The 123,176-nt window shown below is 39.2% G+C and overlaps 2 protein-coding genes across 4 annotated transcripts; both read right to left on the bottom strand.

Annotated features, from left to right (window-relative positions):
• Window positions 1-14,082: 14,082 nt before the first annotated feature.
• nup205 (nucleoporin 205) lies at window positions 14,083-46,559 on the bottom strand. Of its 2 annotated transcripts, none has more exons than XM_052152301.1 (41): window positions 46,507-46,537; window positions 45,540-45,682; window positions 45,218-45,389; window positions 44,986-45,130; window positions 43,293-43,452; window positions 42,968-43,196; window positions 42,602-42,766; window positions 41,318-41,493; window positions 41,077-41,193; window positions 40,663-40,800; window positions 40,307-40,457; window positions 40,007-40,215; window positions 39,510-39,692; window positions 38,284-38,334; window positions 37,989-38,198; window positions 33,783-34,020; window positions 32,905-33,094; window positions 32,681-32,801; window positions 32,473-32,551; window positions 31,408-31,572; window positions 31,099-31,223; window positions 30,899-31,013; window positions 30,033-30,185; window positions 29,874-29,948; window positions 29,406-29,563; window positions 29,235-29,315; window positions 22,425-22,616; window positions 22,128-22,332; window positions 21,924-22,022; window positions 20,891-21,036; window positions 20,460-20,773; window positions 20,229-20,367; window positions 19,297-19,423; window positions 19,119-19,192; window positions 18,484-18,615; window positions 18,277-18,382; window positions 16,751-16,908; window positions 15,663-15,792; window positions 15,372-15,476; window positions 15,190-15,248; window positions 14,083-14,885 (listed from the first exon to the last, which is right to left on the bottom strand). In XM_052152301.1, the coding sequence occupies exons 1-41, from the start codon at window positions 46,532-46,534 to the stop codon at window positions 14,739-14,741; spliced, it is 5,910 nt and encodes a 1,969-aa protein (XP_052008261.1). In that variant the 5' UTR covers window positions 46,535-46,537; the 3' UTR covers window positions 14,083-14,738. The 2 variants fall into 2 exon arrangements, with proteins under 2 accessions (XP_052008261.1, XP_052008262.1); XM_052152302.1 differs by having other exon boundaries at window positions 14,085-14,891; window positions 46,507-46,559.
• Window positions 46,560-50,865: 4,306 nt separating this feature from the next.
• LOC127661558 (protein FAM107B-like) lies at window positions 50,866-86,139 on the bottom strand. 2 transcript variants are annotated; one of them, XM_052152318.1, is made up of 4 exons: window positions 85,975-86,139; window positions 63,488-63,665; window positions 53,957-54,113; window positions 50,866-53,610 (listed from the first exon to the last, which is right to left on the bottom strand). In XM_052152318.1, the coding sequence occupies exons 2-4, from the start codon at window positions 63,613-63,615 to the stop codon at window positions 53,491-53,493; spliced, it is 405 nt and encodes a 134-aa protein (XP_052008278.1). In that variant the 5' UTR covers window positions 63,616-63,665; window positions 85,975-86,139; the 3' UTR covers window positions 50,866-53,490. The 2 variants fall into 2 exon arrangements, with proteins under 2 accessions (XP_052008278.1, XP_052008277.1); XM_052152317.1 differs by lacking the exon at window positions 85,975-86,139 and adding an exon at window positions 65,183-65,342.
• Between the last annotated feature and the right edge of the window lie 37,037 nt (window positions 86,140-123,176).

Below are 123,176 nucleotides of genomic sequence, written 5' to 3'. Positions count from 1 at the left end.
TGGCTACCATGGTTGTGACAAATGTTCTCAGCCTGGTAAATACATTAACAGACGCATGACATACCCATGTACAGACTATGCTCTAAGGACAGATGATTCATTTGAAAGCATGGTTGATGAGATTCATCATCATGAGGGGCCACATCCATTTTATGGCAGTAGTGTTGGCATGGTTTCACAATTCCCTCTAGATTATATGCATTTGGTTTGTTTAGGTGTGGTTAGGCATTTGTTGAACATTTGGCTCAGGGGTCCTCTGAATTTCAGAGTACCTGCAAACATAACTGAAAGAATGTCTGCTAAACTGGTAGAAATGTGTCCCTATATTCCTGTGGATTTTGCTTGAAAGCCCAGATCGCTGAGGGAGTTAGATCGCTGGAAGGCCACTGAATTGAGGCAGTTTCTGCAGTACACAGGACCTGCAGTATTATGTACCTTTCTGGACCGAAATATGTACAACAATTTCATGCTACTCTTCTCTGGTATTGCTATTTTAGTGAGTCCTAGACTATCCTGCCACACACAGTTTGGTCACACCTTGCTTAGATCTTTTGTTTCACACTTTGGGGAAATATATGGCAAAGATCAACTTGTTTATAATGTACATGATTTGGTCCATCTGGCAGATGAAGTACAACGACATGGTTGTCTTGACTCATTTTCTGCATTTCCCTATGAAAATTACCTACACAAGCTGAAAAAGCTTGTCAGAAAACCAGACTTTCCCCTTGCCCAAATTATTCGTCGATTGTCTGAGATGAGAATTACTGACACTCCTTTAAATGGTTCCTCTTTTAAAAAACAGCACTTTGTTGGGCCACTTGTAGATGGATTGTCAGTGAAAGCACAGTATGGTGAGATGGCCTGTGACCAGTGGACTGTTAAAAGTTTCAACCGGAAATAATGTGTTTGTCATTGGAAACGAGATTTGCATTATACATAACATTGTGGAATGCAGTGATGGAGTGTACGTAATGTACAAAGAATTTTTAGCGAAGTCTTTGTTCTTCACTTACCCATTCAATTCTGACTATCTGAATATCCATACTATTTCAGAAACAGCAGATACATTCAAGTGTGTTAAAGCTTCAGAGCTTGTCCAAAAATGTGTTATTTTACCTCATAGGGATGGTTTTGTGGCCATACCCTTATTTCATACATTTTAGGAACTCTCCACAGGTAAAAGGTTTAGTTCACCCAATAATTACAAATATTTTACTATTTTTATGATCATTTACTAACTCTCATGTTTGTTTTTTTTTCATTATTTGGTGAACTAAAACTTTAAGGGTACAGAGGCTTATCGGTTTTTATTTTTTTATAATTAGCAGTTAAAAGGTAAAGGATGACATTTCAGCTTATTCATTCTTAGCGTAGTTATTTTTTTCCTGGGGAGAATGATAGTGGTAGTATTGATGATAGTTTTAGTTGTAGCTCTCGTGTTCTAATATTAGAAGTAAGAATTGATGCGGTTGCACATTAGTTTTGACTGGACAGTTGTTTATGCACAATTAGGACCAGACACAGTGACAAAAAAATGACATCACTATGCATCACCACAAACACTGATGTCTGAAACTGGATAACAATTAACTGTAAGTACTTTACTGTAAGTTGCTTGTTCAATGTGTTCAAAGTTATTTTTATTTATATAGCACTTTATACAATACATATTGTTTCAAAGCAACTTCACAGTAAGTTGCCAGTTCATTGTTGATTCAATTGAGTTCAATAAGGCCACATTTACATTGCAGGTCTTGATTTCCAATTCTGATTTGTTGACCATATCAGATTTTTGTTTTGTTTTTTTTGGACCAGCTGACATCTTTTAAAAGTGACCCATATGAAAAAGATTAAGCTGAAAAAAAAAGAGTAAAAACAGCGTGATCAGCAAATCTCACATTTCACTGAAAGTCTCATTCACTAATAATTGCATACACTATTCATATTTATACACATGCCTCGCGAACAATTTCCACCTAATTCACAACGCACGTATACGCCACAGCAATAATTGATTAATAATGATTGTTTCAGAAATTCTTGAAACAGGAAGTTAAATTTCTCTGGTGCTGTTTGTTTCTTTCCTTCTTGGTTAAGGATGTTCCACTTAATTGAGTTCCTTGACAAAACTGTAGCAGTGGTACCACAAAAGTGGTGCAGCGATGGAGTGGTCTATTGGTCAAATTACAAAAATGATGAAAGAGTGAACAGGGCAGTGAAAAATTCAGAGGATCCTGGACCTGACTGGAAAACATATGATACCAGAGTTATTAAATCATGTGGTATGCTAATATTGTTTTTTTATTTTTATTTTTTTCAAAATGGCTATTGTAAGTAAATATCAAAGGATTTTACCCTTATGTAATTGGGAAGAAAATCCTTTTAATCAGTCTTGTTCTGTTGTCTGTAGTTCTGATCTTTTCTACTCAGTTAAAGGTCTACTGAAGTTTAACATGTAGGCTATTTAATTTTTAGATGACTACTTTGAGGCACGACAACTCTTGAAGAAATCTCTGATGTGTAACACATCAGATCTACAGTCTGAAGAGGAGGAGATTTGGCCAAAAAGAAGGCCAAAGCCGATGAAAGTATACGTATATTATCCTTTATATTCTACATTAACTTTTGGCCTCTATAGTTTCTCAAAAACATAATTTAGTTTTTAGTTCTTTTTTTAGTCAACTAAACATATGGGCATTTTAATCTAGTTTTATTCAATGAAAACTTTTTTGTCATGCTGTATAATGGTTAAAATGATAATCACTTAATCAATCATTTAGTTGAGCTTCTGTTTATGTTTGCTGATCAATGTATATGTGAATAAAAGGCTAAAATAAATTATTTAAGGCCTCTATTTAAATATATATATATATATATAATTATTCTCATCTGTTCAGTGAATTGTGCCTTAATGAGTTGACCAATGCAGAATTAAATTTATTTATATATTACAAATTTTCTTTCTTTCTTTTTTTTTTTTTTACAGCTGCAGAAATCCACATAATGAGCTTGCTGGAATTAATAAAACATCAACAAGAGCAAATCATGTCTAAAGTTAATTATTTGACGAGCAAGTTGAACCCAGCAGGCCAAGACATGGAAATGGCTGACAACCCAGTTGAGTTTCCATTAACATCAATGGAAGAAGTTGAGAATTTTGAGGAGTGGCTCAAAAATCCCGCAAATACTCAAACAAAGTTTAGTGTGGTGAGTTGTTTTTCCAAATCTCATTAAGGTGTAAGTTTACATTACATTCTAGCATTTCCACAGTGTTTTACTGTTAAAGTGCCCCTATTATGTGATTTTGACAATCACTTTATCATGCTTTTACAACTTTGCAGAACGTTTACATTCACAAACAGCTACGTATGTTACACACTGCATGAAAGTGAATATTCAAAAGCCATAATAGGGGCACTTTAAAATTACGATCATTTTGTTTACAGAGCAGGTTAACATTGGGGTGTGAAAAAACACATGCTATGTTAGTTAATTATTTTTAAAGGTACACTGTAGTTTTAAGTATTTTATTAGCTAAAATCAATGTCTTTATTCATAAATATGTCCTCATTGGTGTAAAATTACCTCTGCCAATGATCTGACTTATCCTCGTAAGCGAAGAATTTCTTATCTTTGATTACATGGGACGGGTAAGTCCATGGAGGCTTCTATGTCGTTCCGCCATCTTGAAAAACTATTATACCAGAGAGGGACAAAAAGCACTATCCTACCTCAGTGCGTTACCACAACGCGTTTTCGTTAAAAGCCAGCATCACGAAATTTGAAAGGCTGCACTGCACGGTCCTTTATAATGCAGGATCATACTTATGCCGAGCCACAGGAGAAGGAATCCTTGTCACCAAAAAAGCAAATAATTTAATTTAAAAGAAAACTTGACTGGCGAATTTAAAAAAGGTAAATATCGAGATAGCTTTTCCCAGGTGGAAATGGCTAATGAAGGAGAAAGACTTTGAAAGGGGAAGACTTTGAAAGACGCTGAAGCCGCCTGCTTTCTTCTCGACAAGTCAGTCAATGTTACGGTCTAAATTACAAGCTTTTTTTCATTGCTTGGTTGTGTAATTCATTATATAGGCAGCATAACAGTAGAACATGTATAGTTAAACTCGATGACCTGCTATTCAAAGACATGTTGTCATAGCTTCTTGAATCACTACAATACACCTATAATAAGTGTTTATATTCTGACTATTTTAGACAGCGTGGGATGCCAACCGCTACGGAGTATCCCATTACCTGCCGTGACTTGCCATAGAAATAAACCTAGAGAAGTAGCTCTGGCGACAATGTTCTACCGCAAGACGCATACGTTTCTGTTTATTAACCGCTAGAGCGCCAAAAGTTACAGTGTACCTATAAATGTCAGATTGTACACTTTTGTTTTAAAGGCAGTGGTTATGTCTATCCTTTAAAAAAAACAACTTGGTAGTTTCAATGTGATTTCATGTCATTTAATGAAAATCTGCATGTGTATTACAGGTGCTGTGAGAAAGAGCCATGTCTCCCGTGCCGCCACTGATGACGAGATTACGAAGAATGTAATACGGTGGTTCAACCTGGCAGCAGATAGGGGAAGCTCAAGGAGCCGTCCCACTGTCAGCATCCTGACCCAACAGTAGTGACTTTTTTTACTTTTTTAATGTTTTTTCATTTAGTAAAATGTTTTTCATTCAATAAAACAATGTTCTTGGAACAATTTATGGTTGAATTTCATTTTTCTGTAATGTCTATTCAATGTAGCCTATACATGAATAAAACTATAAAAATAGTAAAAAAATAGTAAATACATTTATAGACTTTAATGATCTATTTTTTTAATAGTTTTATTGTTACTGGCTAAAAATTATGATTTTCAAATTTTGAATGATTTCATGTTTTATTAATATTAATAAAGGCAGACACATTAATAACTATTCAAGCTTTTATAGAGCAATCTAGTCTATCTAAAAAACATTAGATTTGAAACATTAATGTAGTTTTGGCCAGATTACTAGTTTTGAATGAGGGATCTGAAAGGTTTTCAGACCGAAATGAACGGGTCCAGATCGGATCCATGGGCGGGTGAGCTGCTTTATCAGCGGATATGGGTAGGGTCTGCCGCGGATCTAGTCTGGATCCGCAATCCTTATCTGTTCGGATTTGTTGCGCTGTGCAAGTGGACTCCGTTCGGATCCGTTTTATGGATCCGTTCCGAGCTTGTGATACCTCCGTGGCAGATCCGTTCCGAGTCAGTTTGCTATCTGGGTATATATATATATATATATATATATATATATATATATATATCATATACATACACACACACACACACACACACACACACACACACACACACACACACACACTGCATATGAACGTTGCTTAAATGAGTTCAAATTTACTATATAATCTAGTAAAATATCTTTAAATATGCCATTGTATAATTTGTCAACATTATGAACAATGAGCATCAACAGGTTTAAACTATTAAGGCAGAGAAACATTGCATCCTGTAACAATCTGCAGATGTCGCTATTGGATACTTTTGCTTTAAAAAGGGGTATTAATACACTTTGGTATTTTTACTGTTGATTATTAAAGGTTATTATCGTTATGCCCACTCTACATGGGGATAACGACTAACTTGTGCTTAATAGGTACGTAGTCTGTATAAATTACAACCTGTGGGCACTTTTGCCACATCCTTTAGTGAGTGTTGTTTCGCGGTTAAAAGCCACACATGCCGCGATGGCCTCTGTCAGTAGGGAATAGTAAGATGGCCGCCAGAGCACTTCCTGCAGCTTCACCTACTGCTGGCAGTTTAGAATTCTATGAGCAATCCAGTTAAATATATACATAGATCAGTGGTTTTATTCCATTTTGCCACTAATCACTAGAATGGTCATAACTTTTAAACAAAAGATTATATTTCTAATCTATCTGCTATGCTACATTGGATATGAATATCATTATTCTAGCACAGAATATAATTTTCTGAATTTTGGGCTCAGGCAGGAAAGGTTTGGTCTAAATCCAAAGCTTTGGCTCTGACAGCATACTGCCCAGTATAGGCTTTTCAACCGGTCACCTTTCATTGTACCATACAGGGCATTAAGTATTTGGTTCAAAGGATGCACCCTCATTTCGTGAGTGGTGCACCGAGTTGGGTAAAGTGACCACTTTCAAGGAGATGACTTCCAGATGGCTGGGGAAACTGTTGATTTATGGCAGAAACTGGGGCAGTCATTTGTCTCATTTGGAGGGGTCCTAGTGTGGAGGGAGAAGACAATTTTTTATTTTATTTTATTCCCCCTATATGTTGAACTATATGCATTTCTCTTTGTGTGTCTGTTTATATGTGGGCATGAAGTTATTTTGTATTTGTGCATGGGGGAATAAAGGTTATATAAGTCGATTCCAAATGCAACATTTTGTGGTAAAATTTATTTTTGTCAATCTTGGAATCAATAAAAAAATTTAATAACAAAAAATATTAAGGAATGTTTCTTATTTTGTGGCTCAAAACGAGTGTAATTTAGGTCTTCATCACCACCTTGTGGATAACTGTGGAATAAATGTTACAGGACAATCCAATAGGCCTACCGTTTGAGAAACAAAACATTATTAATCTTTGGTTAATGTAATAAAGATATGCATGTGTAGTCCAGTGTGCTAAATTGAAGTTGAGAGATGAGTGAATGATTTTACATGTTAAGAGTGTATGTTTGCTGTTATTATACATTACATGCATTACACCAACCCTAACACCTCCCTAAAATCAAATAGAAATTACTGATGGATAACTAAGAAACAACATCCTATTCGTAACTCTTTCAAAGTGGTATAGTATGCATAGTACTAGCGTCCTGTAAAGACGCGATTTTGAGAAATTAATATACATGTATTAGAATTAATATTTTTGTGTTAGGATCGATATTTTTTATACAACATCAGACTCGGAAGTATCGATACTTTAGGACCGATCCACCCATGCCTAATTTGTAGGCCTGCGTAATCTGTGCAGTGTTCCAATCACACTGCTAATTGATTTTGGCCTCATCATAAATGTAGGCCCTACGCATCTTGAGAGTTGTGAGATTCAGGCAAGCAAAGGCTTTCATTCGCAATCGTTAATCTGATAGATACAAATAGATTATGTGACGTTTCCACGGAAGCACACCATGTGGTGAAATCAATGAACCTGAAATTACAATTTTAAAGTATACTTTACCTTTAAATATATATTTACAGTTGAGAGCGTTATACATTTCTTTATAAAAAAAAAAAAAAAGAAAGAAAAAAAGAAAAAAGGTTATTCCTATGTCCATATTTTTTTCTGAATGAGATGTGCTAACATTGTTTAATTAGGCACAGCGGTGCTTCAGTGCGGCCTCTGGTTGCGATTGTGATATTCTGTTACACAATTTTCAACAAACAAGTAAATAATATTGAACGACTTACATTTCAGACAAAAATGTGGTGATTAATTTCTTGCCTTTCTTCTCCACCTGTGAAAGTTGTGACAAAAGACGCCATCGATCAAGCACAACTCTACTCTCTGTACTGCTCTCACACGTGCTGCGTTCCATTGAAACGAATCGGTATTTTTGAACGAATCTTTTAAGTGAATGAATCGTTCTCATTCACTTCCGTATTTTGGTCTTTAAAGCTGAAGTATAAAACTTTTTCAGTTTTCAAAACTTTCTCATATCCCAGCTTAAAACGCAGAGACAAATATAAGTAAGCCATTCATAGGTTAATTTCCTCAAAAACTGTAAACACTGTGTTTCTGTTGCGCATTGAAATTATTGCGCTGATGGGGAGTGATTTCTTACATGACATGAAACCTCTCTACAATAATGACAATATTTTAATATTGTCTATAGCCCCACCTGTTTTGGTGCGAAGGTATCTGCTATAAAAGCAGTTGCGCAACCACCATTTAATTTACATTACATTTAAATGTATGCATTTGGCAGATGCTTTTATCCAAATTGACTTACAGAGCACTTATTACAGGGACAATCCCCCCAGAGCAACCTGGAGTTAAGTGCCTTGCTCAAGGACACAATGGTGGTGGCTGTGGGGTTCGAACTAGCGACCTTCTGCTTAACAGTTTAGTGCTTTAGTCCACTACACCACCACCACCACTCCATTTCTCATGTTGAACGGGCTGCTTCAGCATCCTGATTGCCTGCAGTGCTTCAGCAGATTTTGCGTATCCTTTCAAAGCAATTGCATATTGTATATTGTATGAAATCTAAATATATATTTATATATACATTATCTAAAAGAGCCGTTTACGTATTCTTTTTAAAGATGTCGTTCCGTAAGTGTTCCTTGTGCGAGACACATCCCGCCTTCAGATCAGCACGAGAGCTGCATTTTCTGTCTGGGTCCACGCAGAGTCAGCTCTCATGGAGACAGACTGCCCTCACTGTGAGGAAATAAGTCTCAAGACTCTTCGCTCATGAATCGATTCAGCCTCATGTGCCCTCCCTCCCGCCTCTTCTGTGATACCCGAGGATTCAAACAAGGTGTGATGGGGCTACAAGATCTAGCAGGATGGATTTGAGGTGGACCTCAAGCTCCTCAAGCAAATGGACGAGCAAGGCTTCGATCCAGAGACATGCAAAAAGCTCCAAACTGCTACAGACTTAGTTCTGTGTGCCACGAAAATCACTGCGCAGGCCATTGGCAAGTCCATGGGCAACCTGGTAGTTCTGATGGCTGACCCTCACAAAAATGAGTGATAAGGAAAAAGCCACTCTGTTGAATGCTCCAGTGTCTCCAGCTGGCCTCTTTGGTTACTCTGAGAATAAGTTTGCTGAGCGTTACGTTGCTACTCAGCAGCAATCACAGGCTATGAAACACTTTATGCCAAAACGGAGTACATCACAGCTGGTTCGCCCTCGCTCTGTTTCGAGCCAGGGCCCAACTAAAAGCCCCATACCTGCTTCCTCAGCACCAGCACCTGCCGCTGCCGAGCCACTGGTGAGGCCACGCAAGCCATGGCCCAAACGGATGCAGCAGTATCAGCGCACACCCCGCACCGACAGGAGAAAGCCAGCACAGCAAAAGCACTACTGACGGGCACAACCTTTTGAAGTGTAATGCAGAGCCCGCGGTTCCCTCTGGGTCTGCTCTGTAGAAGGCTCGATTGGAGACACAAAACACTGTTCCCCACCTCCCCACTGCTGTTTGTCTAGAAAGGAATATTATTGTTCACAATATTGTTCAAAATGTTGTTTCTGAGTCTTGCACTCAAATAAATGCAATAAAAAATGCAATAAATGCAAAAAAGAATACAGCTATCAGTGCAAATGCATGAGATGCCTACGTATTCTCAATAAAGAGCCTTTTCATCTTCAAAGCACACACATTATGTGCAACCACTTCCCTATGGTGAGTGACGCATTATGTCATACAGTGAGCAAGCCAATTTGCATTACATGGACACGCGGTGAGCCCTAACGGGTATATCAGAATGGGTGCAAAAAATGATCGAACATGGTTATATGATCCAATTTGCATGCCGGCCACCCCATTTCAACGGCGTTCTGTCTTCCACGGTTTTGTCCAAATATGCACCAGTGTTACAAGCCGAAATATACAGTCTTCTCATGTAAAGCGTGATAGAGGTTGTACCAAATTATCAAGCCCAAAAAAGGTTCTACAGCCTTTATTTTCTTGTCTCAAAGACAGTGGGATTCGGCCAATCCTGGATCTGAGACATTTGAATCGCGTACTCACAAAGTGCCCGTTCAAAATAATTACTCAGAAATGGATCTTATCGCATATACACCCAAAACCCCATGATTGGTTTGCGTCGATAGATTTGAAGGATCGTACTTTCATAAACACATCGTAAGACATCACAGGATGTTTTTGAGGTTCGCGTTCGAGGGAACAGTGTATCAATTCAAAGTCCTGCCCTTCGGACTGTCTCTGGCTCCTTCACATTCACAAAGTGCATCGGTGCAGTCCTCACCCATCTGAAACTGAGCGGCGTGTGCATCTTGAACTACGATGATTGGCTATTACTGGCACAATCAGAGGCTCTGTTATGTCAGCACAAAGACTTACTGCTTCAACATCTAAACAGCTTGGACCTCAATGTGAACTGTGCGAAGCGTACGCTCTTCCCCCAGCCAACAAATCTCCTTTTTGGGAGTCCGCCTTGACACCACTAGTGAACGCATTCAGGCCATTCTACAGTGTCTGTCTCAGTTCAAACTGGGGAGAACACTTTCACTGAAGCCGTTTCAAAAAGCATTGGGGTTTATGGTGGTGGCATCCACCTTCATTCCATTAGGTCTCTTACACGCGACCTCTTCAGTGCTGGCTCAAGCGCCATGTGCCACGACATGCTTGCTGCCATGGGCGCATGCGCATCACTATATCCTGCCACTTTATAGCTTCTTTATCACCTTGAACAGCTCCTGCCATTTACCAGTGAGGTATCACACTGGGGCAGATTGTCAGGTGGAAAGTAATGTCTACAGATGCTTCCAACACAGGTTGGGGGCCGTGTACAATGGACACCCGACTTTCGGCAACTGGACAGGTGGGAAGAAAGCGTGGCAAATCAACCACCTAAAGCTATCGGCTGTATTCCTAGCCTTAAAGGCTTTCAGTCAAAAATAGCGAACTGTCATGTCCTGGTTCACTCATGAAAGGTGTGGCATATATAAACTGCCAAGGCGGAATTATTTCACTGCCACTGTTGAGACTCCTCCACTGGAGCGAGCCTTATCATCTCTCCCTGAGAGCAACACATGGCCCAGGCACCTGAATTATGGCATGGACCTATTGTCACGTGCCACGGTGTGATATCGGGCAAATGGAGATTTCATCCTTACACTATATTGAGGATTTGGGAAATATTCTGCAAAGCAGAAATAAATCTATTTGCCTCAGTGGGAACACTCGCTCTCATTTCTGGTACTCGAAGTCCCAAGCCCTGCTGGGAGAGGATGCAATGGCCCACAAATGGCCGGGCGAAATGCAAATATGAGTTTAATCCAGTGTGCCTGATTCACTCTGCAAAGTCTGAGAGGATATGGAAACAATTCTATTGACTGCACTGAAATGGCCCAACCAGCCATGGTTTCCAGACATTTCCAAGTGAAATACCGCTGAGGAGGGATCTCCTCTCTCAGGCGCAAGACACAATCTGGAATCCCCAGCCCAAGCTGTGGAACCTGCATGTGTGGACCCTGAAGAAAACATGCTAAACAAGCAAGAACTGACACATTCAGTCATGAATGCCATTTTACAGGCCAGAGCACCATCCACAAGATGCCTCTACGTTCTAAAATGGAATGTGTTCACTGATTGGCTTCTGTCATATGGCAAAGAATCAATAAACTGCCACATACATGAAATTCTCATATTTCTTCAAGCGATTAGACGCAGGACTCACTCCATCCATGCTCAAAGTGTATGAGGTGACTATATCTGCGTATCATGCACATGAAGCCGGCACAACTATAAGCAAGCATGATTTACTCATAAAGTTCCAAAAAGGTTAAACCCACCTCGCCCGGCTACAGTCCCGACTTGGGACTTAATTTTAGTCCTAAATGCTCTTGTGGAGCCACCCTTCAACCCTTTGGACTCTGTTGATTTGCACATACACTACTGCTGGCTCTGACCTCAGTGCGACAATTCATGTCTGGATTTTGGCTGTGGTCATTCAAAAGCCACAGTAAAACCCAGAAAAGTTGATGTACTTTACCACACCCTTCAGAGTGCAGGTGGTTCACATTCAAACCTTCTTCCCTCCTCCATTTAATTCGAATGAGAAACAATCATTGCATTTGTTATGCCCTGTGTGGGTACTACATATATACGTTGAGCGTACATGCCAGTTCAGACTGTCTGATCAGCTCTCTGTATGCTATGGAGGACGCATGAATGGAATGTCCATCTCCAAGCAAAGACTTCCTCACTGGATTGTTGATGCAATTGCACTGGCTTATGAGTTGCAGGTTAAGACTTGCCCAATTGGTGTTAAAGCACACTCAACCAGAGGCATGGCCTCCTCATGGGCATGGACAAATAGTGTGTTTTTACAAGACATATGTTTTGTAGCTGGATGGTCTTCTCAAAACACATTCGCAAGGTTTTACAACCTAGACATAATGTCTCTCTCCTCACAAGTCCTCTCTGTTTAGAGCACTTGCTATTTCATTCATTAGTGGTTTGCGTGGATCGTGGAGAGTAGCATGAGCCTACACATGCTGGGAGTCTCTTCGGTGTCATGCACAATGAGCCACGTCGGATTGACTGTCTCAGAAACAGAGGCAACTGAGACTTGTCCTCTGCCACCTGGATTGTGGAAAGTAACCGCGCCACCACGAGGACCTACTAAGTAGTGGGAATTGGGCATTCCAAATTGGGGAGAAAAATGGGATAAAAAAGGATGAGCTCCCCATCTTTTTACACAACCGCTACCTGCATTCAGTCCGTTGTAATATACCATAAGTCATAAGCACTTACATTATAAATAAACTCCCTTCTCGACTGGGTTCATGAAGGAGTTAATTCATACTATATGACTATAGTTCATATATTCATTCTGAGTGCTCCCCTCCTGGCGTGATTGGATTCTGTTCCCCATATGTGCTAATCAATGCAATGTCAAGTGTACTGAGATGTAAGGGAACATCTTGGTCACGTATGTAAACTCGGTTCCCTGAGACGAAGGGAATGAGACATTGCGAACACTAGCCGCACTACAAGACTCAGAGTTCTTGAGGTATGAGCGATGCACTCCTTGTTCTCAGTCAATAATTCTAAGGAAATTAGGTTTGCGCACCTGCTTTTATAGTGGACAGCTTCGGGCCAAAACAGGCAGGCACCATCACCAATATTAGAATATTGGTGCTATTGTAGAGAAATTTCAACTAGGTCATATAAGGCGGCACTCCCCATATGGGTTAATCATTGCAACGTCTCATTCCCTTCATCTCAGGGAACCAAGGTTATGTAGTAACAGAAATATTTGTTTTGAACAACCCAACCCAGCAACATTACTCAACCAGTGGCGTGAGTTGGGGGCGGGACTAACTCTTTGTCTAACCAATGGCAGAGCACATCCATCTAGTTCCGGATGTAAAAATCCCATTAATTTCTTTCACAGCTTGATGTCAATTTGTAGAGGAACCTGGAAATCTAATTCCCCATGGGTTCCCTCAGGATTTCCTATGAGTTTTTTGAAAATTTTATTTTTATTACGTTTTGTTCTACAACATAAATTACACAGTCATACCTCAAATGTGAATTTTGAAGCCATATTGAACAGCTTAAAAAAAAAAAAAAAAAAAAACACAAGACGGCTTCAAAATTCATGTTTGAGGTGTGACTGTGTGTAATTTATGTTGTAGAACAAAATGTCCATGTATTGTCAAGTAATTTTTTTTACCACAGACCTTATTTTACACATAGGTTCAAAAACCCATTATAAAACACCCTAGGTAAATTCAGAGGGAACTAATGGCAAACTAAACTTCTGGGTTTGCCTACAAATTGACATTACGGCTATACAGCTCTATCGATATTCAATGCTAACTTATAAACTTTTAAAGACAGACCTACCATGAGCTAAGATTTTGTTCATCAATAGTATATGCTTCCGTTGAAGCCATCCGTGTTATTTAAACTTCATTGTTTAAAATAGTCTTTAAAAGCACAATTACATTACCCATGGTCCAGCATAGAAAGATCCACCAATCAGAGAACTGTGGCCAACAAAGCCCGATAAATAATAATGGAAGTGACCAGACGCTCCCATGACGAACTCTGAATAATGCAAATGAGTCTCCCTGAAATCCCAAACTATTTATACCTTTGTGTATATAGGTATATTTCGCAATAAGCATAAACTATATTGTTTCTATACTTGCCACTATGTGGAAACTGCCAACACAGACAAGAGAAGCGATACGGATAGTTACCTTTCCCAGTGCTGTTATACTAAATATTAGCAATCTTGAAATGCCACTAGGCCAATCAGATTTGAGGACCAGAATTGTCTGTTTTATTAAACATATTGTTACACATTTTCATGGCACAATACATGGCACTTAGTTTGATTTAATTGCCATCTTTTTAAATTCATCATGAATTGACGTGTGCTCCAATAACTCCCATTTGAGAGAATCCATACCATGCAATCTGAACTTAACCTTCTGGTTTTAGTTCATAGAATCCCTTCCATTGTTTTTACAGCCGGCTCTGTAGAATTTTTCAGGGCTGAGACAGACCACATTTTATAGGTACCAACTAAACTGAAGATCTATTGTGCTTTACTGTCTTCTATAAAGTGTACGTTGTAAAATTAAATAAGATCTCTCTTCCTCACCATGCAAGTTATCGGAGTCACAAGTGTTTAGTATTCACACAAACAAGAAAGTTCCAAGAATTAACATCTGTATTTGCCAATTCTACAAAAAACATTGTACTTAGCAAAACGCCTTTACTTTTTAACAAGCCAAAAAAAGTCACAAAATACTCTACAATAAGAGGGTTGTCTGTTAGAAAATCATTTATTTACCACATAAAGAAAAAAAGCAGTACACTAAGATATTTTAAGAGAAGCTCATAGCCAGAAAATTTAATGAGTGATTATTGTAATCAAAACTGCAGACTTGTACATGTCATTAATGTTTAGATTATGTCTCTCCTCAGCCAAAAGATCCATGTGTCACTATTTCTTCAAGGAATGCGAGTGTTCAGCCCTTGGGATGGTGCACTAGTCCCCGGATCCTGCGCGTCAGGGCCTGTATGAAGGTGTGGCGGGAGCGGGCTTTGCCATACAGCCCTTCCACCTCCAACAACTTCCTCTGTAGTGGCTCGTTAAAGCTGTTTGCCACATCACTCTGCAACTATCCACACAGTAAAGTGTCAAAAAGTGCAACCACCCACCAAAAATGATTTTCATATCTAACTTTTCATATAATTTCCTCTTTTTAATAAAATAAGACCAGCTGCATTCAGGCATCACTGAAGTAAAAAGTAACATGGAACCACTATGGTTATACCAAGTTCTTTTGGACCATGTAAATACCATGGTACATTAATATGGCATACATTCAGACCCATGGCGTGTATATATATCAAAGTACTATAATATTACCATCAAATATCACCACAGTACAAATACATTTTTCTAAAAAGGTGCACCTGTTCAAGATCTTGCTGGCTCACTCTTGACACACCTAACCTTCTGCCCGCATTAGGATCTACACAAAGAAAGGGATTATACAGACTTATTTGGCAAATATCTATCCATACATTATGCATTTAAAAACAACAGAACATGAAATCAAATTCAATCTTTCAAGAAATATTGAGGGTCAGCTCACCTTTGTAACCTGGCAGCAGTGTGTCTTTAGGGTCACTTGGAGTACAGTAGAGCAAGTAGAACTCTAGGTGGCGCCAAATCACAAACAGGCACGTCTCAATAATATCTTCAGACAGAAATGTCAAGAAAAACATGTAGGGGTTGCCTCTCCCCTTGTGTTAGCAATATGCACACAAAACCCAATCAAACCCAAAATACAAGCAAACAACAAAGTACAATTAAGAGGATATTGCTAATATATATATATATATATAAATAATTAAAAAAAAATTAAAAGTGAGTGTTAGGATACAAGAGCAGAGGGAAAGCAGTTTGGCTCGGTAGTTGACCAACTGGATAAGTCGTCGTTTGGCAAGCACATTTCTCTGCACTGACGGGATCTTTTCCACTCCAGCAGAACCTGACACCAGACCCTGGCACAGCTGTATATGGTACACAAACAAGTATAAAACATATGCAGCTTATGTCTGCCCAGATACAAACACTTTAAACCAATAAGGAAAAACTGAGAATGAAAAAAAAAAAAAAAAAAGAATTGCTACTGCAGTACTACTTTACTTACTAGGACTAAGTTGGAAATAAAGACTGTGATGTGCCATGTTTGTTTGTGGGCAGTTGATGAAGTAACACAGTCATTAAGTTCTCAAGTCAGTGGAAACATTGGCTGGCTTCAGCACCAACACCATTACAGGGCAAAATGGGTATTGAAAGTGTTCATCTTGATTTAATTCTACTGTACATGTATATACTAGAGACTAGAGTTTTTACTGATTAATCTGTGTCTATAGTTGCTTTTGGAAACTATCAGTTATCTGCAAAAACTATGCTGATAGTTTTTTTATTCCTCCGTGTTCCTCTGTTAATTACAGTTCTTTTTTTTAATGAAGCAAGGGCATGCAAAGTAAAATGTGACTATATGGAAACATACCTCGTCAGCACATACATCGTGTCTCTAACTTCATATATTGTGAATAATAATAATATAGGCTATAAAAAGCTTAATTTTTTAAATATTAAAAATAGAGCATCGTAATGAATGTAAAGTCACTGTTATTTCAAAATAAGAGTCCCTGGTGTGTTTCAGTCTGGTTTAGTGTTAAAAGTCCCACATTATGCATCCATTCGTCTTTTCTTCTGATTATTATTGGGATTTTGGTTGAAAAACAAACAACATCTGGCATTTTATTCATTTGGTACTCTGGCCTCTGTGTCAGCTAAAAACATTTTGTAACATTCTATTAATGCATTTTAAAAACTATAGGCGGATTAATTGGTTATCAGACTTTTCCACCACCTTTGTAATCGCTAGCAGTATAATCCACTATCGGTCAATCTCTACTATATACACAATGTTTTTTCCCCCTATCCTTTTGTGTATACCTCCTTAAGTTCTTCAGGGGGGAGCTGTTCCACTCTCTCCAGCTTGCTCAGGCTCTGTCTGTGGTTGTCATGGTATCTAAAGAAGTCAGTGGCACTGTTCTTCAGCAGGAGGAGAACCAAACCGAGGCTGGGAACACGCGCAGAGGGAATGGACACATCTGATACAGAAGATGCACAGGGAAAACTCCAGTGTTATTATTGTTAAAACTAAATTAAAATATTTTCATTCAAAAGGTACACTCAGTCATTTTTCTGTTTATGTTTCGCTGAGATTAGTTCCCAAACGACAAGAGCAAATGTTCAGTTGCCAATGTCATTGAAGAAATGTGCCAATTGCAGTCAGAGATGAAACATTTATTCTGTGAGTGAAACGGTTCAATTTCAGGGGATTATTAAAGGGATCGTTCACCCTAAAATTTAAATTCTCTCATCATTTACTCACACTCTTGCCATCCCAGATGTGTATGAATTTCTTTCTTCTGCAGAACACAAAGGAAAATCTTTAGAAAAATATTTCAGCTCTGTAGATTCATACAATGCAAGCGAACAGGGTCCAAAACTTTAAAGCTCCAAAAAGCACATAAAGGCAGCATAACAGTAATCCATAAGATTCCTTTTTTAATATACCATTTCAGAATGTTAAAGTGAAAGTGGATTTATAGTAAAAAAATAACTCCTATATTGATCTGTTTCTCCCCCACACCTATCATATCACTTTGGAAGACATGGATTTACCCACTGGAGTCTAATGGATTACTTTTATGCTGCCTTTACATGCTTTTTGGACCTACAGAGTTGAGATATTCTTCTAAAAATCTTCATTAGTGTTCAGCAAAAGAAAGAAAGTCATATACATCTGGGATGGCACTTTTGGGTGAACTATCCCTTTAAGATTAATCAAAAAATATTTGGTTGGTTTTATGGTCTCAACATGGTGGATCTCATAAATGTGCTCCTAGCGTCATCAATCACTCATTCTTCGTCTCATGTGAGTTTTTTTTTTTCTTTTCAGAAATACAATTCATTTCTTTTGGTTTAAAAGTTTAGCAATCCAAAACAACAACAACAACAACAAAATACAACAGTTCACTGATATAAATATACATAATTGCAAAAACCGGAACTAAAATAAATTTTCATGTGTCTAAAACTAACTAAAATAAAAATGACCAACAATTAATTTTAGTATTTGATGCACAGTATTTTACAAACCCACCTTCATTAAACATGAAAACGGCAGTAGATAGCGATAACACTAAATGGGCCTCAGAAATACATGTGTTAAACATGTTTAATATGTATCCTTATTAAGTCCTAAAATCTGTTAAGTCCTTAAAAACTAAACTGAAATTAGAAAACACTGAAAAATCTAAAAATCATAGTGTAAAAATTTATGAAAACAGAACTACATTGAAAGGACAAATACAAATTCAATGAGTCCTATAACTAGTACCAGCATTAATTGTTTAATGCTAAATATTAATTGTATTAATATTACAATATTATTGGTTGTATTAATGACCAACCTGCTGGTTCACTCGCTGAGGGGCTGAAGAGGCAGAGAGTGAACTGGGCCTCAGCTGAGCTCTGCAGCAGTAGCGTCTGGCAGTACTCCATAATATTTGCACAAATCTGAAAAATCACATGATGCAAAGAGTAGTGTAACATTTGAAACCACCTACAGAGGTTACAGACAAAAGTCAGTGATCACAAGCACCATGGCAACATCACACCTGTTGCATGGCAACCTCCATCTCCTCTCTCTTCTCTGCAAGGTCACCAGGGGCAATAGTTTCCTCAATCTGCTTCAGGTAGCGAGCGCGATCAGTACCGACCAGCCGCACAAGTAGAGACAGTGACTGACGCTGAGAGAGGGAGAGAGAAAAAAAGAGTCAATTGAGGAAGCAAATGCACTTGTGTGTTCAAGAAAGAAAAAGTGTCCCAAGTGCACAAGCCCCCCAATGAAATACATTTCAGTACTTACAGAGATTTCATAGCAGCACTGCACTGATATTGCTCAAACATTCTGTTCTAAAACCATAAACCCTAGTATTACATTTCTGCAATGTATTCATCCAGAACCATTTAACATACAGATTCCACTCAAACTTTGTCTTGTAGATGATTTCAGCCTTAGGTGTGCTATCGTTGCAACACTCCCACTTTTTTTTTCTTTAATTTGCTAAATGGGTCTTCCTTGCATTTTATTTAACCTCACAGTTACCTTTACAATGCACAGTTACAACACTGCACAGTAACTGCACAGTAGATCTGTGCATACATCTTAAGCATTTAATGCTATACTTTTACTGACATGCTACCACTTTTATTTTCTTCAAGAAATCTAGTTTCATTTGAAATATTTCACCTGGAATCTGCCAATGTGCCCCTGTAACTCCATAAGGGCAGCACTGTTGATTTCCTGTCCAATCTCAAGGGCTCCTTAAAAACAAAACCAAACACAAAATCTCATCTCAGTGTGTACATAATTTTGATAATAATATGATGAAGCAAATACATTTGAGAGAGATTTGGTGCAATAGTACCTGGCAGTGCAGTCTTGCTGATGATGGCCATGAGCAGAGAGAGTACCTGTAGAGCTCCCATACTCATATCATGACCGTGCAGGATGGATTGAATGACATCAGAGTGAACAATGAGCCACTGGAGCACCTATGATATAAAACACACACAAATAACTTTAAATTAACCAAATGTTTTTGCCGTAATCACTGCCCTTTGTTGGAGAAGTTAAATATTATTAAGGGATAACAATAGACTACAACAATCAATCACAATTTAAGTCATGATTTGTTTGTAGAAGCTCAAAAATAGAATTCTACTTTAAATAATCATAATTTGTCTTTAGCAGAAGCAATATATACACTTCTGGAGTGGCATGAATGTGAGTAAATGAGAGAATTTTCATTTTTAGGTGAACAATCCAGTTAACTAACATTCCAACATTCTTACAGTAAAAATGTTAACTTTTGAGATATATTATATATATATATATATATATATATATATATATATATATATATATAAAAATAATATTCATAAAAATTAAAAGTGCAGCCCTTGAGGGTACAGGGACCCAGCTTTGCAGCCCTTGACCTTTCCGAAGTTGATAAGCCCTGTTCCACAGGAACAAAAGTTACTGAGTGCACCTTTAAATTTAAGTTCACCCAAAAAAATAAATAAAAAGGTCATCATTTACTCACTATCACGTTGTTAAAAACCCATTTGTCTTTCTTTCATATGTTAGGTAATATGTTAGTCACCATTCACTTTCATTGCATATTTTTCCATACAATGAAAGCAAATGGTGACTGAGGCAGTCATTCAGCCTAACATCTCCTTTTGTGTTCCACAGAGTGTTATAAAGGTTTAAAACAACATGTTTTAAAAGATTTAAAACAACATGAGGGTGAGTTATTCACTTTTTGGGTGAATTATCCAATAAGTATTTTCTTACCTGTGCTGCCCCCTGCTGGTGCTGAGTGGTGGTGGAGGTTAAGATGACCTGCATAAGTCTGAGCGTAGGAAGAAGGATCTGTCTGTAACGCTCTAGAGGACTAGGAATAAACCCTGAAGGATCTCTCTGACCAAACACTCTAGAAGAGAGATGGACAAATGCAGAGAGTAAGACCAATAATGGAAACATTTGTTTTTATTTAGCTTAGACTCTATATTCTAGAGTTCTGACCTGAGTGCATCATTCTGAGGCAGCATATGGAAGACCTGGCATTCCACCAGCTGACCGACCAGCCCACACCGCAGGAGTTCCATTGCACCTTGTGCTGTCCTGGCCACACGGGTCAGCAGTGCCATTTTGGACTCATAAATGTATAAAGGTTTCAGTAGTGGAGGCTGAGGTGTGAGCAGAGTTAGCAAGGCACTGTCATCTTGTCTCAGGCTCTCGACCAGCACACGCAGATAGCCACTGTTACACAGATACACCAGCCACTGACACTGCCTGTCTATAGACAACACCCTGTCCAACACGGCCAGAGCCAGCATCTAAAAAAAAAACAGAGGATTTGCTTGAATGAACCGAGGAACATGCTGCTATGACAATAGCCCTTTTCTGAGCAACTCTTTGATGACTTGCCATTATGTTGATTTGTTTGGTCTTACCCTGCCAATCTCATGGCCGTCACAAGCATCTCTGCAAACCACTTCCATAAGAGCAGTGCCATAGCTCTCGATGATGACCAGGTTCTCTCTCTGTAGCTTGGAGAAACAATCTTCAGGGGCAGTCAAGCGCTCCCACATGGATGAACCTGCAAACTCACCCAAAGTTCAAACCAAATGAGTAATTTACTATGAATGTATAGTTTAAAGAACAGACAGAATTTTTACTTAACTCTAGTTTAGCTGGGTCTTAAACTTTGGGTAGGTCTACATGCCCACACATAAACACAACTTTCATGTCTACATAAACAGCATTCTAACCAAAATGGATCCTCTACAGGGTTCCAATTCTTTTCAAGCCACAATTTTCCAGGAAATTTTATGTGCCCAACAAGTTTAATATTTAAGGAAAAACACATGTCCATTTAAACTGAGCTTTTATTTTATTTCTGTGTGTTTGCCAGAAGTTTCTCACTTCCAGATAAGCAGGATGCTCAATGGCATTGTTTTTTCTGACTTTATGTGAATGAAAAGACACAAATTTGCCCGTTTTCTTGTTGGAAATAGGTACATTTCAAAATATCACTGTCCTGGTCACAAAAGCAAAGTTTGTGGTAATAATACCTATATTCTACACTTTTGAGGCATAAGGAATTAGGAAATAACACTTACTACCCAGAAACAAAAATTGTGTTACATAGTGTAATAGTGACCCCTTCTGGAGATACCACTAGGTGGGAACAAATGAAAGTCTAATGTGCAGTGAGTGAGTCATTGAATCATTTGAAATATTCATGACCGAAATCTGCCAAGAGTCTCTTTAGTGTTTAAGCATTATAAGAACAAAGCAGATCTATAATTTCCACTCAGTTTTTGAATGGCCGAGCATGAGCTTTCAATACCCTTAACTGTTGATGTTGTTTCACAATGCGCAGCTGCCAGCAGTGAAAATATCTAGACAAATTTGTTTATTTGATTCCTATTCCTAGCCAGATTGTTACCATGTTTTTGATCTCTTTGCTACAGGAAATTATACCTGTCTGCAATGTCTCCGGTTCCTCAGGTTTCTGGGCAATTTGCAGGTAGTAGAGCAGAGCACCATAGAGATGAGCCCGCAGACGCTGAAAACCTCCACCTTTATTATGTAAACACATAAGGTTAACCATTTAACCTTTAACAGTGCAATAAAAAATACCCATGATAGCTGCTTAGTCTCAAGTATGAACCACACCCTTCTAACCTGTGCACAAGATAAAGTCCAGCAGCTTCCTTAGGATGAGGTGAAGGCCGGAGTTTGCAATTGAAGCAAATCCTGATGCAGATCCTCCCTCTGGCCCCGCCCCTTGCTGCTCTGACAGCACTGATTGGCTGAGGTGAGCCGTTAAGGTAAAGACTGCTCCAGCTACAATTGGCATTAATTCACCTGCGGCATCTTCCGATAACACCTTGAGAACAGAGAAAGAAGAAACTCAAATCACCATAAACCACCGTAAGAACATGCCTATATTCTCTCTTTTGTTCAATCTGTTTTTCCTACTTTGTCATGCAGGTCTAGCAGCAGGTCTCTGATGATCAGTTGTCTCTGGTCTGCTGGGATGAGCTCTGCAGGACAGGCAGTGAGTATGGTCTCCACCAGACTCCTCCAGCTCTGCAGAGAGTGACGCTTAGCATTCAGACTGCGTCTCACACGGTTCCTTTCCACCACCTGCTGAAGGATTGAGTTCACCTCCTGATACAGAGATGGAGAGACATCAAAGAACCAGTCAGCCAAAGGAGAGACACAGGATTATAGAGAACAAAGACAAGTGACACAAAAGGACAAGAAAGCCTGCTTTAGAAAATATATAACAGAGGTGATGAAAAGTGTTGATTGGGAAAGGAGTGGCAATCTTATCCCCACTCCGTCCATTTTGAAAGCTGTAAAGAAATAAGTGACAAGGAAGGAAGATATATCATTGTCAGGGGTAAAATCGAGAACAAACTGGTTACTGTGGTGAATGTGAATGCTTCTCTTGAAAGTGGCAAGAACTTTAAAACCATAGATCATTTTGGATATTACGGACCACAGTAAAATCAAAAGACAAACATAACAGTTCATTAGGAACTCATTTGGCAAAATTAGGTTTAATGGAAGCGTGAAGGGATCTCCATCGTTTAGAGTTATTCAGTGCCACACAATGTTTACTCGCATATCGAAAAATGTATAATCGGTGTAGCTGACCTTTAAGATCATAACGCAGTTCATTTGACAACAGATATGAATACTCAAAAAAGGAGCACGCTGTGGAGGCTTAACATAGAATATTAAATAATAAAGACACTGTTAGACAATTAAAAATGGATATACAGACATGTATGGAAGAGAATAATACAGGGGACGTTGACCCCACTATCTATGGGACATCACTTTGCTAAGGATTTTTGTTTCCATCTGGAGCAAGGATATTGGGCAGTAGGAAAACACATTTAAAGGCTATATTGGCCTGGTGAAGCGATTTAGGCAGGATAGAGATTTCTTTGGAGTGTTTTAGCATCCGCAAAAGTAGGGGGGCAATACGAGGTAGATTCAATTTTAAACCCATCCGGGCCAGAAGCTTTGTTGTTCGGGAATTGCATACAGCAGTCTTGATTTCTTCTAGAGTCTGTACCGCCTCCGCATCCAGTGTAGAGAGCCTGCAGTTTGTAAGGAATTCATTGATAGTTTCTTGGTTAGCGGTACACTTTGATTGATATAATTCTCGTTAAAATTTAGCAAAACATTTATTAATCTCTTCCGGGGATGTAATTCATTTGCCAGTTTTGTCCTTGATGCTGTGAATGGCCCGGGAGGCTTGGGCATGTCTAAGTTGTCTCGCTAGCAGACTGTGCGGCTTGTCGACAAGCTCAAAATATCTTTGTTGCGCCTTGTGGAGCAAGGAAGAAACACGCTTTGTTAAAATAGTATACTCAAATTTCAGTTTGGTAATCTCCTCCATAGTTGCATCAGAGGGGTTCGTTTTGTATGCGTTTTCAAGGTTAATTAAGTTTTGGTTAATTTCCTGAAGATGGAAATTGTCTTTTTTCTTTTTATTGGCAACATATGATATCATGTGGCCCCTAATATCTGCCTTCAATGCTTCCCAGAGAACTGAATCGTTGACGTCACCAGTATCATTCTCGGAAATAAAGTGGGAGATGTGCTGTCCAAATACTGTCTGAATTCCGTATCCTTTAACAGCATTGCATCAAACTGCCATTGTCTTGTTTTAAGTGCCTGTTCACCAACTTTTAGCATCATGGAAAGTGGAGCATGGTCTGATATTACAATGGGGTGGTAGACTATTTTATCAGCGAGTGAGATCAATTTGGAATCTAGCAGGAAATAGTCTAAACGAGAATATGCTTTGTGAACTGGAGAGAAAAATTAGTAATCCCTGTCGGTTGGATGTGCAAGCCTCCATATGTCCACTAGGTTTGAGCGTTTCATCAGTGTTTTCAGACGGATGCTTGAGTTTGATTGCAGGTATTTTCTCGGAAATTGTTCATCTAAAAGAGGGTCCAATATACAGTTAAAGTCTCCACTGATTACTATATTGTCAGAAATATTTGGTATGTTGTTGAAGACTCTTTGAAAAAAGCTTGGGCTATTGCAAATGCAATTGGTACGGAGTTTAAAGAGCCAATTACTATAAGATACCTTCCTTCAGCGTCGGAAAATGTGGATGAGTGGATAAAAGGAATATTTTTCCTGAAAAAGTTTGCTACTCCCCTTGCTTTGGCATTAAAATTAGCCTGATATATCTGATCTGCCCAGTTGACCTTTAGTTTATCCCTAAATGTTTGTTTCACGTGTGTTTCTTGTAAGAACAGAACGTCCGCTGACAGGGATTTTAAGTGTGAAAAAACTTTGGAACGTTTCATCATAAACTGTTGAGCTGGAATGTGAGAGGTTTGGGCAGTATATCCTTCCCAGTGTGCCTGACTAGATGAGATCTTACAGGGCATCACCTAAAATGTTATGTAGAAAATAGATGTTGCCATGAAACTTAGAAAGAAAACAAAAAAAGGAACACAAATCAACAACTCCACCATAGCTAGGTAACTACCCCAAACGTAGTACCTTACCAGAATAACAGTCATAGGGTGACTGGTATACACCAAGAGCCTATCTCTAACCTAAAGCATGACAATATAACATTAGGTGGTAACACATAATCAGCTCCAGGAGTTATTGAGTGAATATAGCAACATATGTGTGTTTCAACCTTCCTGGAGACTGATAGCTAATAGCATTCAGGGTTTCCCGCAGAAAATGTGTTAGTTAAGGTGGTGGGGGGGGGGAGGGGGTATTTGGAATTCAAAGCCACAGATTTCATTGCAAAATAGAGCAATAAGCCTGACTATACTGTTTTAAATGTAGTAAATCACTTAATGTTACCCTTTTGTTTTGTTTTTTAACTGTTTAAATTGTATAAAATCAATGTCACATTTGAAAACGTGTGAATATTCGGGAAACATTGCATCAACATTAAAAACACCGCTGGGATATCAGCCTGCATTTTGTTCGCACAAACAGCGCAAGTGGCTCGTGACAGAACACAGGCCGACTGAATGACACTTCAAATTAAGTTGACAATCTCAAATGAAGATTGCTGAACTCCAGCTCGTCTGTGTTTTCAGATCATCCGCGCTTCTTGCGTTAGAGAGCGCGCGCGCATGATTGCCAGATACTATTGAAAAGACCGGGTAGAAAACATGTTCTTTTAACAGAAAAGCTCTGATTTGGGGTTTAAATTATTGAATTCTGGCATTAAACTGAAACGTTCCCACTTCAGACGACAAACTACGCTTGGCTACTATCTTGTTCTGCAATTCACTTGCCTAGTAACCATAGTAACGGTGCGCACGCTTTCGCTTTCTGCTATGACGTGGAGTGCGGGATGCACTCAACGTTGCATGAATTTTTAATTAGCCTGCATTAGTAACAGTTAATTTTGTTATGGTATGAACTTAATCCTAGTAAAGGCAAAAAATATATAATACCTTTGTAACGAAATCCAAGACTTTGTATACCAAATCCAAGGCTTTTAAGGCCTTAATTTGAGATTATTTTTCAATGCTTTTAAGATCCTGCGGGTACCCTGGTTAATGTGTCTTGTCCCCTCACAATGACAGTAAATTAATTATTAGGCTACATGACATCAGTCACGTCACATTGTGGTCTATTTTCAGTTCAAAATGGCGAAAATAGACAAAAGTTTATTAATTTGCCTGATTATTTTTGTGATTCGTTTAACATTTATGACCTAAAAAAACTGTCAAATAGCAAATGTTTAGTTTAGCAACTTACATCTTATCTCGCGACTTGACCTGACCGTAGAACTGAAGCGCCAGTCGAGTCGCTTCCTTTACTGTCGAAGTCAGCTCTGCTAATATTCAGCGCTGTGAACATAAAGCCCGCCTACTTTGATTTGATTGGTCATCTCAAATATTCTGACATTGACGAGCAGTGACAGACCAATGAGGCTCAGATGAACACACACACGCTCGGCGCCGCTGCGGAAGAACACGCTGATAACAAGACTGAAGCGAACACGAAGGCTTATCACATATTTAAAGATGGAAAGGGAGAAAACAGGACACAGTAACACGGCGAATATCGCTCATATATATTTTTTTGAAGACGTAGTTAAGGCGGCAGACGTGTGTTGCTTAGGCGGCCACCTTAGTTTCAAAGTGCTGCGGGAAACCCTGGCATTTATAACTTCCACAACCTACGGCTTCACAGTAACCTACTCGGGCTACACACTCATGGAAATAAAGTGAATTATATCAGTCTCTCCCGAGAGAGCACCTAGACGCAGTCTATTACTGAGGCTCACCTAGAGAGGCAAGAAAAAAGTTCGGCCTCCACTGGGACTGAGAAGGTACGGGACACACCGCCCACCGTCATCCTGAAGCAAGCCGGGTGGAGAAATCCATAGCGGATTTTAGCTGCTTTGCATCTCTCACGGACAGAGTCAAACGGTTTACGTTGGCCCATAGTCTCTTGGGTCAGGTCCGGGAAGAAGGAAATCCTTTTGTTGCAAAAGTGAATAGGGTGGTTCTCGCTGGCCAGCCGTAAGATGAGGTCTCGGGATTGTGGATAGTGCAACCTGGTCTCGGAGGGGGCACCGTTTGCGGGTTTGCCGCAAGGGACCGGTGAGCGCGGTCAACTTTGAAGTTCGCCCCAAAGTGGTCCTTGCCCAGCACGGTCGGTATCAGCTCCGTGATAAAGTCGGTAGGCTGACCCCCCCTTGGTGCCCTCGGGGATCCCGACGATTCGGATGTTCTGGCATCTAGATCTGGATTCCAGGTCTTCCAGCTTTGTTTTTATATACTTGTTGTCTGCCTGGAGGGAGCTGCATAATGACTCCAGTTCATCAATCCGGCTATCGTGGACGTTGACGCCAGTTTCAAGTGTCTGGAGGCGTGTTCTGTTTCCGTGACATCGGATTGCAGCTTTTGGATTTGAGTTGACAGATTAGCAAATTTATCGTCAAGATTTTTATTCGAATTAGTGATTGCGAGAAGCAGATCCGACGGCGAGGGTTCGTCAGGCATAGCAAGTGCTGCAGTATCCATCTCTGCTTCGGCAGGGCTCGTGTTGGCCTCATGGGTTTTAGCCAACCCCAGCTCGCCGATCTTTTCTTCATTAAATTTTGGGTTTGATTTTGGTCCTTTCATCGAATTTTTCTCCACTTTCTTATTTGAAAGTTTTGGAGGCATGTTGACAAAAAGGGAGGTCGGAAAGTGAGGAAAAGCTGTGATTTAGTTAAATAGTTGCGGAGCTCCTCCGTAGTGCGTCTACTCCATTGCGTGTCCAGCCCTGTCTGGGTCATTTTTTACCGGTTTCTTTTTTGTTCATTAAATAAATATTTATCTGAGTGGTACGAGACTTGGTGACATTTCCTACACTAGCGATTTGAACACACACACAAAATATTGGACTTGATTTGATGAGCTAGGTGAAAAACACCTAGCCCATTCATATGGTTCGGGTTAAATTTTAACCGCCATTTGAAATGAATGGGTGAGACTAAAACACAGAGCAATTTTTCTACTTTTCAAATAAAAATAAATAATTCAGACAATGCAGAACGAACGAACGAACGAACGAACGAACACACACACACACACGTAGTGTTTCCATGTTTTATGGGGACTTTCCATACAAACTTTATATTCTATCCCCTAAACTTAACCCTGCCCCTAAACCTAAACCTCACAGAAAACTTTCTGCATTTTTATATTTTCAAAAAACATAATTTAGTATGATTTATAAACTGTCTTCCTCATGGGGACCGACAAAATGTCCCCACAAGGTCAAAAATTTCGGGTTTTACTATCCTTATGGGGACATTTGGTCCCCACAAAGTGATAAATACACGCTCACTCACACAACACACACACACACACATACATATTAATGAAGGGGTGAGGCTATGGCCCCGTTTCCACCTGGTATTAAGATTCGTGTGATCCAATCACACGTGGTCAGGTGAGACACAAGGCTGTTTACACCTGGTCATTTAAATGCGTCTCCTGTGACCACTTGTGTTCCGATTTGGAGGGAAGGGTCTCTGTTTTATGATGACATCAATCACTCTGTCAGTGTGTTACTGCATGATATGAAAGCACAACAAACTCAGAAAAGACAAAAAAGACCTGTATTTAGGGCTGACCACATGTGATCGGATCATCTGAAACACATCCTAATACCAGGTGAAAACAAGGCCTTCAAAACATCCACAATGCACCCATACACAGGCTTGTTTGTCTATATTAGTAAGGTCTTCTCATAGACTGATTTCATATAAGGATAATTATATTTTCTATTTACAAACTCTAACCCTAAACCTAACCATCCCGCAAACGTGCGCATTATTAGATTCTGACCCGTTTAAGTGCTTTTTTTTGTGTTTTTTTTTACTGGTGAGGACATTCGGCTCTCACAAGTGTAGACAAACCGGTCCATGCATACCAGACACATTTAATTCTGAGTCTGACCCCAGTGTAAAAGTTTATGCTAGAATTTTGATGTTTGAAATAAATTACCAATTACTCTGTGTTTTCTTTGCAACGCAGTCAGATTTGACTGTTGCAGCATGGTTAGGTTTGACAGCATACTGGAGCATCATTGCAAATTCTGACACTTAAGTTACTGGGCGAAATGGAGAGTGTACGTTAGTGAAGATACCAACTAATTGATAGAAGTCTATAATTCTATACATTTGTGTAAATGGTTGAGAGAATACCCCATATGTTTTTTTCGCAAACTGATAATAAAAATAAAGTATTAATAAAAACAAATGAATGACACACTCACCTCCATTAGAAGCGGTCTTTGACCAATGGCAGCCATGCCCTGCAGTGCATTGATTTCTGCAACTAAAACTCGATGAAGCAACTGCAAATTGATTAAAAAACAAAATATTAATGCATGATGTTTTTTTTTATTTTTATGATAGCACAGCAGGTCAGTGTTACACCCACATACCTTGACATTGCAGACCGTGTGGCCCTGTTCATTGACATGTTCACAGTTAGTGATGACCTGTTCAATCTGAGCACGCTCAAAGAAGTCAAGCTGCAGAAGCTCTGGGGCCTCCTGACTGAAGTCTATGGCATCCAGAACACTCAAAAGCCTCCTGCGTACTAAAACAAACAAAAAACGTATTGAAATAAATTGTGCTTCACACAAAAATGGCAAGAGCTGGTGAAAATCATTTATAATTTTTTTTCTAATAAAAGCTATATGATCAGATGAACCCTCCCCTATAAATCAGAATGTAAAAAAATAAAAATCAGACTGTGGTTGGTCATTTACAAATCTGTCAGATGGCACCTTGCCATCTAAATGGGACGTTCTTAATCAGAATAAGCTGTAATTTGTGATAGACTTTAGGTCAATAGTCAAAAGTCTGACTCTGCGTGACTATGTCAGTACATAAAGTGTTTCCCTTACCTTTAGAGATGGTGCCAAAGTGTAAGAAGCCACTGACTGATCTACTTTCTTCCTCCATACCAGTCTCTCCATCAGCTACAAAAGAGAAACAAACTGTCATGAATATTTCCTCCACTATGACAGGAATGCTGTATTGCTGTGTGTGATTGTGTGTATTACCTGCTGCATGTAATGTGTGTGGTTGGTCATCGAGCAAGAGGTTGAGAATTCTTTGTGTGTGTGAGCGCTGGCGGTTCAGTGAGGTCACTCTGAGCTCGATGGCTGCAGTCTTCATCAACCAGGACATCTGAGATAAAGCAGCGATCTCATTCCCTATGGGACATTAACATTGACTCAATAAAAATGGAGACATTCTTTATATGCACTTATATATACACATTATATATAAATTTGTTACAATGATCAGAAGTTACACAGCACAAGACAATCAAAATAACAAAACAGGAGATAGTATTTTGTCTAGTTAAATTTAGTTTTTAAAAATCGGAACATTTTAAATGTGATGGTTCAAAAAATTTTGGTTAGACCAAATTTTAGATGGTTCAAAAAATATGGACTCCTTCAACCACATTTCTTTTTCTTGCTAGCTAACAATTAGCATGTGCTACCAGCCTTGGCCACCAGGTGACACTATCAGTAAGTTTGAAATATTGTGCTTCCAAGGCTGTTGATTCAAAGATTTATGTTGTTCCAAATGTGTATGACATTCTCTCTCTTGTGGAACACAAACAGAGATGTTAGGCAGTATGTTCAACATTCACTTTCATTGCATCTTTTTTCCATACAGTGAAAGTGTTTGGTGAATGATGCTGTAAGTCCTAACTTTCTGCTTAACATCACTTTCTGTAATACAGAGAAGAAACACAGCCACAAGGGTTTGGAACAACACAAGGGTGATTAAATGATGACATAATACAAATTTTAAGTGAACTATCCCTTTAAGTCACATGACTGATGATGTGGATTAGACTTGACAGTTTGTCAAAAGAGACCAAAAAACAAAAAACAAGACAACCAGAGCTCACCTGATAGGATGAACGGCAAGTGCTGCAGGTGAGAAAACAAGAAGTCTTGGCTGGTCCTGAGGTATCGCATGGTGGGACCAGAGGTGTCAGGACATGCACACAGCTGATAGATCACCTGGCACAGACAGATACACAGTATAAAATTTAGCTTGACAGTGTATTAACGTAAATCAATTCAACTGGGCAGTAAATGTGTGTACCTGGTAGCAGAGTTCAGCCAGGTGAGGGGCCTGTTTGGTGAGAACAGGTCCAGAACGGCTCTCACTGCCTCTTTGGAGCAGACTGAGGATCGCATGCAGGCAGCTCCGTGGACAGCCAAGAACACCTTGTGTACAAAAACACAAGGGTCTAGTTCAAAGCTATAGTTATATAGACTCAACCAACAGTCCATTTTAAATTTAAATACAATAACATTGCACATCCACATTTCATAACTATACATATAAAAAAATATTATGGTATAGGATACATGTCAGAGTCCTGATTTTAATATTGAGTGGAGATTTCACCTGGGTCCTGCAGGTTAGTAGACGAAACTGGCTTCTTGACTTCATAGCCCAGCAGATACAGGCCCAGGTTGGGTCCCTTAAGCTCCAGAGATGTAATCAACAGGTTCAGGATATGGATTTGTGTTTCATGTCGGATCTTGGCCTCCCGTTTCTCAGGGTCTGTGTCTGAACCAAGAACATATGGTCTAAGATGCTGCTCTAAAATAGTATTAGTAATGATATATAGGCCAAGACCCTTAATCACATGATATTTGGCAATTTTGAGATAATCAGCATTAGCCAATGACAATAAACTTGCCCTCGTTTCAAACCCAAAACCTATTGACACCCCAGTTAATAGACATGCATATATTTTTTTTCTCCTCTTTTCTCCCCAATTTGAAATGCCCAATTCCCAATGTGCTCCGAGTCCTCGTGGTGGCGTAGTGACTCGCCTCAATCCAGGTGGCAGAGGACATGAATCTTGTTGCCTCCGCGTCTGAGACCGTCAATCCATGCATCTTATCACGTGGCTTGCGGAGCGCTTTACTGTGGAGACACAGCGCGTTTGGAGGCTTCACACTATTTTCCGCGGCATCCACACACAACTCACCACGCACCCCACCGACAGCGAGAACCACATTATAGCGACCACGAAGAGGTTACCCCATGTGACTACCCTCCCTAGCAAGCGGGCCTATTTGCTTGCTTAAGAAGCCTGACAGTAGTCACTCAGCATGCCCTGGATTCAAACTCGTGACTCCAGGTGTGGTAGTCAGCGTCTTCACTTTCACAATTTTCTATTTTCAAATACTTAATTATGATTATTTCTTACTTTATTATTAATAATAACAATAATTTATCATGCTTAATTATTATTACATTTATAAAAGTTCAAATATAAATTAATTAATTTATTATTATTTTTAAACATTTTAAATGCATTTAATGGTCAAATTATTAAATATAAAACATTTTAATATACAATTATATAAATTATAAAATGAAATTGTTCATAAACATTCATTTCTAATCGTCATTTATAATATTGATTATAGATAGCTCTATTATTATATATTGACTCACCATCTGCAGCCACTCCTTCTTGAGCTTCTTCACTGTCCAGACACTCTACAAAACCAGCCATCAGTTTCTCGCTCAAGGCCTGCTCATTACAAAATATTTTAGTCTTATTTTACATTATTCAAATGTATTCAAAAAACACTGTCCCATTCAAGTTTGAGTTTCTATTAAAAGGCAAATGTCAAGAGTCCCTGGTCCTAGAGTCTCTTACCTGGTCATGTGTAAAGTCTCCGACCAGTCTGGCCTGGATGTTTGGGTAGCGTGCGATACGCTGCAGGATCTTGGCGCTCTGGAATGCAGCCTCAGGGTTCGAACTACTGTGGTACAGGTACCTGTGAGGGCAAAAAGCCAAAGATGATCCAGGGTATCACTGAATCAGACCTATATTGGTAAAAAACGAATGTGCATATAAAAGTGAATGGAGGGACGGTAAACCTGGCAATGTTGCTGATGTGATCGGCCCGTCTGCTCCGAGCACAGACACCCTGCAGGAGTTGCTCCAGAGGAGAGACCAGCAGTGATGTCTGACTCTCTCTCAGTAGGTCCATAAAAGTCACCTCTTTCTGCAGAGCCAGCTCCAGTAAACACAGACAGTGAAGCACTGCAGACTCCAACTGCTTCTTACCTACAACAACAACAACATTTATCATTCAACATTTACTTGAAATTGTAAACATTTTTCAGGATTGCACAGTGCTACCAAAATATAGAAAATTGGTGACACTAAATAAAAAACTTTTATTAACAAAATAGGCATTATTGTATTTTGTAATACTTAATAGATCACAAGTTCATTGGAACTCAAATAGAAGTGTCATTAAATTTAGATTCAAACATTACAACAGGGTGAATGTTGAATTTCTGCACCCCAAGCATTACCAACACCCCCAAAAACACTCCTCCGATCTTCCATTGGTCGAACAAACAGATAAGCCCGCCACACACTTATACCATTGGATGAGCCATTGTTGCTATGTCAGCCTGATTGAGACACTCAAACAAAGAAAGCAAAGTTGAAAGTATCATAATTTACAGTGTTAAGACTACATTTTTTCAGTTAGATTTCAATTATTGTTGACACAGAATATTAAGCTGGGATAGGACAACATATTTAAATATAAAAAAAAAATAAATAAAAAAAAAACAAATCACAATATTTAAGTATTTTACTTCCTATAATTTGTATTATCCTATAGTTAAATATTATGTTTGTTAATAAATTAATAATGAAAGCACTGCAGTCAACTCTGCAGCTGTAATATGATTGTTTGTGTAATATGAAGTTTCTGCCAAAAAGCAGTTCTCATACTAACCAGGGAAGGAGGCATAGGTGTCTAGCTGGTGGACGCCCTCCTCCAGAAGGCTGAGACAGAGAGAGAGGGTGGGTGAGTCATTCAGCAGGTGGAACATTAGGCTGTGCCCCGGGGGCTTATGGGCCAGCACCTGCTCTCCCTGCAACTCCACCATCTCCTGCAGAAAGTCTGATGTCTGCGGCTCATATTCTTTAAGAAGTTTATGAAATACCACCAGCACTGCTTCTGCTACCTCCCACTACACACGGCCCAATAGAAAGAGGGAGTGAAACAAGACAAAATAAAAAAAAGTTAATATAGATACATTAGGGCTCGTTCACACAGCATTAAAAACAGCAAGACGGAAAATGCAAAGATATTGAACAGAAGGTGCACCGGCTGGCAATATTTATAGGCCAATTATTGACTAAATTAAAGCCATCGGCATATCGGTTGTAGGCATGAAAATGCTGATATGAAAAACTGCTGGTTGATTTATAATAAATTAGTAACTCACTTTGTGAATTTTAATGCACAATTCAGAATTAATTATAGCCACAATATGTAGAAGGGTTTGCACTCCTAAGAACATGTAATATATCATTTTTAATCATTCTCGTTCTTATGTTAATGCGGAAAAAGCGCATACAAAGTTGTGAAAACTGCACTTACCTATAGGCAATATGATTAGAGAAACCATTAAAATGCTTTGCTACATTAATGCTGCATAATATAATTAAGATCGCAATATGATTGTGGAAACATCTGCTCGTTTAGGGTGCTTATGTCTCCTGTTGGCTGGAGTTTGACTCCCTGAAGAATTTTGAAGGATCAGGGCTTTTTTTTAACAGATCTTGAAGAGATGTTCCAAGCTGCTGGCATCTCTCATGATATAATATTGGGAGGAAACTTTAATCTTTTGATGGACTCAGTCCTTGATCATAGTGAAGTAAAAGTGTTCAAGCCCCCGAGAGCAACAATGACGCATCACAGGATGTGTGAAAATCTTGGTCTTACAGATATTTGAAGACTTTTGAACCCATCTGGGAGGGACTATATATTTTTTTCATCAGTCCAAAAGATTTATTCTAGAATAGATTTTTTAGTTTTTTTATACCCAAGTCCCTCATTTCATCCATTGTTGATTGCTAAATTGGAAACATCTTAGTCTCAGATCACGCCCTGGTGAGTTTAGAGGTGTTGCCACATACAGAGAATAAGAAATCATATAGTTGGTGCTTTAATGTATCATTTTTACTAAATACTTAATTTCAACAAATGCTTAAGGCTGAAATCAGTGTTTATATGGAGACCTGATCCTCAGTATCCTCTGTGGGCATGGCTTGGGAGCCACTTAAGGCGGTTCTTAGGGGTCGGATCATACAGTATGCCTCAATCATCAAAGAATCCAAAGCACGAGAACTCGTGGAATTGGAGGGGAATATTAAAAGTGCCGAGGCACTGAAACACTGAATGTCGTTGTAAAGGTGTAAAAAGGAAAGGAAGAAGCGAGAACAGGCTTGACAATATAAATAATAATTTAATGATTAACTTAAAGCAAAACTCTGAAACTCAGACTACTGCCTCCAGCCACCTTTATACGTCTCATGGGCTTCATTAGCCTGATTAGGGCATCATCACGAACTGGCCCCGCCCTCCTCCTAGCCACAGTCATCTAATGGCCTCAGAGAATTGAAAAACAGATATAATACCATTTAGTCACGGAAGGTGGAGTTTTGGATATTCAGGGCAAGGCAGTCAGAGTAAGGAAGCGTTTGGCAAGATACATAAAGCAGAGAGTCTTTTTCTACCATTCCCTCATTGAAATCTGCTGGTGGTAAAATATTTACATCGGCCATTGATCTTTATCTCTATAGTTCCACGTCTTCATCTACTGATGAAGATATTAGAAACTTTGTGGAACCATTAGAACTCACTATATTGACGACTGATCAAAACAATTATTTTGATTCTGAGATAAACTTGGAGGAGCTTGGCGAGGCAATTAAAGCCTTAACAGGCAAGGCTCTGGGGCCAGATGGTTTTGCTGCTGAATTTTTTAGATCTTATGCTACAGCTCTGGCTCCACATTTGTTAGAAGTTTATACAGAATCATTAAAGAATGGAAAGCTTCCATAAACCATGACAAGCCTGGATCAGTCTGATTCTTAAAAAAGGACAAAGATCCAAATGAGTGCAAGAGATACCATCCAACCAGCTAGACGTAAAAATATTGGCAAAAATCCTGGCTAACCAAAAAAGTTATGACGTCTCTTATACATTTAGATAAGGTGGGGTTTTATTCGGGGCCGCAGCTCTTCAGATAACATTAGGCGTTTCATCAATATCATGTGGTCAGTGGTGAATGATCAGACTCTGGTCGCTGCCATCTCACTTGATGCTGAAAATGTGTTTGATATGGTAGAATGGGATTATCTTTTTAAGATTTTGGAAATATACTGGTTCAGGAACACTTTTATTGGATGGATTAAGTTACAGACATCCGGTAGCGGCATTAAAATCAAACTGATTAATTTCAGATTATTTTACTCTGGATAGGGGCACCCGGCAGGGTTGCCCTCTTTCCCCATTATTGTTCTGTCTTGCCCTGGAACCATTAGCAGCAGTGATAAGAAAGGAGGTGGATTTTCCAAGGGTGGTGATGGGAGGTATGGCGCACATTCTTCTGCTTTACACAGATTATATTTTATTATTTGTCTCCGACCATACTAGATCTATGCCTTGCCTTCACATAATTAGTAATATCTTTTCTAAGTTCTCAATATACTGAGTCAATTGGTCTAAATCCGAAGCTCTGGCTCTGACTTCGTAATGCCTAGTAACAGCCATCCAGCTGGGCGCCTTCCAGTGGCCCAAACAGGGCATAAAGTATTTGGGCATTTTATTCCCAGCAAATGTGTGTGATTTAGTTAGAGTTCATTTTGGCCGCTTAATAAAAAAGTTTGAGCAATGTGGGCAGGTGGGCTTCATTACATTTATTGATGATCGATTGAGGTTAATGTTATTCAAATTAATTGTATTCCAAAATTCAACTACCTGCTACAATCTCTCCCTATAGACGTCCCCCTCTCTTATTTCAAGCAATTTGATAGCATAGTGAAGTCCTTTATTTGGAATGGTAAATTTCCCAGATTTAATTTCAACAAATTACAAAGGTGGGCTAGGCCTACCCAATAAAACGTTTGTTTTATTATCATCTATTCGGTCTTAGACATGTGGGTCATTGGTTGCTTCCACCTGAGAGAGCCCTTCCCTGGTTTTGTATTGAATGGGAAGTTCTTGCCCCAATTTCGCCATTGCAAAGCCTCTCCATTAAACTAATCGGAGAAGTTACACTATTGGACCCCCCCCCCCAGATTGTATAGGCTTGGTCTTAAAGACACACCAATCTGCTGGTGATGCCAATCGGAAGATGGAGATACGGCCTATATTTTTTGGTGGCGTGTTGAGATCCAGTGGTTTTGGACGAAGGATCAGAGTGTTGTGTGTGACATGTTGGGCACTCAGATTTCATTTGCCCCAGACTCTGTGTTTTGGGCGATGGGGAGGTCATTGATATGGGGAACAAACACAAAGAACTGGTCCTGACAAGTGTGATGGTAACCAGACAGAGTTTGTTCTTTTGGTTAAAGCTTTTTATTTTTCCCATGATGTGGTTGAGATTTCCGTGGAATTACCATACACATGCATTGTATGAATTTAAAATGTTCATTATTTATTGTAAAAATATACACTAATAAGCCACAACATTAAAACCACCTGCCTAATATTGTGTAGGTTCCCCTCGTGCCGCCAAAATAGCACCAAGAAATGCTAAAACCAGACCGTTTGGCCCCAACAATCACGTCACTGAGATAAAAAAAATTCCCCATTCTAACAGTTGATGTGAACATTAACTGATAACCGCATAGATGATTGTTGGTGCCTGACGGGGTGGTTTGAGCATTTCTGTAACTGGGATTTTCAGAAATACCTTGTTGATGAGAGAGGTCAACAGAGAATGGCCAGACTGGTTCGAACTAACAAAGTCTACAGTAACTCAGATAACCGCTCTGTACAATTGTAGTGAGAAAAATAGCATGGGTTGGCACCGTTTTGGCAGTACGAGGGGGACCTACACAATATTAGGCAGGTGGTTTTACCGTTTTGGCTGATCGGAGTATATAAAAGAACAACTATAGAAAAAAACAATTGAAAGCATCAAACCTTTTCTGCTGGGCGGCGGTAGGCCCGTGTGGGGAAGGCCAGGAAAACAGAGTCACGCAGGAAGTCAAGGTAAGGCTGAAATCCTGGTGCACGCAGTCCTGCTCCAAGATTCACAGGAAGTGCACTCTCTACCAGAGTACTGATCAGATGACAAAAGGCTCTTGTCAGTGGGTACTCCTCACAGCTGGATTCAATCTCGTTCAGCTCCACCTACAGAAACCACCCCCCAAAAATGAATACCGCAGTAGAACACATTTGAACATTTTACACACTGTTTGTAATAAGACAAGCTCACCTCAATCCCTGCTGCCTGTTTCTGGCCAGGAGCTTTGACTGTCTGCAGGATCTGAGAATATTAAACACAACATAACAATAAATACCAACACCAATGTTTTAAGAAAATAAACTGTGAAAAACCATATAAATACCATTACCAAAACAGTTTGCCTATTTCACTTTCAAAGTATCTGACTCCTACTAAACTTGTAAGTGTGGTTAAAGCCGTCACAATACTTAATTTGGCTGACAATTAATTGTCAAACAAATAATTGCGATTATGGCAATTGTCTCTTTAAGGGCTTTCACGATTAGTAGTCATATAAATTGTCATCTTTCTTAAGGTGTATGAAGCACACATGCACCTTAAGAAAGAAGTAATTTTTACATCTTGAACTTATAAATCAAATAATAAAATAGGGATATATGATTTCATTAAGGCTATATAAATGACAAAAATATTTTTTTAAATACCAAAATATTTCTAAATACTTCAAATATGTCTCCTTTTTGTCAACTTCATTTTGGTTCATTATACATTTACATACACTTTAACATTTTGCATTTACAATTGTTGTTTTTTCATTACAAAATATAATATAAAATATATTTTTCTTATATTTATATATTATAATATTATAAAGTAAAAAAATTCTGTCCTAATTTCTTCACTTTCACACTTTTTTAATACTCTGATTAAACCCACAAGCCCTTATTCCTCATGAAGCAAAACCTTTTAGATTTAGTTTAATCATTTTATCACTCCACAGAAATAGATTAGGCATGTAACTCTGTGCCACTGTTTGATTAACACTGCATGTATGAAACCTTTATCAGGGTCATTTGTCATTACATGATCGTTAAAGTAAAACTGGAGTGCTTTTTGTTCACCATAAAAGTTTTTATTTGTTCATTTATATTAGACTTTATCAGAGCGCTTCAGGTGCTCTTCTGGACAGGAGCTGCTCTGGTTGACATCCACGGTGTGGCTCAATGACACTTGGAGTTCAACTGAATGACACAATCATGCCATTCATGGCATTTATATATTCACTAAAAATTCCCTTATTTGGGTAGTAAAATGTGATAGGAATTTGAAGTGCATAATAAACTCTTATCTAACTCTTATTTGATGCAGTTAAATCAAATAACCACGATCAGACAATTATATAATAACCACAACAGGACGAAGTGTGGTTAATTAAATTCTTTCTTCCAGCATACGTTCGTTTGTTTTTTGTGTACCTGCGTGTACTCTAGAGACTGCCAGAGGGAGGCAGCAATCTCTGGTGATTTGCCAAAGGCAGCAAGAACGTGCAGGATCTGAGCTTTCAGTACAGGTTGAACACTACACTGCAGTAAGCCCAACATCACCACCACAGGTGTCCACTGAGGGTGCTCGCAAAGAGCCAGGCGTGCATTCTCACTCTGAAAAACATAAGAGCAAGAGTGAACACTCATATACCTTAAAAACAGTACAAAAACTGCAGCTAGAACAATCATTTCTAAATGATAGCTAGATGACGTGAATAGAGGTGAGTATTGGCACTGATTTTACATTTCAATTCAATTGTAATTCACAAGGTAGGAAATAATGAATGAATAGTTCATTGGAAAGTCAAAATTTTGACCCAGCCCTACTTCTGACTAATGTGTTAATTGTAGTAGTGAGTGTTGTAGAATTGAACACAATTGAGTTCATAGCATTCTGTAATCTATAACAGTATGTATCTGTGTAATACCCATGTGATGATAGTGGTGAGTAGCTGCAAGAATGCAGTGAGGCCTTCCAACTCTCTCTGAGTGATGCCTCTGATTGGCGGGTGGCGGTACTGCGTACTGTCGACACTAGGCATGTCCCGCCGCAGGTTCTCATGGTAGAGCATGAGAGAGTGGAAAAAGTGCTCCCATGACACAAGACTGCTTGACACCCCACCCTGACGGTTCTCTCCTGAAACAGTCCACAGAAATATACTCTTATGGGCCGTTCACACAGCACTCATATTACAGCATCTTCTTGTATGCTCTTGAAGTGTGGTTACCGTGTGGAGCTCCATTGGTTTTGAGCAGACTGAAGCAGTAGTGTGAGCACTGAGGACCATTAGCAAGTCCTCTCAGCATGCGTAAATAAGGGATGTACAGAGTAGCAGGGAGCAGATCACCCATCTGACGCACAAACTTAGAGAGAACCACCTATTGTGACAAACACAAATATATATTCATAAATGCAGGCCGGCAATTGATCTAAAGAAATTATGAAAGTTGGATCACCCCTTCTGGGGTTCAAACCTGCAACCTTTTTGTTACCAACCTAGACTTTTACCTGTGCCACCCATACATATATAGTCTATAAATATCAAAGCACAGCACTGTCGCTAATAGGTGTTAGATTTTACACCTGTTTGTGAGGGGGTCGCTGTAGAGCTACTCCAAGAAAAGATCCTGTGAATGAGGTGTGCTGAAGAGACTCAGAAGAGCACCAGAACTCCAGGGCCAGCTCTAGGCCAAATGGATCTTTTCTGTAAAACTCTCCAATCTAGAACCAGACACACAAACAAAGTGTCAACACTGAAATCTGCAGCATTCAGAATTTCTTAAAAAGCCCAGTTTTGTGCTATATTACTAATAACTTTGGTGCATAAATTAACATTTTGGCACTGTAATTCCACAATGCAAAAGTAAATAGAGGTAATGTGATTTTGGAAGTAATGGACAAGTCATTTTATGGCTGTAAGTTATACAAAGAATTGTTATTTTACACAAAAATGAATCACTGCATGTATGTAAGTACTAAATGTAAAGGAAAACTTACTAGGATCATGAGGTGATCCAGGTCCTTCCGTAGAGAGGATGGCGACTCGCTGCCCATCTGCAGAGCCATGTGGACCAGTCGAGCATCTTCGTCAGCACGGTTACGCAACTGCTTTACCTGCAAAGAACACACTTTTTTTTCAAAATCTATATGAACCCACTATATGTATAATCATAATTGGAAATCAGGAATAACAATGTGAATAAATTAATGATTCACTGCATATTCAGTCTACTCTCACCTTCATGGGCATGAGAGCCAGGAAATCAGTAATGAGAGAATGCAGTCGCCGAGTGTAGAATTCCTCATGGCTGAAGCCATCACTACCCAGGATGCCCTCTGTAAGGAAGAGAAAGACTCCTCCCAACAGGGCCTGGTCAGCCAGAGCTTCATCTGCCTCTGTGAACTCCACTAAGGCTGAACAGAAACAAAAGAAAAAGAAAAGAAAGGAGAATAAAGTAGACTGACTTGATAAACTTTTCTTTGACATTTTTGCAAACAAATGGACCCAAGGTACATTTAAAAGAATGTGCAAAGTGAATTTCTCTCATTAATGAAGCCCATGTTCCATTACAAGGATAGTTCACAAAAAATGAAAATTCTCTCATAATTTTCTCACCCTCATGTCATCCAAGATGTGTATGACTTTCTTCTGCTGAACATAAATGAATATGTTTAGAAGAATATTTCAGCTCTGTAGGTCCATACAAAGAAAGTGAATGATGACCAAAACTTTGAAGCTCCAAAAAAATCACATAATGGAAGCAAAAAAGTAATCCATAAGACTCCAGTGGTTTAATACATATCTTCTGAAGTTATCCAATCGGATTTGGGTGAAAAACAGATTTAAATCCTTCATCACTATAAGTCTTGACATCAGCAGTCTCCTTGGCGATCATGATTTCAAGTTCGATTACATTTCCTAGCACCATCTAGGGTTCTGCGCATGCGTCAAGCACTAGAAAGTGTAATCAAGCTTGAAATCATAGTCATGCCTAGACTGCAATGGCAAGATGTACAGTGAAAAATTAGTTTTTCGGTCTGTTCTCATTCACAACCAATTCGATTTAGAAGACATGGATTAAACCACTGGAGTCTTATGGATTACTTTTATGCTGCCTTTATGTGCTTTTTGGAGCATCAAAGGTCTAGTCACTATTCACTTGAATTGTATGAACCTACAGAGCTGAGAAATTCTTCTAAAAATCTTTGTTCATGTTCAGCAGAAGCAAAAGTAATACACATCTGTGATGGCATGAGAGTGAGTAAATGATGAGAGAATTTTCATTTTTGGGTGGAATATCCCTTAGAAAGAGTCCAAATACTTTATATCTTAATTTTCAACAGAATATCTTTTTTTCCATAATTTAAACAAACTTTTTTTGTAAAATGTTTTGCTTGAAAAGTGCTCTTTAAAACGAATTCAACATGCTATGATATCTTGAAATCTAATGCAATGACATTTCTTCATTTTCGAGTGTGTCCAAATCCTTCCACAGCCATGTAAAGTGTGTACTGTAGGTACCTGCTCCCTGTGGAAGTTGTGAAAGGGCTCTCAGAGACAGAGCCCAAGCCAGCTGCACCACTGCCTGCAGTCCTGGCAGCTTCCAGCCCTGACCCTCCACCAGCCGACTGTGCACTGCTGACAAATACTGCTTCTCCGTCAATAAAGGCAAAGCCTGAAGCAAGTCTAATGCACACACAAAAAAGTATGAAAGGTGAGTAAATAATGAACATTTTTAATTTCTGGATGAACTATTCCTGTAAACCATACAATAATAAGATATATCCAATAACAATGCAAATATTAAATTATCCTACTATATATAATTACTATATAGTAATAAAACACCCATAGATACCAAAGAAGGTTGTAATAAAGCATTAATACCTTCTCTATCCTCCATTCCTTGCTCCAGGAAACTAACATCCAGGCAATAAAGCAATGCCATGACTAAAGCAAGGTTGACGCCATCCAATGAGCCATCAGCTTCGGCTGTCACGGTTTCCAAGTAACCAATGAGGGCCAGGGTGTCATCTTTGCTTAGAGGTGACTGGCACGTCCATGCAAACAAACATTCTGCCAATGACTGTCTGCACTCTTTGATGAGGTCAGATACCTGTAAAATATGCAAAAATAAGAAAGTTAAGCTTTTGCATTATTCGTATATGCAATTATCAATCTGCACAGAAGCCTAGCTAAAACGATGCATCACCTCTTTCCTATGCTTCTCATTGCCAAGACCTCGCTCCTTCTGAAGCCGCTCAAACTCACGGTTCAGGCTTATATCTGAGATCAAGTTCAGAATTTGCTTTGTCAAACCCTGAGCCATCAGTTCATCTGTGAGTCGTGTGGTCAGATTCACCAATTCGGGACTGCAGGGAGAGAGAACACACAGAAAAAATTGTAACTAAATAAAACTCTCAAATTAAAAACAAACAATCTGGGACCCGGGTAGCTCAGTGGTAAAGACGCTGGCTACCACCCCTGGAGTTTGCTGCTTTGAATCCCAGGGTGTGCTGAGTGACTCCAGCTGGGTCTCCTAAGAAATCAAATTGGCCCGGTTGCTAGAGAGGGTAGATTCACACTGGGTAACCTCCTCGTGATCGCTATAAGGTGGTTTGCTCTCGGTAGGGCGCATGGTGAGTTGGGCATGGTTGCCGCGGTGGGTTGCATAAAGCCTCCACACGTGCTGTGCCTTCACGGTGGCGAGCCACGTGATAAGATGTGCGAGTAGATGTCTCAAATGCGGAGGCAGCTGGGATCCATCCTCTGCCACCCGGACAGAGGTGAGTCACTACGCCATCGTGAGGACTTAGTGAGTACATTGGGAATTGGACATTCCAAATTGGGAGAAAAAAGGGGAAAAATAAACCACCAAGGATAAAAACACGAATGAGAAAAACTTGTATTATGGTCGAGTCTTCAATATTTTTGGTCCATTTTCCCAAGACTGTACATTTTATAGTATATCTACTAAAAGTCAATTTTGTCAACTTTTACGAGTACAGTCACATACTGATGGCTTCAAAGACAACAAACATTGACTTAAAGGTGCTGTAAGTGATTTTTAAATTAAATGACATACAGAAACCACCTCTTTTACCTTTCCGAAATCACTGAAATAGGTGACATTAAATATCACACCTGTCTCTGTAACAGACTTAAGCTCGAATAAAAAGCAGAATAAAAGATGTCCTCAGATCGTTTGTTTAGCCAATCAGAAGATATTCTGCCTGTCAATCATTGTGCGTGTTCACAGGGCAGCCTATATACACTCACTGCGCTCTTTATTAGTACCTGTACACCTTCTTTTCAATGCGATTATCTAATCAGCCAATCGTGTGGCAGCAGTGTAATACATCCAATCAGGCAGAATACTTCAGTTAATTTTCACATCAACAATCAGAATGGAGATAAAATTTGATCTTAGTGATTTGGACTGTGGCATGATTGTTGGTACCAGATGGGCTGGATTGAGTATTTCTGTAACCGCTGATCTCCTGGGATTTTCACACACAACAGTCTGCGTTTACTGGTGCCAAAAACAAAAAACATCCAGTGTGCAGCAGTTCTGCTAATGGAAACACCTTGTTGATGAGAGAGGTCAACAACAGTCTCTAGTGTGTTTGGGTGTGTGTGCATTTGTATTAGGTGTGCAGGGTTTTGGAAAGAGGGGGCGTGGCTAATTCAACAGCTAGCCTAGTGGAAATTCTCGAACGGCTAAAATCGCTTACAGCAGAAAACCGCAATCTGCTACAAAGATTGTGGGCTCAAAGTCCCATTTTCTTGAGAGCTGCCAAGGGTTGCTCCCACATTTAAACTACTGGGATAAAATATATCCTAATTGGGTAAACACCAAGATCTTGTTGAGATAAACTATAGTGGTTTCCTGAAGAGCTCCAAACCTCAAGTCAAGGGTGAAAGTCTTCCCATGTCTAGACTGAATGAGTGAACGTAGAGAGTTGGCCACACAGCGTTTGCCATCCCAGTAGAGGAGTACAGCTACCAGGCCTCGAGTCAGCCCAGGGAAATGAGGCTGCTGGTGTTCTCCTAAAGACAGACATAACAATCACATTAGTAAAAGCAACTTGACCAAGTTGATAATGTATGCCTCCTTTGAACAGAACTTGTGTGTACCTGCCAGCAGCAGTTCTAGGGCAGCTAGTTCTCCCAGGTCAAAAAGGTCACTAAGGATGAAGGCTTCAGAGATGAGCTGCTCAGGAAGTAGCCGAGCTCCTTGCTGACCCTGTATAGCAATGCCTTCTGTGCTTGCTTTCCGAACCTTCTCCCTCTGTTCTGCACTCTTTGGCTGTTTTGCAAAATGAAAAATGACTGTATTTTACAAGTCGCCATGCATACATTTACAGGTAAGCTAAATTTTCCTACTTTAAATTTAAATTCATGTTAGCATACATAACTGAATTGTCAGTGTTTTGAAACTATAACAAGGAAAACCTACTGGATTTTTGAAGAGGGAAAGAAAGTAGGGCTTGTGTTTCTTCAACTGCAGATCTAACAGATGAACACTCTCTGGCTGACGTCTCCATATCGCTCCTTCCACAGCATCCCAGAGCTCCTTCAGCGGGCCCCACAGACTGGCTCCTGCAAACACATTTTAAACATTTAAAACAAAATAGCCACAAAATCTTGTTATATATATATATATATATATATATATATATATATATATATATATATATATATATATATATATATAACACTTGGTCAATGAGATTTGGGGAGGTGGCTGTGTTGATGGTCTGTTCAGAATGTACTTGTTTGGTAACTGACACAGTTGGTTTGTGGTGATTGATGCCGTTCAATTTGTAACAAGAATACGCACAAGTAAACACACACAAAAAAAATCCATTCTTTAATTCAATGTTGTTGTTGAATAGGCTTAAAAATATGCAGTAATACAATTAACATACTGCCAAATGACATCAACTTTGTGTGTAGACTCGTGTGGTTTGGCTATGAGGCATGAACTGAATTAGCTTAAATTAGAATCAACAGTCCACAAAGTAGATCGCATAAATGCTTGTTCTACAACGACTTTACACCTATTAATACTAATGTACATTATATTACATAATATAAATTGATGGTTTCGACAACAAAATGTACGCATGGTCAAAAAATTTGTTCACGTACAGAGGTGATTGAGTAATATTTATTTAAAATCTGTAACCTTACATTAGTTTATAACGTACTTTTGTCAGTAATCAATCTTTACTGTATTAATAACGAATGAAAAACGTCCTGAAAATCAACAGACTGCATTTTACATGTATTAAACCTTAATTAAGCTTTCCAGTTAGAAACCATAATACTGGACATAGCAAACGAAACCAGTTAAACTAGAAAATGCAATTCCAAACCCAAAATATGAGGGGGAAAAGATATAAAGCTATAATATGACAGACCTGAATTTACCGCCATCTGCGCCGCCATGACTGAAGCGTGATTGCACTGCCCGAAACTTTGCCGGTTTGAAAACAGAACTTTCGGTTTCTTTTGTAAAAAAAAAATGTTTATTTTAAATACACACTCATAATTAATGTAGATATTTACTTCTTTTATAAATGTTTTTCCAGCATGAATTTTGTTGGTGTTTTTGGGTTAACCATACAAACGTGTAGTAATAAAAAATTGGGTAAAATGGAAATGATCATAACAACGGAATCCTGAAATGGGCGGGGCTTCAGGTCATCTATTGTTGATCAGGAACGATGAGACTAAATACAAATGTTTCTATTTTAACTCTTCTTTTTACGATTTTAATTTAAACTCTCTTTGTAATTAGTTTTTACAAGTTTTTGTTCAGACTGCTGCTGAAGCGTCAAAATAGACGGCTAACACAATACGGCTAACACGAAATAGTGTTATCACGTGGTACATGTTCATTTTCTCATCTCTGGTCAATCCAATGGGGTAACAATCACATTATAAAAACGTTTTGCTGAGGATATTGGGTCGGATATATATTTGTGTGTCGGATGTTGTTACTTGCATGTAATTGATTATCAATGGACACAATCAAGAAGACCAAAAAAAAAAAAAAAAAAAAACGTAAAATTTAAATACGACTATAGAGGATTTGGTTTGCTGTGCCGCCAAGCGCCCCCCGGAGGAAGACTATTCATAATGTCTCAGAGTAAATCAGTTGAAGCTAGAAATGGTTCCGCCCAATTGTGAATTCTGTGGAGGTGCCCCACGTATTGCCTGACGGGTCGCTGCTAAGCCAGTATGGAAAACAAAACCTGCAAAAATAATAAATAAATACATAAATAAATAAATGTAATAATAAGAAAATAAATAAAGGAATAAATGTCTTAAATAAAACAAATATAATGAGTTTTGAATGAAAGTTATTCCTGAATTTATTTTTGTAGACTTTTTTTCCTTTATTATTTTTATTCTTTAAAACTTTTTTATTCTTTCACTTTTATTATTATTATTTATTTATGCATACATTTATTTTTATATTTATTTATTCCCACCTGTATTTATTTCCATATTTAAATATTCCCACATGTATTTAGTTTTATATTTATTTTTACATTTCTGTCTCTTGTATGATAATTATGCTTACCAGTGGTTTAATGTAGATTGAAGCGTGTGCTCGATTACTCTTGACTTGTTTTGATGTGACGTTAGGTCATAGCCATATCATGTAAACTATAGCTATTTGTGCTGCTAAAAACATAAGAGCTTAAGTCAATCCAAGATTTATTGGTTATACTACAATCACAAAATAAATGGGGAGCTGTTTCTTCAACAAAACCACAAAATGAGCAAGTTTCATAAAAGATATGATTTCACCTTATTCTTTTCTTGTTTTTCTGTGTATATAACTTCATATTTTGATGTCCGCAAATCCATAATATTGTTTTCTGTTGTTATGATTGTTCATTGTAAAAGATACAACCATGCATCATTTCCCTGATTGTTTATGTATGTATGTATATATAAGTTCTGCAATAAATTATAATTTTTTAAAAATCTATAGCTGACGATTCACATATATCTAGAGAGTTGAGCAACTTAGCGAATGAAGTCGATAACATGCATCAAAAGACTATGTTTCAATTAGAGTAGAGGTGCTTATTGATGGTTTAGGAGAGCTGTATGCCGGTATGAATGTCGTAGCACATCCTGGATTGTTAGACTCTCTGCAAAATGTTCCCCTGCATATTCTAAACTGTGCGAGTCAGAGGGTGCTAAAGTGGGACGTCCATCTTATTTGCTTCCGATAAGTACTACTGAGCTCTTAACCAATGATGCACTGGAGCTACGCAAGGACCGCCTCCCGCATTTGCATGTTGCATACAGAAAAGTAAAATTAAATACATGTACAAATAAATAAATATATATGGGAATATATAAATATGGAAATAAATATATGTGGGAATATACATATAAAAAATAAATGAACACATAAATAAAAAAATTAAACAAAATCAAAACAAATGAATAAATAAAAAAAAAAGTTAAAAATAAATATAGAAAATAACAAATAAAGTCATACAATAATACATTCAGGAATACATTTAATTAAAAAACTAATTATATTTGTTTTATAAAGACATTTATTCCTTTAGTTATTTTTTTATTATTACATTTATTTATTTATTATTTTTTCAGGTTTGGGCCTCCATACTCCAAATCCATAAGCCAGAGCCACTAACCTCATGCGTCACAGGCTTGTAAGACTGTTACAGTTTGCCCACACTATACACAAATTAAAGGAATATTCCGGATTCAATACAAGTTAAGATCATTCGACAGCATTTGTAGCATTATGTTGATTACACCAAAAAATATTTTGACTTGTACCACCTTTTCTTAATTTTTTTTTTTTTAAAGGAGCAAAAATCGAGGTTACAGTGAGGCACTTACAATGGAAGTGAAAGGGGACAAATTTAGGAGGTTTTAAAGGCATAAATGGGAAGCTTATCATTTTATAGAAGTGCTTAAATTAAGTTTTCTGTTAAAACTCAGGCATTATTTAAGTGGCAATGTTTTATTAATCTGCATTTTTATGGTAGTTTAAAGGCACATTCAATAATTGTAATTCAATACACTTTTTGTCAAATTCTGCAAATATCTCCTCACAGTCTGCTAGCTTTCCGATCTGTGGGTGGGCTGAAAAAATCTAGTATTTGTACACAGCCCTGACTCTGGAAATGGGACAAAAACAAAGTGGATCAGAACATCCACGCAACACTACTCCAGCTAATCAGCAAGAGGGGGTGGTTCTTCCGTGTGCACAGGATGAGGGGTGGGGGCTGAGCGAGAGGGAAATTAATTAGAAGTGCGACGGTAAATCTGGCTGATGCAAACTTTCAAAACTCCAAGGAGGACAAATGGCTGAGAAACAGACCAAGAGAAAAAGGTCAGACTTATATAAACTAAAAAAAGATTATGATAAGTTGAGGGCTAGGAGTCGCGTCAACACCGGCGAGGCTTTTCAGCAGTGGAGAGACCTCAGAGAGGTAAAAGGCTTGAAGATGGATGCAGAAGTTGCTCTTTTTCTTCTTGACAGGTTGGTAACATACATTTTTATATGTTTCACAGAATCCATATATGCTGTTGTTGTGATATTAGATTTAGTAGCAGGAGAGATGTGAGTGTCTGGAGCTGGTGTACGTAAAACATCTCGCTTGCATGAATTTGGGGGACAAAGCTTCCAAAGGACCACTGAAGAGGTGTGTTTGTTTTGGCAGCTGAGTTCAAATATCAACAGTGTTTCTCAGGAATCACTGAGTGCACCTTTAAGGGTTTTAGTGTTTACTGCAGGATGATGTCAAGGCAACGGAATTCTAAAATTTGATATAAATTTACACAGAAATGGTTAGTAAGTGATTTTATCACACCAAAATCATGTTAATGTGCATATAGTTTACATCTTGTGGCTATACTATATAAATAGAGAGTATTTGAACATTTATGTATTTTCCCCATTCACTTCCATTGTAAGTACCTCACGGTAACAGTGTTTTTTGCTTTAAAAAAAAAAAAGAAAAGAGGGTTGGGTCAAAACAAATTTTTGTGGTAATCAACATTATGCCACAAATGCTGTCAATTGGGTTTAAAGTGGTAGTTCACCCAAAAATGAAGATTATTTTATAATTTATTCACCCTCATTCCATCCCAGTTGATTACACTTCCTAGTGCTTGACGCATGCGCGCTCTGGATGGCACTATAGGAAGTGTAACCGAGCTTGAAATCATTATTTTGATGGATTACTTTTAAGCTGCCTTGATCTGCTTTTATGAAGCTTCAAAGGTCTGGTCACCGTTCACTTGCATTTTATGGACCAACAGAGCTGATATATTCTCCTAAAAACTTTGTGTTCAGCAGAAGATTGAAAGTCATACACATTTTAGATGACATGATGGTGAGTAAATGATGACAGAATTGAACCTGGAATATTGCTTTAAGGACTATTATTTTCCCTTTTCACAAACCAGTAACATTTTCAATTTAACTCATATGCTAACTCACATACTTACCTATACCTAGCTGATACTCCAGCAAGTGGAAATTAGCTCCAAGGTATGCAAAGACAAATTACACAAATACACCCTTACGGCTAAATTATGTCATTGCATTATAAATTCTTTATTTACTGAGAGATTAACACAGACCACGTTATATACATGGGTCTCCAAGGTTCTTAAAATAATATTGTATTAACCATGGCACATGTCCAAAAAGGGTATAATGTTAGCTGACCTTTACAGAAAATTACAATTGATGAGATGAGTTTTGTTTGAACATTTTATTTTCCTCCTTTTTTGTTCACACTTTTATATACAGTATATGGTATGCCAGTATTGTTTTGGCAAATATATATTCCAATGTGTGGTATTTCAAGACATTAATAAAACAGCTTTGCAGAAACTTTCTGTGATATATTCACTTTCTGTAAAAAAAAAATCAAATCTGGTTAGTAATCTCAGTTATAAAACTGTCAACCTAGAAGAAAAGTAGGCCCCATAGTTTCATTAATTTGTTTTCTTAAATGGGTCATGACATGAGGAATCAAATTTTTCTTGATCTTTTGACATCTAAGAAGTCATTGTATTATAAGAATATACTTTAAGTTTCAAAACTCAAAACTTCCTCCTCACTGCAAAAAGAGCATTTGTTGAAACCAATCTGACAAATGACTCCTTTTCAACTTCCTCCTCATTGTGATGTCACACTGCGGTAGAGATTTCCATCCGACCACCTCCACAACACATCAACGCCCACTTTACCTTTAACCACTTCCAGTAGCAGTGAGCAGTGAGATGGGAAGTAGAAAGAGCAGGTCAGTCAAGAGCAGAGAGCCAATCAGAAAATTGGGCGTTTACTGGCAAGTCTTAAAGGAGAAAAAGCAACAAAACCAAGTGTTTCTGACAGAGGGTCAGAATGAGGGTGGAAAATGATCATGTTTTACAAATACATGACTGTATTTTGTGTAATAAACTTTACTAACTTTATAAGTGGACCTCAAGGAATAAATATTTGATATATATTTATTTGCCTGCCGCCAAACCTTCAAACCCTGGACAGACCTCTGCTTCCTAAGGGCAGGAGTACCCTTGCAGCAGGTGTCCCGATGCGTTCTGGTCACAACCGACGCCTCCAAATTGGGTTGGGGCGCCGTATGCAATGGGCGCGCAGCCGCAGGCTCATCATGATCCCTTTAAAAAGCAGATTCAACCCATTTAATTTTCCATAAGCCAAAACTTTGAAAGACCATACATGGATCATAAGATAAGTCCCCTTTGGGACACAATGTGCTAAATATATGCCAAATAGTGTAAAACAATTACATTTACATTTTTACATACGAGTTATTGCAGCTGTTAAAGTCCTTTCAATTTTTCACAACCATGTTAGTCTCTTTGACATAGTTTACTCACTCCAATTTCTGTTGCCAGCTGTTCCATAGAGCAGTTACATAAGAAACCCTGGAATTGAGATTTGCTATATTTTCATATCTACTGTATTTCTTATTTTGTTATGTGTAGTGACTGAAAAGAGGTCATTATCACGTCATTGGAGGAACATATTCCCTATGCATTTGACTATAAATTTGCTGCATTGTCAGACACTAAATAATAATAAAAGTGTCACTATACTTACTATAAGAAATTTAAAGACAGGTATAGGGTTTGAGGGGTTCAGATATAGAAATAAGAGCCTTGAATGGTGTTTTAGACACAGGTTGATCCCTTCAAAGGGACAGTTTCATTTTATTTCATGGGAGGTGCAGATCTTGCTGTGCATACGCCTTATGACTCACCAGCTCCTACCTTTTTATCTTCTGTGAATGCTTGAATTTGCTTGACTTATTTTTTATCCATTCTCTCATTTATACTATCTGACAATCATCTGAATAAAATACTTAATTGTGGTATTTTTAATTTCCATTGTGGTAGTAGAAAATCTCTTTATGAGATTCCTTTTGATCATGCAGAGATTCAAACAGAGATGGAATTAACGTAGAATTCAACATGATAAAATAATATTTATTAAAAGAAGTTTTAAGGGAGCACAAAGAATGGTTATTTACTGGCTCAAATCTACACAAAACCAAGTGTCTCTTTTAATAAACTTCTTATGTTCTCTTTCGACTTTTCTGATTGCAAACAGCTACCACTCAAGTGAAGGAAAACCAATGCCCTTGCATTGAATATCACATTGAACTAAAGCGTATTAAGTTATTAGTAACATATTTGTAAAAAAGTATAACAAAAACATTTGTTAAAGAAAATTCACAAACCTAGAACTAGTATTACTTATGAAATTTAGCAGAGGGAGAGCACAAATATTACAATTTATAAAAAGCAAGCATGGCGCATCACACAAGCAAAACTTGCACTGTTGGAATTTTATATTTAGGTCACTTTTTCTTTTTTATATCCTCAACCATGAGGAAAATGTGAGTCTTGAACTTGAGGAGCCAAAAAGCTAACAAAAAGCTTACACTGAGCATAAATAAAAGAGCATTGTTTTTGGCTTAAAAGAGTCCATCCAGTGTTCCATTTCGGCTTTCGAAAATAAAAATAGCAAAAATGTGTCCCCCTCCAAAAAAAGTAAAAGAAAAAGCCCTCAACCACAACCACATCGTCTTGATTCTGTTCCACCATGCATGTACTTTGAAGCCAACCAGTGGCAAAGAGGCTGTGCCCATGTGCAAGAGTTTGTTTGAGTACATTAAGTATGTAAAGTTATCCTCATTATTTATGATTGTTGTTCAGGACAAGAGGCTGAGTGAATACTGGCTGAGTCTGCAAGCAGGCAAATGGAACCAATCATCTATAATCACGTGTTTCACAGGGACACATGGGGAAGGAACACCAGGAAATCCCCACAAACCACAGTCTAGTTGTCATGTCAACAAATGTTTCTAGGTGGCACGCTCCTGCCCATCCACTTCCTGTTTGGTTCTTCTCAGATTGCTTTTCATTTTGATGAACTCTGGGGTGTTTTCTTGCTCCTCTTCGATTTTATCATTCTCTAGTTCCAACTAAATAGAGAAAGAAGATAGTTGAAGAGACAATTGACCCAAAAATGAACATTCTGTCAACATTTACATACCCTCATGTTGTTCCAAAGCTGTATGACTTTCTATGGTGGAATACAAAAAGACATTTTAGGAAGAATTTAAGGACTAACAGTCTCAGTCACCATTCACTTTCATTGTATGGAAAAAAGATGTAAATGGTGACTGAGGCTAACACTCTATCTAACATTTCTTTTTGTGTTTCACAGAAAAAAGAAAGTCACATGAGTTTTGGAACAGGTGAGTAAATAATGACAAAATACGTTATTGTATATATTGTACCATTTTATTTTGCTAGGATGGGACCAACCTGTTCAAGTGTCTCCCGTCTCTTCATGAGTTCGATTTCAAGGTCTGATCTTCTCTTGTGGGCCTCCAGCTCCTCTTTCTGAGCCTTCAGCACCTGGTCTCTCTTCCTCTTCTCCATCACCTTCTGGAGTTCTGGCTTATTTTGAGGAGCAAGGCCTCTATATTAAAAACAAGGAAACAATAAGAACTCTTGAAAATAAGTAAAAAGTATCTACATGTACATTTTCAAATTTTTGTTTTCATGGTTATATGATATTCCGGTTTCTAGATATGCTCAAATCCCTTCTTCAAAGAAAGTCAATGGGATTTGTTCACCTGTTTTCGCATCCATCACGCAAAAAATATCTAACTGCATATCAAATTATAAGCACAACTCTCCCCAATAAGCTGCATGATTTGAGGTATCATAATGTTCGTATCACAAGCTGAACCAGTTACTGTATGTGCCGAAGTTTGTTCTAACCCATGTCTTAGCAAACACCACTAACTGTCAGTACGTTTACACCATTTACCGTAGCTTTGTGCCAGGAATAATCAGTCACTAAACATTGTTACTCTTCCAGACAACCCAATATAAAATAATACAATAAAAGTGCTACAATCTGGAACACCATGAGAACAGCGTTCAGTTTCATAACACATTCATTTCACTCAATAATGTAGATCAGGGTGTACCTCAATGAGAGAGCAAAATATGTAATGAATCTAACACAATTTGGGGATGATAATAATCCATGCAGTTACATAATGCGAGAGTGTGGACTGTGAACATGTCCTTGTGAATATCCTGATTGCCCCACATAGTGTAATCCAGTATGGATGGGTGCCTGGATGGGTTTTAAACATTGCAATTGGTTTGTAATGACCAGAGGCTCCTGTACATTTAGAGCATAGAGATTTAACCATTTTTAAATGACTATTTTGCATCGACACCGTTGTTGTGCAATTCTCCATTTCATGTTTCTCCAATTGAACTATCACTGGCCTAGTTATTTATGAAAAACTTAAAGTGTATATATAGTAGGGATGCACTAATATGACATTTTCTGGCCGATACCAATACATTGCCACTTACCTTATTTTGTCATCAGATCACTGTTTTGCTTAGGGAATTATATTTTTAAAATGTACAAAGAGGTACAAAATCTTTTTCTCTGTTCTAACATTAAATAATTTCCATTGAACATTGATTAGAGCTGTTGAACACATGACAGGCCAACATTTTAAATAGAAGATAAAAAAAAAACATGATGAATGATTTTTGTCGTGTTGAAGTATAGGTCTCTGCAGAACAGTAATGGGTGTTCCCTTACGACGACTCAGTACGCTTGACATTGTGTTTGCTAATGTATATGGGGAATGTAATTCCACACGACCTAGTTGAAACCTCTCTATAATAACGCCAATATTCTAATATTGGCTATAATGTTTGAGCCCCACCTTTTCAGGTGTAAAGCTGTCCACTATAAAAGCAGGCACGCAAACACCATTGCTCAGAATTTTCTTCCTTCAAGACAGCGATTTATCTCTTGTTTAGAAGCACTCTACTGCTTCGCCTTCGACTACTTGAGTCAGGGGGCGGAATCTTCACTCATGTCGGTCGCCATCCCACGGGACTGCGGCATCATGTTCCTCTCTGGAAGGTTATGTCGTGTAGTGCAGCATGATGGGATTCTGTTCCCCATATGAGTTAGCAAAACACAATTTCAAGTGTACTGAGTCATAAGGGAATGTCTCAGTTACGTACGTATCCTTGGTTCCCTGAGATGAAGGGAACGAGACATTGGGAATGCTAGCCGCACTACAAGACTCAGAGTTCTTTTGAGGTGCGAGCAATGCTCTCCTTGTTCCACAGTCAGAAAATTTGGAGGAATGATATTAGAGCGCCTGCTTTTATAGCGGACAGTTTCGCGCCTAAAAAGGCAGGGCTCAAACACCACAGCCAATATTAGAATATTGGCATTATTGTAGAGAGGTTTCAACTAAGTTGTGTGGAAGGACACTCCCCATATGTGTTAGAAAAACACAATGTCTCATTCTCTTCGTCTCAGGGAACTGAGGTTACATACATAATCGAGACCTTTTCAAATCTATGGGTGTTTTCAAACCGGGATGGCCATTTCTAAACTATCCAATGAAAGTAGGGAAGCTCACTGTAGAAATCTGAGGTCGTGTTCAAACCCGGATGGGCGTTTTTAACTAACCAATGAAAGAAGGGAATCTCAATGGATTGAAAATGCCCACTGATTGGGAAAAGCCCATATCCACGTAAACCCCGCCCCACTTCTCACAAGTTCTCCTACAACATGGGAGACACTGCACCAATTCACACTGCCAAAGAAGACCTGGTTAGTAAAAAGAAAAACAATGGTTAAATTATTTGGAGATGGGCTCTGTTTGACTGACAGGTGGCTTGTGTGTGTGCGGCGCGCCTTACATGTGCGTATGCTCTGAGAACGGTCTAAACGGTCAAATACATTTCAAAATTCTGCCAAAATACTGATTTGTATCTAAAAAATGGATGACTCTTAAGTTTAAATGTAACCTAATAGACCTGCCGCTGTCTATTGTATCCTTAATATTAATCAAATAACAATAAAAAGAAAACGACAAATCCACTCACTGCTCTTGGCTGGATAACTTTACTGTATAAAAGTATTTAAGTATTATTCATACAGGGAAGACCCATTGTAGTTTCCTGTCAAATTCATTTTGAATGTTTAATACTTGATACTATAATTGTTTTAAAAAGCTGTTATAAAGCACTGTTTTCATCGTTTGTAATTTTTTTGTTGTATAGTGTTTTTTTTAATTATTTCTATTCATTGTTTTTTTTTTTAATGACAGTTTACAACTCTTGAATAATAACTTGAGAATAACTTGAGAACAATTTAGTTAGTGCTAGGCTATTATTTGTTGTGGTATTAAAGCTGGTATCAAAAATCATCATATTTCACTAAAGACTACAAACATTTTGGTATTTTAATAAATGTATATTTGGTAGATCTTGCTGCAATAACATGATGGGAAATTAGATCTTATTCCATAGAAGTGCTGTAAATGATGGCGATGGATGCCGTACGTGCATGTCATATAAAATAACTTCCCCTACCCAGCACTGTTTACATTTCTGTCCCAGAGTATCTAGTTGATTGTATATACTATTAGGTTGGCCATGTCGTCATTTTAGAAAACATACAACAGAAACTCTGACATGTTACTTGAGCATGTAACCAATACATGTCCTTTCTTCTCTCTGGACATGTAACCTTTTTAAGCAGACAAGTGAATGACCAATTACTTGTCCGAAGTACAAGCACATCACAATGCTTAATGTCGAGCCCTGCATGTCATCTGTAGAGAATTCCATAAACCGGTTGCATTCAAAAGAGGAAGCACTTCAAATCTCTTCCACCATTTAAAACAGCGTTAAAACTTTGTGCTGCTGCTACATCCCTGGCCACGAAGCCGTCATAGCCCAAAAAGTCTTCTGCCCCAAAACAAAGCATGTTGCAAGCTTCATTTACCATCTCACATGTGGCTTTGACTTACAACTGAACATTTAGTACACCGACACATCAGTGCATCCCTAGTATATAGAATATTGTCCACATGTAATTAATTTATATTTATTCAAATATAATTTGTATATTTGGTTTAGTGGTCAAAGGATGGGTATTTTTCAAAGGCTGATGCTGACACAGAGAGCATCAGATTAATTAGAAAAGAGAAAGCAGAGACTATATATATATATATCTATATGTCCATTATCCATTGACAAGGCTGACCATAGATTTTGGATTTTAGACAAGGGAGAGGTTGTTAATTGCCTAAGCTGGCACAATTTTCAGTCAATACAATGCCTATAAAAAAAGTTGCTAAATATTGACCAAATAATCACCCTGGCTCATATATCAGCCTATTACTATACCACAATTCTGATTTATCATGCATCAAGTCATTTAAGTGTTATAAACAGACCAGATTACTGGTAGACTGCTTTGTCATTCTGTCTAGACTAGTATGAAGAAAAACGAGAGGATCAGATGAGAATATCAGAGCTTTGAAATGTTTTGGCTGTTTGGGTAGCAGTTATATGACTCGAGGATGAGAGAACAAAAAACTGGAATTACGAAAACCTCTGCCATGAGTCCAGAAAACACATCTGCCTTTCCTCCATTTCTTTGTCATGACACTGATTTAGTTTCAGAACACTGTCACTTTCTTCCTCCAACTATTCATTCCATTACAATAAGTAAAACAGCTTTACGCACCGTGTTTAATGTTTCTTCTCTGATACAGAAGAACAACAGTGCATCAGACATTAATTAGACAGATGTACAGTATTGAATATATCAGCCGGACAGATAACACCTTTGATCCATGGAATTTATGAATGTGCTTTCAATACAGCTACATACCACAAGCTTGATAAGAAGAATCAATCAGAACACGGAAACTATTCATTGGTTTATGGTTCAGGGCACATTTCTCAAGAATGATTAAATCAACATGTAATCAGTGTTGCTAAGTGGCGACTTTTGCTCCATCTGATAAAATGATGAGGCTTTTCCTTCACAAGAGAAAAACAAATCAGACAGGGGAAAAATAAAGGCTTTTAAGAACAGATTTGACATCTTTTAACTCTGTGATGCAATTGATTTGCAGTATGGCTTAGTCAAGTGTTTGATTAGTTGGTTTATTCCTATTTGTTTGCTAAAAGATTATTGCTCACTCGTAGGTCTGATATACTTCACTATTTCCTGCTCGGACTATAAATATATTTGTGATATCGCAATCTAAATTATAATTAAGTAATTGGTCAATGTGATAACGATATCTAGAGAGCAGAGTGGCAAGGGGCAGATTTAATGGGAGTTAATTTAATGCAATTTAATGTTAATAAATAAGAGGTACTTTTAACAGGAATCCCCTCCTCTTAAGTAATGCTAAGATATTTTATGTTCTGTTTATATTTTGTGAAGTTATAAGTGAAAATACTTATAAGCAACACTGGTTTACATGTAACATGTACAGTATTTCAAAAGACATGTACTTCGATATTACCCGCTATATTTTTGTCTGTGAGTAAAACAAATAGGTTGTTATTTTAGTCTTTGAGAGCTTTCCAATTCCATTGTTCCTTTCACAACGAATACCACAGTATAACCACTGTAATGAAGCAATTGTTCATTTTTGTAAGTGATGGATAAAGCTATTGCGAGGGAACACAAAACATATTGTGAGGGGTTGCAAACAATTTTGGGAGAATGCAAAAATATTAAAATAAATGTTATTCCCTCCCTCTCCTCTAAGGGTCTGTGCATATACTGTAAGACATGGTTCTGATGAAGTTCTATGTAAATTACATGACACACCAGAGCTACCTTGACCCTATTTACACCTGCCATAAGGATGTGCTTTGGGTCTTGTTTCCCACGATTGGGATTCCTGTGCAAAAGCATTTATGCTTCCTCTGTGTTGCACTAAACAGTCTGTATAAACACAGTTAAGAGTCTGGTTACAGAATGACAAATCTCAACAAATTTGCATCAGACACTGGACTGAATTTATGAGCTGTGACATGCTTGTTTCATTGGTGAAAATGTCAAGAGAAGAAATAAAACAAACAATTTCAAGGTTTGTCCATTTAAATCAAGCTTTTATTTTGGCTTTTCTGTGTGTTTTTGGCAGTTGTTTCTCAACTCCAGATTAGCAATACACAACATGTCCCAGTGTGATTATTTATCCCAATAAAGCTGTGATTTAATAAAATAAATACATAGTCTGTATGTGCTGTGCACTTCAGTGTGCTCTGCTCTCTGTTATCTCACACACACACAAGAGCGCATTTGATGATCATGATGAGGTGTTTTCAGTGTATGAGCGGCCGGCTTAACACATTCATCACTTCCAGATTACATATTTATTCAATTAAACTTTGATTTGTTTAATTGTGCATTCAAACATAAATGTTTGTCCAAATATGTCATATTTTATGACATTCTGCATTTTATAGCTAATGCCATTTTTATGACTAGATTCTGTGATTCTGTCCGTGTTTTCCACATAATATATGTGGTATCCGATGTATAAGCAGACTCTGATAGTTGACTTATTGAAAATGTATTCACATCCCGAGGTGTGAAGGCCGAATCACAAGTGTGAATTGGTTTAAAAAGATCAGTGGTCCAACGGTCATTGCTGTCTAAAATGTATAACTTACCTATAATGTTTTTGGGATTAACAGCAGGAATTTTGGAACGAAAATGTTTTTATTCTGTATTACATCAATACTTAAACTATTTCATCTAAGCAAAGCAGAGATTATGGCAGATGAAAAAGGTTTTGTTCATGACAGTTAAACATTGATGTGTTCACAATGTGCAGCCGCCGGCAGTGAAAACACGATACGAATTCAGAGTCCCGATCGTTACCATGTTTTTGTAAAAGTAACAAAAATCTTGTTAAAAACACAGTCAAACAATTTTATTAAACTAAAATATTTTCCAGGAAAAATTATTATATTCCAGGATATTTAGGTAACTTTTTTCATTTTCCTTGACTGCAAAACTGCATTGCAAAATTTCAGGTTTTCCAGGACGTGTGGGAACCTTGAAATAAGACTGATGGTTTGACGTTATCATTTCAACAGAGAGGGGCTTTGGCATTCCTGAAGATTTTTCTACCTTGGTAATTCAATGAATGCCGTCACTGATTATATAACAGTACCGTCTGCAGGAACACATTGGTCCCTGAGAAACTGTTAGTTTGTCCCTACTTCCCTCTGGTTACTCATCACAATCAGCTGGACAAAATAACTAAGATGTGAGAAACAGACTGAGACATAAAAAGAAAGAAAAGGCAAGAAAGATTCAGGCCTTGATTATATATTTTAAAAGCCTCCGAGTCCACCCCTGCCCTCCAGACTCAATGCATTATCTAATACAGTATATGATGCAATGGACTATATATAGTCTGACTTCCATCACTCAATGTTCTTCACCTTCTGCCCTGGACATAGAAGCAATTTCATAACATTTTCAGTGTACAGACACTTTGTGTTCTAGTAAACAGCAGGGTGGGCAGACAGAAGGTGGGCGAGAGAGGGAGAAAGAAAGAGAAAGGGAGGGTTGGTGGGAAGTCTTTGGGATGCTGTAATCCTTCTTATGTAACTCTACATCTATCAGCATCTCTCCCAGCACCACAGCTGGAAATAATCCCATTAAGATTATGGAAATGTTCCCTTTCTTTAAAAACCAAAACAAGCACTTGCACTCATAATTTCCACTCCCTATCTAGTATGAGTCAGTGACGTCTTAACGAAAACACAAAACACGTGTTTTCAAATAGGTTTCTTTTTTTGTAATTAAATTTTTTCCTTAAATCTAATAAAGAAAAGAAAACATGTATACATTATATTCATATATACAGTATAACAGTTTATACAATCAACATGTAATCCCCACAACCCCCTCTCCCCAATCCCCACAAAAAACAACCCTGTGGTGGTCACACACACACACACACATGTTGTGTTTCCATGTTTTATGGGGACTTTCCATAGACATAATGGTTTTTATACTGTACAAACTTTATATTCTATCCCCTAAACCTAACCCTACCCCTAAACCTAACCCTCACAGAAAACTTTCTGCATTTTTACACTTTCAAAAAACATAATTTAGTATGATTTATAAGCTGTTTTCCTCATGGGGACCGACAAAATGTCCCCACAAGGTCAAAAATTTCGGGTTTTACTATCCTTATGGGGACATTTGGTCCCCACAAAGTGATAAATACACGCTCACACACACACACACACACACACACACACACACACACACACACACACACACACACACACACACACACACACACACACACACACACACGTAAATATTTACTTGAAGAATTTTAGCATAAAACCATCCACACTTCACTTTTAATGAATTCACGTATAAATGAAATTCAAACAGTCTTTATATGGTGGAATTTAAATACCATAGAAGCTAAACCAGTATGAAATATCACCCAGGAGCAAACACCAACATTTGTACAAATTGAACGTGCAATTTAGTACTTACATTTGGACAGATCATTTTAGATTAGTAAATTATTGGTGACTTAGGATAACATTCTGCCTATTATCTCCTTTTGTGTTCCACTGAAGTTATAGTCATACAGGTTTGGAACAACATGAGGGTGAGTAAATGATGACAGAATTATGATTTCTTTTTGGGTAAATTTGACCCTTTTCTGTGTCCCCTGCACTGAACTGCAGGGGACACATTCATCTCTTCATGTTCAACTAATAACAGCTGAAGTAGGAGGTGAGAGTAACTTGACAGCAGTTTATATAATCATCTTGGTAACTGACTTTTATGACTTTTACTGTGACTTATCCATTCTTACTCACATTAATGCTGCAAGAACAAAATTTACCTCCAATGGATCTTCCTAATAACTTCCAAATGAAAAAAAAAAAGGTTTACATAAGAGTATGTGTCCTTCCTTGCTGACACTATTCATAACAACCACTACCAATGAGAGCAAAACAAAAAAAGAGAAGGCTAGAACGAATGACTCAAACTTATTGTTTCCAGTGCATTTTTCCTGGCCTCCGTCTACCTAGATACAGCACACAAACACAGACAGATCTGACAGGAAGAAATCGTTCATCTTACCCAGAAAGTCCTCAGGGTAGCATCAACTTTCAAACTGACTCTTACTTTTCAAGAACACATTTGTTTAATATGCAACAGTGGAACAGATGAAATTGATCTTTGTGGCACATAAGGAAGACATCTAGGCATTTACTTCATGGATCTGTAATACTTGATTCTGATTGGTCAAATCGCAGCATTCCGCGGTTAAATATTTTCTATAATGACTGCTAAACTTTTTCAAGGCAACCGATTACCTACACAGCTGTGCTAGTTTTATCTAATACTACTGTATATCACCCCATATTCTCTAACTTCAAACACAATACAATTATTTCAATTCAAATCAATATTTCAAGTGCATTTATCTGTTTTGTAGTAGTGTAATAACATGAATAATGTACATGCAAAAGTAATCCCCCTTCAGGTTGAAACAAGACCAACCCTGGCTTTTAAGTCCTCCACATAAAGTTTAGATATGGTCACATCACTCACATTGCCTCACAGCATGTTCTGAACAAAGTGTTTTGCCAAGACTCATCACTGCAGTGGTGATGATAATGATGCACATATGCATGTGAGAGGAGGAAACAAGATTGCAGTAGGGTGGGGGCGAAGCAAAAAAAAAGGATGTATTTCACAAATGAGAGCCAAGATGCAATGAGGGAAGAGGTACAAGAAAGGAGATGTCCAAATCATCATTCACTTTCATTGCATGTTTTTTCCATACAATGAAAGTGAATGTGCCTGATGCCAACACTCTGTTCAACATCTCCTCTTGTGTTCCATGGAAGAAAGTTAAGTCCATACAGCTTTGGAACAACATGACAGTGAGTAAATTATGAGAGAACTTTAAGTTGCATCACCTTTTCTGGTTCATGAGGAGCTCTCTGTGCAAATCCTGATGATTTCTAGAAGTCTTCACCGGGTTGATGAGTTTCTGGGGTTTAATGAGTTCTTCACTGTCACCATCCATATAGTCCGGCTCGGCCATTATGCTCCGCACACGGGACAATCTTTCTGGTACTTCTGCCTGGTCCAGAACTGCCATAGAGAGAGAGAGAGAGAGAGAGAGAGAGAGAGAGAGAGAGAGAGAGAGAGAGAGAGAGAGAGAGAGAGAGAGAGAGAGACTTAAAATTCTCCATCTATTATAGGTTCTATTAAGGGTCAGAAATTAATGGGGGTTCATGGCAAAAATGCCCCCACAATTCAAAATGCAGGGGTAAAAAATGCCCACGTAATGGATTATGTTGAAACATGAAACAAGTTGAACAAATCTTGAAAATTTGTATTAATGAATTGATTAAATTGAAGTAAATGGATGAGACAAATATGCCCTCATAAATGAAAAAAAAAAAAAAATGCCCCTGAAAATTAAATCCAGGGGTAAATATTGCTCCTTAATAAAAACGTCCAAGAGTTGATGCACTCAGTGTAGGGATCAGATGAAAAATGTGGCCATTTATTCTTTCATGAAAGTTACAGTAACTGATCTGATGAATAAGGAACTGTATTAAAACTGTATACATACAGACTGCAATCATGACAAAAACATGACATAAACATCATAACAACAAATCAATCAACACTTCAGTGTTTACGGAGCATTTGCTAGTGACATAATTAGTCACACTCCATATAAACATTATAAGATCAATATGGCATGTGAAAAGAATAAGTCAAGAGTTTGACAAGAGTATTTACATGTAATCTAATAAAAAAAAAAATCTACCTGTATAATCTGTAATAAAAATATAAAGCAATAAAATAATAATCAAATCCATACTTATGCTTTCACCGAAACTTGGATATCAGGAAATGAATAAAGCCCTTCTCATCTGTTTATCTTATCATTTATTATCATATAATTAAACAGACGATGAATGATGAATCCATGTGGCTACTATCTCACATTGTTCTCTGTTTACAGGCATATAGATACTAATTTTAAACTAACAAAACAAACAAGCATGTAACATTTAGCATGCAGCTTTGTGCCCATTACAATCCTGAATCAACTTTATAAATGATTTGTAGAATATATTTGATAAATAGCAATTAATGACACTTTACATCAGTGCACATGTCACACATATTGCATATTTCTACTGTATAATTAATTACTATAGTGGGAACAATATATATATAAAAAACATATATTTGTAATTATGAGCTTCAAACCATCAAGTACAAGTGCACACAACTCAGTACTTGGGTAGTTGACATAGAATTTCAAACATAATTTCAAACAGCATTTTTCACTTGCATTTTTATATTATATATTACATACATTATTGAGACTCCATGTGAAATATTAGCACTTTTTAAACAAACAAAAATCATTCACACCAAAAGGCTACTTAAATTAATCGCAAAACAGCTAAAAAGGCAATAGAAAATGGTAGAATTTGTGACCAGTTACAACATCTAAAACTAACAATTTCCCTTATACATATAAACAGCCTACAGAATTTAACCTACAATTTTGATGATGGGGAAAAAAAGTGCATATCCATTTTATTTATCAACTACCCACATGCATTTGATGCCCAAAATCTCACCTGGAAGGATTGGAAACACAGGGTATCTGAACATGGTAGTCATCTTTGCGAATGAGTGTGGTGAACACCGTACTTTCCTCAGTTAAACAGATGAATCTCTCAGCTCTGTATCTCTGCGACTGAACGCAGCACTCTATAAACAGCACACTTTTCTTCTGACTCCGCCTGAATGCCTTTATTACCAAACATAGCCCAACCAATCCTGACAGAGCAACTTCCTCAAACATCCCGGTTAACCTTTTATCACATTATAAACAATAGAGTCCTGCCTCTAATACACATCAAAACACAGTGAACACTCCCAAAGAGAAATTCACACAGGTATTCTTCCAAATATGGGGGAAACTTTGGATATTGTCCCAGGAAGGAAAATATTAATCTTTGAGGGGCTACAGAAATGTATTCAGAGTGCTTCTACATTAAGTGTACAGAATGCAACGTTTCAGAGTGTTCATAAATCCACACGAAAGAATGTAGCATTAATGTGCCTTATTGTTTTTATAGCCCTCTAAAATTAGACAACATCATTCGTTGAGAGAACACAAAGTTGAAATGCTTAGATGAAGCCAAGTTAAAAGGTTATCTCACATACACTCATTATTATAGAAAGGATATCATACTGCATTTAAATTCAAGCATGACATTTAAGCATATATCAATAGGTTACTCACGTAACCCCTGTTCTCTGAAACATCTTGTGTTCGTGATCCACCTATGGGAAGCGCATCCGTACCTGACCTCGGCAGAAGCATCCTATTGCACCAAGTCTGGCTAGACAGACAGGAGCGCGTGACCCATGCTTGGTAAGGACCCACCCCCTTACCTAAGAGCATATAACGACCTGCACACGCTGCTGCTCCTCAGTAAGTATATTCACTTCTCGTGCAGCCAGCGGGGCAAGCTTGGTGGATCTCTCCACTCGATGTTTCAGAGAACCAGCATTACGGGAGTAACCTATTGTTCTCATTCATCATCTCGTGTTCGAGCTCCACCTATGGGAGACATCGACAGCTCCCCGATTGCACAATACACAGTGAGGTCCTGCAAGCCAGTAAAGGGAACGGTTGAAGTGGAGGGATAAAACCCACTTCGTGAATGCCCTCATTCGCAGAAGGCCCAAAGGCAAAACCTGAATAGCTGATGCCATAAGACCCTGTAATCGGAGACATGTGTGATATGGCAATTTCGTCCCCTCCTTGAATTGTGAAAGACAATTAATTAGAGAGCGAACGCATTCTTGTGAATGGTGTGTGTGCATGGAGATTGAATTCAGCTCCAGACCCAGGAATATAAAACTCTGGGCAGGTGTAAAATTGCTCTTGTTCACATTCACTCTGAAACCGAGTGATGTGATGTGCATGAGCACACAGCGAGTGTCTTGCACCACTTTCTCCTTGGAATTGGCTATGATTAACCAATCGTCTATGTATGTTAGGATCCTTAGACCTGTTATTCTCAGCGGCGCTAAGCCCACGACCGCACATAGACAGAACACCCTCGGACTCAGAGAGAGGCCGAAAGGGAGGACTGTGAAGTCGTAGCATATGCCCTGATAGGCAAAACGAAGAAATTTCCTGTGCGGGGGTGCAGATGCTGATGTGGAAAAAAGCATCTTTCAGATCGACTGATGTGAACAAGTTGTTCTGATGAATTGAGCATGCGAGTGTGCCGTGTGTTAACATTCTGAAATTGTATTTCCTCAAATGTTTGTTTAACACTCTGAGATCCATAATACGACAGAGAGAGCCGTCCTTCTTTGGAACTAGGAAATAACGGAGTAAAACCTCTGATTGCATTGCTCTAGGGGTACTACGTGAATCGCCCCCCTTCGCGAGGAGGGAGGAGATTTCTTCTTTCCGAATGTGAGCAGCGCTCTTCTCTGTGTGAGAAAAGATAACGCTGCCGAAAAGGCAGGGGTTTCCTGGCAAACTGGAGTCTGTACCCGTTCATTATGGTTCGAATCACCCACTCGGGAGCCGACACAGCCTGCCAAGCTGTTGTGTGACACGCAAGTGACCCCACATGAGCCGGGGAAGCGCCTGCCCGGTGCCGCTTTCCTAGGAAGGCATAATTTAAGCCTTTTTCTTATCATCGCAAAGCTGTTTAAAACGACGGCAGGGCCAAAGAGAGCCTGGCCAGGCTCTATAGGGGCACCCGCAATGCGCTGCTTCTCACTGTCAGGGAGGCCTGACAGATTAAGCCAAAGCGCACGTTCTCAGGCCACTGAGAAAGCCAGAGCGCCCGCAGGCTTGGACGGCCTGACGGGCATTACGGAGAACAAGGTCATTGACTGTGACAATCTCCTTCCACAGAGAGGGTGCGGGGGGGTCCCTTTCTCTAGTTGCTGCCCCATGTCGACCAGGAGTTCAGCATGGTATGCAGAGAGAAGGGAGGAGACGTTGAGGGCCCTGACAGCCAAGGCAGAGGCTTTGAAAGAGGTCTGGTGTATGGAGGCAGAAAATCGGTCCATTTTGTTGAAGAGAACAGGGTTGGGGGGGCAAGTAGGCCACCTTGAGAGGGATTAAGGTATCTGGCGTTAGAGGGCTCGATGGCGGGGGGGGGGGGTCACCCATGCCAATGGCCATCATATCCTTCACTTCGAGGCCCGCGAGACCATGTTTGAGGTGGACCGGATCCCCCAAAAAATACCTCATATGCTTAGCACATGCAGGGAGGACGGGGAGAATTTGTTTTCTCGGGCCAGAGGGGGGGTCTCAGGAGTTTCCTGTCGTACACATCCCTCTCTTGGTCAGTGGCACTTTGTAGGTCTGGCCATTCAATATTGAGGGCTGGCCGCTCGCTCACAAACCTCGATGAAAACGGATTGGGGGAGGGCCGTGGGGGCGTTAGCCTGCGGATTCATGGAAGACGGGATGGACTCCTCGTACTCCGAACCCTCGAGAAGGCCCGCATCGTCTTAGTCAGTAGAACCAGCCGGCTCATTGGCAAACGAGGGGTCCCCTGAGAGAATGACCTCAGGAAATGCCGGGTTATTTTGATTGGCCCAGCTAAGAGAAGCTGCACCCCGGGAGGGACCCAGGAGCGTGTTGTCTTCACCGTTTCCCCCATCAGAGTTGGAGACTTCGACGTCGGTGCTCTAGGTAGCAGTTTTTTAGGCAGCACCAGGCAGTGGCTACAGTTTTACGGAAATTCTAGAGCCTCCGCGTGTTTGAGACCCATGCACACGACACAGAAAGGATGAGAGTCTCTGGCTGCGATGAGGGCACCGCACGCGGCCGGGCAGGGACGCGATAGGATGATCCCGGAGGAAGCCGTATGTTTGGAAAAATGACATATTAGGGTGAAACTCCGTAAAATCCGTGTCAAATTCCAACCGAGCTGAGAGAAAAACAGCGGTCAAGAGAAGCGAATGTCAAGGGAGCAGGAGGAGCAGCAGTGCGTGCAGGTCATTTTATGTTCTTAGGTAAGGGGATGGGTCCTTAACGAGCATAGGTCATGTTCTTCAAGTCAAGTCAAGTGGTTTTTATTGTTGTATACCATATACAGTTAGTACAGTACACAGCAAAACGAGACAACGTTCCTCCAGGACCATGGTGCTACATAAAAACAACAAAGGACCAACACAGGACCACATGAGACTACACAACGAAATAAAATACCTATATATACCTATATAAAGTGCACGTGCAAACATGTGCAAACATGTGCAAAAAGTACGGGACAGTACAACACATTTCTGACAATGAACATTTACATTTACATTTATGCATTTGGCAGACGCTTTTATCCAAAGCGACTTACAGAGCCTTATTACAGGGACAATCCCCCCGGAGCAACCTGGAGTTAAGTGCCTTGCTCAAGGACACAATGGTGGTGGCTGTGGGGATCGAACCAGTGATCTTCTGATTACCAGTTTACCAGTTATGTGGTTTAGACCACTACACCACCACCACTCAGGACAATAGACACAGTGCAGCGCCGACCAGTACACAGTAGTGCAAAAAGATGACAGTTTCTAAAAACGTAAACATAACATACTATGAGATAATGTTCTATGCACATAGCAGTTATTGAGGTAGCAGACAGTTATAAAGTGACAGTAATTAAAGTGCAACTCAGGACACGTGTGTGTGTCAAACCAGTCTCTGAGTATTGAGGAGTCTGATGGCTTGGGGGAAGAAGCTGTTACACAGTCTGGCCGTGAGGGCCCGAATGCTTCGGTACCTCTTGCCAGACGGCAGGAGGATAAATAGTTTGTGAGAGGGGTGAGTGGGGTCGTCCACAATGCTGGTTGCTTTGCGGATACAGTGTTTTTTGTAAATGTCTTTGATGGAGGGAAGAGAGACCCCAATAATCTTCTCAGCTGTCCTCACTATCCTCTGCAGGGATTTGCGGTCCGAAACGGTGCAAGTCCCAAACCAGGCAGTGATGCAGCTGCTCAGGATGCTCTCAATAGTCCCTCTATAGAATGTAGTGAGGATGGGGGGTGGGAGATGTGCTTTCCTCAGCCTTCGAAGAAAGTAGAGACGCTGCTGGGCTTTCTTCTGTCTATCTAGCCAGACTTGGTGCAATAGGATGCTTCTGCAGAGGTCAGGTATGGATGTCCTTCCCATAGGTGGATCTCGAACACAAGATGATGAAAGAGAACCTGCTGCCCGCATGCAGTAAACATAAGCCCTGCAATTCGCTTGATGACCGCTAGAGGCCGGCAACAACAACAATTTTATTTCCATGAACTATACAGTACAGTCTCTAACATTTCTATAAACAAACTTAATCAACCACGCACTATTATTATGTGAACTGAACCCAATTAAACCTCCTGTCTCAGTATTAACAACATTCCAAGCATGGTTTACTTTCACATAATTCTCTACACAGGGAACCCTCCTGGAAAGTGTGTTTAATAAAAAAGCGCATTTCCAGCTTTTAATTACAGAGCTGCACTTTTCAACCTCGTGTAGGGCACTGACGTCTCTATGGTGACTACCACAATGCTAAACATACAGGCGTCTCCAAGGTCAAGTATTAACACACTAGCACTTCCAAGTCATTTCAATGTACTTTCAGAATGATTCAGCATAGAACTACCTCTTTTATTTTGCCACTAAAACATGAGAGCATTTCTTTGCACTTGTGTAAGCCTATATGTTTGTGCATGCTTGTAAAATGTTTAGCCACTCACTCATTTAGCAGGTTTGAACGAATTAGGCAGGCATCTGTTTGCCAGTCCTTGGTTTGTTTCCATGTTCCACCTTAAAGACATATACATTGTGTGGACTTCTCATCATTTAATGCATAATTAATTTGTGTGATCATGCACTTCAGACAAATTTGTATTAAAGGAATATTCAAAACAGGTTAAGCTCAAATCGACAGCATTTTGGCATAATGCTGATTACCACAAAAAAGAAATTCTGTGACAAAAATGTAGGTTACAGTGTGGCACTTACAATGGAAATTAATGGGGCCAATTCATAAACGTTAAAATACTCACTGTTTCAAAAGTGTAGCCACAAGACGTAAACAAAATGCGATTAGCATCGGCCGATAAATTTCCCCTTTTGGCCGATTTTTTTCTTAGGGATGCAAGGGCGCTGAGAATCGCATGCTTGCATGTAGGCGACATTTATCCCTCTCGGGAGGCTTGATTAGCCTAATACGGGACCGGGTGTGTAGGATCACGACCCGGCCCCGCCCTCCGCCCCACAATAAACTTCTGCAAATGTGTAAATGATTTGCGTTTGTGGCATAAATATTTTCCAGAAATGATCTGATATACACGGTTTCGTCTTCCCTTTATTGCGCTCACACCTTTGGCATGAATTTCACACAGAAAAGAGTTTTGCTAGCGTGAGGGGGAAGGTTGTCCTTCCTACACACTTTCATTGCTGCATAAAAGAAAGTCTAACATTACATTTGAATTCAGAATTGACAACCCATTTTACTTCCATAATGGGACACATTTCTGAGTGAAACATGCTATTCAACAGCAATAATGAAGAAACAATGTAAAGTGGAACTTGATTTTATCCATCAGGAACTGTTGGGATCATGAAAAGTGGTCTCTCTCTCTGACAGGTGGTCGGAGGGGAGGGGTCGATAAATAAGAGATCTTGGCTGACGAATAGTTTATGATAAGGCCAAGAACATGTATTAATAAAGTAAATAGGGTTAACATTAATTTAATGTTAAATAAACACCACTCCCTATTAACAACAGCCAGAGAATGCTCACATAAGGATGCTACCCAGACCATTTGTATATGAAATTAGGGTTTATGTAGTTAGTTCATGAATTGTGAGATTTTTTCTAAAAGCATGTGGCTATTGCTTTATAAACACCAAAAATCACATTGAAACATGACCCCAATAACATGATCAGGAATGTCAGTGCATGTTTCTACACAAAGTGCTTTAAGAAGCTATTGCCTCCATACAGCCCAATACATTATTGTTGGTCATTCTACAACATACAATATAAAAGGACAGACCAGAGTTTGTGCAAACCCAATCAATCACCCTCGCGCCCCCCAATACACAAGCCCATACACACGCACACAGAAACCTTGGGCAAAGACATGGGACTACAATAACAGGATACAGACGCAAACCCTGAAAAATCCCTAACAATTGTGGTCACATTTTATAACATAGGGTATCTGTGTGATTCATGCACTGTCTGGGACATGTGCGCACGTACATACGCACGCATGCACACACAAGGAGGATGCCACTTCTTTGTTCCCCTGTTTTGAACCTCTCATTAGGCATAGAGACATGGAGGGAGGAAGGGAGCAGCTGGTAGTCTATTGCACCATCTGACCCTCATTGGGCACAGTTTAACCCAGTAGGGGGGTATATTAGTCCCTCCCAATCCAAAAACCTTTTCATTAGCACAGTACTGCTGTCACTTTCACCTATTCGTTATACTGCATTTACATCTACTGAATTTATACAACTTCATCCATCAAAATCTTTACACCCTTTCCTAAGAGCAATCTCAACTCAAACCTTATTGGCGAACCACCCTTTACTTCCCGCAATAAAAGCACTGAGCACCATCCCCCACCCCACTTTCCACCCCGCCAGTCCTATAGACCGCAGAGGTATCAGTTCGTATCAACTTTCCTCTCTAGATGATTTGTTTCAACCACTCATTTTATCATGAACCATCTGTTTTCCCTTCACCACCATTGATGATTTACAGAGCTGAAACTGGTCTTAAACCTTAAAAAACTATATTCCAGGATATTCACAGCAAAAAATTTTGACTGATACCTCAGCTTATAAAAGAAAAATGTGTTGATAGTTATTCACGTGCAATTGAAATCTATGGGACAAGCGTACAATGGTTGCCCAATTTACTTCCACTGTTTTTTTTTTTGCTTGTTTGATTTAACAAATTGAGGGATGAGTCGATTTTATTTTCTGTGGTAATTGATACCACAGAATGCCACAGATGTCCATTGAGCTTAAATTGTGTTTAACCAGGAATATTCCTTTAAATGTTTAGTTCACCTAAAAATTATTTTTTACTCACCCTCAAGCCATCCTAGTTGTATATGTCTTTTTTTTCAGCAAAACACAATCGTAGTAATATTAAAAAATATCCTGGCTCTTCCCAGCTTTATAATGGGATTGAATGGTACCTTAGATTTTGATTATAGTTTATAAAGTTATAAGTATGGATATTTTTCTTACAAAAATGCATCGCTTCAGAAGGCCTTTATTAGCCCCCTGGAGATGTATGGATTACTTTTTGATGGATGAAAGGTGCTTTTTTGGGCTTCAAAATCTAAGGTACCATTCACTCCCATTATAAAGCTTGGAAGATCCATGATATTTTTTAATATAACTCTGATTATGTTTGGCTGAAAGAAGAAAGTCATATACAACTAGGTTGGCTTGAGGGTGAGTAAATGATGGGATAATTTTCATTTTTGGGTGAACTAACCCTTTAAATATGTACTTCAGATATACATACACTCAGTGGTGATTTCGTCAGGGCCAACAAAGCCTTCTCTGCTGGCGTAACATGCCTAATAAATAATACTTTCATTCTCATTTAACTTTTTGCCTACATATTTCCAATCACTTTCCACTCCTAATTCATCTACAAACAAATAACAAAAAACAAAAATGTTATCCAATCCGAAGTTATTCCTCGATGCTTACAAGCAAAGCGTGACAGCTGTTTCACAAATTGCATAACCGACGCCATGCTCCTTAGCCGAAGCAGCACGTGAATTTGAGCTCCAACCCGTCAGGCCTTCAGAATTTCCACAGAATCCCTCAACAGTGCAAGTTAATAGGCATCTAAAGTCAGATTGTCAGATTCATCAGCCAATCAGTTTGATTTATTTGTTCTTGTGGGTGTGGTCTTTAGGATATATCCCGGTCGAGGCCTTCTAGCTGGCCTTTGAGTGACACAACCACGCTTTAAGTGATGTACGTAATTTGAAAGCAAAGATATATCTGGCACTAACAACCATCCATGCGATTATCTAATCAGCGTATTATGTGGCAGCAGTTGAGTGCATAAAATCATGCACATATGGGTCAGGAGCTTCATTTAATGTTCACATCAACCATCAGAATGTGGAAAAATGTGATCTCAGTAATTTGGACCACGGCATGATTGTTGGTGCCAGATGGGCTGGTTTAAGTATTTCTGTAACTGCTGATCTCTTGGAATTTTCACACACAACAGTCTCTAGAATTTACTCAGAATGGTGCCAATAACAAAAAACATCCAGTGAGTGGCAGTTCTGTGGATGGAAACGCCTTGTTGATTAGAAGGCCAGACCGGTTTGAACTGACAAAGTTCACAGTACACTGAATCAGGAAAATAGTAGCTCTCTGACTCTCTAACAATAGGATTGAATACTAAAAGCCTGTCTATTGTCCATAAAATTAAAACAAGTCACATGTACAAAGTACAGCTCATTAGAACAACAAATAACAATAAAAACTGATTCAGCCCATATGCTAACACAGAGGAAAACACCAACACAGTGCTCCCACTCATGCCATCTGTAACAATGTGGACCCACCTGGGCATTGCATTGGGGATTGTGTTTGAGTCTCTGCTCCAGTGGAGAGGAGAACTGATATACTCAAATAAACACTCGAATCAGGTCAAACAGAGAAAAGTGCATCTGGACTGACAGACTCTCACTTTGTTTGGAACTAATAAAATTTGATAGAATCACTGACTTTACCTTGTGCTGCTCTCAGCACAAAGTGGATGTCGAAAATAGTGGTCGACTGATATGGCCTTTTAAATGGCCAATGCGGATACCCAGAGAGCAGGGAGCAGAGATACAATGCTGCTATATCACAAAATTTAACATAGCAAATAACATAAACATAAAATAAAAAATAATAAACTCTTATTTAGCACTATTTTTACTCAATTTAACAACATTTTGTAAAAAAAAAAAAAAAAAAATTAGATTGTATTTTAAATGATAGATAGCAGTTTCTTCTGATTTCTGTTTAGTCATCAAATTTTTTTTTTATTTGCACATGAAGAAATTGTTAATATATTATTTAGAAGAAATGACAGTACACACAGTAACCATGGATGGCATGTCACATTTACTCAAAAGTAAATACATTAGCAATCCCATTTACTCAAAATACAGAATCAAACCAATTGTACATTGTGACGAGGAGAAGGGCGTGGCCAGGCGGTGAGGATGCATGCCCGGTGCGGAGTTGCCCAATCAGCAAGAGAGAGATAAATGAGGAGCTGTGGATGCCAGAGAGAGAGAGATAGACACACAAGCAGCAGAGGGAGTCGCTGCCGTTCACTAGGAGGCGGAGTAATCGATGCCATCCGCCAGGGGTGGAGGAGCCATTGCAGTACGCCAGGGTACAAAAGACCCGCTGCTGTCCGCCAGGAGATGGAGGAACACCTGCCTTTTACCAGTGGATGGAGGAGTCACTGCCGGCTGGCAGGAGGCATAGCCACCTGCTGCCATCCGCCAGGGGGTAAGTCATGCCCGTTTCACACATACTCCGTGTGCAGTGCGTATGTGGTACGTATGCGGTGCGTATACGGTACAGGAGCAGCACGCGCTATAGTGCTTTCACATATGCTGCGTTTGCAGTGCGCTACTGATCCGCAGTTTCTGTGTGCCACAAAATCAAAAATGTGTAAGGAATTTTGATTTTAAATCCAAACGTTAACTTTGACATGGTTTAAGACATTGAAACCGTATGAAAATTAATTTTCATCATTGTGATTCTTTGTTTTACATGTAGTTCGAGTTGAAGAAAAGCTATCGCGCTATATATGTTACTAAGAAGGAGAAGAATGAGACGCATTTGCGTTCACTCTGTCTTTTTTTTTAGGGTAAAAAAACCATATTTTGGTAAAAAAATCATATTTGATGGCATTTTGCAACTTTTGAGACTATAATCATACTTTTTTGTTTTTCTTGACCCTGTAATTTAGTAACTGTAGAACACATTAACTGCACTTATGCGTATATGATGAAATTATTACAGTTTCTTGACAATCTATGTCTATTTTAATGTGAACAATGCGCTGCCACTTTAATTCAGTGCGGTGCAGCACAGCAAAAATAGACTCGGTCCGTAAACCATCGCTGCACTGCTGTATACGCACCGCAACTGGAACGGATCGACGGACTGCATCCGCGTGCAGTGTAAAAGTTCTAACCTGTTAACATGGGTACGGAAAAAATACGCACCGCATACGCACTGCAAAGGGAGTATGTGTGAAACGGGCGTTAGGCCGGAGGTTTCCCTGGCCTGAATCAGGCATTGGTGGCATGTGACGAGGAGGAGGGCGTGTCCGGGCTGTGAGGATGCACACCTGGCACTGAGTTGCCCAATCAGCGGGAGAGAGATAAAGGAGGAGCAGGGGATGCCGGAGGTAGAGCGAGAGAGAGAGAGAGAGAGAGAGAGAGAGAGACAGACATATACATGCAACAGTGTTCGTGTGCATTTATGTTGTGATGTTATGCTTTCAGTTCAGCATTTGAGTTGAAGTCTTGTTGAATGTGCATCCGGCTCCTGTCTCCTCCTTTCCCGACTGAACAGAGGTCCTTTACATACATACAGTGCATAGTGAATAAGACATTTACTTATAGCACACGTGAAACGCTTTTACCTTGAAGTTGCACCAGAGACTATTTTGAATCAATCAATATATAAATAAAATCGATGTTTATTTATATAGCACATTTAAAAACAACTGAGGTTGACCAAAGTGCTGCACAATATATAAAAAGGCAACAATCAAGTCATGTATTAACAATAAACAATTACAAAGATTTAAACAAAAAAGATTAAGGAATTTTAAAAGCCAAGGAAAATAGATATGTTTTAAAGTTTAGTTTTAAAAGTTGTAATTTGTGCCGGAAGACTGTTCCATAGCTTTGGTTAAACAACAGTGTAAGACAGTTAGGATGGGCAAGGAGGAGGCGAGAACCGGCTTGTGAACATAAATCATAATTTAATGAAAACTTAAACCAAAAGCATAAACAAACGCGCACACACGACGGACATGCCCGTAATTCGCTCTCTCTCGAACCATCGTCACCGGCCACCTTTGTCCCTCGCGCGCATCATCAGGCCGATTGGGGACCGGGCGTGCCATATTCCGACCCGGCCCCGCCCCCCTCCGCTCCACACTCCTCCCAGTGTTATCTCAGGCTGGGGTGCCACCGGCATGACGTACACCCCCCCCATCCCTGGGGCGGGGTGTATCTTGCGTCCCGTGTGGTCATCCCCGCCTTCCTCGCCCTGGGAGGAGACAGGAGGGGAACAACAACAACAACAACCAAAAAACAAAATGAGGGAAAAGGCCAACACGGTGCGAAAGAGAGAGCGAGAGGAGAGAGAGAAAAAGCTCACTCACCAGTTCTCTGACGTACTGTCGCGTGGTCCTCGAACACTCAGGCGGACGACAGCCGCTCCAACCCCGGGTGAACCGGAGTCAAACCTCCAACCCCCAGCGGGCAGAACGCCCCTCCGCTTTTCTGGCAGCAAATGGGGACACTCCTCCGCCCCTGGCAGCGGCCCTACCGCTCCGGGCGGTCGGGGAGTTTCTTCCCTCCACCCCTCGCGGATGGCGGACTCCCTCGACCCCTCCGCGTCTCTGGGGATGACAGGGCACTCCTCCGCCCCAGCAGCGGCTCCCTCGCTCTAGGCAGTCAGAGTATCCAGTCCCCAATTGCCCTGCGGACAGCGGCCGTTCCCCGTATCCGGGCAGTCGGGCTACTCCGTCACCCGGCACATGGCAGTGGCACTCCCCTGGGTGGACGGCAGTGTCGAGGACTCTGCAACGGGCATCGCTCCTCCTTCCCGGGTTTCGGCACCAATGTAAGACAGTTAAGGATGGGCAAGGAGGAGGCGAGAACCGGCTTGTCAACATAGAGATCAACATAAATCATAATTTAATGAAAACTTAAACCAAAAGCATAAACAAACACACACACACGACGGACATGCCCGTAATTCTCTCTCTCTGGAACCATCGTCACTGGCCACTTTATCCCTCGCGCGCCTCATCAGGCCGATTGGGGACCGGGTGCGCGATATTCCGACCCGGCCTCGCCCCCCCTCCGCTCCACAAACAGCAAAGGCACGATCACCACTATTCTTAAGTTTAGACCTTGGAACAAAGCAATTCAGATTCACCAGATCTAAGAGATCTCGACGAAGTGTACGGATGCAGCAAGTCGGATAAGTACTGTGGCGCCTGGTTATGAAGAGATTTAAATACAAACAATAACATTTTAAAATCAATTCTAAATTTAACAGGAAGCCAGTGCAATGAAATCAAGACCGGTGTGATGTGCTCAAATTTGCATTTCCCCTTAAGGAGCCTAGCCGCTTTGAACAAGCTGAAGGCATGAAATAGACAAATGAGGGGCACCAACGTAAAGCGAGTTACAGTAATCCAGGCGAGAAGTAACAAAAGCATGGCTCACTGTTTCAAACTTTCTTAATGACGAGAATGGCTTAAACTTAGTTAACAAATGAAGATGATAAAAACATGATTTTACCACAGCGCTTATCTGCTTATCAAATTTAAGGTTGCTGTCAAACTTGAATGCAGAGTTCCTAGCACACACGTTCCTATAAGGTGAGAGAGAGAGAGTCTAGGTCAAAATCACATGCACTGTTGTTATTCGAGCAAAACAGGATGATTTCAATTTACTCAATTTCAGCTTTAAAAGGTTATTCGTAAGCCATAATTTGAGTTCATCTAAACAGTCTAATATGGGCTGTAAGGCATGTTTGTTGTCACGCTTTAAAGGGAGATACATTTGGGTGTTGTCAGCATAGAGATGAAAGGACACTCCTTATCTGTTAAAAATGGAGTCCAGAGGAAGCATATACAGAGAAAACAATACAGGGCCAAGAATTGAGCCCTGTGGAACGCCACAACTTAGATGAAAAATCAGAGGAAGAATGATATTCAAGACGGACAGCAAACCTCCTATTAGTTAGTTATGAACGAAACCACTGCATCACTGCGCTCCGAAGGCCCACACATGCAACAATTTCATTAACAGTGTGCAGATTAATGGGCTCAAAAGCAGACCATATAGTGGAGCACAGAGGGACATCAGACAAGGTGTACACAGAAGGAAACATTTGAGATCTTATCATCAAAAAACCTTGCAAAGCCCTCACAAATAGGGAAGAGATTTACAGTGGTGTTGAGAACAGAGACTATGGTGGAAAAAATAATTTTAGATCTGTGACTATTTTTTTTGTAATTAGCTCTGAAAGATATATGCACTTAGCGGCATTCTGAAAAGAAAATAGAGAGTCTCTCAGGATTTCATCCGAGACCTGCAATCTTGAAGAGATGGGCCACTTCAGAAGAGACAGGCCACTTCTATTAAAATGAATGGGAGTAATTAGAATGCCCAACAGCAGCCAACGGCCAACAGATATTGATAGGAAGTCCCGCCTTACAGGTAAAAGAGCCAATCACCTTTTAGATACACACATCTCCTGTCAATCAACTCGAGAACACGCATAAGCTACAAAAGCAGGGAAAATAATTTTTTTTTGTGTAACCTGAGGTAAAGAAGCACCGTTTATGCTGCTGATTTGAAATATGTTCCTTGATCGTAATCTTGACCAAACATTTTGGAGAGTTCGGTCTTTCCCCATTTAACTAGATAGGAGCGGTCCTTTCATTACTGGAAATAGGCTCCCCGAGAGCGTTCCAAACATGGCCGACAGTGCACGCATTCATGCAGATCCAACGAGCAGCAGCAATCTCCTGACAGTTTAAAAAGGCTGGATCACCTGCTTGGATTGTCACGGACTGGCCGTCATGATTTGTGAATCAGAGGAACTTTTGATTCTAATCCTGAAGTTTTGATTCTGGCTGATAGAATATGCGCTTCAGAGGAAGATATTAGATGAGCGCTCAACAGGAAGAAAACGTTGGATTTTTGTGAGGTTCGTGAATCTATTTAAATGAGATATCTGCATATATAATATAGGTTTTAGGGATATTTGCCTTTTATCATTAGAAAAGAAAGTTAAAAGTGACAGGGAAATGCCGAGGAGAGGCCGATAGAATACGTGATCTTTTTATCATTAGACAGTTAAAAGTTACTGTTGAGGAGAGAGAGAGAAAATTAAACAGGCGAGCATTTTAACATGAAGAGCTCAAACGCGTCTGCCACGGCTCTGATATTTGGACAGTTTAAATGATACCGTGTTGCAAACCAGCCTATTATTGTAGTAACACAATGCACGTAACAACAGAACAAACCGTGACTGGTCATTTACATGTCTAAGTCCCTTCACATGCAAGCAGGCGATTTTCAGCGCCCTAAAGAAAAAAATCGTACAAAAAGGAAAATGTATCAGTATAAGTTCCAGCTCGTTTCACCTTTGAGATTATGCTGATATTTAATCAGTATTGGCCAAATTTCAAAATCATTGCATCCCTAAATACAAAATACTGAAAGTTATGTTGACAAGTACATTACAGGACACCATTTTTGTTTTACAACAGCACTGTGAATTCACCAATGAAGAACAAAAAAAATGACAGATCATATGCACTAAGGAAGTTGAAAGGCATCCATGTGCATGTTTAAGTGCCATCCTCACACAATAAATAAGGGACACAGTGACATCAGTGAAACAAAATGATATTATTGTTCCTGATTAGAGAAACAAATAATTACAAATGTTCATCATTTATGTTATCTTTACTAGAAGAAACTGAAATCTACCACCCTGTGTCCAACACTGGTGCATCACTGGTGTTCATACATCTGTCTCACCAACCCCCTACTGATAAGCACACTCATTTTTGCCTTTACTCATTTTTGTGGCCACCTAATTGTGGTACTAACAGTAAAAAGTAAAATCACTTCCTGTTCTTCTCACCCACAAACCCAAACAGCACCTTTCTTCTGCTTCTACTGCTTCGGTCTTCACTTGAATTCTCTTCACTGTTCTATTTAAACTATGACTAAACACTGAAATGACCATAAACAGTCATAAGTGGGATTGTGTTTTAAAATGATACAGAAATGTGTTCTCTGTGTATTGTGTTGCTATAAGCAAACGCACGTTGTGTATGTGTGTGTGTGTGTGTGTGTGTGCGTGTGTGTGCGCACATGCATGCATGCATTGGAGAGGCCTGCGGAGGTAGGAGAGCTCTGACAGAGAGATAGTGTCTGAATGGAGATTATTCAGAAAGAGTTAAACACCATGTTATGTCACATCAAAGGAATGTGATGAACCTGCAAAGGCTTTTTAACACGTACAAAAAACTGAACCCTTTGAATAGATCAATGGCCTAGTGGAGGTTCTATGGGTGCTATGGGCCACCACAGCCAACTAAAGCCCAAAGTATATTTTGGTTTTGACGTGAATGATTAGCGTCTGCCTTTGAGAACGCAAACCTGTCAAAGTATACTTTGTTGTGCTGTGCGTGCATACACAGGCAGTTGGGCGCATGCGTGCTACGACGGCTATGAGACACCAGACTATTTATCTTCAAGAGTTTAGAGCCATAAAGCTCTAAAGTGTGTATGTTGTTACATTGTGGACCCAATAATAGTGCAAATAACTCCAGGCACATGCGCCTTCAAAGAAAAATCAGGCTGCGCACGTTCAGTGCTTGAGCTCTCTGTTGATGACGAAATTTGCGTCACGCATTTCATCTGTTCACACCAAGTCGATGCGTTTGTTGTTCCGAACAAGCTTTTGAATGGGAACAATGGATAAAAGTCGAGCTATAATGGAGTGCAAGCTAAACCTAAATTCGTATCTCAATGCTGAAGACAATATTGAACTCCATGTCCATATGGGTACCAAATCAGGGGGTGCAGCAACTGTCCAGAATGGGTCAGGTGTGTGAGAGTATGTCAAGCAACTGTGTGCTATAGAACAAAGACAGCACAACAAAGGGGCCATTGATTCTGCTCAGCTGTTACCAGCTGTGTCACACATTGCGTTAAAGGGCGTGTGAGGTGTGTGTGTGTGGGGGGACATAAGTGTGTTTGTATGTAAAATGTAAGATTCCTAACTACTGTTTAAATAATGACAACAACAGTAGAGCAAAAACCGACACAATCAAAATCACAAGCCCATGGTCTCGCAACTAGCTTGGACGAATTGACTGGGGGCGCTCATAAGGGGAAATTAACTTTGAATCTAGCTTGCAACATTTCCTCATTATTTCCTGTCCTCTCTCCACTGTATTTTAAATAAAAGTGGCAAAAAGGCCAAAATAAACAAAAACATATCTAGTTATTACCAAAACATTTAATGCACTAGGTGCATAAAGAGGAAACTCTAAATACAAGTCCTAAACACAAGCTCTTCCACGCACACACACACACGCACTCCCTTACATAGGGGTGACAGCATAAATAGCTAACTGCTGCCATATGATAATGTGGATAAGCCATCAAAGAGACTGCTGACCTGGCGCTGTCTGTCAGCACAGATGGATACATTTCAAGTGAATGAGAACCTGTGCAAAAACTACAGTGTCCACAATGCATCTGTGTTTCTTCTTAAAGACAGAGAGCAAGTTTAGTATTTGTATGGTTTAGGGATTTGCACTTAATATTCAAATGTTTCAACTTGTTGAGGAGAGGTGTGCTATTTCTTTACCAAGTGATCAGACTTATGATTATTTTTGTCTGCTGAACAATAAAACAGATGAAAACATGCATTACAAGGACACGAGGCATATCATGTTTTCTTTAGAAAATGCAAAAAAATCTAGATACATGTATGATGGCACATCGCTCCTCATTCACTTTGGGCTGCAATTAAATTAATATGAAACATGCCACAGCACAGAATTTTTCATCAGAATCTTCAACATCCTAAATGAGATCAGCGATAAATCTTGTGGTCATGAATCAAACACAATGTCCATTAGTCCAGCCTACTTTCTGCCCTGTGAGCTTTCTTTTTAACCATGTGGGGTGAGAGAGAAGAGGAGATATATGATTTTTATGTTTTTTTGTTTGATTTAAAGGGATAAAAATCAGTGTCAGCAACAGAATGCCAGGCAGCTATTGGACAGATCAGACTAAAGGATTTACAGACAAATGTCTGTGTCTGGATTAATCTATGGATCTATAATTCACACAACATACACCCAAATTCTTGCACAAGCAACATGCAAATGCTAAAGATTATGCATGGACATTCATGATGCTGTAAGAGACACAAATTATTACAGGAAATACAAGAAAACCATTACATTTCCTACTTCTATCTTTCCAATTAGAATGTCAAATTAAAATTCAAAATTCAAATATTTGTTGAATTTTAGATAAAAACACTCATTCGGATCCTGAAATGAGGATTCGAATTTTGGAAAGTGGATGCATTCATAGTGAACGACCCCAGAGGTGGAGGTATTTGGCGGTTGTGCCATTTTACGCACATTTGTTAACAGCCAGATATGTTCTTTTCAATAAACAAACAGTGCAACACAGTGCTGATTGGTTTATATTGATTTGTAGCACACTGTTGTGGATGTAGGAGACCATGTTGATTTAATAACAGATGTCTTGTAGATTTTTCACCCCAACATGAAATATTATTTGAATATAATTCAAATTTTTGGTAGCGAAAAATTCTAATTGAATTTCTCAGCCAGGTTGACAGCTCTACTATTTTAATTTTATGATGCAAATCTTATTCTGTTAACCAATATTGTAAACCCCATTCTATCCCTCTAACCTAGATTTATTGTCCCACTAAAAATGTATCCTACTTAAAATGCAGAAGATATTAAGCTATGCATGTTTCACAATTAAAACAAAGTCTTGTATCACTTGTTACTTGACAGACCGCATATTACCTCTCCATTTAATTCCGCCTCTCTCCTATTATTAAGTCAAAGATGCTTGCGAAAATAATAACTGGTTTGGGGCAAAACTCATTTGTTCATGCACAAACAAAAACAACAGTATTCATGTATGTTTGACAAAATAATGAACAGGACCTCTGATAAACACTTTCATAGTTCTCTGAAAGTTCAAAGATTTCCTATCTTAAACTATCAACCACAAAAATGTATCCTAATGTCTACCCAAAACAGACTGTATAGTTTAGTATAACAGCTCAAAATCCAGCACCTGGATTAAAACGTCACAGTGGAAATCCATGGCAACGGGAAACAAAGAACATAACACACACTCCATATGATTTCAAACCGTACATAAATATTGCATCACACTTTAATGAGGAGATCCATGCCATTCCTTTGTATCACTGAAGCACATATGCAGTCATATCAAAATGATGTATTAGCATGATTTATAATGTGTATATGAGATAGGAGAGATGAGAAGCTGGGCAGACTGGGGAAATGGAAACAAGTTAAACAAAGAGACTAGAAGAGAACAAAGCACACGGAGCATCACTGAGATCTGTCGTGCTCACACACACACGTGAACATGCCGACCAAAACAAAGATCCATAGTCTCAATGGCAGAATACAGAAGTGGCCATGCTCTGTTCCATAAACAAGTTCCTCTAGGGCAACATGTTCATAAGCTTAATCAATATTCAGCACACTGGCTCAATATGCAGTGTAGACGACATTCTGTATCGAACCCCGTGTGATGCTGACTCATAGGAGCATGTGTTAAGATCACCAAGAAACAAACAGGGTAATTCCAACAATGGACATTCCCAGGCACTTCCACTTTGCTGGAAAATTTTAAGTCCAAGTGTACATTTTTTAATATACAAGCATTTTAAAGATGTTGATAGTACACTAAAGGATCCCATGGGAAAATAAAAAGGGATGCTCAAACATCCAGAGCAGTTTTGATGTTACAATTATTGGGGGGGAAATCAACCTACAAATGGCTTGTTTATAAATTTGTGATATGAGAAAATATTTAAAAATGAATGGTTCACCCAAAAATGACAGATCTGTCATCACATCCTCACCCTCATGTTGTTCTAAACCTGTATGACATTCTACCATGTTAAAATGAAGACTGAAGCCAACATTCTCCTTTTGTGTTCCACTGAAGAAAGAAGCTGTATTGTATTGAGAAAGGTCAAAATACAGAAACAGAAGGTTACCCTGAATTGACCCCACTTGTTACACATACTAGAGTTGATTCTAGAACACAAGGACAGTTGAATAGGATGTTAATTACGGCAACACATCCTTAAGTGCGCTACTATGACTGGACGTCCTAATACATCCTTCGCTGTTTTGTATCGGTGAGGACACAGTGTGACTTCACTGAGAAGCTCTAATCACTCATGTCCTCTCCCGTCCTAACGTCCACAGGGGACAACATCATCTTTTACGGGAAGTCTGAAGTCATGACTGTCTTCCTCTCAATCTCACATCATGGTTATACAGAGAGTAAAACCCCACACAGGGCGTGATAGCATGTGTGTGAGAGAAAAGATAGAGAAAGAGATACAATCACTGAAAGCCGTCTTCACTAGCACTAGAGGGGGGCTGGTTCAAAGAGCAAAAATCAGATGTAAGGCGTTTAACGAAAATTGCAAACATGTGATCAGAACCAACCCCTCCCTACCCTCAACATCCCCTCCAATACGGATAACCCATTTTAGTATGATCATCCTGAACATTAAAAACATATGGAAAAATCTGATCACAAGCTGATCACACAGACACTATTGGGCATCAGATTATATTTGTCTCTGCATGACATCTGCTGTAAGAGTGAATTAGAATAACATCAGACATCTCTCTTTTGAGGTGTGCACAAATATTATGAAGTTCTCCTACAGTTTGCCTATTTTTTTTAAATATTAAAAAAAAGGTATAAGCAGCTGAAACAGAACGATTTGACTGTAAAGAGTGAATGAGACACTATTATGCAGTGAGAAAGACATGACACATCCCATGTGCTTTTTAATTGCTGCTGTCCCAAACAACTACTCACACTTTACTTGTTACTTAAACTGCATCATTATATTAATGTTAATTTGCATTTATTTTCTCTAATATACTCTTTTGATCAGAATGTGATGCAAATAATATAAGGTTTACCATGCAAATATTTACCCTGAAAAAAAAAATCTAATAAAAAATGCATATAATTTAAGCTATAAACAGTCATATGTAATGCGAAACATGACGAGTTTATTTACATTTGTTTGCCATTGTTCTGCGCGTGATTTGAGCGGTTTATTGTTCTGTTGGTCATTGTTTGATCCATGCATTATGAGAAATGCATAATGTGATTGTGTTCATAAACATTGTTTTCAATTACCTCCGTCTCATTTATACTACAATAAATAAATGCGTGACGATGTAAAGCGTCTTCAAAACACACATACCTCAAAATCAATCTTGAACGGTACTTCTCTGTGGAAAGTTCTTCAGACTGACCTCAGAAGGAGAAACGGCATCAGTTCACTTCCAGATTACCTCTCTTGTTATTAAGGTGTGTCTGCTAAATATTTGTCCCTCTCTCTTTCTCTCTTGGAAACAGTTCAGTTGTAGACAGGACCTTTAGCAATGTAAATTAGTGGGGGGCGGGCGAACAATGTGACCCAACGCCTAGTCATATGCGATGCTCCTCCCATTTGTGCTTTTGATTATTCATGAGCAGGGGAGACCCCGAGAGCTGACTGGGCGTGGGACGGTTTCTGTGGGCGGGACTAAGGGGCTGTTCACACCGAACATGTTACACGATCGTCCGCGCTGTTTTTCGATTGTTTTCCTTTGTAAAAATGCGTTAGACAGACGGTTTTTCTGACACATACGACTAGAATTTTAGCGTCCTTAAGGATACAGCGCACAGAAAGCAAATAGGATTGTACATTACCCTTTTAAATCTGACTGTCCCGGACCGGGAGTATATAACATATTATATACTCAAATAATTCCTGACACAAATAAATATTTTATGGTTTTAAATAAAACACTTAAAAAGAGCAGTCTGCCATGATTTGACTTTATTCACTGGTTTCTGCAAGTGGATTATTTAAAATAATCGGCTTAAGAAGGACAGCTGTCTGGGCCCCAAAAGCCACACTACCCCCGTCATTCGACAAGATACCCCGTTTTTCCACCCCCCCCCATTTTCCCAGAGCAGCTATCAGTAGAGCACCGCCCTCGTTGCCCCCTCGTCGATTAATGTGCTTGTGTAGGACGTGTGTTGTGTAAAACACCGGAATTCCGGTGACTGTGGCTTTCTGACAGTTTAACACAGATGTGTCATACAAGAACTCACGAGAATTTCCTGTGAAGAGATGGCACAGAGATGAAAAGTAAAGAGGGTCATGCAAAAAGCAAAACTACTCTCTCTCTCTCTCTCTCTCTCTCTCTCTCTCTCTCTCTCTCTCTCTCAAACACACAACATTTTTACCATGGTTACAGTTAAAATACTATAGTTATTGTATAGTTTCTTACAAGTAAATCTCATATTAAATAAACAGTAACTAGTAAATATATTTTGTGTTTAAGTAAATATAGCTGAAAAGATTATATATTTTCTACATTGAATGGATTATTTTAAGCATGCAAATTAAAAACTTGAAAATATTAAGTAAATTCTACATTTGCCCTCAATTCAAACATTAAAAAATGTCTAGCTCAGGGGTCAGCGACCTTTTTGACATGGAGTGTCATTTTTTATTTTCCTGGTCAATGGCTGTGCCGATTTCCAGGTTAATTTATATTTTTAATAGACTTAAAAATATTTTTGAACACCACAATGTGGGCTGTCATCTGTGCAGCCTGACTGAAGCGAAGCGTGCACTTCAAAAAATTTACCGAAAGTGAAGCGTTGCCGGCTCGTGATGTGTGAATAGCTTGCACATTCTGCATGAGTCTGTTGGGTATACTGCAGTCTATACACCCATTGAGCTGATGAAAACACGCTGCGTGGTCATAAGGAAGGATTACATCAAGATGTAGTTTGGAATGCAGGTGCAGAATTTATATAAATAAAATAGTCTTCTTTTCTCTCGTTGTAGCTCACGTGCCAATGCTGTCACGCATGCCACAGGTCGCCGACCCCTGTCTAGCTTTTAAATAAACATTATTTATCTTTGTTTGTTATCTTTACAATGTGTCATCATGTATCAATCCTAAAGTTTAAAAAAACATTGTCATATTTTTTTGCTAATTTTAGTACATTTTACAGGTAAATATAATAAGTACATTTTACTTAACTTGTCGAAGATGGTTTTCCCAGCGTGCACCAGGCTTGAAAAATGAATTAGCTTGCATGGTTTCACTGTTTTCAAATATATTTACACCGTTTTTATTGTTGATTTTGTCGTTAGGTTTGGTAACTTCTTGTTTTTGGAAGTCTGAAGTACATTTTCTACACAAAATGACCCATACATGATCAAAAAAAGTATCTGCTGATAGTCACCCTCATCGTGTTTTTTGCACCAAGAGTTGTGGTCTGCATGCACAACTCGGTAATCTTCTTTTTATCACCTTTTCCAATCAAGATGATGTTGTTTTATAGAATAAGCTTGCATTAAGCTTTCCTGTGGAACATTTTTATGAGGAAAGTCCAAAATGTGAAACGTTCTAATAAAATGTTCTTATATCTTTTATTAAGAAGTACTATGTATGTCAGATTTGTAAGTGAAAATTTTTGTATTATGAGAAATGTTTAGTTTATATTAACTCACTTTAATCAATACACTGCTTACCCAATTATTAGGCAAGTGAGTATTCTGATCTCATCATTATTTCCATGCACATTTTTCAACTCCAAACCATATAAACTTGAATGCTTATTGGATTCTATCATTTTCAGGTGATACATATTTGTGTAATGAGGGAGGGTGTGACAAAAGTGACTAACACCTTATATCAAGGTGTGCATAATTATTAGGCAGCTTCATTACCTCTGATTTAACTGACACTGAAAAGTCAAAAATTCTAAAAAATGCCTTTTAGATGGATGCAGCACTCTTGAAATAGCTAAGCTATTGATGCGTGACCACCTGACAATCAAACATTTTGTTACAAATAGTCAACTGGGGAGCAAAAAATGCATGGAGAAGAAAAGGTGCAAATGAACTGCAAAAGACTTGAGAAGAATTAAACGTGAAGCTACCAGGAACCCTTTATCCTCCAGTGCCACCATATTCCAGAACTGCAACCTACCTGGAGTGTCCAGAAGTACAGGGTCTCAAGTGCTCAGAGACATGGCCAAGGTCAAGAAGGCTGAAACATGACCACCACTGAATATATTCACAAGTTGAAGCATCAAGATTGGGCAAAGAAACATCTAAAGACAGATTTTTAAAAGGTTTTATGGACAGATGAAATGAGTGATTCTTGATGGATGGGCCCATGGCTGGATCACCAATGGACACAGGGCACCATTTCAAGTCAGGTGCCAGCAAGGTGGAGGAGGGGTACTGGTATGGGTTGCTATCATTAAGGATGAGTTAGTTGAACCTATTTGAATTGAAGATGGACTGAAACTCAACTCAACTAACCCAAACCTACTGCCTGTTTCTGGAAAGTATACTTTCTTCAAGCAGTGGTACTGGAAGAAGTCCTCAACATTCAAGAAGGCCATGATCTTTATGCAGGACAATGCTCCATCACATGCATCCAAGTACTTCACTGCTTGGCTAGCCAGTAAGGGCCTCAAAGATGCCTAAATTATGACTTGGTCCCCTTCCTCACCTGACTTAAATCCTATTGAGAACATGTGGGCCCTTCTCAAATGTGATATTTACATTAAGGGAAGACAATACACCACTTTGAACAGCATTTGGGAGTCTGTGGTTGCTGCTTCAGCAAAAGTTGAACGTGAACAGGTCAAGAAACTGACAGAATCCATGGATTGAAGGCTCATGGCAGTTATTGAAAAGAAGAGTGGCTATATTAGTCACTGAATAGTTTTGAAAGGCCAGAAATGTTACTTAAATGTCATTTTGTGTTACTTATTTGTTGCGCTTACTCTAAAAATTGAGAATAAACAATTGAGTTGGGAGAATTTCTTTTTAATTTAGTTGCCTAATAATTGTGTACACTAATTGTTGGCTAATAATTGTGCACACTTGTATTTTCCCCTGAGAAGGACAACACTCTCTTTTTCTTTGTTAAAAATTCAGATTTGAGGTTCAATAACATTTTGGATTGACTGAGAGCATTCTGTTTGTTCAACAATAAAATTAATTAATTAATAAAATAAATTGATATAATTTGCCTAATAATTGGGCACACAGTGTAGATTACGTCATGATGTTATGTAGATTTTACTTGATTTTATACCATTTACTTAGAAAAACTGTGTGCAAAAACTTGCTAATCTTACTAATTTGTTTTTCCCAGTATATTTTGGCATAAACATATTTGTAAGGGTTTTGTTAAGTCTCTTATTTCCTACTTTGCTGTAATAGTTTCATGTCTCTCATATCCTATGCCTATTTTTCAATTCAAATAATTTCATGTAAATGTATTTTATTTAGTTGGTTTAAGTAATATGCAGGATAAAGTACAGTCCACTTCACGTCAAGGTCCTGATCACCCTGACTGGGTTTATTTTGAGATAATGACGTACTGACCCTACATTATCCCTTACATATTCATATTTGTGTCATTTAACGAATGGCAGCTCCCTCAGAACCAGTTTGTGGGTGTTACTGGTACATCAGTGTACAGTACTGATGCAATGCATTCTCCATTCATGGATCATGTGTGAAGCAGGACAGAAAAAACCACCAGATAATATGAGTCATGACTGCTCCAGAGGTTATACAGAATGCAATTCCAACTGACTTTCGGAGAACGTATGTGAACAAGAGGTTACGGGAATTTGGGAGTGGTCCCAATGTTTGGATGAGAGAAAAAAAAGCAGGCAATCCCAAGCCATTCTTTCACAATATGTGAGCTCTAAGATGTGAGAGGGACTTGGAGGGAAAACGAAACTCTGCATCTTTTATTAGTATGTGTTCATTCATGCAAGAAATTATCCTATCCATGTAGATTTTTATCCTTAAAATAAGTGGAAGCAGATTTGAATTAGTTTTTTTCAGGAACATTATGCAACTTTTCACTGGCCAGATATCATACGTACTGTAAGGATTGCAGACGAGGAGTGGGGATCTAAACGCAGCTCTTTGAGTAAACAAGTAAACACAGAATGAACCAAAACACTGGGAATAAATAAAACATCCACGATGGGATAACAAAGACGAAAACATAAGAAACAAACCACGGAGGAACACGGAACAAAGAAAACACGGCAGGACAGGTAACGACGCGAACAAGGAACCATAAACATACACGTGAAGTGCAAACATTCAACGACCGACAAGGGAATTTAGGAACAAACAGGGTTTAAATACACAAGGACAACGGTAACAAGGCCAATCAACAAACAGAACTCTGAAACAGGATAACAAGATAATTAACTAAAACCAATGACAAACAAGAACTGAATCAAAGTAATCAAACAATGAACCAATAAAAACCAGATACAAAACATGGAGGGAAAACAGGATGTGACAAGACTAGGAACTGAACAGGAATTTCAAAATAAAAGTACACAAAAGTACACAAAAGAACAAAGGACAACAATGAACATGACAGAATCCCCCATCAAAGGATCGGATTCCAGACGATCCTAAAACAAAAAACAAAAGACTAAAACCCACAAAAACAACATGAGGGCACCAGGGGCAAACAGACAATCCAAGTGGGCACAAGGGGCAGACAGACAGACCAGGGGTGCACAAGGGGCAGGCAGGAAGTCCAGGGGGCACAGAGGGCAAGACAGGAAGGTCACGGAGGCGCAAGGGGCAGACAGGAAGTCCATGGGGATATGTGACGGGGACCGGGTCAGGTGGTCTGGGGGGTGTCCACCGAGTAAGGACAGGTTTAGGAGGCCAGGGAGGTGGCCACAGGGCAAGGACCGGTTTGGGTGGCCTGGGAGTGGCCACTGGGGAAGCTGACAGAGCTGTGTGATGCGGGGCCAAGGAGGACTTCTGAGGCGGAGCACTCGAAGACTTGGGTGACGGCGCCGAAGGAGGCGTAGGCAGGGCCGCAGGAGACCCTGGGGGCGGAGCCGAGGGAGGCTCAGGAGGCGGAGCTGAGGGAGCCACTGGAGGCGGGAAAGGCTCAGGAGGCGGAGTCGGGAAAGGCTCGGGAGGTGGAGCTGAGGGAGACTCAGGAGGCGGAGCTGAGGGAGGCGGAACCATGGGAAACTCTGGAGTCTCTGGGGGCAGAGCCGTAGGAGGCTCTGGAGGCGGAGCCCTGGATGGCTCTGGAGGCAGAGACCTGGAAGGCTCTGGAGGTGGCGCCGTGGGATGCTCTAGAGGCGGAGCCCTAGATGGCTCTGGAGTCTCTGGGGGCAGAGCCGTAGGAGGCTCGGGAGGTGGAGCCCTGGAAGGCTCGAGAGGCGGAGCCCTGGAAGGTCCATGGGGGTACAGGCGTTGGCTCTGGGACGGTCGAGGCCACAGGCGCTGGCTGCTTGGCAGAGGTAGGCAGAAGCTGGAGGGCAGAGGCCTTTCCTTTCCTTTTCTTCTCCTCCTCCTCCTCCTCCTCCTCCTCCTCCTCCTCCTCCTCCCTCCTCCGGGCGGATGAGGCTGGCAACGCTGGCTCGCTGACCGTGGCAGGCGTGGGCTCTGGCTCGTTGACCGTGGCCGGTGTGGGCGCTGGCTCGCTGACCGTGGCAGGCGTGGGCGCTGGCTCGCTGGCCGGAATCAAGAGGGGTGGTTCCTCGGCAGCGAGTTTCTCTACTACGAGACTCACATACTCCCTCCACGTGTGCCTTCCGGGTTCCGGCGCTTCCCTCCATCGGCATGATGGTAACCCGATCCAGTAGATGGATTTCAGGGAAGCGTCGTCGAACCCGGTGTAGATGGCGACAGTGGAGAAGAGGTAGGAGTACTCGCGGATCGACAGATCCGCCTGGGCCAGTTCCGTGAAGCAGGCTGCTAGATCCATTTGTGGTCGGTCGTTCTGTAAGGATTGCAGACGAGGAGTGGGGATCTAAACGCAGCTCTTTATTGAGTAAACAAGTAAACACAGAATGAAACAAAACACTGGGAATAAATAAAACATCCACGATGGGATAACAAAGACGAAAACATAAGAAACAAACCACGGAACAAAGAAAACACGGCAGGACAGGTAACGACGCGAACAAGGAACCATAAACATACACGTGAAGTGCAAACATTCAACGACCGACAAGGGAATGGAGGAACAAACAGGGTTTAAATACACAAGGACAAGGGTAACAAAGCCAATCAACAAACAGAACTCGGAAACAGGATAACAAGATAATTAACTAAAACCAATGACAAACAAGAACTGAATCAAAGTAATCAAACAATGAACCAATAAAAACCAGATACAAAACATGGAGGGAAAACAGGATGTGACAAGACTAGGAACTGAACAGGAATTTCAAAATAAAAGTACACAAAAGAACAAAGGACAACAATGAACATGATACATACGTATTAACATAAGATCATATTTCTGTTGTATTCTCTTGCTTATTGCGTGAGTAAACACACACACTCACTCGTGCGTCTCTTCCACAAGCCTCACCTTTATTGAACACCACCCAGCGCCCACTCCTGGGCAGACCACAGTACTCCGGGCCTAAACCATGTAACCCATTATTATGTAGTTCCACTACATAGATTATCCTACATCTCCCCTTTTAACAGAAGCAACAACAAAAACAATAACATATTTTCTTTACTAGACATTGCTTAAAGAACAACTCAACACTGAGCAATAACCAATACCTGTTGTTGTTATGAAAAACACATTACCAACAGACACACATGTATATATATATATTTTTTTTAACATTATTAGCAACATTTCCCCTCTTCACCTTTTCTGTTCTTTTTTTCACAACCAGGGAGGCTGGGGGGGTAACTGCTACAACAAAGTGACTAAAAATCCAGTCTTTTAGGTTTTACGACTGGCCTCCCAGATCTGGTTCTGGTTACTGCTCCCGTTGGACTGACAGAATATGTTTGGGGTGTCAGAGCATTTTGTGTCTCTGTACTGTTCTCAGACAACTGGGAACCAGCATGGGTGTAACAATCACCATCGTGTACATCCATAGGAAAGAGGAAATGCCGGTTCCTACGAACAGTTCCATGAGGCACATTCACCTGGTAAGAACGGGGTGTTGGATGTTTCTTTACCACAGTGTCAGTCACCTTTTGATCTGTGACCCACACCTGATCGCCAGGTGAGAGCTTGTTCAGGTCATGCACCCTATGCCGTTTGTTGAAATATCTCATATCTGCACTTCGTTTCTCTCTCTCTCGAACACTTATGGCAGTGCCATCAGGTAACAAGGGGTCCAATAGTCTTGGGAGGGTTGGCACCATAGTACGAAGGCGGCGTCCCATGAGCAACTGGGCTGGGCTGTACCCGTTTTGCAGTGGAGTCGACCTATATGACAGTAAGGCAAGATAAGGATCTTGCTCTTTTTTGAGAAGGTTTTTTACTGTCTGTACAGCCCGCTCGGCTTCTCCGTTGCTGCGTGGATGCTTTGGGCTACTGGTGACATGTCTGAATCCATAAGCACCTGCAAAATGTGAGAAAGTGCTGGACGAGAACTGTGGCCCATTATCACTCACTAATATCTCTGGGATGCCGTGCCGTGCAAAGATAGACTTTAGGTGTGTAGTAATATCTCCAGAGCTGGTGAGTGAAAGATTTGCCACCTCAACATACCGTGAATAATAATCCACAACTAAAAGATAGGTTTTCCCTTTCAGGACAAACAGATCTGTTCCTAGCTTTTGCCAGGGCCTCTCAGGAAGATCCGATGGGATCAACGGTTCAGTGTGATTAGTGCGCTCTTTAATGCAAATATGGCATTTCAGAACCAGCTCGTTCAACTGCTGGCTAAGTCCCGGCCACCACACACTTTGCCGTGCACGTGCTCTGCATTTAACTACTCCTTGATGGCCTTCGTGCAGCCTGTCAAGGACATCATTTCGCAAAGCCGAGGGAATGACGAGCCTTGTACCTTTCAGAAGGAGGCCATTGTGGACAGATAGGTAAGCTCGCTCAGACCAGTAGAGCTTCTCGGTCCCTGTACAACAACCTGACTCAGGCCATCCGTCCTTGCACATTTTCATGACATTTGAGCAAACACTATCCGACTTGAGGCGCTCTCTCAGGTTGTCCAGGTAAGATTGACTTGCTGGGAGATGCTCCACAATGCTGTCGACGTAAATGTTAGTGCTTTCCATGAAATCCACATCCATGTTTTCTCTATGAGCAGGTAGCGGAGCACGTGACAGAGTGTCAGCAGTCCATAAGCTCTTTCCAGGAACATGAGAAATCTTGTATGAATAGCGCATCAGTCGCATACGGAACCGCTGGATGCGGGGAGGTAGGGCATCCAAATCCTGGCCACCAAGGAGACTCAACAGTGGTTTGTGATCGGTTTCCATCTCAAATTGTTGTCCGATCAAAAAGTCACGAAATCTCTCACATGCCCAGGTCAGCCCAAGGGCCTCCTTTTCAACTTGTGCATATCTTTGCTCAATAGGAGTAAGAGACCGTGATGCGTAGGCCACAGGTCTCCAATCAACACCCTCTTTTTGCAGCAGGACTGCTCCCAAGCCATACGATGATGCGTCTGCAGATACTTTGAGTTGCTTGTTTGCATCGTACAGGGCCAGCACTGGAGCAGAAGACAAGTCTCCTTTCAAGTTCTTAAAAGCTTTGACTTGCTCTTCCCCCCAGAACCAACAATTTTTCTTGGACAGGAGATCTCTGAGGGGTTTATCTTTTTCTGCCAGATGAGGAATGAATTTCCCCAGCTGGTTGACCATACCAAGAATACTCCTTAGCTCACTGACATTTGTTGGCTCTGGCATCTCCTGGACTGCTGCGGTCTTGGCTGGGTCTGGTTGCACTCCTCTGTCTGAGATAATGTGGCCGAGAAACTTGACTACATGCTGCGACAAGGCACATTTGTCTAAGTTAAGGGTAACGCCAGCATGTTCCATCTTTTGGAGCACTGCGTGAAGGCGTACATCATGCTCCTCTTGAGAATGCCCCCACACCAGCACGTCGTCCATGTGACAGACCACACCGTCCAGGCCCTCCGTGACTTCAGTTACCATACGATTTTGGAAGTGCTCAGATGCCGATGCGATACCGAAGGGCAAACGATTGAATAAATATTGCCCAAATGGTGTGATAAAAGTCGTCAGCTTGGCGGACTGTTCAGCAAGAGGTATTTGCCAAAATCCCATGTTTGCATCTAGCTTGCTAAAAACACAAGCTCCCGCTAACAACCCAAGAGTCTGATCTACTGAAGGAAGTATAAATTTCTCCCTTCGCACTGATTCGTTGAGCTTTGTTAAGTCAACACAAATGCGTGGATCACCCGACTTTTTGGGCACCACGACAATGCCTGCACACCACTCTGTGGGTTCTTCCACCATGCTTATGACCCCCATCCGCTGCATGCGTTGTAGTTCATTTTTTACTTTTGGCATGAGTGGAAGAGCGATGCGTCATGGAGTTTTGATGGAAAATGGAACCGCTCAGTTCAATGGTGTAAGGCCTCTGTAACAGTCCTAGCCCACTGCACAGCTTTGGATAGCGTTCCTGTAATGTGTTAATGCTTACACCATCAACACGTGTGACAAGACCCAATTTGGTGATGGCGGGTCTACCTAGCAGTGGCGAATGAAGACTCTTGACAACATACACGTCCTCAATATGTGCTTGTCTCCTTTCAGAAGCAGCATGTTTGAAACTCCAATCACGCTAAGTGGTGAGCATCCAGGTCCAAGTAAAGGCTTGGTCACTCTCTGGAGTGCTGGTTTGTTGCCCTCTTTAAATATCTTATGGAAGACATGGTCTGGCATAACAGTGACATCAGAGCCTGTGTCGATTTTGAACTGTACTTCACAGTCCTTTATTTTAATATCTATCAGCCAGGGGTCACCCCCGGCAACCACAGTGCCTAAAAATATGCCAGGGTCCTGTTCTTGAATCTCATTCACCTTTCTGGATGAAGCACACACCTTTTGGTAATGTCCCCTCTTCCCACAGGCATGACAGAGTACAGTATTTGCAGGGCATTGTGCTTTTGGATGAGATGGGCTTTTTCCACACTTGTGGCATCTTGATTGTGACTGTTTAAATTTGTCTTTTGCTCCATGAGCACTTTTGACTCTCTGCCTGCTTTGAAATGACTTGCTTTTACTTATGACTCTATCTACAGAGTCAGACGTTTTGGCATTAATGCATTCACCACGCAAGTTACTCTGCTGCTGCTTCACTGCCTCAGTCTGTCTCGCCATATCAATGGCCTTTTCCAGCGTTAGATCTTTATCTAACTGCATTCGCTCTGACAGACATAAATCATTTAAACCAACGACTAACCTGTCTCTGATTAATTCGTCGTGTAGTGGCCCATACTTGCAGTGCTCGGCCAAGGAGTACAGTGCAGTCACAAAGCAGTCGATTGGTTCGTTTTCTCCTTGTTTTCTCATGCTGAAACGTGCTCTTTCATATATTACGTTTTTCTTCACAACAAAGAATGTGTGAAAACCCTCCTTCACTGCGTCATATTGCTCACTGTTTTCGTTCGTCAGATTCAGCCCCTTTAAAATGTCATCCGCTTCATCGCCCATGCAGTACATGAGTGTATTTATTTGATTGGCTTGCGTGGAAGTATGGAGATTACTGGCCTGACGGAAACGTTCGAACCGTCGGATCTATCTTTCCCATTCGGTAGGTTTGGAGAAGTTAAATGGCTCAGGTGGCTGGATGCTGAACGTAGCACACGGGCTCGCTGCGGGCGGCTCTCTCCCCCGGGCTGCTGCATCACCTAGAGCGCGTTGTTCTCCTGCCGCTTGTTCCATGATTTTGCGACTTCAAACTAATAAAACTTTACTTGCCTCCCGAAACAAAACGTCTTCCGCAAGCTTATTAGAGTATCCTACTCTGATACCATGTTGTATTCTCTTGCCTATTGCGTGAGTAAACACACACACTCACTCGTGCGTCTCTTCCACAAGCCTCACCTTTATTGAGTGGGCGCTACCCAGCGCCCACTCCTGGGCAGACCACAGTACTCCGGGCCTAAACCATGTAACCCATTATTATGTAGTTCCACTACATAGATTATCCTACAATTTCCATGTAAGGTCTCATTGTAAACAAACCTATGTGAGTATAAATAGGTCTCATTTAGTGACAAAACAGGAAATTACAGTTTGAAATGACTGAAACTAGCAATGATTCTGACTTCCTCTATTGCAGTGGCCTCAAGCAATTACTTTGAAGACCAATGTGTGCATGGCCTGTTTACTGAAAATATCTGTTAGAGAGAGTAACAATAATTTTGTTTCTTTTGTGGGGGAGTTAAATTACTCTCGTATTAATTATGATGTATACGATGATTTGTGTAATTGAAAATCTCTTAAATTTACATTGACAAATTATATTTGAATTTGAAATATGTAATTGCCACTTGGGTCACTAAATGGTATTCCATTCCATAACAGGTTTCCTAAACTACAAATGGCTTACTTATTTAATTAGCTGCATATCACTGAATACAGTACTAAGCAGGAATAGGGTAAAGCATTTTAATATCCAAAAAATGACACTTCCACGTTAAAGGATTTTTCTTCAGTTAGACAGAACCCACCCTAAAGTCATTTACTTTCATGTATTTGTACATGTGCAATAGCCAGAGTTTAAACTTTAACTATTGCCCCTTTGATCATGCTATCTTATTGCCAAAAGAGCAGAATGCTGTTAATAAATAGTTGTGACTATAGTGTATGTCTGTGACCTACTTTAAATGGGCTGGGGATTCGTTTAACCAATGAGATTGCATCTTACAGGAAAATACACCCAGAGTTTTGTCACACTGGAAGTTAATGTTTACACATTTTTCACTGATTCAAATTACTTTTTATTTAATCTCCATAACATTGTCCTTATGACAACCATTATATTGTGTCTCTCAGATGTCATATTGTAAAATCATCTCAATTTTATCTCCATTGGCCTGTATGGTCCTTTGATAAGAGGTTCGGTGAATCAGGTTATTCCTTCCCAGTAGAGGTAGTCCAAAATATCGGTTTTACCAATTAACCGTTGCGATAGTTACTTTTTGGAATTATCGGTTATCTGCAAAAATCTATGCTGATAGTTGCAGATAGTTTTTTTATTCTATTGATCCGTGTTCCTCAATCTTTCATCATTGAAAATATTCATCCATATTTTTATCATCACTTCAATGCATATTTTGTCGAGGACTTGCAACAAAAAATGCTACCATATGGAAGCATTTCTTGTAAATAAAAACCAACTTTATTCTTCATTTAACCTCATCTGGTAAATTTATACATATATGCATAAAACTCTTCATCTGTTGAATAAATAGGCTATAAAAAGCTTAATTTGGTAAATATAGAGCATTTTAACAGAGTCTGTTATTTCAAAATATTCAAAAATCCAAGCGAGTGTAAGAGTTACCGTCCAATTTCCCTGATCCAGCTAGACGTAAAAATATTGTAAAACATTTTGGCTAACCGATTATGTTATGACATCTCTTATAAATATAGATCAGGTGGGTTTATTCGGGGCCGCAGCTCTTCTGATAACATTAGTTGTTTCATCAATATCATGTGGTCAGGGGCGAATGATTAGACTTGACGCCGAAAATTAATTTTATATGGTAGAATGGGATTATCTTTTTAAGATTTTGGAAATATATGGGTTCGGGAATACTTTTATTGGATGGATTAAGTTACTTTATTGACACCCGGTTGTGGTGGTACAAACAAATGGATTAATTTCAGATTATTTTACTCTGGATAGGGTCACCTGGCAGGGTTGCCCTCTTTCTCCATTATTGTTCTGTTTTGCCCTGGAACAATTAGCAGCCTTGATAAGAAAGGAGGATGATTTTCCAGGGGTGGTGGCAGGAGGTATGGCGCAAAAGCTTTTGCTTTACACAGATTATATTTTATTATTCGTCTCTGACCCCACTAGATCTATGCCTTGCCTCCACAAAATTATCAATTCCCTTTCAAAGTTCTCAGGATACAGAGTCAATTGGTCTAAATCCAAAGCTTTGGCTCGGACAGCGTACTGCTCAGTAACGGCTTTTCAGATGCGTGCCTTCCGGTGGCCTAAACAGGGCATTAAGTATTTGGGCATTTTATTCCCAGCAAATTTATGTGATATAGATTAGAAAAAGATTTTATTTCTATATCCATTTTACATTTATCTATGATGGAGAAGGTTAATATTATTATAATTAATTGTATTCCAAAATTCAACTACTTGCTGCAGTCTCTCCCTTTATATGTCCCCCTCTCTTATTTCAAGCAATTTGATAGCATAGCGAAGTCCTTTATTTGGAATGGTAAACGTCCCAGTTTACATTTCAATAAGTTACATAGGTCGATTGACAAAGGTGGGTTAGGTTACATTTTAGGATTCCCAGATCTCAGTTCTTTAGGTATTTACAGCAGAGCCACCTGCTCTTTACTATTTTTGAGAGTAGCGTACACCCCCCTAAAGCGGGAGATACTATGGAAGTGGTGTTTACTGCTTTTAGAAAAGGTCATGAGGCATCAGTGTATTACTCCCTGCTAATTCAGAGTCTGGTGGACGAAGCTTTAACTTCTCTCAAGAGATTATGGGAGAAAGATTTAAACTTGGTATTGGAGGAAGGAGAGTGGGCTCAATGTCAAGTCTACATCTAGAGATTCAAGGGTGGATCTGATGCAATTTATGGTTTTACATCGATTCTATTGGACTCCCTCTATATTGTATAGGCTTAGTCTTAAAGACACACCCACCTGCTGGTGATGCCAATCAGAAGACAGGGACACAACCCATGTTTGGGGGGAGGGGTTTAATGTATATAATTGCTTCCTTATTTTATGATGTGTTTGTTTGTCTTATGAATGGAATCAATAAAATTGGTTAATTACACACACAAAAAAAACATATTTTTAAGTAAAGTCTACTCCCTTTTGAAATTCTCTAATAATTGTACTCACTCATGCTTTGTACATTTTACTCAGCCACTGTAAATGAAATAAGCTATGCTTTTAAAAGTGTACAAGCATTTCAGTGTTTTTTTATGTATTTAGTCCTGTACCACACGACACAGGAAAGCTTGAGGCTATAGAAAAATTATTCGGAGCTAAGCAAAAGTTCAATTTGTGTTCATAATTGAAGTGTATTTTATTCCTGGGCAATATCTGTGAAATGTCTTTTTTTTTTTTTTTGCCAAGACTAGAGTACTATGGAAAATTATATAAAAAATATGAGGGTGAATTGTGTGTTAATCATCATCAGACTCCTGTTAAGGACTAGTCATATCTAATGTACATATTCATAAGTTAACACATGATCAAATCCTTATCGGTTGGTTGCTTAAATTGAAAAAGCATTGTTAGGAAGTGTAATATGATGACATCACAGGATATCCAATGGCATAAGATCATCATTAAAGGAGCGAGATCACTTTTTTAGATTTAATGTTTACATACTGTTGATATCTAAATGGGGATATCCCATAAACCTCTACTGTTTGTATATAAAGCAAATTATAATAAGTATAATACATTATTTTTCTACCACTGATCGATCAAACATATAGTCCCACCCCATACACAAGCCAAGGTTGAGCCAATGTTGCTGTGGGCTGGAGGGCCACTCAAACAAACAGAGCACAGAGCAATACTGAATGTGTCATTGAGCATCAGTGCAAACACTTTTTGGGGAAATCAACCTACGAATAGTTGACTTATAGTTTTCTCTGCATATTTATCTGAGACAAGAGAAAGTATTTTAACATTGAAAAATTACACACATTAGCTTTAAACCTAGGCCATAAAAGAAATGCATTTGCTTTATTGGGATGCCCCCAAATGGAGGTTATGTCAGATTTAGCTAACTTTTGATGACAATTGTTTCCCAAAATTGCAGCTCAGTACTTTCAGACACACATTGACCATTACTAAATGAGCCATCAGTCATCATTGTACCAAACATAATGCAGTGACTGATCACACTCCCATTATCTTATTACATATTATTGAGAGATGTCTCAGTCCCAACCACTAAGTAGCTCATTTATCATCCAATTGGTTTTTAAATATTTTGCATATCTGGGAAATGATGACCTCCCACAGACTGAATCCAACCACTTTATCCACTTAAGAGAGGTTGATCTCATCCGGAATGCACAATATAAAATATAAGAGTATTGGACTGTTCTAAGTAACGTAAAGCTTGCTGTATTTACATCTGATTGATCGCTCAGTATTTTCAAAAACAGTCCTCAGTCTTAAATCTGCAGTGTGCCGAGGCTGTCTGTAACTCAGACAGCATCTACCCTGAAAGAGTCACACACAGAATCTCTGCCTACTCTGAGCACTTTAGCTAATGAAGCTGATTGGTATGAATGGAGCAGTTGGTGCAGGAGAGAGGCGTTGCAGAGGTGAGTGATATAAAAGGTTTTAGACAGGATGTCTTAAAGCAGAACTGATACATGCAAGAACTCACAAGTTCGCAGACGCATCTGTACAGGGACACACACACGCACACGCACACGCACACGCACACGCACACACACACACACACACACACACACACACACACACACGTATTACATAACTGTATTGCAAATGTTGTAAGAAATGGTGGAAGGAAACCTGCTCTTACAAGTTGTCTAAACAGGAGATAGACAATTTGAAAGTGAAAGAATCAAGCTGAGAGACAGACAGCAATCAATAAATAATCAAATAAATTATTTTATTTTATTGTGTCCACTGATGTGCACGTTTTATTGATATGCAGCAATTTGGGTCAACTTCTGTTACTTTTAAATGTGCCATAGAAATAAACTTTGAATTGACTATTTTAGCAATACTGCAATATATTATAATTATTAACTTTTTAAAAGACATTCTTTCTGGTTCAAATTTTGCTGATCTCTACATATAGTCCCACAACTATCCATCAGACGTCAAAATGTGCCACAAGGTCATGAGCTCTGTTCATCTGCTGTACAGTACCCCCTTCCTGACAGATTTTCTAGTGAGACATGACACGAAACACTGAATTAAGGATGTCTGTTGTAGCTACCACACACTGATTTCCTCTCATAAGGATACACAAACATGAACACACAGACATGCAACATAAACAAAGAGGTTTTGTAGGGCAATTCCGGTTCTCTGGGGACACCAAATATATGACGCACTGGAGGTGGACAGAACAGCAGAGAACAATGGAGAACAGCCTGACTGACCTACCAACTGACTATAAATATGCTGAATCAGCAGGGTCTTCAGACCGGAGGGGGAAAGAAATGCACACACACACAGATTCCAGTTTGTGTGTATATCTACTCACACACAAATCTTCAAAAACAAGCCTTAAAAGTGTGCATATATTGACAAACTCTATAACTATAATATTCCTTACAAAAGAGTACCATTGTACTACCAGGACACTACAATTATGGTAATACCATAGTATTCTATGCAGTACCTTGGAGTACCATGTAAATAATTAGCAAGAATCACTATTGCTATTGCTCATACTTAGGGTTAAGGATTAGTTCTTAACCCCTAACCATAATATAGCCAGCAGTATTAATTACAACTAACAAAAAAGTACATCGTCTTCCATGCCTTCTCGGACCTGGGAGAGAGACAAGGGGAATGTTAGGTGCATAAATATTAGCCATAATAAGACTTTTCCCCTGAATGTCTGCTAATACATCAATACCTTTTCCTAATTTATCTTTAATCTTTTTGAGATATTTGAATGGTAGATGCTTACTTATCAGTTTAATGACTCCCCTGCTCTTACTTGAATCCAGCACTAAAGAAAAAATATCCACCCCACATCTTCCCACATTTTTCAGCTTCCTGTGGGGAAAGATGCATTTCTTGAAGAAACAGTATATCATATTTCTTACGTTTAAGAAGAGAAATATCCTTCCTTCTTTTTATGGGGTGCCCCAACCCATTCACATCCCACGTGGAGAGAGACAATCCACTCATATAACCATTTGATATTTTGACATAATAGAAAGAATAGATTGTGTGTCAAAAATAAATTGATTAAAACTTCCCTCTGAACCAAACAAACAGAAAAAAGAAACATTAATCCCACGCATGACAGCGCTAACTGGCATCCATCACTCTAAACTCAAACAGTCCATGTACGCCTACAAGAGTCCCCATGACAACTTTGCCATCGGATTGCTCAATTGTTTCTATACAAATTTTGTGAGACAGAATTACACAACAGAAGATAATTATGGCAGTGCGGGGGGCGGGGCCGGGTCGTGATCATACACACCCAGTCCCTTATCAGGCTCATCAAGCCTCCGCAGTCAAACTTTATCCCTCTCGGAGGCTTGATGAGCCTGATAGGGGACCGGGTGAGTATGATCACAACCTGGCCCGCCCTCCACCCTGCCACAATAATCTATAAAGCAAACTCCAGCCAAAAGGCGGAATAAACACAAAGAATGTGTAAATTCATCCAAATAACTGTCCCGAAGGTGTGTTCCTCCACAAAACCAACTCCAGCCGCTAGTGAAACCAGCACAAAAAAGGCTGTTCAGTTTCCTCGGACAGTCAAACAAATTTTCAGTAAACTGGCCCATTTGATTACATGATTGCGACAAATTACCTACTCACTCCAGTGTCTTGCAAGAAATACTCCACAAAACAAACTCCATCCAATAGGAGGCATAAGCACAAAGAATGTGCAGATTCATCCACAACACTGTCCTCAAGGAGTGTTACAAATATAAATAAAAAGGTGCTCAGTTTCCTCGGACAGTCAAGTGAATGTTCAGTGAGTCAGTCCATTTGGCTGCAAGTGAGTACCACAAAAAATACATACTCAGTCCATTGACTTTATGAAGGACATTGCTTGTTGGGGACATGTAAATGTTTTGCGGCCATCCTTAGCATCTATTCTCAATTTCTCAATCAGTGCAAAAGCAACCTTCTGTTGATGTAAGAGGTTCTTGCATTCCTTGAAACTATCATGTTTCTCTCTTGTCGAATTCGCAAAGTCTGGGAACAAGAAAAGGCTGTTGTTCTTCCAAGAAAGCCTTCCTTGCGTAACACAAGATATTTATCGGATGATCTTTAAAGGATGACCTCCCTAAAAGGATCGGCAAGCCAGAGACCTGTGAGCTCACTCGATTTCCAGTTTATGGCCTGTTATGTCGAGTAGATTTGGAAGGAGGCCATCCAGGGATTTCACCATATCCCAACCTTCTTTGGCCTCAGGAATTCCAACAATCTAGATTTTTCTGCCGACTGCAATTTTCCATTTCCTCCAACAGTTCCCAGATGTGCTCCAAATCCACCTTTGTCGAGTTTTTTTTTTAACTCAGCACTATATAAATAAAACACATCATCCATAAAGTGTTTGAAATCAATTGCTTTCTGTATAAGGGTTAATCAGGACTTTGAGGTCATAATTGCATAAATTTAAATGAAGTCCTACACAGATGGTAATTGAGTGTGAATTAATGTTTTATTTCTGTTCCCTGCTGTTTGGCAAGACAAACACAAATGGAATCCAAAATATGAGAACAGAGCTAAAGGAATCCTCAGAACTGAGCTAAAATTAATGAACAGTTCTTTTAAAGACCCCACTGAATCAAAAGTGGAGTTTTGTTGCTTTTAGTCCATGTCTGTTGACTATACATATATACGACCATTTGGTGGGTCACTTTGCTCTTGCTTCCGACCAATGATAGAGCTACAGATGGCACTCAGACAGACTACTCAGTCTTGTTACGCTGTCATTTGCAAAAAACATATATCTTTCTGATATAATAACTAAAAATCCTCATAATCCAAAGATTCTGTTTAGAATTCTAAACACAGTGCTCACTCCTGCTGCCACATGTTGTTTTGATGCTACACCTGAGACTTGTGTAGTGTCTTTAGAGTTCTTTATTGGTAAAGTTGATAATCTTGCAGTACCATTAGTAGTCATTACCCCTCTGAACCAGTCACTTGTTCTGTTTTGTTTGATAGGTTTGAACCTATATCTTTCACTGAGTTAATAGATATAGTCCAACAGATTATGCCTACCACCTCTTTTGTTGATGTTGGTTTTAGTATGTTGGCTTTTATGAATAGCTCCTTATATAATGGAATTGTTCCATCCTGCTTTAAGAAAGCAGTGGTCCAGCCACTTCTTAAGAAGCCAAATTTGGATCCTACAACCCTTAATTATTTCTAACCTTAATTTACTCTTCATTCTTACCTAAAACAAAATTTTAGACAAACAGTCATCACAGCACATAGTCTGCACTACTCAAGGTGACAAATTATTTACTGCTCACTTTGGACTATCTTAGGTGTGAAGTTGGTATCAATGGTACAGCCTTAGAATGGTTTACATCATACCTCTCAGATAGAATTTGGAATTCTTCCTCTCCCACTGCATCTTTCATTTGTGGGGTACCTCAAGGTTCCATATTGGGCCCCAATTTCTTTTCTTTATATATGCTTCCCTCGGTTACATTTTTGGAAATATAACATATAATTGTTATACAGGTGATTCACAGCTGTATGTCTCACTTAATTCATATTCTGCCATTTCTAAATGCTTTGAGTATATTAAATGCTGGACAGCAAGAAACTTTCTCCAGCTAAATGAGAGCAAGACTGAAATTGTTGTGTTTGGCCACCCTAACGCTGTCTCTGATATCACTAGCAATCTAGCAACCCTGTCATTATATGTTCACCCCTTTGCTAAAAACTTGTTTGTGATCTTAGACTCGGCTCTAAATTTCGGAAAATAAGTAAGTGCTGTGGTGAAGGGCAGCTTTTTCCAACTAAGGTTGATCGCTAAGACTACTGATCTCATTTAAGGATGTGGAGATAGTTATTCATGCCTTCATCTCATCCAGACTTGACTACTGCACATGGGTCTTGGACATTCATCTCTGTATCGTTTGCAATTAGATGCATCAAAATGCATCTGCTAGGTTGCTGACTGGGAAGATGGAATGTATTTAACCTGTTCTAACATCTCTTCACAGGTTACCAGTACAATATAGGATTCATTTATTTGATTTTGTTATTTGTTTTAGCCCCATCTTAACTCTCTGAACTCCTCCAACAATCCAATGCATTTTATTTCCCCTTGATTCATTGTTTTATTTCCCCATATACATCACTTTGGTATACACTTGTTGTTTTTCAAAAACGTACAAAACGTACAAAAAATTCCTCAAAACGTACTCTAACAAGACAACCATAATAAGAAGAAATAAAAATAATTTTCCCTTGTTTATTAAAAGGTCCTTGACCAAGCTGCAGATTCTGTCAGTACACAATTTAATGTGATTATATTTTCCGCAAAGGCTGCACAATTGCTGTCTTTTTCCACTGAGTATGTTTGAATAGATTTCCTCTCCAAATATCTGTCTGCAACTCAGGAAGCAAAAGAAGGAGAGGAATGTTGTTTTATGATAGCTGTCAATCCACTGCCTCTTAGAAATGATCTGTACTTGAAGTTTGTGTGTGTGAGTGTGTGTATGTATGAGTTCTCTGTACCTGATAATGTTCCACCCTCTGAACCATTATAATCAGTACTGACTGGAAAGTCTTCCTGGATTGGTCGCTCCTATTTCCAGCACACAATGAAAATAAAGAAAACTGTCAGTAAATCTGTTTCAAACGTGCATATAGAGTTTTATCATTTAATTATGTATCCCTAAATTCCACTAGAAGATTTTAGAAATCAGAGCGCTGACCCTGAATGATATAAAAGTCACTGGGCCTAATAAGAGCTCCTTTGAGGCAGTCTGAGAAATCCAACATTCCTGCATGTCTCTTTTTCCAGACATATGACTTACTTTAGAAAAATAACATAACTTTGAGAATTAGGAAGGAAACATGCATTCCAGAGTGACTTGATGTGTAATTTTAGATCATGCAGCAAGTCACTCACATAATTTTTGATTGTTGGAAAATGTTATAGAAGTGGCACTGTTTAAAGAAAGAAAGAAAGAAAATTAGTTATTGGAGTTTTATTTATATACTTATAAAATATGTTCAGAAACTTTCATGTTTTTTATTAGGGATTATCCTTAAATACAAATATATTGATGTTCACTTCTACAACTACTTGGAGTTAACAAACAAATTCATAGACAGACAAGGTGCACACATTCAGGTTTCCCTTTTTCAACATGCGTTTCCTTTTTCCTGTGTCCTAGATAAAGGAGGTGGGGTTGGGTTGATTTGGAAAGTCATCTGGAATTTCCACTGAACATCACTAAACATCCTCACACTTACCCCTTTTAAATCATATAGAGTTAAATTAAGATTATGTGAAGTTAAAATGAACTTCAAATAACTTGTAAATAACTTTTCAGACATTGTTGTTATTATAAGACTACATTAGAACTAAACAATTCTATTGTCTAGCACTAACTCTATGTGGTCCCTCACTGAGTTTGATAAATTTTTATTTGAAGTGCATATTCTGCATGTTTTATATCCAGTGAACTAGGCATCTTTGTGCTTGTGATAATGGTGGTAATTTAGGAAGAAAATATACAATCTCACTGCATGACTTTTATATGAGGCACAAAATACACAGCACATGATAACTTGATAAATGTAACACGATTTCATCTCTGAATCATGTTTCACATAAGCTTGTACACATCACTAACACACACAGACACATGCACAGTTAGAGGGTACTACAGAAAAGCGATAGGCCTTTAATGGTATCCATCCCCCTACTTCTCTTTAACTGACCACACACACACACACACACACACACGCATGCACACACACACACACACACACACACACACACACACACACACACACACACACACACACACACACACACCACTCACACTTTCACTGCATTTTATCTCGAGAGCGTAACTGACCTATCTTTGTGGGTGCCAGGTGTCTTAAATTAACATATTATTTCACCATGAGCACACTCATCAGATGCTTCTACTACACTGTCATTTTTTGTGTGTGTGAATCTCTATTGCTATGTTCAAAAATAATGTAGTTATATCTGCAGTATATAGATAGTATGCTTGTATGCTATTCTGAACTTAGTCTATGTGTGTATGGCTTTCTTTGGAATGGAATACTAGATTTCTGCTTTATTGAATACTGCTCTGTAGCCCTCACTGTATGCTGTCTACTGTTTTATTTATTAAATAATTACATAATTTACTTTTGTGCTACCTTTATGTGCGTTTTGAAGCATCAAAGTTCTGGCCACAATTTACTTGCATTGTATGGACCTACAAAGCTGAAATATTCTTTTAAATATCTTGTTTTCAGTAGAAGAAAGAAAGTCATACACTTCTGGGATGGCATGAGGGTGAGTTACTGTTGTGCAGGTACAAAAATTTAAATTGTCTCATCATTTAGAGTACAGTATACAGTATGTTAGTGTGATATTAAGACCAGTCTGTGGCTGGTCTGAGTTCAGAATGCCATACTACAGTAGCATATTACTCTTACTGCAGTATATAGTATGTATACTGTGCAAAGTATGTTATTTTGAACAGCAGAAATAATAAGAGTCGTATGCTAGTATGCCAGTGTGCCATTCCAAACTCATCTTGTATCTGCACCTGTAGCAGAACATCAAGACAGACACAGTGGAATCTTTGGTGACATGCCTTTGGAATTCTTTGTTTGAATAAAAGGACAAATAACAGGGACAAAAGTGTCTATTTTGCATTAATCTAAGCATTACTTGTACATTTCACTGAGGCAAGTGAATGACAGGCTGTGCTACCAGAGGTCACACATTGGGAAGATCAATCCTTGTGATGATCAGAAGAGAGGCTGGATTTATGGCAATGGTGACGTGCTACAAGATACAAAATGCATTAAGTGTGCATCATCACAAGCTACCAGGAGCTTGTTTTTATTGATTTATTTTGCACACTTGATTCTAATTTGGCCAGTGATTAAAAGTAATTACTTTTTAGTACATTTAGTACATGTATGTGTAATAAAATTAAAATGTGGATTCATATGTTGCTATGTTATTTAGTAGGCATGTCATATAATAATGATATATTGATTATTGATCAGCACATTATTTTATTGATATATTTTTGAGACATCGACATGTAAACATTAGCTGATATTTAAATTGGAAGCTTAAATTTTGTGCTTTCCCACTCTCCCAGTTGGGCTTCTGTTGAAAGTCTGATGTAATAGCACTGGGAGACATAGGATGGTATTTTAGAGCTCCTTGCACAGGATGCATACACAAACATTTTACTAAGGTTTTTGTACTTCAAGAATGAAAGTGATGTTGATAAGTTTGCAGGATAGTATATGAAACGTTTAACTGCACAAACTATTAGATATATGAACTATTAGAAATTATTATGCAAATTCTCTGTATGTTTTTGATTTAGCTTTAATTTATCCTGCCGCTCATGCTTTAATGAAGTAATCAGTAAAGTAATCTGATTGTAATTTTAGAGAAGTAGTTAATAATTTGTAGTGGATTACTTTTGTTGTAATACCTTACCCAACACTGTACATTTTACATTTTACAATTTTGAAAAAGACCCCAGTAATCAGAGTTTCGAAAGAGATCTCAACAATGCCTCACATTGTGCTCAGAAATGAGAAATTTCAACGTGAGCTAAAAAATTTCTCTTCAAATTCTTTCAAATCAAAATGATCTGAGCTACACCATCCACATTAATGATATTGCTCAATAATATTACTCTATCTCAGCAATTGTCTCATTTGTGTATATTTTTTATTCATCCTAAGACATTTTATGGGAAACATTTAGGACAAAGTTGAAACTTAGATATAGATAGCAAAACTGGGACCTCTGTTAAGTCTCCTGAGCTGTGAAAGAGCATCCTCTGAGCAATAATAGGTTCCACTGGCTAGACACTATTGTTAAAAGGGACCTTATTTTGTATGTTTTAATGCAGCCTCTGTGTTTATTGTGTGTAGCAGACCATTAAAGGAGTGAGCTTACGCAATGACTACTCCACTGATTAAATTAAGAAATGTATTTTTGCACAGTCAGATTACTATCAAAATCTATCACACTATCAGAAAAACACACCTACCATTGCACACTGCCATATTTAACCACAGCAAATTGTGTATGTGTAACAGCCTACAGCCTCATTGTTTACTGGGACCATATATCTATGCTTGTTAAATGTACAGATGCTGTTTAATTAGCAAAATGTCGATTATGCAGTAAGACACACAAACCCACACATGCGCATACAGACTTACAAATGGTTTGAGCCCTGTGAATATGGAGTTTTTAAGCCTTGGTCATGGACAGAGACCTCAATTAATCTTAAACAACAGCAGACCAAGCTAGTCCTAGCTCCCAATTAATTTAAGCTTAAAAGTCCAGAACCAATGGAAAGACTTTCCCTCATTCTGTTACATAAAAAAATCTAAACCAATTTTGGCACATTTGTAAAAATACTCATCATTAAATTATTTTATCTATCATGCAGGATTTGCTTAAACTGTGTTTCCAGTAGTAGAGATTATGGTGACATTAACATTTTTTGATTGTCTACTATGCATACATTTGCATAACTGTTCCTTAGTAGCCAAAGTTGGGGCAAATAAAACTTGTGCACAACCGGTTTGACTTGTGTGTGAGGACGAGTTTAGATGGCTTGTGTAAACATGCATACACACAGATACTGATAAAGAGGTTAAAAGAGCATCTCAGTAGACTAGACTTTACTTATTGTCTCCAACCTTAATACGATTTGACTCATTCATTCACAATCTAAAAGGAATAGTTAACACAAAAATGAATATTCTCTCATCATTTCCTCACCCTCATGCCATCTCAGATGTGTATGACTTTCTTTCTTCTGCTGAACAACTTCTGAAGATTTTTGGAAGAATATTTCAGCTCTGTAGGTCCCTACAATGCAAGTGAATGGTGACCAGAACTTTGAAGGTCCAAAAAGCACATTAAGGCAGCATGAAAGTATCCAGTGGTTAAATCCATATCTCCAGAAGTGATATGATAGGTGTGGGTGAGAAACAGATAAATATTAAGTTCCTTTTTTACTACAAATCTCCAAATCGCCACCTACTGGTCGGGGTTGGTCAAATGTGGAGCTTTATAGTAAAAAAGGACTTTCTTGATTTGTTTCTCATACACACCTATCATATCACTTCAGAAAACATGGAATAAATCACTGGAGTCTTATGGATTATTTTTATGCTGCCTTATGTTCTTTTTTGAGCTTCAACGTTCTGGTCACCATTCACTTGCATTGTGTGGACATATATACAAAAAGAAGAAAAAAACGCTGAACACCTGATCAATTATCAGCAGGTGCGTAGGAAAACAAGTGAGATAAGTAAAAAAGAATAAATCCTGCACACTGCTGTTGCTTGCGTATAAACCATTTCATTAATTAATACAATGTTTCGGTCATTCAACCTTCATCAGATATTTGATAAAGAGTGTAGCACATTTGTATTTAAAATATGAAGTAGCCAATCAAGATCAATTACAAAAATTGTCATAGCCAATTACAATTAGCAAAAGTGTGACAACCCATCCCTTTTTTTTATTTTAGAAAGACAAAAGAGAGGAGTACACCTCCTAGTTGACATTCCAAACTGATGTAACCTCTGAAGTTACCATATCAAAATGACACCAAGAAACAACAAATTCATGAAAACAATAACTATCCAAAGTCAAATAATAATCAGGGGCAGAGCCAGGAGTTTTTCAAAGAGGTGGCCAGGCAGGGGAAAGAGCTGAGTCTGTGGTGGCACAGAAATGTTCGGGCAGCATGTTTATATCAGTGTGAGTGGATACAATGACACCCGGGACGGAGAGGTTTGGCGATCTTTGTGTGCACACGTGTTAAGTTTGTACATTTGTACAGAGATGATTTCACCTCTAAAGAACTAAATTGTGCCAAAAAATGACAATCTTTTTTACTAAAACAGAAATTGCAGTCCATGGTGGCCACGGCCACCCCTGACCACCCCCTAGCTCCGCCACTGATAATAATAAAGAAGGCTATACAGTATAATCTGTTAATCCAATAATTCATCATCAAGATTGCACATAAAACATAATTCAAAATACATTAGTTTACAAAACATATCAAAATGTAATTTCCACTGCATAGTATAAATGTACTAATAATTCTATGTACAAAACACATCTCATATTCATCGTCACAGCATAACATTAAATCGAAGCTCATCATTAAGATCCATTGGAGCTAATGCTTGAAGAGAGTAAAAAACCCTCACATCTCTGTAGTTTACGGGCTATATCTCCACACCCTTACCTTTTCAATCCCAATGAACAGTAAAGTTGAAACATCATGATTAAAATTATTAAAATGAACTGCAACTGGTTCATTCATATCCTTTCATTTAATGGAACTTTTATGTTCACTGATGTGTTCTTTAAGTTGTCTAGACGTTTTTCCCCACATACTCCAACTTGCAAGGACAAAGAACATATGAGCATACAGAGATGAGATATTCTTCTAAAAATCATTGTTTGCGTTCAGTAGAAGAAAGTCACACACATCTGGGATGGCATGAGGTTGAGTAAATGATGAGAGAATTTTCATTTTTGGGTGAACTATACCTTTAAAACTATCCTCGATTTGAAATGACAGGGCTCTTGCAGTGCAAGAGCATTTCCACTATTTTATTTCATGAGGTTTGTCAACATATCAAAGAACATGTTGCAAGAACGCAAGTAAAATACCAGTAGACATTTAAAGGGTTAAAGCATTGCTCTTCTTCATGTACTTTATGTACCGATACGACAGTGGTGTTAGATGCTGTACTGCTCTGGAAAATCAGTTGCATCTGGAAAATGTTGGAGTTTGAGAACATTTCTACAGTTATTTATTACTACTATAAAATAACTGCTTTGCCTAAAAACAAATGTCAGAAATCAAGTGAACATGCTTCTATTCTTAAGGATAGATTATTATTGTCCCTCATATCAATAATCTTTGGAGACTGCCTACATTTCCCGTTATTTCTAAAGACAGTTATTACCTTTATTAGAAAACTGCTTAGTGACAAATGAATCTCATAGTGATACAGAATGTCAAGGTAAAGAAAAGATTAGAATTGATTTTGATGGTTAAATTTAGGATGTACATGAATATTGTTTTATTTCCAAGCATCCAAGTCGTGGTTTACACAAAATCCTCATCAATTGCTGTGCCAATCTACTTTGCACTAAATGAATGAAGACATAGTTGCCTTACCGTTACCGATGTTTACTCTAGTTTTTTTGCCTTTGCCGGTCAATTCTGTCTTCATGCTTTCAGCCAATTTTTTGCTTATTTCGTTAATGTGTTAAACTTTTTAAATTGGCTCCAAACTACTGAATGCACATTTAACACATACATGTTCTTACTTCGGCTCGCCTAATGAGGTGAGGAATATGTGGCCATATGTTGTCCAGGACACGGCTCTTATCCTGGGTACCCTCATTCTCTGAGAACCCCTCTGAGCTTGGATAGGAATGAAGTGTGTGGTTGTTGTATTTGTCCAGCTCTTTGGTCTTGGGGTGAGTCCCGTTAGTCTTGTCTTGGATAGAGATGCAGCTAAATGAGGCTGCCTCTCAGTCCTGACTGGGTTTCTCAGGTCAGGCTGGGAGAAAACAGTCGGGCCCATGGAAGGATCCGACCCATTTCTGGAGTTCAGGTATGAAGCAGGCTCAGCAGATACCTCTGGGGGTCCACCGAAACAGTACTGCAATGCTGAGCATGGGAGCCTGTGCATCACGGCAGAAGATAGAAGCAGTAACTTCGCAAAAAAGAATACAGCTTTCAGTAACCAATCAGATCCCGTTTTGATTCAAGATTCCAGTTTATGGATGAGATCCTAATACGCAAAAGCATCTCATGATACCATCACTCTTTGATGCTTTTCCATGGTTCCATGCACAAGATCCAAGAAATATTGACCTCCATGGATTTTGCTGCAAGCAAAGAAGATCTGTCCAGTACCTCAACATGTTTTGTAGAAGAACTCAAGCAAGTCTAGCTGCAAAAACTTTAATGATGTCTGCACAAAAGCCCAAGAATGCTTCTTAGAGACTTCTTCCAAACACATCTCTGTCGATTCATTAACTTAAAACCTATTAAATCCTCTGCTTTTTGTTGTGTTAGAAGTAGTTCACTATCTCCTGGTTAACCAGCTCTGTATGAGAATGGATGTGAGGCTCTAGGGCTTTCCGAACGATGGGTTCGTGGGGTGTTCAGAGTATTTGATTACCTGAGCAGGTACTCCCCTTGCCAAGGCTGTGTGCCATTGTACTTGGACATCCCAGTGTGCCAAGCAGAAGTGTTGAGTTTCAGGGCCATTGTAACTGATAGGCCCTTAGGGAAACTAAATTGTGGTGAGGAACAAATGAGTGATAAACCATTATCAGAGTCATCAGATCTACACATTGGGACCAAACAAAGAAATGAACAAGGTCAGCTAGTCAGGGGTCATTAAATGTGAAATATGCTTATATTGAGAATCCTGTGAGACTACTATATAAATTATTAAATGCATTGTGTGGAAGTCTGGAGGGTACACCATCACATATATGGTTGAAAACTGTCCTGTATTTTGGCCAAAAGTAAGATGTGCACATTTAAGTGGCAAAACCTACCGTATTGAAGGAATTGTTTCCAAAACACAACATATGCTGGTGATAAGCTATGCTGGGCTTTTTGTTTGTGAACTATAGTGTAAAACCACAAAACACATTTCAGAGAGAAATCACACAATATAAAGTCAAGTAGGCCTCTGTTACAACTTAATATCACATACATGAACATGGTAAATATAGATACAGTAGGTCTGAAAATATGTCTCATTACCCTGCATTTGACAAGGCAAATGTTAGCACTCGCTCACCAATTTACACATGGTGGACAAATTGAACAATGCAGAGCTGTTGAAAAATTTATGAGTTCTTTTATTCGATAATGTAAACGGGACTGCTGTTTCCACTCCACCACAAGTGTGCCGAGGAACCATATGAGCAATAGAGAAATATGAGCTTAGTGTGTGTGTGTGTGTGTGTGTGTGTGAGAGAGAGAATCATGGTGTAAAGTTACTATAGCATAATAATATTGTTTATTTACATTTATTTTGAAGAATAGCATGAAGCCTGCATAATTAAAGGGATATTCTGGATTCAATACAAATTAAACTCAGTCGACAGCATTTGTGGCATAATGTTGATTACCACATAAATACATTTAGATTCGTTCCTCCTTTTCTTAAAAAAAAGAAAGAAATATGGGTTCCAGTGAGGCACTTACAAAGGAAGTGAATGGGGCCAATCTGTAAATGGTAAAATACTCGTTGTAATCCTGGTGATGACATGCGACGCGTGGACGTGGGAACGGTGAGCTCTGCGCACTTTGCTAGTTTTTAAGTATTTTTATGTCCTAAACTGATGAGATTTGATACACCCTGCTAAATCCTCAGGCTCAGAGGGGCCTGCAGACTTGGTTTGGACGATGCGGTGGGAGAAATCCATCGGCAACTGTTGCATGTCTGTGATGCTGATGAAAGTTGTTGCTGACTTAGAGGATCTTGCTGTAATACATTGGTTGATTACTGCAATGGAAACGAAATTCTCTGAGTTGGTTACAAGAAACGGGGATGTCGAGAAACGGATGGATTATAGGCAAAACAACGTCAAAATTGTTGGAACTCCTGAGCATGTGGAAGGTCAAGATATGGTGAAAATCCTAGAGAAGCTCTTCCCGAGTCTGCTCGACATAACAGGTCATAAGCTGGAAATCGAGCAAGCTGACAGAGTCCCGGCTCACAGATCCGCTGAGGGAGACAGGCCTGATCAATTCAGGCCAAATTTCTGAGATCTTGTGTTACATGAGATGAGGTGCAAAGGAAAGCTCTCTTGGAAAAACCACAGCATTTTCTAGTTCCCAGACTTTGCGAATTCGACAAGAGAGAAATGTGATCGATTCAAGGAATCCAAGAAACTCTTGCTTCAACAGAAGATCACTTTTGCTCTGATGTTCCTGGCCAAATTGAGATTAGATACTAAGGATGGCCGCAAAATATTTACATGCTCACAACAAGTGATGTTTTTCATAAAATCAATGGACTGAGAAAGTCATGGCGTGTTTCTCATGTTGCCCCACAAGTGAGCTGTCTCCCTATGAATGAAGCTACACGTTTTCGGTGTTTATTCTTCCTATTGCCTGGAGTTTGTTTTATAGATTACTTTCTGTTATGTAATTCTGTCTCACACAATTTGTATAGAAGCATTGGACTTGAGCAATCTGACGGCAAAGTTGTCACGGGGGTTCTCGTAGGCGTACATGGACTGTTTGGGTTTAGAGGGATGGACACCGGTTGGCGCTGTCGTGCGCAGGGTTAATGCGCACATTTTAATTTTTTCTGTTTGATTTGTTCTGGGGGATGATTGGGGTATGACTGTTGCACTAATGTTGGAAGATGTACTGTATAATTTTGTTTTTGACCCACAGTCTATTTTTTCTAACATGTAAAAATGTCAAATGTTAAAATGAGTGGACTGTCTTTCTCCACATGGAATGTGAATGGGTTAAGGCAACCCATAAAAAGAAGGATGGTATTTTATTTTCTTAAATGTAAGAAATAGGATATTGTATTTCTTCAAGAAACACATCTTTCCCTGCAGGAAGCTGAACATTTTGGGAAAATATGGGGTGGACATGTTTTCTTTAGTTTACTCAAGTAAGAGCAGGGGAGTCATTACATTGACGAGTAAACATCTACAATTAAATGTCTCAAACAGATTAAAGAGTCATTATTGTTTTAGTAGAAATTCAGGGGCAAAGGTTAATTTTGGCTAATATTTATGCACCTAACGTTGATGATCAGGGCGTTTTTACAGATCTTGAATGGATGTAGCCGCTGGCATCCCTCATGATATAAAACTTTAATCTTTTGATGGACTCAGTCCTTGATCATAGTGAAGCAAAAGTCCCATAGAGCAACATTGACGCTTCAGAGGATGCGTAAAAATCTTGGTCTTACAGATATTTAGAGACATTTGAACCCATCTGGTAGGGACTATTATTTTTTTCATCAGTCCACAAGATTTATTCTAGAATAGATTTTTTTATATTTATGTAAATCCCTCATTTCATCTGCTGTTGACTGCTCAGTTGGAAACATCTTAGTTTCAGATCACACCCTGGTGAGTTTAGAGGTGTTGCCACATACAAAGAGAAAGAAACGATATAGTTGGTGTTTTAATGTGTCCCTTTTGCAAAATCCTGATTTTCAACAAATGTTAAAGGCTGAAATCAATGTCTATATGGAGACCAACTGGTCCACAGTATCCTCTGTGGGCATGGCTTGGGAGGCACTTAAGGCAGTTCTTAGAGATTGGAACATTTCTGTATGTTCCATTTCTGTATGTATTACTCACCAAAAATCCAAAGCATGAGAACTCGTGGAGTTAGAAGGGAATATTAAAAGTGCCGAGGCAGAGCTGAAGTGAAGAATGTCGTCTGATGGCCTCAGAGAATTGACCCGATTGAAAAACAGATATAATACTATTTTGTCATGGAAGGTGGAGTTTTGGCTATTCAGGGCAAGACAGTCATACTTTGACAGCCAAGGCTCTGGGGCCAGATGGTTTGCCGCTGAATTTTGTAGATCTTATGCAACAGAATTGGCTCAGCTTTTGTTAGAAGTTTAAATGGAATCATTAAAGAATGGAAAGCTTCCGCAAACCATGACATAAGCCCGTATCTGTCTGATTCTTAAAAAGGACAAAGATCCAAGCGAGTGCAAGAGTTACTGTCCATATATACATATAGATCAAGTGGGGTTTATTCTGGGTCATTGGTGCCATCTCACTTGACGCCGAATAGGCGTTTGACATGGTAGAATGGGATTATCTTTTTAAGATTTTGGAAATATATGGTTCGGAAATACTTTTATTGAAAATAATTTCCGAAAAGTAAAAGTTACTTTTTAGACACCCGGTAGCAGCTGTACAAACAAATGGATTAATTTCAGATTATTTTACTCTGGATATACTCTTTCCCCATTATTGTTCTGTCTTGCCTTGTAACAATTAGCAGCCTTGATAAGAAAGGAGGATGATTTTCCAGGGGTGGTGTGGCGCATAAGCTTTTGCTTTATGCAGATTATATTCTATTATTTGTCTCCATCCCCATGAGATCTATGCCTTGCCTCAACAGGATTATTAATTCCTTCTCTAAATTCTCAGGATACAGAATCAATTGGTCTAAATCCAAAGCTTTGGCTCTGACAGTGTATTGTCCAGTAACGGCTTTTCAACCGGGCACCTTCTAGTGGTACAAACAGGGCATTAAGAATTTGGAAGTTTATTCCAGGCAAATTTGTGTGATTAAGTTAGAGTTAATTTTGACCCTTTAATAAAAAGGGTTCTACCTATATGACCTAAAGGAGAGTGGAGTGTTGAGATCCTTTGATAATTTGGTTAAACATTTTGGGGTTCCCAGATCTCAGTTTTTTTAGCAGGTATTTACAGCTGCACCAACTGCTCTGTACTATTTTTGTGAGTAGCATACACCCCCTAAAGCAGCAGACACTCTGGGAGTGGTGATTATTGCTTTTGGAAAAAAGTAATGAGGCATCAGTGTATTACTCCCTGCTAGTTTAGAGTCTGGGGGACAGATATTTTATCTCTATCAAGAGATTATGGGTGAAAGATTTTAATTTAGTATTGGAGGAGGGAGTGTGGGCTAAGATTCTTAAAAACGTCAAGTCTGTATCTAGAGATACAAGGGTGCAACTTATGCAATTCAAGAGTCTACATAGATTCTATTGGACCCCCTCTATATTGTATAGGCTTAGTCTTAAAGACACACCCACCTGCTGGCTTTGCTAATTGGAGGATGGAGACATGGCCCATGTTTTTTGGTGGTGTGCTGAGATCCAGGAATTTTTGTTGAAGGTACAGAGTTTTTGTGTGACGTGTTGGGCATTCGGATTTCGTTTTGCTCAAGACTCTATGTTTTATGGGCGGTCATCGAAGTAGGAGACAAATACATAAAAAATTGGGTCCTTAGCAGTGTGATGATAGGCAGGCAGATTGTTTTAAGGAGATGGAACATGGTGGGAGCGTCCTCAATTCGGGAGTGGTGCGAGGAGATGGGGAAGGTGGCAGCCTTCGAAGAGGTCATGTGTAGAAGGCTGGGGATTCATTAATGGGAATTAGGGTAGATATTTGATGTTTTTGGGGGGCTCTCGGAGTGGGACTGTGAAGATAGAAGCAGAGTATTAGAGCTTATATGATTATATATATATATATATATATATATATTTTTTTTTTTGTTTGTTTTTTTGTTATGTATTTATTTATTTTCTGTGTGTGTGTACTTATGTAGGGCCACTGGGATGTTCATTTGGGGTCGGAGTGTGGTTCATAATTGCCAGGGGGAGGGGGATTGGGAATTGGGGTAGTAATGGGAATTAAATGTTGATTTATTGTAATATATGTTTTGTTTTTCTTTGTCTTTGTGGAATCAAAAAAAATTTCATCATAAAAAAACAAACATTGTAATCCTACACAAACAATGATTTTAACAACTTTACAGCTCAAATGCTAAACAAGTTTTAACAGAAGAATTAATGTAAGTGCTTTGATAAAATTGTAAGCTCCACATTTCTGCCTTTAAACCTTCCAACCATTCACTTCCACTGTAAGTGCCTCACCGTAACCTCGATTTTTGCTTTTTTAAAAGTGCAAAAAGTAAAATGTAAAAGAATCAGAATCAGAATTAGAATGAGCTTTATTGCCAAGTATGCTTCCACATACAAGGAATCTTTCTTGCTGACAGAAGCTTTCAGCGCACAAAAAATACAACAACAAGAAAGAGATAATAATAATAATAAAAATAAAAAGGGAGTCGAAATATAAGTATATATATATTGTATATATATGTGATATTGTATATATATGTGAGAAATACACAACAAGACAAAAATATATTTATGGTATGTACAAATACAAATCTGTCATATACAGTGCAAGGGAATGTAATGCGGAAGAGGTAGGGTATGTTAAATAATATATTTGACTAGGCTGTGTATTGCACGTAATTATAGTATAGATTTATCTGTTCATGAGATGGATCGCCTGATGTAAAAAACTGTTCTTGTGCCTGACGGTTCTGTTGCTCAGAGCTCTGTAATGTTGGCCAGAAGGCAAGAGTTCAAAAAGGTAGTGGGCAGGGTGAGTGGGGTTGAGGGATTTTTCCAGCCTTTTCCTCACTCTGGAAGTGTACAGTTCTTGAAGGGAGGGCAGGGGCAACCAATAATCATTTCAGCAGTCCGAACTGTCCTTTGTAGTCTTCTGATGACAGATTTCGTAACTGAACCAAACCAGACAGTTATTGAAGTGCAGAGGACAGACTCAATGACTGCTGAGTAGAACTGTATCAACATCGCCTGTTGAAGATTGAACTTCCTCAGCTGGTGAAGGAAGTAAAACCTCTGCTGGGCATTTTTCACTAGTGGAGTCAATGTGTGTCACCTAATTCAGGTCCTGATGGTAGTGCCCAGGAACCTGAATGCAATTCTTTTTTTTTTATAAAGCTGATAATGATATACAATTGAAATCAGAAGTTTACATACACTTAGGTTGAAGTCATTAAAACACATTTTTTAACCACTCCACAGATTTAATATTAGCAGACTATAGTTTTGGCAAGTCATTTAGGACATCTAATATGTGCACGACACAAGTGATTTTTCCACCAATTGTTTACAGACAGATTGTTTCACTTTTAATTGACTACATCACAATTCAAATGGGTCAGAAGGTTACATTCACCAAGTTAACCTTTCCTTTAAGCAGCTAGGAAAATTCCAGAAAATTACTTCAAGCCTTTATACGATTAGCCACTTAGCTTTTGATAGGAGGTGTACTGAATTGGAGGTGTACCTGTGGATGTATTTTAAGGCCTACCTTCAAACTCACTGCCTCTGATTACATCATGGGAAAATCAAAAGAAATCAGCCAAGACTTCAGGAAAAAATTGTGGACCACCACAAGTCTGGTTAATCCTTAGGAACAATTTCCAAACACCTGAAGGTACCACGTTCAATTGTACAAACAATAGTATGCAAGTATAAACACCATGGGACCACACAGCCATCATACCGCTCAGGAAGGACAAGCATTCTGTCTCCTAGAGATGAACATAGTTTGGTACGAAAAGCGCAAATCAATCCCAGAACAACAGCAAAGGACCTTGTGAAGATGCTGGAGGAAACAGGTAGACAAGTATCTATATCCACAGTAAAACCAAGACCTATATCGACATAACCTAAAAAGGGTGCTGTGCAAGGAAGAAGCCACTGCTCCAAAACTGCCATAAAAATACCAGACTACAGTTTACAAGTACACATGGGGACAAAGATCTTACTTTTTGAAGAAATGTCCTCTGGTCTAATTAATTATAATTTTTTTTAACTGTTTTCCATAATGACCATCATTATGTTTGGAGGACAAAGGGTGATGCTTGCAAGCTGAAGAACACCATCCCAACCGTGAAGCATGGGGGTTGCAGCATCATGTTGTGGGGTGCTTTGCTGCAGGAGGGACTGGTGCACTTCACAAAATAGATGACATCATGAGGAAGGAAAATTATGTAGATATATTGAAGCAACATCTCAAGACATCAGCTATGAAGTTAAAGCTCGTCACAAATCAGTTTTCCAAATGGACAATGACCCCAAGCATACCTCCAAAGTTGTGGCAAAATGGCTTAAGGACATGTCAAGGTATTGAAGTGGCTATCACAAAGCCCTGACCTCATTCCGAAAGAAAATTTGTGGGCAGAACTGAAAGCGTGTGCGAGCAAGGAGGCCTACAAACCTGACTCAGGACAGGACATCGGTTCTGTCTGGAGGAATGGGCCAAATTTCCAGCAACTTATTGTGAGAAACTTGTGGAAGGATACCCAAAACATTTCACCCAAGTTAAACAATTTAAAGGTAATGCTACCAAATACTAACAATGTGTATGTAAACTTCTGACCCACTGGAAATGTGATGAAAGAAATAAAAGCTGAAATAAATAATTCTCTCTACTATTATTCTGACATTTCACATTAAAATAAATTAGTGATCCTAACTGACCTAAGACAGGGAATGTTTTTTATTATAAAATGTCAGGAATTGTGAAAAACGTTTATATATATTGGCTAAGGTGTATGTAAACTTCTGACTTCAACTGTAGTATTGGAATATAGTTAATAGATTAGATGGTTAATTCAAGTTTTAAAAAATATATATAGTTCTCATTAATTCTAATGCATGTTGCGCCCTCTATCGCTTTTGACTGTAATTGCACAAGAGTAGAAAGACTAAACTACATAGACTGAATGACTCAAGAGCTGACGAAAGATCTTTAGTTTAATGTACAACTATCTTGATTGAAAATACCATATCATGTCTTTAAAATTAAGAAATTGTATGTGTTA

Source organism: Xyrauchen texanus, chromosome 21, assembly GCF_025860055.1.
Source record: "Xyrauchen texanus isolate HMW12.3.18 chromosome 21, RBS_HiC_50CHRs, whole genome shotgun sequence".
Lineage (NCBI taxonomy): Eukaryota > Metazoa > Chordata > Actinopteri > Cypriniformes > Catostomidae > Xyrauchen > Xyrauchen texanus.
Note: the sequence above shows the minus strand (reverse complement) of the source record. Positions and strands in the feature narration are given on the sequence as shown.

Excerpts from the sequence above, each read along its gene's own strand:
- nup205 (XM_052152302.1), bottom strand. The coding sequence starts at position 46,534 with ATGGCGGCGCAGATGGCGGTAAATTCAG. Across the intron at positions 45,390-45,539 it reads TTTCCCTCTTCAAAAATCCA|CCAAAGAGTGCAGAACAGAG; the intron begins GTAGGTTTTCCT and ends TTTGCAAAACAG. Across the intron at positions 43,453-44,985 it reads ACTTTCACCCTTGACTTGAG|TCCCGAATTGGTGAATCTGA; the intron begins GTTTGGAGCTCT and ends CTCTCCCTGCAG.
- LOC127661558 (XM_052152317.1), bottom strand. The coding sequence starts at position 65,225 with ATGACTACCATGTTCAGATACCCTGTGTTTCCAATCCTTCCAG. Across the intron at positions 54,114-63,487 it reads CTCCTCATGAACCAGAAAAG|AGGCCTTGCTCCTCAAAATA; the intron begins GTGATGCAACTT and ends TTTTTAATATAG. Across the intron at positions 53,611-53,956 it reads GACGGGAGACACTTGAACAG|TTGGAACTAGAGAATGATAA; the intron begins GTTGGTCCCATC and ends TTCTCTATTTAG.